Consider the following 144,179-nt stretch of genomic DNA (forward strand, 5'->3'; position numbering starts at 1 on the left):
GAAAGAAAAAAAAGCCATAGGAGGGAATGGTTGATTACCCATGAAAAACAACCTTTCTTTTTTGAAGTTTCTTCTGAAATTGCAGAGGACAGGAAATGGAGTGGGAAAAATGTTTAGGAAATAGTTTGTTTTTTTATTTATTTATGCATTTATTTATTTATTTTTGTGCTGGGGATTGAACCCAAATGCGCTTAACCACGGAGCCATATCCTCAGCCCTTTTTTATATTTTATTTAGAGACAGTGTCTCGCTGAGTTGCTTAGGACCTTGATAAGTTGCCGAGGCTGGCTTTGAACTCACGATCCTCCTGCCTCAGCCTCCTGAGCTAAAGAAATAGGTTTTTATATATATATATATATAAAATAGGGAACACTATTTCCTACTATAACATGGTCTTGTTCTTGTTGTTTTCTCCAAACAATATAAGCTTCAGAAGGTAGATGAAAAACTGTGGGAAAAGCTTGAATATTTAGATAGGACAAAGAAAGATGAGCCATTAGACAGGGACACAGAAAAAAAATACAAGAAGAGGTACTAAAGAGAAGACTTCATTTTATTTCAAAGAGCTGGTAGAAGGGCAGTCATCCCTGTGGAGGAGTTTGAGAATGGCAGAAGATGAGTTTGGAGAACAGATTTTTAAGGGGGTTTATTGCTCTTTAGGCATATATGCCTCAATTCTTAAATTACATGAGAAAATGAGTACACATCTGAATCACTTTTGTTTCAAAGTCCAGTTAGAAGAACAGAAACCACTGTATTTCAACAGAGGGAATTTCATACCAGGAAATTGTTGTATGCATGATGGAAAAATGGAGAATCCCAACAGGGCATGCAGGGGCAACATTAAGATAAACAACAGGAAATGGTTACCACCCTCAGGGTTAGAGGGGAACTGCGAGGAGGCGGGAGGCAATGAAACTCCAGCTCAATAGCCAGGACCTTTGGCAAGATCCAGAACTACTATGGTTACTGGCCAGCAGGAGCTCTTGGCACAGAGGGAGGGACTGACTGGTGGGAGCTGGAGGCTCAGTGGAAATGCAGCCACTTGAAATGGAAGCTATGAGAAGCAGCATTCTGGCTTCTCCCAGGCTCCCTCTCCTCCAGTTTAGCTAAACATACCAGAAGTCAGAGGGCCAACGAAGCTGCCAAATACAATTCTCTCTGAAACACAGCAGGGCAGGGAAAAGGTCAGGAATAGATGAGAGCAAAGAAGCAAATAACTGGCACAAGTTTCCACTGTATTTCTTTGAATTCGTCTCTTTGTGGAATGGAACCAGGACAGCTTCCCTTTATGTGGTTTATCCGTGCTCCAAGACCAATAGAGAAGGTCAGAGTTGAATATCTTTTACTGAACATTACAAAGTGAAAAACAATACTACTTTGCTACTTGTCAATTACAGAAGCTGGCCCAATTCCCTTCCACTCCTCCAATTTCTTTTTTTTTCCCCTGGGGAAGGAGGATATTGGGGATTAAACTCAGGGGCACTCAACCACTGAGCCACATCTTCAGCCCTATTTTGAATTTTATTTAGGGACAGGGTCTCACTGAGTTGCTGAGGCTAGCTTTGAACTCATGATCCTCCTGCCTCAGCCTCCTGAGCTGCTGGGATTACAGGTGTGCACCACAACACCTGGTCAATTTCTTTTTTAAATCTCCCTATTAGCTGTAGGTGCTGTACAACCATCTTTGTGCAATTAGTTAACTATGATCTTGTAGTGGAGTTTACCATACTACTTTTTTTCTTTTTTTTGTTGGTTCTAGGGTTTGAACCCAGGCACACTTTACCACCGAGCTACATCCCCCGACCCCCTGAAACCTCTGCCCAGTCCTTTCTATTTTTTATTTTGATAGAGGGTCTAGCTAAGCCACTGAGGTTGGCCTCGAACTTGTGATATTCCTGCCTCAGTCTCCCAAGTCACTGAGATTATAGGCGTGTGCCATCATACCCAGCACCATCCTACCCTCCTTCTCTTTCCTGTCTTAAGGACTGGGTAGCAGCTGAGAGTGGATTGCTACATCTTGCTTTGGCATCTACCATATCTGACATACCTTAGTTCTGACTATGTTTGTACATTTAGCATAGGGGATACCATATTTGCCATGGTAGATGATTGTCACTGAACATTTTGTTATATTTTCATTTCCTGTATTTGTAGGTGGAGTGATTTAGGGTGGGTTTAATACAGGATTTTTTTTTCTGGTATTATGGTTAAAAGTGATAGAAAACTGGCACATTCTACAAATATAAGTCACCAGCCTGGTCCTGTAGCACAAGTCTGTAATCCCACCAATTTGGGAGGCTGAGAGAATTTGAGGCCAGCCTTGGCAATTTGGAAAGGACTTTCTAAAAAAAAAAAAAAAAAAAAAAAAAAGCATGAGAAGAAGATCACCATTAAGCAGGGATGAGAAGTGGGAGGGAATGGGAGAGAGAAGGGGAATTGCACGGAAGATGGAAGGAGACCCTCATTGTTATACAAAATTACATATAAGAGGATGTGAGGGAAAAGGGGAAAAAATTTTAAAAAAGAGAGAAATGAGTTATAGTAGATGGGGTAGAGAGAGATGATGGGAGGGGAGGGGAGGGGAGGGGAGGGGAGGGGGGATAGGAAGGGGATAGGAAGGGCAGCAGAATACAACAGACACTAGTATGGCAGTATGTATAAACGTGGAAGTATAACCAATGTGATCCTGCAATCTGTACACGTGGTAAAAATAAGAATTCATACCCCATTTGAATCAAATGTATGATATCTGATATGTCAAGATCATTGTAATGTTTTGAGCAACCAATAAAAAAAAAGGCGGGGGTGGGTTGCTGGGGATGTGGCTCATTGTAGAACACCTCTGGACTCAATCCCCAGTACCTCCCTGCAAAAGTTATAAATATCAAGCATCATTATTGTTACTTTTTTCAAAGAGGCTGTAAATGCCCTCTTTTTTCAAAGAGCCTGTCAAGCCAGGTGCAGTGGTATATGCCTGTAATTCCAGTGACTCAGGAAGCTGAGGCAGGAGGATGACAAGTTTGAGGCCAGCCTCAGCAACTTAGTGAGACTGTCTCTCAAAAGTTTTTAAAAAGAAGGGCTGGAGATGTGGCTCAGTGGTAGAGTGTCCCTGGGTTCCATCACCAGTACAGGCCCAAAAAATTAAAAAAAAAAAAAAAAAAGAAAAAGAAAAGAAAAGAAATCACACTGTGTTGTGGCTACCAAGAAATGGTTAGTCAAGTGACTTGAAAATTTCAAGCAAATAACTGGTTAGTAAAATGTGAGTTCATGCTGTAAAACACATCCTATGAATTGCACTATTTGTCTTTCAATTATAGAAATTGGTTTCATTTTCTAACATGCTTAGTTGTTATTGGATCTTTATAGCCGTGTAGTCTGTACTTTTTGTGGTTTAAAGATTTAAATTTGTTATGGAAACAGGCTTTTCAGTTGACCAATGATTAGCTAATTTCTGATAGTACAAAAGGAAATATATTGCCCCAAGCCTGCTGTTTTCATTTCCTCATGGGGAGAAGCAGCACAGTATAGAAAAAAGGCAGACACAACATACTGAACCTCTGTCACCATGGGGAACTGGGCTGTCAACGAGGGGCTCTCCATCTTTGTCATTGTAAGTACCAACAAGAGATTAATTATGAATACTCTGACATGTTTGTGTTCTCTTGGAAGCTAAAATAGAACAACGTTGTTTTGTTTCTTTGATAAATTGATTGAGTGTAGGAACAAATGTCTATCTTTAGAAGTACTGAGTTCATTTTCCAAATTCTTTAGTAGAAAGAATGTATCTTGGGTGCTCATTTCTCCTGGGTTATTTCTGAGTTCTTAGGAGTACTGTTTGCCAGCATTTCAGAGAGTGTAAAAGAGAGTTCCTGCTAATGATCCTTCATTCTTAGTGTTTATTCATTACTCAGAGACAAATGTTCCTACTTTCTGCGTTTAAACTACTTAAAAATGGCCAATGGAAATTTTGTACCATTTTTGCAATAGAAGACTGGCACATGTATGAGAAATTGGCCTTACTTCAGTAATGGTACTAAAACCAAAGTTCTCAAATTTCTTTTTAAAAACAAGTACCTTCTTTTTCTCCTGTGGTCTAAACTTGAGTTATTTATAAAGTTAACTAAGATTCAAGAGAAAATAATTGAAATAAATTGTCTATACTCACACATATATAGTGTGTATATATAATAAACTCTCTCTCTCTCTCTCTCTCTCTCTCTCTATATATATATATATATATATATATATATATATACTCTTTGGAGACACAATTTTTGTAAGTAGAGATATGACTAATTTCCAAGTAGATGTTTATTTCTTTCTTTTCTTTTTCTTTTTTACAAAGACTACAACTATATCTTATATGGTGGTCTCAGCAAAGCAGTAATGGACAAATTGAGTAGAAAGAAATGTGATTTCTAAATTTCCTTTTTGAATAGCTGATAGAAGCATGATGTTAAAAAAGGAACACTTATGAATGGAACTTTTGTTAAGAATTTATCACAAAATCTATGGACTCTGAATTTGAGAGATACAAAAATATTACAGGCACAGATAAAATATAGCAACAAATATTTTTTATTAAGACTATGTTTTGTAGCACATGTGTGTATTTGTTTAACTTGTGGATAAAGACTTGTAGACAGGTGCAACAAATAAATCCTTGGCCCGGTTTAGCGGTGCACACCTGTAATCCCAGCAGCTTGAGAAGCTGAGACAGGAGGACTCCCAAGTTCAAAGCCAGCCTCAGCAACTTATCGAGGCCCTAAGCAACTTAGCAAGACTCTGTCTCAAAATAAAAAAATAAAGAGGACTGGAGATGTGGTTCAGTGGTGAAGCACCCCTGGGTTCCAATCCCTGGTAACAACAACAACAACAACAACAACAAAAAAACTCATCTTTTACAACCCAGAACTCATTGTTCAGGGTGAGTTTTGGTACATATAAGAAGAAATATTGTAAAACCCAAGACAGCTTAAAGTGACGAGGGTATTGCTAATCATTAAGGTTGGTTCCAAGACTAAGAGTTGACAATAAAAAAGCATAGGTCACGAGATAAATCTCAGGTATATCATTACTCCAATTTTCATGTTGTGACATATAAAGATAGCTTTAGAAATTATATTTTATGTCAAACCAACATTTTAATACAATATCGAACTCTGCATATTTGAAACTGTAAACCTGACTTCTTATCACCATTTTAAGAGCAGGTACTCTTAGAAGAAACAAGTTGAAATTGTACTTTTAGCTCTCTCTATAACTTTCCCCAGGAAGTGACCGCCTTTGAAATTATGTGCTCATGTACTTGAAAGTGAAGGCACTGTTTAGAAAGCCAGAGTTGGGAAGAATGACAAAGTCAGGAAATGGAAAAGTTGCTTTTGCACCTTCTTCTTTGTAAAGTAAGATTGTTCTCAAGCATCTATGGACACTTAGTAGTCAATATTAAGAATAGTCTTTTTCCTGTGATACTGGGGATTGCACCCAGGGGTGTTCTACCACTGAGCCATGTCCCCAGTCCTTTTTTAAAATTTTAAATTTAATTTAATTAATTTATTTTTTGGTGATTAAACCCAGGGGTACTCTACCACTGAGCCACTTCTCCAGCCCTTTGTATTTTTATTTATTTATTTTTTTAACTTTGAGACACAGTCTTACTAATGCCCAAGCGGCCTTAAACTTAAGATCCTCCTGTCTCAGCCTCCTGAGTCACTGGGATTACAAGTGTGCACCACCTGGCTAATAACTAGTAATTTAATAGTTAAGAAAAGATCATGATGGAGCTGAAGGTAGATAACTAGGTAGTGTCACCAACTAATAAACTCAATTTGGGGGATGAAAAAAGAGGTCACAAACTAGAAAGCTTTCTTTGCTTTTAAATCTCATGTCTCTTACCCCTTGCTCATGGTCTCTATCTCCTCCTTCAAAAGTTAAATAAAACTTACCAAGTAGAATAGAAGACTTGGCATTTTAGCTGATGAGACTCCCGCTAGTTGGGGTACAATGCAGTGTGGTGCAGAGAGGTGACTGGCACCTGTGAGAGCAGAACACAATGTCCTACTGATAGGGGGATGGCAACAGTAACGTATTTCCTTCCATTGTTATTTGCCAGTCAACCCTGGCTATCTACCTAAGTTTAAGAAGAAAAGAGGTGGGCCTGGTGTAGTGGTGCACACCTGTAATCCCAGTGGCTCGAAAGGCTGAGGCAGGAGGATCTCAAGTTCAAAGCCAGCCTCAGCAAAAGTGAGGCGCTAAGCAACTCAGTGAGATCCTGTCTCTAAATAAAATACAAAATAGGGCTGGGGATGGGGCTCAATGGTCGAGTGCCCCTGAGTTCAATCCCCAGTAACCCCCCCCCCATAAAAAAGAAGAAGAAGAAAAGAAGTGGAAAAAGGAAGGGAGGACAGATGGATAATTTGGCATAATGTCCAAGTAGTAAAACAATCATGGGGAGCAATGTAGGGTGCAAAGGTTAATTACAGAAAATGGTAACGACACTCTTGTGGGCTTTAAGCTGGTTTCCCCTAGCTTTGTAACCATCTTTGTCAAATGCTGGACTTGGGGAAGTCCTGACCTTCGTCTGACTCTGATCTTTTGTGGAATCTACCTATTGAGACAGGAGAAATTCACGTGACTTTTTCTGTTTGTGCAGCTGGTGTGGCTGGGAATGAACGTCTTCCTCTTTGTCTGGTACTACAGGGTTTATGACAATGGAGAAAAGTACTATTACACTCGAAAACTTCTTGGGGTGAGTATAATATCTGTCTTGTGCAATATTGATCAGTTCACATTTCTAGTCAGACATTATTATTTTTATTTCCTTTAATGTTTAAAAAATATATATTCTGACCAATCCAAACATCACCATCAGCCTCACTCCCTCCATTGGAACTTTTTGGGCAAGAGTCTCTTAATGCTTCTGTCAGTGTGACAAATGAGGATGTGGTAGAGGGTCCCAGCAGCAGCCTTTCCCTCCCAAGAACCATGGTACCATGGGAGGCCAGGTTGAAGCCATCCATCTAGGGATGATGCATGTAAGACAAGTGAGATTTTCCATATTTTCCAAGTCATCTGGTTCCTACCACTTTTGTGTATAGAGAATCCTGCTCCTGGTGACATGTGATGAGGTGGCCTTCAGAAAAATCAACCTCTGTCTACACCAGGAAATTTTGAGGAACTTGCTTTAGTGCCCCATCTCTTCAGTAGGCCAGCGAGTGAGGCCCTTGAGTTTCCTTGGGTCCTTTAGAAAGCTCAGTTTCCTTGAACTGTCCGGCCTCTTTATCAAGAATGAAAGTAATTATTATTGTGCCTGCTCCCAGAACACAACATTTGTTATTTAATGCTGAAACTATCAATGAATTAATTAGTATTCAGTATATTATAAATCACATGTATAAATACTTATAAAACACAATTTGCTACATTATTATAATTGCTTTAAACTTATTCACATTGATGCTTTCTTCCTCCAAAATATGAAACAACTTCTTTTTTTTTTTTTTTTTTGTGGGGGAAAGTATTGAGGATTGAACCTAGGGGCACTCTACCATTGAACAACATCTCCAGTCAATTACTTATTTATTTATTGGTACTCAGTTTTGAACCCAGTGATGCTTAAACACTGAGCCACTTTTTTGTTTTTTTATTTTGAGATAGGGTCTGACTGAGTTGCTTAGGGCCTAAGTTGCTGAGGCTGGCCTTGAACTTGTGATCCTCCTACCTCAGCCTCCCAGATCTGCTGGGATTACAGGTGTGTGCCACCGTGCCTGGCTATTTGTTTATTTTTGAGACAGAGTCTTACTAAATTGCCCAGGCTGGCCTAGAACTTGTGATCCTTCTGCTCAACCTCCCAAGTAGTTGGAATTACTAACCTGTGCCACTGTGCCTGGTTGTAACTTCTTTAAACATTATAAAGCTAATGATTATGCTGAAACATCATACCATAGCAACTTCAGTTATTGTTGAAATCTAAGTGCTATGAAAGTCCTGTTTAAAAATTTTAAAAGGTTCAGTTTTATACCTGGTGTGGTGATGCACACCTGTAATCCCAGCAACTTGGGAGGCTGAAACAGGAGGATGGCAAGTTCAAGGCCAGCCTCAACAATTTATCAAGGCCCTAAGCAAGTTAGCAAGAGGTTGTCTCAAAATAAAAATAAAAAGGGCTGGGGATGTGGCTTAATGACCAAGAGCCTCTGGGTTCAATCCCTGGTACCAAAAAAAAAAAAAAAAAAAAGCATTGTAAAATGTAAAAGGTGCAATCTGGGAGGTGAATAAACAAGTATTCAGAGTAAATTTTGACCACTTCTCTTTATTCTTTTTCATAATAAAACGTTGGGTTGGGTAAAGGGCCAGTTTGAGATTAAAACAAAGGGTCCTTGCAGGCCCTAAAAGAAAATCCTTTGGTCTGAAGGACCTTCCTTTCCAGATCTCTTGGAGCTCGGTGTGGCCTCATGCAGGGAATCCTGGGGAAGTGGGGGTGGGGCGTCCTGTGCTCCTAGGAGTCACTCTGCTCTCTTCTGCCTCTTCCAGTCGGCTTTGGCCTTGGCCAGGGCCCCTGCAGCCTGCCTGAATTTCAACTGCATGCTGATCCTGCTGCCTGTCTGCAGAAATCTGCTCTCCTTCCTCAGGGGTTCCAGTGCGGTAAGAGCAAACACTCTACTGAGCTCCTGGCATTTTCAAAGCCATCATGCAAAATGCCCTTTCTTAGGAACAGCAAACCACTGGTCTGTGAGGCTTCCAGGTTCTATAGAATATTCATGAGCCAATCCATGTCCATTTTTTGTTTTTTGATTTGTTTTGTTTTCCTATGCTATTGTGGATGGAACTCCCTAAGGAAACCATTTCACCCTGAAAAGAGATTTTAAAAAAGCAACCAACTAAACTGTATCTCAACAACAGCAATGAAGTAAGCACATGTGTGTATGTGCACACACACACACATACACACATACACACATAATATATATAAATACATATAATATGTATGTGTATATAAATAGGGCTTTATGATGCTGTGATATTTGGGAAATAATCTTTCAGTGACATTCCAAAAAATTTAAGTCAGAGAAAATATATTTTTGTATAACATCCTAAGCAGATGGAGTCCATGGGCAAAGATTCACATTACAATGAAATGTGACTAAGAATCATTGAATCCATGGAATGCTAGAATTAGGGAGTACAGAGCTTTCTAAATGTCCAGGACTCCTTTCACTTTCATGCCAACACTTTAGTGGCCTCTAAATGTACTCCATTAAAAGGCAAAAAAAAAAATAAATAAATAAAACATAAAATAAAAAAATTCAGTGGGAAGAATATTTGTTACTGACAAAAATTTCTTACTGGGTAAGAATCAATGAATTTATCATCTGTACATATACTCCAAAAGTATGTTACAAAGCACAATTTGATTGGTTATAAATAACAAATTATGAGGAGTCCAGTGCAGTGGTGCATGCCTGTAATCTTGGTGACTCAGGAGGCTGAGGCAGGAGGATCACAAATTCAAGGTCAGCCCCAGCAGTGTAGGCCCTCAGCAATTTAGGGAGACCCTGTTTCAAAATAAAAAGTTAAAAGGGCTGGGATGTGTGTCAGTGGTAGAGCACCCTGTGTTCAATCCCAAGTACCAAACCAAATCAAACAAAAGAATCTACAGGGACCAGGCACCATGGTGCATGCCTATAATCCCAGCAATTCTGGAGACTGAGTCAGGAGGATCACGAGTTCAGAGAGTCTCAGCTACTTAGTGAAGCCTGTCTCAAAATAAAAAAGAAAGGGCTGGGGATGTGGCTCAGTGGTTAAGCAGCCCTGCGTTCAATCCTTGGTACCTTCAACCCCCAAAAAAAGACCTATAGGGGATCAATGGACAGAGGAAAGTAAGGTGGCCAAGGAATGAAAAAAGGTCACATTAGAAATGGGCATATGAGGGTTAATAAACACTTCAGAGGTGTAAATGAAAGACAAAGACATTCTACATGGAGAAAATGGTAAGAGCAAAAGAGCAGAAAATGGTGAGGAAATCTTATTCTTGTAAATCCTGTCCAGCAAGACGTATGGTTTTGCTTTGGATTCTTTTGCTATTCCTGACCATAACAAGGAAGGTAGTTGGGAAAATTAGGAATCGGAGCCTAGGTAGGACTAGTAGTGACTAGCAGCCTTGGTTTTTCCTTTTTACAAAATGTATGTGTTTATATCAACAAGCCTTCAAAAAATACTTATTAAAATGAAATTTTAAAAAATAAAAAAAAATACTTATTGAGATCATTAATGGAGGAGAGCAGCAAGCAAAGTACTTTTATGGGAATGGAGGATCACACAGGGCAGGTGTGTGAAGTGGGGCTGGAGAGGAAAACTGGGATTTTGCTGAACCAGAATTTTAAATGTCCAGCTGAGGATTGATTACTTCATTTAGCAATCACAGAATATTTGGAGGGAGAAAGGCAAACTAAATTGTCAATAACAAGTTTAATTTGCCTTAAATTTTGCCTGGTTTTCCCTAGTTATATTAAATTCACATTGATCCAAAGAAAAAAAATTCTTTAAGAACCTATAACACCTAATTTATTAAGACAGATTAAGTAGTTAAAAATTATTTTACCTCTTTACAAAATGCCATATCATCTGAGGTACTGAGTATAGAAAGAGGAATAAAGTTCAATGGGAAATTTTATTAAAATGCCATACCATCTTAAACCTACTGCCCAAATTGAACTCTTCCAAGTCTAAATTAAAATAAGAGTTGGGCTGGGCCCAGTAACACAAGCCTGTAGTCCCAGAAGCTTGGGAGTCTGAGGCAGGAGGATCATGAGTTCAAAGCCAGCCTCAGCAACTTAGCAAGGCCATAAGCAACCTAGTGAGACCCTGTCTCGAAATAGAAAATAAAAAGGGCTGAGGATGAGGCTCAGTGGTTAGGTACCCCTGGGTTCAATCTATGGCACCAAAAATAAAATAAAATAAAATAAGAGTTGGGGAATGGAAATGAAGCTCAGTGGTACAGCACATGCTTAGCATGTGAGAGGCCCTGGGTTCCATCCCCAGCATTGCAAATAAATAAATAGATCAATAAGTGGCAAAAAAATAACTCTAATATTTTCATCTTTGCTTCAGTGGAACAAGAACAATAAAGACAAAAAGAAAGAATGTTGGCAGACATTTATTTATTTATTTGTTTGTTTGTTTATTTATTTATTTATTTTGTGGTGCTGGGGATTGAACCCAGGCAGCGTCTTGTGCATGTGAGGTAATCACTCTACGAACTGAGCTATGTCCCCAGACCTTTGGCAAACATTTCAAGATGCTCCAGAAAGAATCATGACTTTTTCCTCTGAAGAATACTGTGAAGAAGTTCCTTTATTTAAGTCACAAACTCTATGTGGCACCATGTTGTCTTGCAAACTGACTTCCAAACAAAATCCCCAATTAACAATAACATTAGTCATTGATTACAAGGATTTTCAAACCAGCTCTTGAAACCATAGTCTTTAAATTCCACTGGCTTGAAAGTCGACTGGTGAGCCACCTACCAACACCTACAGTGTTCCATATAGAGTAGGTACCCTATGAACATTCGCCGAATGAAGTCCATGGCCTGTAGATTTTTGTTTCTACAGAGACAAAATTCTTTTTCATTTTCCCTACCCCCATTTGAATACTTTCTATTTAGAGGAAGTAAAATCTGAGAAACAGGAAGTGTTTTCACCAGGATGACCAAGTTAAGAAATCTTGATTACCCCACAACCCCAAATTGCACTGCCGTTGAGCATGTCGCATGTCCCATGACAGCACATGTTGTAATGGCAACTTTTAGGCTTCTTGTAGCTTGGGAGTGAAGATCTTAGTGAAGATTTCCAAAGACAGGGGTGAAATGAGCTGCTCTTCAAATTGCAGGGAGGGTCATCTCTGTAACCAGATAGATACTTTATCTAAGTATATAAAAGAATATATATATTTTTAAGTAGCAACAAGCAGCATTTGGTTGAGCATGTCCTTCCTTCCACAATTTCCTATCTGCAATGCAAACTTTGCACCTGAAACTTTACAGATTGGGATTAAAATGAGTGAGTACTACCAGATGCATTGGCACATACCTATAATCCCAGGACTCAGGAGGCTGAGGCAGGAGGATTGCAAGTTCAAGGCCAGCCTCAGCAACTTAGCAAGACCCTAAGCAATTTAGTGAGACCTTGTCTCAAAATTTAAATATAAAGGTCTGAGGATGTGGCTCAGTGGTAAAGCGTCCTTGGGTTCAATAGCTATTGTGATTTCTAACATTAGTTACAACATACTTATTTCAATTTCTTCTTCTCTCTCTCTCTCTTTTTTTTTTTTTTGTACTGGGGATTGCTGCTTCATAGAACTCACCTCAGTAATTCTGCACATCAAATGAGTGAGATGGGAACAAAATTAAATGGGAGTTTTGGGATTCAAACCCAGATCACTGTGCCCCACAGCCTATTCACTTTTTTTTTTTGGTACTGGGGATTGAATTTAGGGGCATTAAAATACTGAGCCACATCCCTGGCCCTATTTTGTATTTTATTTAGAGATAGGATCTCACTGAGTTGCTTAGCGCCTCGCTGTTGCTGAGGCTGGCTTGGAACTCACGATCCTCCTGCCTCAGCCTCCTGAGCCACTGGGATTATAGGCATGTGACACCGCACCTGGCTATTCACTTTTTTTTTGCCCCCTAAATTTCTTGAAACTGTCCTGTTGCTGTATTTCGGTTTTAGAAATGCAAAATATATATGAGTGAACATTCAGAATAACCTAGACTAGAAATGTCAAGGATGTTGTAAATTTAAAATTGTTTGCTTGTTTGACACTGGGGATTAAACCCAGGGGCACTTTACCACTGAGCTATATTTCCAGCCCTTCTTCTGATTTTGTGGCAGAACCTTGTTAGGTGATTGAGGCTAGCCTCGAACTTGCCATCCTCTTGCCTCAGTCTCCTGAGTTGTTGTTCTACTGAAGCAGGTCTGGTTGACAGTTCTAATCTTAAAATCAGAAAGAAACAGGAAGGTGAGAGGGTTACCTTATATAATGTGGTGGTGGGGGTGTGTGTGTCAGAAGATCTCAGTGTGGCTGTATCTCTAGCCTTGTGGCCTCCACCAGCATGTCCCTTATGCTTTCTGTCTCACAAATGTCTTAGTTGAAAAACAGGTCAAATAATGCAAATGTAAGAATGAACATGGCATTCTAGCTGGGGACATAGCTCCGTGTTAGAGCACGTGTGTGAGTTCAATTCCCTGCACTGAAAAAATAAAGAAATAATGAACATATTTTAGTAAAAGTATACTAATTGACTAAGCCTGTCAATCAATGAATGGTCAGCCAGTAAATATTTGTTAAGTGCCATCTACATGCTAAGCACCAGGGGCACATGGTAATAAAGAGTAAGGATGGTGCTGGGTGCACTGGCACATGCCTGTCATCTCAGCAGCTCAGGAGGCTAAGACAGGAGGATGATGAGTTCAAAGCCAGCCTCATGCATTTAGCGAGGCCCTAGGCAACTTAGCAAGACCCTGTCTCAAAATAAAATATAAAAAAGGGCTGGGGATGTGGCTCAGTGGTTAAGTGCCCTTGGGTTTAATTCCTAGTACCAAAAAAAAAAAAAAAAAAAGTAAGGACAATGGGCCACAAGGTTAATGAGCTTACAGTCCTATGGAGCAAATAGTGAATAAACATGTGATTTCAAAAGTATAAATAATGCTATTCAAACAAAGTGGTGTTCTTTATATTTATTATATATTCTACTGCTACCAGGTGTAGACGTTCCTGTTGGCTACTTTGCCTGAGTTCTGCAGAAGAAAGGCTGCTGTTTGCCATTTCTCTCACATTGTATATAAATATCTAATTCAGATGCATTAATGGTGCATGTGGCAACACCAAATTACATAAAATAGAGCTACAGACTCTCATGTTACACCCCATTAAATATACACTTCTTTTCAGTTCCACTTCTCATTTTTTTTTTTTTGGAAGTCCAGTTTCAATAGAGCATAGAAATCTCCAAGGTGTCTCAATGATCTGCCTTGCATTAGCATGATCGTGTATTGAAATTGGGCAAGACACTCAGTGACAGTAACCGAGAAACTTCCCTTTAGAAGTCAATGATTGAAAGCAAAGAGGTTCAGTGGCACAGCTCTGGGACATGATGGCAGCTTGGTTGGTTGGTGGTATTGAGAAGTGACTCAAATCTCTTTGGGCTTGCTTTGCCATTGCTGACCATACCAGAGTGCGTAGCTGGAGGAATTAAGAATTAGTGCCCTGCTGCATGTGGTGGCGCATGCCTGCAATCCCAGTGGCTCTGGAGGCTGAAGCAGGAGGATTGTGAGTTCAAAGCCAGCCTCAGCAAAAGCAAGGCATTAAGCAACTCAGTGAGGCCCTGTCTCTAAATAAAATACAAAAAAAGAGCTGGGGATGTGGCTCAGTGGTTGAGTGCCTCTGACTTCAATCCCTGATACCCCCCCGCCCCCCAAAAAATTAATGCCCTCATGGGACCCATTCCACTGGCCCACTGGTAACTATTAGATCTGTTTTTCCTTTGAATAAAATGTGTTTTATTTTAACTAGTTTCACAGTGAATCTCACCACCACGTACATCCACAAGAAATCAACTTTAAAAAATAACTGTGGGTAAATGGCAGAAAGATCAATAGAGAGCAGGGAGATGGGGTGGGGAGAGGGAAGGGGAAGGAGAGGTCCTGGGGTCTGAATTAGAACAAGATATATTCCATGCTTTTATAATTATGTCAAAATGGATTCTACTGTCATGTATAACTAAAAAACCAATAAAAAAGACAGCATGAAAAAATACATACTATCTCACTGATAATATTTTATATTGATTATATGTTGAAATGATAATATGCTGGATATATTGGTTATATACAAATACATTAGGGCTGGGGTTGTGGCTCAGTGTCAGAGTACTTGCCTCGCACATGTGAGGCACTGGGTTCGATCCTTAGTACCACATAAAAATAACAACAACAAAAAAAGGTATCATGTCCATCTACAATTAAAAAAATACATTAATTTAAAAAAGATAACAGTATTGCACAATGAATGTTGTATTTCTGTCACTCTTCTCTATTGTTCTATTTTCCAGTTGATTTTTCTCTAAGCTTTTGTTGGGAAGGCTGTCAAGAGCCATCAACATGTATTGTTTCACGTTTTTGATCATCTGTGTTGTTGATGATGATAAATATAGAAATATGGAGGTAGTGTATAGGGACCATAACAAAACCATATTTCTTCTCCTTCAAATTTATCATGCAGGAGCCAGTGAGCTCACTCCTTCAAACAAAGTTTCAAAAAACTTTGTTGGGGGGTAGAAAATAAAATAGTGTGTCAAATGAAGATACAGGAGTAAATGCTGTCTGTAAACTTAGAATAAATAATCTTATGTTCTAGGGTGGTGAATATGTAATTCATTTGTGCAACCAAATAATTACTAAAGGGTTTTTCAAAGTATCTGACATACTGCTGTTATGTTAGAAGCTTGCCCTCTAACTGGGGAGCCAGGCCATACTAGCTGAAAAGTTAAATAATGATACAAAATAACATCAATTGCTTTGTGTGGGGGGGGGAGGGGTAACCAGGGATTTAACTCAGGACACTCAACCACTGAGCCCCATCCCCAGCCCTATTTTGTATTTTATTTAGAGACAGGGTCTCACTGAGTTGCTTAGGGCCTCACTTTTTGGTGAAGCTGGCTTTGAATTCACGATTGTCCTGCCTCAGCCCCCCGAGCCACTGGGATTACAGGCATGTGCCACCGTGCCCGGCATCAAATGCCTATTAAATACCTCTCAATGCATCTATGCAACAGATCTATAAGGAAGAATTACAATAATTACACAGGTAAGGAAACTGGAGACTGAGTACATTGTTTAGTGTCCTGTGGCTAAGTGGTAGGGCTGGGACCTAACATAGTTATATCTGAAGGCAAAACTTTTGCTCTCAAATGTAATTCAGTACTGCTTTCCAACCCAACTAATTCCCATTCTCTGATCCTCAGGATTGGCCTGGTTTCACTCCTCTAGTAGGGACTGTATTAGTCATCTATTGCTGTATAACAAACCACAAGTTCAGTAGGTTAAAACAACCCTCATTTATGAGTTTATAGTTCTATAGTTCAGAAGTTCAATATCCTGTGGCTGGCTTCTCTGCTCAGGGAATCACAGGACTGAAATCAAAGTGGCTCCTGGACTGAATTTTCATCTGAAGATTCTGTGTAAAAATCCCCTTCCAAGCTCATTCTTGTTGGCAGAATTCAATTCATTGTGGTGGCACATCTGAGATCCCTGTTTCTTTGCTGGCAGTCATCCAGGGACCACTCTTGGATCTTAGAGCCCCCTGTATTCCCTGTCATGTGCCCCTTTTCTTCTTCAAGCCAGAAATACCACAGCAAATCCTTCTTGGGCTTCAAATTTCTGACTTCCTACATCTCAAACTTTAGACCCAGATGTAAAGAGTTTGCGTGATTGAGTCAGGCCCACCCAGATAATCTCTCTTTTAAAGTCAACTTGGAACTTTAGTTACTTCTGCAAAAATCCCTTTTGCCCTATAACAAAATCAGGAGAGTGATATTTCCTCATAGTCCCAGGTTCCATCCAAACTCATGGGGGAAAGATGATATAAAGTCATAACATCACAAGGACTCTTAGAAACTAGGGAGGAATGTGGCAGTTGGAAAATTGGAAAGGGTATTTCCTTAAAACTGTAAAGGACACAAAGTATTAAAACAACTTGAAAAAAGCACAAAAGACAATGAAACCATACAAGTAAACAAAGATGGGCAGGTTTTTTTTTTTTTTAACCAACAGAAATGTAAAATAAGTTATTTCAGATAGGAAAATCTTCTTTTGAGGGCTCGAGTCACTGCTCGGTTTACTGGTGAACACTGAGTCACTGCTGATGAGGTTGGTGCTCTGCCATCTTCCCTAGGCACTGGCAGTTGCAATAAATAGGCAGCTGCCTCCTGCTAACACCTGTCATTCTCTGCCTGGGGGTTTTCCGTTAGCCCTCTCCTGGGGCAAGTCTGAAATACTAGGGAGTTGATCCCTGAGAGCATCCCTTAGCCAATGATGGGGGAAATTTGTTGGATGATCACCCAAGTTTCCTAATCCCTTGGGTAAAAACCAAAAACCAACAAACAAACCCCAAACCAGAAAACCTTTGGGACAAAACCTATTGTCTCCCAGAGTTCCCTGATGTATTTGAGCCCACTGATATGTGCTAGTGGTAACTGACACAATAAAACAACCTTTATTGGTTTCTCCTGAGGCTTTAATTCTACCGTCTTTACTGTGACTACCTTCCACATAAAGTACTTACATTTAAATTCTTGTCTTAGGTTTTTAGGCACTTAACACAATAGTGACTGTATCCTTGCATTTGATTTGATGGAAAAGGGCATTAACCTTTTTTAGACAAATAGACTTATATCCCAGACAATGTGAGATTTTAATTTTGTTTTCTATAAAAAGAGGACAATAAGGGGCTGAGGCTGTAGCTCAGTGGTAGAGTACTTGCCTAGCATGTGTGAGGCCCCAGATTTGATCCCCAGTACCATGAAAAAACACAATAATGTTATGTCATCACATCAAATGAGGTAATGATTATGATAAACTATCTGGCTCATAGAAGGCACTTAATAAGACCTATTTTTTTCTTCTTTTTCTGGAATCATCGGTCTCTTCCTTCCTAGTACTTCTTCAATTTTTCCAAGAGTCAGCTCTCATGGTTTAAGCAGCCTGCCCTGTCTGGGTGTGGCTCACTGAGACATAGTGGAGGAAGCACGATTTTCCATGCAGTTATATTTTTCTGTAAAATCAGAACATTTTATTAACAATAAGTAAGCCAAATATCCAACACCACTAATTTAAATCAAATAGATCCAGATATTTAAAATATCTAAGATATTTTGGTGCTTTACTCTCCCATTATCTGTCTGTCTGTCTCTCTCTCTCTCTCTCTCTCTCTCTCTCTCTTTTTGGTACCAGGGATTGAACTCAGGGGCACTCAACCACTGAGCCACATCCCCAGCCCTGTTTTGTATTTTATTTAGAGACAAGGTCTCACTGAGTTGCTAAGTGCCTCGCTTTTGCTGAGGCTGGCCTTGAACTTTCGATCCTCCTACCTCAACCTCCCGAGTCATTGGGATTACAGGTGTGCGCCACCACTCCTGGCCCCAAATGTTACCTTTAATGTCAATGTAATCATGTGAGATACGAAATATTGATATATTGGTATAAATTCTATTGTCAGATGGCCCAAGTTTAAGTCTCATCTCTGCCACTTACTGGCTGTGTGACCTAAGGCAAGGAAATCTCTTTATGCCTTTATTTCCTCATCTGTTGTGTAGGATAATAATGATATCTCCTTAATGGGATTTTTTTTCTTATTGTACTGGGAATTGAACCCAGGAGCACTTAATCACTGAGCACATCTCTAGGCTTTTATTTATTTATTTAGTTTGAGACAGGGTCTTGCTAAGTTGCTGAGGCTGGCCTCAAACTTGCAATCCTTCTGCTTCAGCATCTCAGCCACTGGAATTATAGGTGTGTGCCACCATGCCAGACTATTCTTGTTATTTCTATGTATTATTATTTGTTCAGTGACCTCCCTTGTGATGTCTCTGACCAACATAAGCAAGTGGACCCGTTTTACTCTTCCTGCGCTGTGGATGTTCTAGAAACAGTGCTGTTTTTGTTTTTGTTTTTTTTTTTTTTTAACTATTCACTTGCTGTAGAAACTTTCACTTGTCTATGTCCCTTCTAGACTGTATACTCACAGGTCAGGCCTACTCTTTATTAACTTCTACATTCTCTGCTTATTGCATAAACTAATTGGAACTGGAAACTACATGGTTAGATATGTTTTCTATCCAAATTCACATTTTTATACAATTAAGCAATGGATTCTAAGTGAGACTGTGTCACTGGTATGAGAACAGGAAACATATTAGTTAAGCCAGTCACATTTCTTACTGGCTGTTTGATAGGGAAGATGATTATATCTCTCTGAGCTTTAGTTTCCTCATCTATCAAATGAATAGAAGGATAAAATTTATAGGGTGGTACTGAAAACTAAATGAGATGATACAGGTCAAAAGTCTGGCACAAAGACTTCATGTTTGTTTGCTTTTTTTGTTTATTTGTTTTTTGGATTTTTTTTTTTTTTTTTTTTTTTTTTTTTGCATCAGGGATTGAATCCAAGGGCACTTAACCACTGAGCTACATCCCCAGCCTTTTATATTTAATTTAATTTATTTTTTTTATTTAGAGACAGGTTCTCACTACATTGCTTAGGGCCTCGATAAGTTGCTGAGGCTGGCTTGAATTTATGATCCTCCTGCCTCAGCCTCTCAAGCCACTGGGATTACAGACATGCATCACCACATCTGGCCTACAAAGACTTCTTGATAATAATTTCTTTCCCACTCTTTTCTCCTTAATCCAAAGTGCTGCTCAACAAGAATTCGAAGACAACTGGACAGAAACCTCACCTTTCATAAAATGGTGGCGTGGATGATAGCACTTCACACTGGTAAGGAATTGGGCAGAAAAATTGGAATCAGAGAGTTCTTTCTATTCTTTTTTTTTTTTTTTTTTTGGTACCAGGGATTGAACTCAGGGGCACTTGATCACGGAACCACATCCCCAGTCCTATTTTGTATTTTATTTAGAGACAGGGTCTCACTGAGTTGCTTAGGGCCTCACTAAGTTGCTGAGGTTGGCTTTGAACTCACGATCCTCCTGCCTCAGTCTCCCGAGCTGCTGGAATTACAGGCATGTGCCGCTGTGCCCTGCAGAGAGTTCCCCTCTGTTCTTGAAAACCTACGTGTTAAGAGATCAGCCTTTACAGGTTGATTATGCTGTAGTCAGATATGCTGTATTTTTTAATGAGTTCTATTCAAAAGTATTCATGACTGTTTCTGGTAATTAGGACTTATTCCTTTAGGTTTAAAGTTTTTCATTTTAGGATCTTCCTATAAATTAAAATGTGCCATAGGAAAAGTCAATCCTGATGTCCTAACACTTTCTCATTTTTTTTTTTAGTATCAAAATGTTTGTTACTGGGAGTGCTATGCCTGTAATCATAGAGGATCAGGAGGCTGAGGCAGGGGGATCACAGGTGCAAAGCCTCAGCAACTTAGCAAGGCTGTAGGCAACTTAGTGAGACCCTGTTTCAAAAAAGGCAGGGGAGCGGAGAAGCTGGGGATATGGCTCAGTGTTTGAGCACTCTTGGGTTCAATCCTTGGTACCAAAAAAAAACACAAAAGTCTGTTAATCCACATATGACAGCTTTTATTTATCCTACAGAATTGCCTGGTTATACATGTTGATTTTTTTAATAGTAAACCTATGGGAATATTAGCTCATAAATTGAGAATCCCTTAAGAAAGCACTTATCAGCTAAGCATTTCATTATTGTTATTTTATTATCATATGTGTGTATATATATGTGTGTATATATATATATATTAGATATATGTGTGTACATACATTACATGTTGTTATTATAATTATTAAGGTGGTAGTGGTACAGGAAAGGATGTGCCTAGGACCCTTATCCAATCTCCATTAATTCATTTATTAAATAATTCATGTGTCAGGCAGTAGACATGTACTGAACAAACCAGGCTTTTACTTTGCCCTTAAGTTTATCCCTGAGTAAAAGAGGCTTAGTTTATAGGCATTGGACTGGGTTCCTCTTTTCCTACCAGATCACACAGGCTTTTTGAGTTGTAGCAAATGAAATCTTTCAAAAGAAATTTCTGAGCCAGGTGCAGTGGCACACGCACATCTGTAATTCCAGCGGCTCAGGAGGCTGAGGTGGGAGGATCTCAAGTTCAAAGCCAGCCTCAGCAAAAGTGAGGTGCTAAGCAACTCAGTGAGACCCTGTCTCTAAATAAAATACAAAATAGGGCTGGGGATGTGGCTCAGTGGTCGAGTGCCTCTGAGTTCAATCCCCCGTATGCCCCTGCCCCCCCCCCCCAAAAAAAAGGAATGTCTGCCAAAATCCTGTTACAAAGATTGGAAGTCAAATTGGTAAGAAAATAGGTTTCATTCAAAGCCAGCTTTGAGGGATTGGTGACCCTGGGCAAGGTTTTATAGCAGTCTATACTCCAGTCTCCTCATCTGTGAGAGGAGCAGTTATTAAGTGCATCTACATCAACAGGTCAGGGTAAGGATTAAGTCATCATAATGCACCTATAACAGTGTTTGGCATCTGGTAGATGCTGTGAAAGTGAAATAAAGAAATGCAATTTGTTTTTTCCTTAAGAGGTTCATACTGGTGGCCATTGGTTTGTACCAAAGCACTCACATTTGTCATCTCTCTCTGGAGGTAATTATGGAGTCAGGTGAATGGGCCAGCTATTAGGCATATATAAAGAATTCTCTTGTTTGAGCACAAATATATTAAGGAGGGAGAGAGAATGAGGGCATATCTAACCCTCTCAGAGACTGAGGCTATTTTGTAGTGTCACAGGAGAAGACGTGCCTGGGAAGAAGGGTATGAGCAGTGTCCAGAGAGAAGGGAGAACCCGATCCCCGCCAGTGGGGTTCTTGGCATACATAATGGAAAAGAATTTTAGCACGTGCCAGTCAGAGGCATAGACAGGTTTATTTAAGAAAATAGGTTCACATTCGAGGGATAATGGGGGCCATCTCAAGGAGGAGATGCATTTTGGGGGTTCCCAGCTCTGCTTTAAAGGAAACTTGGAGAGGGGCGGGTATGGAAAGGTATGTAGGAATGATATCAGTCCAGTGATCTCAGGATGGGTTCTTGTGGTCTGGTCAATCTCTGTATCCTTAGGCTAATGTGATCTTTGTTATCTGATCAATAGATAACTCTGGAAAGTACCCTAAGTTATAAGTTCCTCATTATATCATATATCTCTCTTTGCTGAATCTAATTATTGGAAGGGTTGATTATCAGTGTACAGATAGATTTACAGATTTCTCAGGAAGGTGGAAGTAGCAGGCCTGGAAAAGTATGTGGAACTCTGAATTAAAATTCTATATTCTTGTCCTTCCTTTATATCTCCTTTCTATCTCTCATTTCCTCTATCCTACCACAGTAGATTCTCAGAAATTGATTGAATCTTTAGGAGTATGTAGCTCAACACCTTTATTTTACAAATGAGGAAACCAAGATCAGAGAGGTTAAGTGATTTCTCCATAACCACAAAGCAGAAAGGAGCTTACCCGCTATTAATGGTATTAACCATTAGCACCCTGGGGAAAGAGGCTAGGCTATACTGCTTGCTTATTGCTCCACAAAAATTCAGAATCAAATTGGCAGGAAAATAGCCAGTTTTGAAGGAAGGAATTTCATACTTCATAAGGAGTCTGTTTCATCTCTAGAATAGCTTTGCCTCTCTGGGTTATGAAGAGTCAGTTCTTGTTTATTAGCATCCTAGGCCACCTCTGTGTCTATGTGACTTATCATAGAGTCAGAGGCTGTGGCCAGAAACCCAGATTATACTACATTTGTGCAAATGCCTCACCCTCTTTGTTTCTCTTCTCTGCCCTCTTTAGCAATCCATACCATTGCACATCTGTTCAACGTGGAGTGGTGTGTGAATGCCCGAGTCAAGAACTCCGACCCTTATTCAATAGCACTCTCTGAAATTGGAGACAAAGAGGGTGAAAATTATCTCAATTTTGCTCGAGAAAAAATTAAGGTAAGCCTCTCTTTTCCTGATTTAGATGTCCCCTAAGCTGTTAAAACAGGATTTCACTGAGTGAAGAACTCATCTTGGCTGGAACAATAACATCTCAAAATATAAATAAAGAAGTCAATAGAAAGGGCTGGGGATGTGGCTCAGTGGTTAAACCTCCCTGGGTTCAATTCCTTGTAACAAAAGCAAAAATAAAACAATAAAAAAAAAGAACAGATGGAGGGCAAATCTGGCCTGCTTGGATTAATTTGCAGACCCCCACCCCAGATTACTATTCCTCCAGATTACTATTCCCCATCCCAGATGTTGGTGTTCTACAAAGTACTTTTGTGAATTAGGGAGCACCCTGGCCTAAGCATCAGGCCAGCCACTGGCTGACAGTTGACAGTGATCTTTTGTTCTTTTTTAACCTACAGCATCTGAGGGGTGGCCTGTGTCTGCTACTTTGCAATCCTTGGTACACTAAGAATTAGTTCAGTGTTTTCTTTTTTTTTTTTAATATCTTTATTTTACATTTATGTGGTGCTGAGGATCGAACCCAGTGCCTTGTGCATGCCAGGCAAGTGCTGTACCACTGAGCCACAACCCCAGCCCAAGTTCAGTGTTTTCTTGGGCAGCCATGAGGGTATCCAGAGGCAAGGACTTCTCCTGTCCCAGGAGATGTCAAAGCTTATTAGAGAAGCTCCAAGCCAATGCCCAATGGCTTGGGAAGATGGCTAAATCTCATAACTATGCATTAAATTTCAAACATGTTTTTTTCTGTTCAGAAAAGATCACAAGAGAAGACATTTAATTTTGCTCAAATTCATATCCTCAAAGTGACATGAGAGAAAAATTGCCTGATCTTCTTAGGGACAGAATTAAACAGCATCAAACAAAACAAATTCTTTTCCTATGATATCTTGAATAATTCTTCTTTTCATTGTTCATTGTTTGCCCAGTAATAATAAGGGTCACAAAATGAACACAATGGTGAGCTGACACTGCCACACTCTGACCAGATCTCCTTGAGTCACCTGTACTGTACCTGTGCTTCCTCGGAGTGTGTTCAATGACCTATACCTGGGTTTCCTTCTGCAAAAACTGCCCCGGGACTACCAGCATCCCTTTGCCCAAAAGTTCAGACATCTGAAAGGGCCTGGTTGGTTACCTCTCCCTGGGTAGCCCTTGGCCAATAACTGATGAGAGCAGACCACAGTAGTCCAGCTTCTTCAGGATAAACTCCGAGGTGTAACTTCCTCCAGAGTTCCCCTGCGGGATCGGGCTGAAGCTTTCTCCCGTGAAACTTGTTCTGAGACCATCCCCTTGCTTAGCTTTTTGTTTTATCTTGTTCTATTCTTTATTCCCTTTACAGTTTCCCTTAAGGTCCATTCTTCATAATGAATTCTTTTATTTATTTATTTTTTGATACCAGGAATTGAACCCAGGGACACTTAACCACTGAGCCACATCCCCAGCCCTTTTTATACTTTATTTAGAGATAGGGTCTGGCTAAGTTGCTTAGGGCCTCACTAAATTGCTGAGACTGGCTTTGAACTTGCGATCCTCCTGCCTCAGCCTCCCAGAGCCGCAGGGATTACAGGTGTGCACCATTGCATCTGGCTATAATGAATTCTTGCTCATGGATCCTCATCTCAGGGTCTACTTCTGGGGAATCCAGCCTAAGATGTATTTATAAATCTATAAGCACTGTAGCCTTTTCCAAATAAAAGGGAGAAAGACCTTTAGAAAGTTCTAGGTCATCTTTTAGTCAATGATTTATTTTATATTCCCTTAAAACTGTCTTTAAGCTGGGCACAGTGGTGCGTCTGTAATCCCAGTGGCTCAGAAGGCTGAGACAGGAGGATTGTGAGTTCAAAACCAGTCTCAGCAATTGAGCAAGGCCCTAAGCAACTTAGTGAGACCCTGTCTCTAAATAAAATACAAAATTGGGCTGGGGATGTGGCTCAATGATTAAGCGTCCCTGGGTTTAATCCCTGGTATCAATTCATATTTTCTATGATTCCCCAACCATGTAAGTTTCCTTTAAAATTTAGAGATATCTACTCTGTGTCTATATGTTTCTGTGAGGGGTGATTAGTATTATCCAAAAGGGGGGGAGATGAAAACACCTATTGTCCTGTATACTGGACACTTTGTGAATGGGCAGTCTTGCATCTGAGAGCCTACAATAATGTGTGTGTGTGTGTGTGTGTGTGTGTGTGCATATTTTACAGAACCCTGAAGGAGGCCTGTATGTGGCTGTGACTCGCTTGGCAGGCATCACTGGAATTGTCATAACACTGTGTCTTATCTTAATTATCACCTCCTCTACCAAAACCATCCGGAGATCTTACTTTGAAGTGTTTTGGTACACACACCATCTCTTTGTGATCTTCTTCATTGGTCTTGCCATCCACGGAGCTGAGTAAGTTTTAATTCCAAAGCCAAGGACTTTATGTCATTCAATTTCCAGGTGTGGTGCCCTACTGGACATGGTGACTTCCTTACTTATGTGTGGTCAGCCTGTCTGCAGAGGTCAGTTCAATAGAAATCAGTTAGCAACATTTGTAGTTTCTTACACACAATTAGTTGCTATTTACAGTGCAGGTATTTATAGCAAGCTTGAAAAATACAACCAAGTCTGAGTATCTTTGCTAGTGTATAAAACATATTGAACCAGATGGGGTGGTGCTTGCCTATAATCCTAGTGACTCCAGAAGCTGAGGTAGGAGGATTGCAAGTTCAAGGTCAGCCTCAGCAATTTAGGAAGGCTCTAAGCACCTTAGCTAGACCCTGTCTCAAATAAAAAATAAAAAGGGCTGGGGGTGTGACTCAGTGGTTAAGCACCCCTAGGTCCAATCCTCAGTACCAAAACAAAAACACAACAACAAAAATACACAAATAAACAAACAAAAAACATATTGAGAGCACTGGTAAGGTCTATAGTATTGTCTCCTGTGGCTCAATCACTAGTGAATTAGGAAAACTCCCAAGGCAGAGTGGTTAATGATGTGCTAGTTGAACAGGTTTGCTGTAGTTCAGTGGGTTTTGATTTAAGCCAACCATTATTTCTTGGCTGCCTATTGCATATGAGGACCTATCTCAGGTACTGTGGGGAGTATTAGTCAGAAAAATCTGTGGATCTTACCTTCTAACATTCTAATATAATAAAGGTAGCAGTGAACTTCTATTGAACATTTGTTCTCTATCAGGCTCTATGCTAAGAATTTGGCATGAAATGTTTCTTTTAATCCCCCCCAAATGAATAATTGTTCTCACTATCCCCATTTCTGGGGAACGGTAATTGTAGACAAGGAATCTGAAGATCAAAAAGATAAATTTTTGCTAGCTACTCTTCTGTTAGGAGATATATATATATATATATATATATATATATATATATATATATATATATATATATCTCAAAACACTTAACACTAAAAAAACCCCAAAAACCAGTTAATAAACAGACACTTTTCAAAAGAAAAAAATACAAATTAGGGAAATGCAAATCAAAACTACACTGAGATTTTAATCTCATATCAGTCAGAATGGCTGTCATCAAGAGTACAAATAGTGTCAGCTGAGAACTAAAAAATAAATATTAAAAAAATTCTCTCTCTCTCTCTCTCTCTCTCTCTCCCCCACTCTTTCTTTAAAAAAAAAAAGAGTACAAATAGTAATAAATATTGAAGAGGATGTAGAGAAAAGGGAACTCTTTTACACTGTTGGTGAGATTGTAAATTGGTACAACCATTATAGAAGTCAGTATGGAGGTTGCTCAAAAGACTAGGCATGGAACCACCATAGGACCTAGCTATATGCTCTTTGGTATTTGTCTAAAAGAACTAAAGTCATCATACTCTCATGATGCATGCATACCCATGTTTATTGCAACACAATTCACAATAGCCAAAATATGGAAACAGCCTAGGTGTCCATCAATGGATGAATGGACACAGAAAACGTGGTATAGGTACACAATGGAGTTTTATTCATCCATTAAGAAAAAATGAAATTGTTATTTGCAGGAAAATGGATAGAACTGGAAGCCTTTATTTTAAACAAAATAAGCCAAATTCCAAAGATCCAGGGTCACATGTTTGCTCTCCTATGTGGAAGCTAGAGAGGAAAAAGGAAAACAAAGGTAAAGGGCAGGGATCTCATGAAAATCAAAGGGAGAAAAAAAAAAAGAAAATCAAAGGGAGAGCAGTAGAGGAAAGGTATCAAAAGCAGGGGAGGAGGGAGGGAGGGGGAAGTGCTGGGGAGGGGTGTGAGCCAAGTTATATGGCTACACTCTGTGCTTGTGTGAATCCCATCATTTTATACAACAAAAAATGCACCAATAAAAAATGTGGAAGCAGAAAAAAAAATATGTAGGCCAGGCCACCTTGGCTGGTAATGGCCTAGAATAATAGCAGCTTAAAGGGAACTGTGATGAACACCCTCATGGAGATACAGAGCTTGCTCGGGAGGAACCCTCTTTAATACCAGGCTTCCTTTTCTACTGTTTCACGCCACCTGCTCGCCAAGGCAGGCCCAGGGAAGTTCCCTGGTGGCTACAGAGTTCCAGGAAAGTAGGAGTGGGGGAGGTAGATACTCAAACAGTCTGCCCAGAGCCAAGTCAGTCTAGCTGTGGCCAAGACTTAAGTGTGAAAAGGGGAAGGGTGGGGAGAAGCACCCTTGAGCAACCTCTGCATGCATTCTTAACCCACTTCCTCACTCTGATCCTTGATAAACTCTTTCTAAGCACTGAGAAATCCATAGAACAAAAAATAAAGCAGAACAAAACAAAACAAAAAACCTCTCAACTCTCCAAAAACAATTGCATATTAATTTATTTATTTTGGTACTGGGGATGGAACCCAGGGGCTTAACCACTGAGCCACATATTTTTGATTTTGAGACAGAGCCTTGCTAAATTGCTTAGGGCCTCACTAAATTGCTTAAGACCTCTCTAAGATGCAGGAGCTGGTCATGAACTTGCAATCCTACTACCTTAGCCTCCCAAGCTGCTGGGATTACAGGCAGTTACATGATTTTTGTACCCACAAATAAAGTACTTCTGCTAAGTCTCAGGGCCACTATGTATGACTGTATAGGTTGTCTACTACATAAGGGTGCCCAACCAAAGAGAGGCAAGGTAGCTGGCTAATCCCTTTGCCTGCAGGACTGCCCTCACAGAAGGGGAGCCTTTTTTCTAATATACACAAAGGCACTGTTTAGGCTAGTAGCCACTCTGTAGATTTGAAGTTTTTTGGTTTCTATTCTTTGTAAATGAAAATAATCTCAAGGCAGAAGCACACATTCTCCCCTTAAGAAAACTCATATTGATGATCCAAGATCTGCTCTCTACGGTAAATGCAGATATTCTTTGTGTCATTGCATACTTTTTTTCCCCCCATTGCTTAGGATCACATATTTTGCTGTTATGTGGTGGTGTATGACTTAATCCCAGAGACTTGGGAGGCTGAGGAAGAAGGATCACAAGTTCAAGGACAGTCTCAGCAACTTAGCAAGACCCTATCTCAAAATAAAAAAATTAAAAGGGCTCGGGATGTGACTCAGTAGTAGAGCATGCCTGGGTTCAATCCATAATGTAAAAAAAAAAAAAGGAAAAATTGCGTATTTTCTTTCTTCTAATCTATTGGGGGGGTGATGAGAAGGTACAGCTTTTAAGTAAAAACTACAGGACCCATGTTAGGGGTACTTAAAATATGCAGAATATCTGGCTGGGGACATAGTTCATTGCCTAGTGCAAGTGGGGCCCTGGGTTCAATCCCCAGCACTGAAAGAAATAAAAAAGAAGAAAAAAAAAAAAAACTCAAAACCCAGAATTTAAAAACACAGATAGCTTAATTTCTTGCTACTAAATGAATTAGTTGCATGTTTTTCTTCTAGACGGATTGTACGTGGAGAGACTGACAGGAGTTTGAATTACACTAGGCAAAATTCATGTAAAGACAATATCACACAGTGGGGAAAACCAGGCTGTCCAGTTCCGGACTTCGCTGGGAATCCTCCTATGGTATGTATGACTCATTGTTGCTATTAAAGTTTTATTACTGTCAGTCTTTAAACTATGTCTAAGATGTGCACAAATGTCATAGAGTTGTCTGTTACAAATGTCACAGAACTTCTAGGATGTCAAATCTACTTTTCTCTACTATATTTATTGGCTAGAATTCTTTCTTGAAAGAATTATATTTTTTTTTGCATTGATCTGTTATCAATGTCCTGAAAGAAAACTTGGCAAAGCAGCGTTTTAAAATTGTTGTTTGGTGCCATGCACCTGGTGGGGCACACCTATAATCCCAGAGATTTAGAAGGCTGAGGTAGGAGGATCACCAGGTTCAAGACCAGTCTCAATATCTTAGTAAGGCCCTAAACAACATAGCAAGACCCTGTCTCAAAATAAAAAAATAAAAAGGCCTGGGGATGTGGCTCGGTGGTTAAGGGCCCTGGGTTTAATCCCCAGTACCCAAAACAAAGAAACAAAAAAAGATTATGGGTTCAAGAAGTTCCATCTCTTTTCTTTTGGATGTGAATACCACAAAAACAGCAGTTAGTGCTTTTCACAAGGACTGTTAAGGATTCCATCCTGAGCTGATAAATCCCTTATAAGCAGCTAGAGGCCTCTTCAGATACCAGGAAATAAGACTTTCTATAAGGCTTTCAGAACTGGGAAGAAAATTGATGATGTGACACCCTGCAATGCCTTTAGGGATTAGGAGGTCCAGTCTTTCAGGCCTGAAGGAGGCTGGAAAGCTAGGTTCACACAAACACCCGATGGCACCATGTGACGGAGCAAGAGTGTGGTACTGGTGACTGAGGGTAAAAAATATTTCCTTTCCCTATAGGGAGTTCTGAAGGGCTCCTTTTCGTGTTTCCTCAAAATCTCTGCTCCATAAAGTGAGAAGAGGGACTTGTAATTTTTATATCTTTCCCCTCATTGACAGACAGTATACTTTATTGTTTCTTGCGCTAGCCATTTATTATGGTTTGGATATGAGGTGTCATCCTAGTGCTCCTGTGTTAATGCAGAATCATGAGATGGAATGATTAGATTATCAGAGCTGCAACCTAATCCCTCTGTTCTACTTTGAATGGACTGACTGGGTGGTAACTGTAGGTGGGGGGGGGGCGGGGGTGTGTGACAGGAGGAGGTGGGTCATGGGGCGTGTCTGGAATGGTTCCTTTTCCCTGTGGCCCCTACTCTCTCCTCTTTCTGCTTCCTGACCACCACGAGGTGAACAGCTTCCCTCTGCCATACCCTTCTGCCATGATGTTCTGTAGCAATGGACTTCGTTGACCACGTACTAAACCTCTGGAACCTTGAGCCCAAATAAACTTTCCCTCTTACAAGTTGTTCTTGTCAGATATTATGGTCACAGTGACAAAAAGTTGATTAAAACACCATTGCTATAAAACTGGACAAGAATCATCATTTGTACAAGGGATTCTGGATAGGATTATTATTCTTTTCTTATACACAGTATGACATAAAAGCATATTTGCATCCCATTTTCTCCCTTTTTCCTACTCTCTTAGCATAGGAATACCCTTCCCCCAGATGCAGCATGCTATGAAGTCTTATTCTTGAGCATCTTTGTTCATTAACAAAACAACCATACGGGGTAAAAATGGGAGTTCATAACCCACTTGAATCAAAGTGTGAAATATGTTATATCAAGAACTATGTAATGTTTTGAACAACCAACAATAAAAATTAAAAAAAAAAAAAACCAACCAGACACATTAGTGCACTGCCCACACCACATGCAAACATCAATAGAAAGGATAAAAAGGGAACCATATTGCCAGGCTTCTTAGGGGCTGGGGAAGGCACATTTCCTCGATGACAGCTAGAGTCATAGTACTACAATCTTAGCAGACATCTGCTTCAAAGGAGCTTCTGGTTTTCTGGGGCTATTAGAAGCAATGCCCAAACCTGGTTCCACTCAATGGCACCCCGTGTTGGCACCCAAGAAATAGATGGATGACTCAAGACTGTTTTAAATACCTGTCTCATGAAAATGAAGACTAGCAGCAGAACATTCCTGACCTCTGGTGCAAATATTGTCCAACTTTGTCTGAAGATGGGAACATGTTCTCACCTGGAAAAATTTTCATAAGCAAATAATTTAATGGAAGATCATATATGAAGCTATGGGGGGTGCATTCCCTGATTTTTTTTTTTCCTCTTTGAAATCCATTCTGGAAAGTCATATTTCAGATGATATTGCATTCTACAATTTTTTGCTACTTTATTAAATTGGGAATCCAAGTAGCTGAGTCTCAGGGTAGATCTGCTTGGCCTAAATGTTTTTATATAGCCAACAATACTATAGAATAATTCCAGTATACTGAAACACTGCATAATCTGACCAGAAAGGTATTTAGAGAATTCTAGAAGCCTTTGGATTTGTTTCTATTCAGCAAGTGCATTGCACAGCTCCTAGTTTATCAGGATATTGAAGAAACAGCTAATCTCTTGCACAACATTTGTCATCTTGCAAAAGATTATTCCCTAACTACATGGCTGAGAGAAAGCAATTGCACTGTTGCATAAAAATACTGGGTTGTTGAAATGTTACCCTTTAGAGAAATGTTAATTCTGAAACCAGCCTTGCTTTACTGTAGGGTTATAGCAACTGCAATTGTGACACTGAGAAGGAAGGAGGAAATCTCATTCTTGTGGGTAGTTCCTCCTTAGAAAGTTTCATTCTATAGATACATTTCTCCAATGTGGCTAAGGAGATTTTTTTTTTTGGTACCGGGGATTGAACCCACAGGCGCTTTACCACTGAGCCACATCCCCAGCCATTTTTAGTTTTTTTTTTTTTTTTTTTTTTTTTTGAGACAGCATCTTGCTAAGTTGCTGATGGGGCCTTGAACTTTCCATCCTCCTGACTCAGTTCCTGAGTAGCTGGGATTGCAGGCATGCACCACCAAGTCTGGTGAGAAAATTCATTTTTACAGGTTCAACAGTTTATCAAAACTTCAGATATTTTTCATACATTCTGCTGTAGAGATTTATTTATCCTACGTTTAGCCAATCCTAGGAAGATTAATCTGACTTGTAAATTTTTTTCTCTCTCTGAATATTTTATTAGCTTTACTCTTTAACATATCTCATTTTCATTTTTGCTCTGATTACAGACTTGGAAATGGATAGTGGGTCCCATGTTCCTGTATCTCTGTGAGCGGTTGGTCCGGTTTTGGCGATCTCAGCAGAAGGTTGTCATCACCAAGGTATTGGTTGGGTTAAGAATTACTAGTACTCAGTGTCTGATTATATTGGACAATTCTACCCAAGTTCCTTATGTCTCTCTCTATGAGTTATCTTTTGCCCAGTTCGTTTTGCCCCAGTTTCTTCTGATGAATTTAAAGCAGAGAGGAAACCTATAGTTTATTTCAATGTACTTAGCCCATTCATCAAATGGTTGGGCCTTTAACTGGAGACACTAGAAGATGCATTATTTGGGTAGTTAAAAATGAAGAATGAAATGAAGTGAGTCTTAAAATTTTCAGATGCCAAAAGAACTAAGGAACCAAGGGTAGGTCTGACTGAGGCTAAAATAATTTCTTAGGTCATTTTTGCCTCTTATGTGCTTTATATGTAATTACAGAATATCAAAGTGCCCAAAGTCTCAAGCAAGTTAGTAATTAATTAAGCTGCACTTTAAATCTGGTCTCCTAACCCCAAGCCTAGAGGGGCTTTCCCCCACAAACTCTTCTATGGGTTTTTTTCCCATAGATAAACATTCAGCTAACTAAATATAAATGGAAACTCCTTGTTACAATTTCCAGAAACATTACACAAGACCATTCTTATCAAATGAAATTTAGTTCAACTCAACAAGTATTTACCAAAGGCCTGCTATGGGGTCATCTTTGCAAAACATACAAATTCCTTCTGTCCTTTGTCCAAACTTTTTTCATTTGATGTCTATGAAGGGTCATAGTAAAGCTAGTCCTGTTGGCATTGGAAGTCTTGCAATATAGGAAACCAAACAGTTCTCCTTTTTTGCTATTTATATTGTATTATAAGAAAAACCCCATAGATCAGCAAAAGAAGCTGCCACAAAATTCCCCTTACTGGACAAAACATGAGTGAACCTGACAAATATGTCTCTTAACCATCCTTGTAAGGAAAACTTGTTTTCTTGTAAAGAAAATTGATATTCATTTTCTTCTCAGACCAACAAATACAAGAAACAAGGTGTTATCTCAAAATACTCCAATGAGAATGCTGTCCACTAGTGTATCTTACTTAGTTAAATCCAATTTGTGCCTGTGATGGCAAAATTGCAATATGGCAAAAAAAAAATTAATCACACAAAATGATGACATGGCAAACAATTTTCAACATAATTTTCTGGATTTGAAATTATTCTTTCCAACTCTGTATTTCGAAGCAGAAGGGAAGTTGGATACAACCATATCATATAAGATGTATTTAAATCACAAGCTTTGGAAATGTTTGACAATTCTTTGTGTGGTATTGGGGACAAAATCTAGGGCCACACATGCTAAACACACGCTTTACCACTGAGCTATACCTCCAGCCAACTTTTTTGGAGGAATGGCATGGGTACTGGGGATTGAACCCAGGGGCACTCTACCACAGAACCACATTCCCAGCCCTTTAAAAAAAGTTTTATTTAAATTTTCATTTTGGGACAGGGTCTTGCTAAGTTGCCCAGGCTGGCCTTGACTCTATGATTCTCCTGCCTCAGCCTCCTGAGTTACTGGGATTATAGGCATGTGCCACCACACCTGGGCCAATCAACAATTTTTATTAAAAGAATTTCCTACTCTCCCACAACTCTCTACCCATGAAAAGAAAAGCCCAGAAATATCAGACAACATTAAAAACTTACTATTTTGTTTCCATTGATTTTACTTTCCTTTGATGACCCTTGATTTATCTTTAGTTGTATAGTATGAAGTTCTTTTAGGTATTTTAGGAATCATGAAAGAAACAGTATATTTCTCTTTCTTTTTTTAATTCTTATTTTATTTTTAAATGACACATAATTGTACATATTTAGAAGGTAAAATGTAGTGTTTTGATACATTATACTTCGTGTAATGATCAAATCAGTGTAATTAGAATACACTTCACTTCAAACATATATCATTTTATTGTGGTGAGAAAATTCAAAATCCTGTCTTCTAGTTGGGCATGGTGACACATGACTGTAATATCAGCCACTCAGAAGGCTGAGGCAAGAAGATCTCAAGTTGAGGCCAGACTGGGCAAATTAGTGAGGCCCTAAGCAAATTAGTGAGACTCTGTCTCAAAATAAAAAAAAATAAAAAGGGTTGGGAGTATGTAGTTCAGTGATAGAGTACCCTGGGTTCAATCCCTATTTACACACACACACACACACACACACACACACAAACACACAAACACACACACACAGAGAAAAAAGAAAAATTCTCTCTTTTAGCAATTTGAAATGTATATTATTGTTACTCATGGTCACCATCAGAACTTATTTGTGCTTTTTTGTTTGTTTACAGTACTAGAGATGGATCCCAGGGGAACTCTACCATTGAGCTACATCTCTAGCACTTTCATTTTATTTTGAGACAGGGTGGGTTTTGCTAAACTACTGAAACTGGGCTCAAACTTGCAGTTATCCTGCCTCAGCTTCCCAAGTCACTGGGATTACAGGCTTGCACCACTGTGTCTGGCCTTATTTCTCCTCTCTGTGATTTAGTATCTGTTAACCAACCTTTGCCCATCTCTCCCTCCCCACTACTTACTCCATCCTCTGGTACCCACCGTTCTACTCTCAACTTGTACGAGATCAACTTTTTTAGATTCTACATATGCATGAAATCATGTGGTATTCGTCTTTCTCTGTTTAGCTTATTTCACTTAACATAATATCCTCTAGATTCATCCATGTTGTTATAAATAACAGGATTTTCTCCTTTATAGGGCTGAATAGGTTTCCATTGTATGTATGTACCATGTTTTCTTTATCCATTCATCTGTTGATGGACACTTAAGTTGATTCCGTATCTTGGCTATTGGGAATAGTGCTGCAACAAACATGGGAGTGTAGATAGGTCTTTGACAAAAAACAGCATGTTACTTTCTGCATGGCTCTTTATTGTGTTCTATTTTTTTTAAAATAGTTATCTACTTACTAGTTGATGGACATCTGGATTGTTTCCATTTTTTGCTATTATGAGTTAAGCTGTTAGGAACATTTGGGTATATGCAGAATGAAGATGGCGGTGGATGGGAAGGAACTGGCTTGGGGAGAGATAACTCATGGATTCCCCAAGTAGGGAAAAATGTATTGCATGGAATAGGACAGGTTCCAGGTGTGATTCAGGGTAAGTTCAGATAGTAGAGTTGACTTGGTTTTGGGGGGTGTTGGTATATAATAGCCTGTGGAATCTGCTTCTGTCCAGTTCTCAAGGCCCTCTCTCATCCCCTGGGGAGATAGGAAGGCTGAGCAGGAAACTATCACCTTTTCTCCCCTATTTTTTTTGTGCCTTCCTTGACTTCTGAGAGAGAGAGAAAATCAGAATAGGCTGATGACTTAGGCTGGATTCCTTGGTAAAGACTCTGAGACAGAGAATTGTGTGCAGAAAGTTTACAGGGATATGTTCTCAGGAACTGCATCTGTAAAGAAAGTACAAAAAATGGAATTGGGGAGAGGGAAATGGTGACCCTGACTTACAACATACTGGCAACTGTGGCCTCAGTTGATCCTACAAGGGGTGCTGGAGTTGAGATGGTCCCTTGGAGTTGTCCCAAATTTGGGAGAAACAACCGGATCTTTGTATCCCTTTGGCAGTCTATCATTGGCTATGGGCTACAGCTGAGGACAATTCCGAGTGACCAATTAGAGAACCTTCCATGTTGGCCCTGAAGTAGAGACCTAGATGGAACATCTTAGCTCAGCCTTTTATCCATATGGATACGGAAAGGGCAAATCTTTGGGATAAGTGTCACTTCCAGAGACATGTTTTGTTCCATAGGTGGTCACTCACCCTTTCAAAACCATCGAGCTACAGATGAAGAAGAAGGGATTCAAGATGGAGGTGGGTCAGTACATTTTTGTCAAGTGCCCCAAGGTGTCCAAGCTGGAGTGGCACCCTTTCACACTGACCTCCGCCCCTGAGGAAGACTTCTTTAGCATCCACATCCGCATCGTTGGGGACTGGACAGAGGGACTATTCAATGCTTGTGGCTGTGATAAGCAGGAGTTTCAAGATGCCTGGAAACTACCTAAGTGAGTACAAGGCACATGTTACAAAGGTATAGGTGTTCAAGGAAAATGGCACTCAACAGCTCCTCTTTCCCCACATCTCACTATGCTATCTCCTGAGTCTCTGACAAAACACAGAGGCCCTAAGAATATACAGAGCCCTGTGTTCCCCATTGCATGTGTGTTGTATGCTTATGCATATTTTTAATGTCTTTATGTAAAATTAAAAATATTTGGACCAAATATTAATAATAAATTAGTAAAAAATATTTTCAAATTCCTGTAAGTTCGTTAATACCAAGTTACATTGACTTTTCTAACAAACTGAACTGTAATGAATCAAAATTATCATTAGAATAATAATAATAATAATAATTATTATTATTATTATTGTATAGGGATTGAACCCAGGGCCACTTTACTACTGAGCTATATTCCCAGCCCTTTTTATTTTATTTTAAAAAGTATTTATTTTTTAGTTGCATTTGGACACAATACCTTTTATTTTATTTATTTTTATGTGGTGCTGAGGATTGAACCCGAGCACTCTAGCACTGAGCCACAACCTCAGCCCCTCTTTTTATTTTTTATTTTGATACAGGGCCTCACCAAGTTGCTGAGGCTGGCCTTGAACTTGCAATCCTCCTGTTTCAGCCTCCTGAGTCACTGAGCCACTGTGCCTGGCCAAAAATATTCTTAAATTTTAATCAGCACCATTTATTTGAGAGAAAATGCCAGGCATTATTGATTTTACGTCACTCCCTCCACATGCCTAACGTAGTATCAGGCGCTTAACAGATGCTGAAGAAAAGTTTGTTGAATAGCTCAATCAATAGACAAAAGAGAAGTGGGAATAGCAAATCTATAGGATGTTATAATATTAGAAAATTCTCACATCAGTGTGCAATATAAGTAGGAATTTCAAGTGTAGGATGTCCTGGCAAGAGACAGAGATATGTGTGTGCATGTGTTTTTTGTTTGTTTGTTTGTTTTTGTGTGTGTGTGTATGTGTGTGTGTGTCTGTGTGTGTGTGTAAAAGAAAGAAAGGAGGATGGGAAGGTGAAAATATAGCCGTGGTGAGTTATCATGTTTTCAGTTAGCTAAAATTCCTCTTCTTATTTTCAACCCCAATGTTTGCACTAAGTTGTTTACTTGTTAATCATTTCATGGAAGAAAGTGCGTCATAGATACATGGCCCCAGTTGGAATTGCCATATTGTACATCTGCAGTAGAATGAGAGCTCCATCTTATTGTGAAAAGCAGGACATCCCTTAACTACCTCCTCTCCACTCCTTTTCAGGATAGCTGTTGATGGACCCTTCGGTACAGCCAGTGAAGACGTGTTCAGCTATGAGGTGGTGATGTTGGTGGGAGCAGGGATTGGGGTCACGCCCTTCGCATCCATTCTCAAGTCAGTCTGGTACAAATACTGCAATAATGCCACCAATCTGAGGCTCAAAAAGGTAAGTTCCTTCATGTTTTAGAGGGCCTAGGGTGGCCATTCATTGCCAAATGAAGTGTGAAATCCCCTTCAGGGCAAGGTCGGCAGGGAACATGGAAAGTAAAGAAAGGCTTTTGTGGTTCCAGAGAGCCAGGCTTACACTATTTGATAAGTTAAATGTGCTTCTCTAGAAGCAGGCCTATTGGTCAAAGTAATTTAATACAGTATTTATATAGCATTACTGGATGTTCCCAAGAAAGAAACTTGGGAAAGAAATATTTACAGCCCTAACCCTCCTCCTTCCCTTTCTCTTTTTTCTCCTCCTCCTTCTCCGCCTCCTCTTCCTAGTCCTCCTCCTTCTGCTGGGGATTGAACCCAGGGCCTGTGCAGGCTAGGCAAGTGTTCCACCACTGACCTATACCTCCATCCTCTTGTATATGTTCTTTTTTTCTGTGTGTGTCTTAGAAGAGTTTATTAAAAATCATTCCAGCTGGTTGCAGTGGTGGGCACCTGTAATCCCAGCGGCTCATGAGGCGGAGGCAGGAGGATGGCAAGTTCAAAGCCAGACTCAGCAAAAGCAAGGTGCTAAGCAACTCAGTGAGACCCTGTCTCGAAATAAAATACAAAATAGGGCTGGGGATGTGGTTTAGTGATTGAGTGCCCCTGAGTTCAATGCCTCGTACCCCCCAAAAAATCATTCCATTTATTCCTCACTTTTGAGGATGAAAGTGCGATTAATTTTAATTGATTTACATCAATGCAAACCTTTTTTTTTTTTTTTTGGTATCAAGGATTGAACCCAGGGACACTTCATCACTGAGGCATATCCCCAGCCTCCACCCCCAGCCCTTTAATTTTGAGACAGGGTCTCAATAAGTTGCTTAAGGCCTCCCTAAGTTGCTGAGGCTGACCTTGAATTTGTGATCTTCTTTCCTCAGCCTCCTGGCTGCTGGAATTACAAGTGTGAGCCACCATATCTTCCCCCTTTTTCTTAGAGCTTTATAGTTATACATGAGGCAAACCTTTTAAATAAGGTTTTAATAAAAATAATAGTAAATGTGGATGTCTATCTTCTTTTCTAATATTCTTTTTACAGGCTTACATATTTTTGGAAATTGGTAAATTTCAACTATGTACAATTTCATATCCTGATTTTTAAAACACAGAAAACATTTTTCAGAGACATCATAATGTTTTCTAAGACTTCATAATGTTGATTTTTAACGATTCCCTCCTATTCCATTGGGAAGATGCAGACTAATTTTTCTTCCGTCTGGGATTATATATTGAGATAGAATCAATTTTTTAGGCCTTTAACACTTTTTTTTTTGCAGGCTGAGGGCAGGAGACCTGAAACTTTTTGTTTCTAATGGATGTCTCCTCAGGATAAATTCCCAGGGGAGTGTTACATATAAATTACCTGATGAAGGACATCCTCAATAAATGCCGAGTCACTCTAGTAACTATAAAGATAAATTCTGATGGGTACATTGAGCCTACCTTGACTTTTTTTTATGTTATATAGTTATTTTTTTGTTTTGTGTTTAGAATTCTTCCCCTTCACCTCTTTTCTATATGGAGGAGGAATGGGTAAAACTATTTATTTTTTCCTGCTAGTCTATTTCCTCATGTCTTTCTGAGAGGAGGTACAAGGGATGTCAGGGTTTCTGGGGGAAAGAAGTAACCAGCCCGAGATGGAAAATAGGTGGACTAGAGACTTGTTTTTTCTTTGAACTATGTATTTCTTTCCTTTTTTTTTTCCTTTCTTTTTGTTGGGGGCGGGTACTGGGAATTGAACTCTGGGACATTTGACTACTGAGCCCCATCCCCAGTCCTATTTTATATTTTATTTAGAGACAGGGTCTTACTAAGTTTCTTAGCACCTCACTTTTGCTGAGGCTGGCTTTGAACTCGAGATCCTCCTGCCTCAGCCTCCTGAGCCGCTGGGATTATGGGCAGGCGCCACCGCACCCAGCTGAACTACATATTTCTGAGGCCAAGTTAGTTATTTACTGCCCTGCCAGAGCCTATGAAATGTCCAGAACTTGCTGAAAACCTATGTTACTAGGCATTCTGAGCATCAGGAAAAAAAGTTAGGGGGACAGTAGCAATGCATGTGTTCATGCTGCGGGAACCCATGCCAATACAATCTGCTCTGGGATCTGTCCTTTTCCAGATCTACTTCTACTGGCTGTGCCGGGATACTCATGCTTTTGAGTGGTTTGCAGACCTGCTGCAGCTGCTGGAGTCCCAGATGCAGGAGAGGAACAATGCCGATTTCCTCAGCTACAACATCTACCTCACTGGCTGGGATGAGTCTCAGGTGAGGATAAAGATCCAGGTCTCAAGTCCTTCCTTTAGTGTCCAGGGCTTGCCCACTTTCCCTTGGTTACTGGTGTGTCCTGTGTACTATTTTTTTCCCCAAGAATGGTCAATGGATTCTAATGATCTAGCCCATTCACTCTAACTCAGCATCACCACCTGGTAGACTGTTGAGACTAGATTCAAAGCTAAGAATTCTAAGAGGGAATAAAGGCCAAGCCCTTGACATTATTAATGCAATGCTCCCATCCGGGAATCCAAAACCAGACAGACAAAATTTGCCAGGGGACAATGGGGAAAAATGTGTTTGTGTTCCTTTAATTCATATGTTTATGCATATGACTTAATATGCATACTTGATATGTTTATAGTTGTTAACTATATGCAGTCATCCCTCCTTATGAATCGGTTCTGCATCTGTGGATTGAACCAACCACTGATACTAAATATTTGGAAAAAAACTTGGATCTGTTTTGAACATGTACAGGCTTTTTTTCTTGTCATTGTTCCCTAAATAATACAGTGTGCAACACGTACATAGCATTTACACTATTTTAGGTAATATTAGTAATCTAGAGATCATTTAAAGTATATTGGGAGGATGTGCATAGACTGATTTTTATTTTTCCAGTACTGGGAGTTGAACCCAGGAACCCTCTACCACTGAGCTACATCCCCAACCCTTTTTATTTACTTTTGAGATAGGGTCTCACTAATTTGCCCAGACTGGCCTTAAACTTGGATCCTCCTGCCTCAGCCTCCTAATGTGCTAACTTCTATGCAAATACTACACCATTTTATATAAAAGATTTGAGTACCACAGATTTGGGTATCTAAGCAGGAGGGGTTTAGAACCAATCCCCTATAGACACAGAAAGAGACTGAACTGCACACCAGGTACTGTGGTTAAAGTTTAGACAGATTGTCTAATTTTATGCTGTGAACAACCCTATGAGATCGCTACTATTATTATCCACATTTTACTGATGAAGAACCAAGGCCCAGAATAGATTAAGTCATTTGCCTAAAGGCAACTGGCAAGTAAGTGGCACAGTCAGAATGTTCCAGAGCCTGCACTCTTAGTGACTACCAGTTGTTTATCATTATTAATAGTAAATAAACCACTATATAGCTAAAGAAGGTGAGACATATGTGGTGTGTGTGTGTGTGTGTGTGTGTATTTCAAATGAAAGTATGCTTTCAATACTGTTCAGAGGCCACTATAATAAAATCAGCCAGTACTTCTCAGCTGGGGGTGATTTTGCCCACCTCCCCAGGCCTCCCAAGGAGATTTGGCACTGTAAACATTTTACAATTGACAAGCTCCTGCAACAGTACATGAAGCCTCTTATAAGGTTCTTAATCTCATTCATGAGGGAGGAGCCCTCTCGACCCAATCACCTCTTAGAGGTCCTACCTCTTAATGCTATAACATTAGAGACACCTGGAATTTTGGAGGAGACATATTTTGAGCACAGCAGCTGGCTCTAGCTAGGCATTGGCTCCTCAACCCTGGGCATCTTTCACTTACATCCTGTTACTGTAAAGAGTGCCATTTCATTTGGCTTTTGTTTTGTTTTGGTACTGGGGATTGAACCCAGGGATGCTTGGCCAGAGCCACATCCCCAGCCCTTTTTATTTTAAATTTTGAGACAGAGTCTCACTAAGTTGTTCAGGGCCTCAATAAGTTGCAGAGGCTGGCTTTTGAACTTGTGATCCTCCTGCCTCAGCCTCTTGAGCCACTGGGATTATAGGTGAGCACCACCATATCCAGCTAATTTGAGTTTTTAAATTCTTGCCTATCATAGATTCTCCAAGTCTTAGAAGAATCTTGTAGTAAATGTAGATCCAGGGACACATGACCATGAGAACTGATGCTTCAGAAAAAGCAGTTTTAAGATACCACTTCTGGGGGCTGAAGTTGTGGCTCACTGGTAGAGTACTCGCCTAGCATGTGTGAGGCCCTGGGTTGGATCCTCAGCAATACATAGAAATGAATGGAGTAGGGGTATTGTGTCCAACTACAACTAAAAAATAATTGTTTTTAAAAAAGATACCACTTCTGCAATTTAAAAACAAAACAGTAAAACCCCTTTGACAAAAATGAAACCCAGGGGAAAAATCTATGATTTATAAATTGTTTTACAGTTTTGCTATTTTATTTATTTAGGTACCAGGAATTGAACCCAGGGATGCTTTATCACTGAGTCACATCACTAGCTATTTTAAATTTTTTTCATTTTTGAGACAGAGTCTCACTGAGTTGCTTAGGGCCTTGCTAAGTTGCTGAGGCTGGCCTTTGAACTTGTGATCCTCCTGCCTCAGCCTCCCGAGTAGCTGGGATTATAGGCGTGCCCCACCATGCCCAGCAATAACAGTTTTACAATTTTAAAAAGCCAGACACCGTTTTTTTTTTTAATAGAAAACTTATGTGCATTGAAAAAAAATAATTATTTTGCTTTGGAAAACTGGTCCCATAGCATTATGAAAAAAAAGTGACCACCTTTTAATTTTCCTTTCTTTTTAAAATTGTTTGTACCATTTTACTATTCACTTATTTTTGCAGTACTGGGGAGCCAGGGGTGTACAAATGAGTGCTGTACCAATGAGCTACATCATCAGCCCTTTTTCATTTTTTAAATTTTGAGATGGGCTCTCACTGAGTTCCCCAGACCAGTCTCAAGCTTGTGATCTTCCTGCCTCAGCTTCCTGGAGCAGGTTGGATTACAGGTGTGCGCCACTGCACCTGGCTGCGACTCTCTTTCTAAACCCCCCTCCATCCTCATCATCCATCCCCTGCCTGGTGAATTTAAAATCTGATTTATTTTAAAAATACATTTAATTTTATCCACTTTTATGAAAAATACCTTGTGTTCAAGCTGAGGCCCCCTAGAACAGTAGCAGGAAAAGAGCAAGTACACACAGCACAGCTTCAAGTTTGATTTAATGTCCTGTTAAGTTACGAACATAGGACTATATTTTAGTATGTGAATATGTCAGTTCTTAGTGATTCTCCCAAATGAGTGGAGTACATTGGGGTGAGGAGAGAAGCTCAAAGAAAGGAAAGAGTAAAACAGTGTGTTGGGGGAGTGCACGCCTGTAATCCCAGCGACTCAGGAGGCTGAGGCAGAAGGATTGCAAGTTTGAGGCCAGCCTCAGCACCCCTGAGTTCAATTCCTGGTACACACACACACACACACCAAAAGAGAGAGAGAGAGAGAGAGAGAGAGAGAGACAGAGAGAGAGACAGAGAGAGGCAGAGACAGAGACAGAGACAGTGAGACAGTACCCACACTTCAATGCCTGACTCAAATGCTATTGGCCTTCAACCTTCCCTTAGCCTTCCATTCTAGACCTTCCTTCTTTGTTCTCATTAGGATGCTGTGTCTCTTCCTGGTACTCATCACAGCCGATTCTACAAATTATATCATTTATATTTATACTTCAAGGTCTCCCCTTCTGGAGAGGAAATTGCTAGAGAGAGATCCAGTTTGTTTATTTTTGTTTTTCATCTAGCCTCCAGTTTGGTGCCTTGGGTTATGCAACTGTAGCTGTGTGTGTGTCACAGCATGCTTCTTTTTCCTGAATTCATGTCCTTTGCTGCAGGCCAATCACTTTGCTGTGCACCATGATGAGGAGAAAGATGTGATTACAGGCTTGAAGCAAAAGACTTTGTATGGACGGCCCAACTGGGATAATGAGTTCAAAACAATTGCGAGTCAACATCCTAAGTAAGGAATCCCCTACCAAGCTGTTCATTTCATTTTCCCCCTCCCCTCCCCTCCCCTCCCCTCCCCTCCCTTCCCCTCCCCTTCCTTTCCCTTTGATACTGGGGGGTGTTTTACAACTGAGATACACCCCATTTCTTTTTTTATTTTGAGACATTGGTGAGGCTGGCCTCAAACTTGTGTTCCTCCTGCCTCAGTCTCCCCAGTAGCTGGGATTACAGGCATGTGCCACCATGCCCGGCTCATCAGGGTGTTCTTAAGGCTTTTCATCTACTTTAGCAGTGGCTCCCAAGCATGCCTACATTTCTATATTCTAGAAACTAAGATACCCATGTTACTATACTGGGGTTGAATTCATGTCCAACTGAAAATTCCTGATATTTGTGACTTTAGGAGGGGAACTTTAAATCACAGCAAACTTACCTGGGGGGGTTATAGAAAATAAGAATCTCAGGTCCCTCCCTCAGACTTTCTTAACTGCCTATCCCAAACAGGGTCATGGTTTTGTTTTGTTTCTGTTACCTAAATCTCACTAGTGTATCCACTTCTTTTAAATATTCATATAATTTACACTTATAATTAAGGAGACACTACACTCCTCACTTTCAGTTATAGCTGCTGCTTCTCCTCCCTCCTCCTCCCCCTCCCCCTCCTCCCCCTCCCCCTCCCCCTCCTCCTCTCCCTCCTCCAAATTGCTGGGATTACAGACACGTGCTACTACCATGCCCTCTTCAATTGTAGTTTCTGGATCTAAAATTGTAAGTTGATTGCTGTCCCAAGGTTCTTTCTGCCCTCACTAAAGCTTTACCCATCACGAGACCTTGAGATCTCCCATCTTGCTTGAACACATGAAAAACTCAAGAGCTCGCCATAAATATATACATTCCACCATTGTTTCTTACACTATAATGAACATACAATTCAACTGATTATATTTTTTAAATGTAGGTTCTGGGGGGCTGAAGTTGTGACTCAGTGGTAGAGCACTTGCCTAGCACGTGTGAGGCCCTGGTTTTGATCCTCAGCATCACATAAAAATAAATAAATAAAATAGAGATATTGTGTCCAACTACAGCTAAAAAATAAATGTTTTTTAAAAAAATGCAGATTCTGATTTACTTGTTCCAGGGTGGGACTCAAGAATCTGCATTCTTGGGGCTGGGTTGTGATTCAGTAGTAAAGCGCTTGCCTAGCATGGGTGAGGCACTGAGTTTGATCCTCAGCACCACATACAAATAAATAAATAAAATAAAGGTATTGTGTCCACGTACAACTAAAAAAACAATATTAAAAAAAATCTGCATTCTTAAAAAGCCAATGCCAGAGCTGGGCACAGTGGCACATGCCTTAATCCCAGCAGCTTGGGAAGCTGAGGCAGGAGGATCAAGAGTTCAAAGCCAGCCTCAGCAACTCAGTGAGGCCCTAAGCAACTCAGTGAGACCCTGTCTCTAAATAAAATACAAAATAGGGCTGGGGATGTGGCTCAGTAGTTAAGCATCCCTGGGTTCAATCCCTGGTACCGCCCCCCCCCCAAAAAAAAAAAAAGCTATTGATCTGGAACTACGTTGAAGAGCAAAGCCTTAAATTCTTTGAGGGAGGGAGACACACTAACCTGTCAAAGTTGGGGTACCTAAAGAGGGTTTGCTCTTGATTTCAAGGTGCCAGAAAGGGTTTGGGGGCTCAGAACCCTGAAAGGAAGTAGCTCACAGACTCACAAATTAACTACCATTTTCTCTATGGTAGAAGTTTCCAAAAACGCTTCTTAGAATTCATTCTCTAGGGAAGTCAATTGCCTTTTGAAATATCCAGCTGTCCCCACAAGCAGGGCTGAGTCTCCAACCTGCAGAGTAATCTGAACTCTTGGCATTTGTTATATATGAATATATATTTTAGTTGTCAATGGATCTTTTATTTTTTATTTATTTATATGTGGTGCTGAGGATTAAACCCAGGGCCTCACACAGGCCAGCAAGCACTCTACTACTGAGCCACAACCCCAGCCCAATTCTTGTCATTTGTAGAAAAGACAAAGGAACAGAGAGGATTTAGCCCTGAGGCCTCAGATTGATAGGAAATCCCCCACCTGCTTTATAGTCCATCTTATTCCAAAGTCTGAAACTGTTTTTTTTTTTTTTTTCCTTCTTTCCCCGAAAGTACCAGAATAGGAGTGTTCCTCTGTGGTCCTGAAGCCTTGGCTGAAACCCTCAACAAACAGTGCATCTCCAACTCTGACTCTGGCCCTCGGGGAGTGCATTTCATTTTCAACAAGGAAAACTTCTAACTCTCCATGAGGAAACAAATATAGGTTATTCTGGATCAGATGCCCAAATAATGTTGGTTGGATGTAAGCTCCCTCCTCTTAAAAAAAAAAAAAAGGAGGAAAAGAAACTATAATGTAATGGATTCCATGAAAGGAATATCAATGCTTGTTTGCGAGTGAGAAGTTACATTTTTACGGCGCTTTAGGGTTTGAAAAGTACTTTTACAAACATTATTTCATCTCTTTCTTCCCATATTGTCAGAGGGAGGTGGGACAATGATACCTGACTCATTTTTAGGCTAAAACAATGGGGCCTTGAAAGGGTCCAATATGTTCCTTAGGATTATGGACCAGGGGAGCCAGCGAAGAGTATGGTCAGTGCCTTTTCTCCTCATCCATCTGCAGAAACTGGATCTAGGCCATATGACTCCAAATTTGGGAACCTTCCCACAACACCAGGCTGCCTCAAAAGTCAATTTTTATACTCCTCCAAAGAAACAGCAAACCAATCCTTTCCCTTTTGTGTCATCTTTTTAAAAAAATCATTATTGCCATATTGAAAATTTTCCAGTTAGCTGGGGAATGATATATGCTGAGAGTGATTTAACACTTCCTAGTGACAGTTTTGACATCTCAGCATATTCCAGCTTTCCAACACAGCAGCCTAATTGAATCAGAGATTCATCCTACAAATGAATATTGCAGAGATTGAAGTTAATCAAGTATTTAGCATTTACCATGGTGCTTGGCAGAGAGTGGATACTCAAGAACAGTTTGTTGAATGAATGAATGAATTAAAAGACATTAAGAACTGGGCAATGTCAGAGTAGAACTAATAGAAGGACTTACACAAAATTCCCTAAGGAAATAACTTCTGTTACTCTTAGGGAGCAAAGGATGCTGGTTCTCCTGAGGGTAGAGAACAGACTAAGGATACTAACCAGTAAATGGCCTGGAGAGTTCCTTAGGCTACTACTTGAAGCAAGGAATGAGAAATGGAGGCAGAGAACTGATCTCTTGCCTTAACTCAACCTGGCTTCTCTAGGTTCCTATCCTATGAAAGAAGATTTACTGATAGAAATATTCTCCTCCAGTCAACCTTCGTGAATTTCAAACTTGAAATTTGTGACAAATATGTATTTGATAATATGCATCTTAAATACAGCCCACCCCTTGTTCTATTTTTACACACACACACACACACACACACACATGCACACACCAATGGATCTTATGTGTGTGACTAATGGTTTATTTTTATTGTATCATCATCATCTCCTCCTCCCCCTCCTTCTCCCCGTCCTCCTCCTCCTCTTCTTCTTTCTTTTCCTCTTCCTAAAATGTACATCCTACAAACTAAAATCCCCAGTTAACTGTGTAGATATTGAATTCGCACCCAATAGAATGTTCTGGATATCCATGAGTTCAAGAAAGAGGATCTAAATCACTGTTAGTAAGACCAGAGCCTTTTTAAAGAACTGCTCCCATTTCTGGGAACTAAAAACTGCTTTATTTACCCCACTTCCTGGGGCTGCAGATATTTAGAACTATATAGCTTTGGTAATGAGGAAGAAAGAGAAGAAAGCAGGGGGAGGGGAAAAAAAAGAATTCCTTAAGGGTGAGGAAGAGAACAGGTGAATGAGAAAAATAAAACAACAACAACAACAACAACAACAAAACAAAAAACAGAAGGGGCAGCTGATTTCACATTGGTCACTTCTTACACCAGATTTCTTTTCTTTCTTTTGGTACTGGGGATTGAACCCAGGGGTGCTCTATCACCGAGCTACATTCCCAGTTCTTCTTATTTTTTATTTTGAGACACAGTTTTGCTAAGTTGCTGAGGCTGGCCTCAAACTTGAGATCCTCCTTCCTCAGCCTCCCAAGTCCCTGGAATTACAGGCCTGCACCACCATAGCCAACTACCCCAGATTTCTTAATTTTGCATATAATGAATATAATGAAGGAGGCATACATAGATTTATCTTATGTTGATTACATATGATATTGAATCTTTTAAACTCTGGTCACAAATTTTGATGCCAAGTGGGCATATTCAGGAGACTGGAATGAACTAAGTAAGAAAGTTGTTTGTTGTAGTGCTACTGTTCCTTTGCTCCCCCAGGATTTCAGGGCACTGAGGGCCAGTTGTGATAAATAAGGCCTTCCTGGATGTGTGAATGTTGCCTCTAAGAAGTGTACAGAAGGTTTCCACTGGAAGAAAGTTCGATCCAGCAGCCTAGGTATAAGTTCATTCATTCAACACATTTATTGTACTATTACTATGGCTCTGGTACTGCGTGCATAGTTGCAGTGCTTTCAAACCAAAGTGTGAGCAGGAAGAGAAACCTCAGTTTTAAGGACACTGCTCATACTGGTTCTTTCTAACCTAGATGTCAGAAGTAAAACCAGCTCCAGTCATTGCTCTGAGAATATTTCTCTGGAGTTTTCTACCTTTGACAACAACACAGTTAGCAAAATAGATCTTCCCTGTGTTATTCTGGTTAAGAGATGAAAAATGAATGTAAAAGTGCTTATCATTATAAGAACTTCCTTCTCTATTCTTCTCCCAAGTTCCCAGCCATCAGCGATCAGCTCACCAGTACAGCTTTTTTTAGTGTTTAGTATTTAGCATTAAGTAACACATGCTGAGAGAATAATGAAGCATTGTTTTTAATCTCAAGGTTATAAAGGCTTTTCTTAATTCTGCTTTTGCAATATTGTGTTTATGAAATTTGAATTCTTGCAGGCATTGCATGTGAATAGATTTTTTTGGAGAGAGGAGCTGGGAGATAGTTCCCAGGATGAACTATTAAAACTGTTGTTAACCATTAAAAATAATGAGCTCTCCCTGTGTCTGTGTTATTGAAATTGGTACTAAAGGGTGAATACAGCTAGCAGGGATTTTCTCCGCCCTGGTAGGGTGAAGAGTCTCTTATGTTTCAGTAGATAACATACCAGATGTTGCATAGTGTATAGACTGGGGAGGGGAAACTGAGGTCTAAGTTTCGTGTCAATGTCCCAACGATCCCCATAGTATTGGTATGAGGGAGTGCCACTTCCCATTGTGGACAGAATTTGGAAGACATAGGAGCCCCAGTGTGACCTCTTTTTTTCAATTTCCACTGGTCTTTCATGTTCTAACTTCACAATTAAATGTCATCAAGTTCGACTGTGGACGTGTGAACTCATGGTTCTGTTCTAAATGAGCCCCCTGTATGATCCTCACTATCTAGGAAACGTAGAGGCCTGGGATGTGGCTTCCCGAGGGAGTCCGTGGGTGCTGCCATGGAGGGAAAGGACATTACCTCAAACAATGAGCAATCATAGGAATAGCAAATGTTGAGTGAACACCTCCCACTATTCCAGACATTTTATACACACTTCATTTAATCCCTAAGCAACACCTCTAGGTAGCATTTTGTCATAATTTTATTGATAAGAAAACTGAGTTCGGACAGCAACATCCCTGTTCTTTATACTCCACTAGCAGATTAAATAAGGTATAAGTAACCAAGAATATTCTCAAAGTTATTATACTAGGTACAAACTATGCACTGGATAACAGTGGTCACATAGACTAAATGTCTTGGTATCTTAGTTTAGAAACACTGAATAACCTGATTCATGCTAATTTTGACTCTCCAGGTAAGGGAGAATCTATCAAGAAGTATAATTATGTTGCTTAGAGAAAAGAAGGTTCTAGTGATTCACTTTAAATTTACTTACTATATTTATTTTATTTGTAAACTATTTCTGTCTTTCAGGAAATGGCCAATTATTGTTCAGTGGTGTGTGTGTGTGTGTGTGTGTGTGTGAGAGAGAGAGAGAGAGAGAGAGAGAGAGAGAATTTGCATCTGTAAGAAGCCAAATCATAAGAGGACAGAATTTCTCAGCTATAAATGATGTTGGGCAAAACACAAATTGCTGACAAAGGATAGGAAATCTGACCACTAGAGATTTCTAATAAGAGGGATAATAATCCACCAGATGGCCTGAGAGTCTTTTAAAACTATTGTCTTTGCTATCTTGTGATGGTGGTTGGGGAATGAAATACTCTAAGCAATTGGGTATTCCAGTTAATTATTGCTACTTGTGCTAGCAATTTTCAAGGAATTATGAATTTCAAACCATAAGAAAAAACGAAATCCCCAATATACCACTTTGTAGATAAAAGGAAGTACTAGGAAAGGGAGCACATGAGCAGAGGCCACTCTGGGTTTATTTTCTGGATCTTATTCTGAAAACTAACAACAGATAAAACTGCGTTTATCTGTCTTTTGGAAAAAGTCCAAAGTATTATATTGAGAAACTTCATCCTTCCAAGGATACCACTCCAAAGATAGCAAACTTGAATTATGCAAAAAAAAAAAGCAAGCTCAAAAGGTCTTTATAAATCTTAAAATTACTTTAGAATATTTTTTTCATCTTTTTTTTATTGGTTGTTCAAAACATTACAAAGCTCGTGACATATCATCTTTCGTACATTTGATTCAAGTGAGTTATGATTGTGAGGGGAAAGGGGGGGAAACAAGGGAGAGAATTAAACTTTAGAATATTAAGTTATCACTAAGTTTATCATTGTGTTAGATCACTTGATTGCTAAATGTCGCTTCCTCTTTTAAGTTATGTAATTTCCAGTTATGTAAGAATAAAATTCACTAACCCACCCACGTTTGTGGGAAAAGCTAAACATTGCTCTTCAGGGTCACATGGAGACAAGTCAGGTCATGAGGAATTAATCACATTTGTCCTTCCTAAGAGATATTAGAGCAAATCTCAGATACCCTTGTGTTGGCTGAGAAGAAAAATTCAAGCTGTCTAAAGATCACCCAGTGGTATTGCATGTGTTTGTTTTGGCTGAAAACCACTAGGACACTTTATTGATATGGCAGTTAATCCAGATCTAGATGTTGAGGGTCTGCAGAGCTATAACTGATCATCCTGTTTTCCAGTTGGGAGTTCTGCATCATCCACGGCTAAACCATCACACTTAGACATCTGTGTTATCAACTACTTGCTTCATTCAGTTCTGCTGGGGCCAATGTCCCTGTTGCTTTACTGAGTTCATATCCAACTCACAAAGAAATGAACAGGAAGATAGCCTTTTAGAAAATGAGTTTTTGAATTTTTTTTCCTTTGGAGAAAATAATCAACGAATTTTACTTGCCACTTGTACATTTAAAAATACATTTTGAGAAAAAGAAACTCAGTTGCCTACTTCCCCCGTGGCCCTGTGAGACGAAGAAACTGAAGATGCCTACTTAAATTTTGGTTCAGGTTTGTTAAATGGTCTACTTGGAATGAGTTGCTCTGTCTTTAAATTCCTTGATTACATAGTGGCTAAGTATATTGCATTGAAAATTCCAGTATATACAATGGCCAGAGCTGGGGATTGAAGCCAGGGCCTCATACATGCTACGAAAGCACCGTATCATTGAGTTACACTCCCAGCCCATAACCATGGAGTTTTAAATTTGAAATATTCCAGTTTTTTAAAAAAAATATTTTGAGCAGGGTCTCACTAAATTGCTTAGGGCCTTGCTAAATTGAGGCTGACCTTGAACTTGTGATAAGCCTGCCTCAGCCTCCTGAGTTGCTGGGATTATAGGCATGCCCAAACTTTAAAACTTGGACAGAATTAAAATAATAAGAACTTGAAGATCTCTTCTACATTAACAGGAGAATGGATAAAGAAATTATGCTGTATTCTGCAAGTGAATGGTATGCCCTGGTTAAAAAGCAAATGAGCTCTTGCCAGGCATGGTGGTGCACACCAGTAATCCCAGCAGCTTGAGTAGCTGAGGAAGGAGGATTACAAATTCAAAGCCAACCTCTGCAATTTAGGGAAGCCCTAAGCAATTTATCGAGGCCCTAAGTAATTTAGCTAAATAAAAAATGAAAAAGGCTGGGGATGTGGTTCAGTGGTTAAGTCTCCCTGGGTTCAATCCTCAGTACCCCCCCCCAAAAAAAAAAAGTAAATGAGCTCTAACACATATATTAATATCAACATGGATAAATAAAAACATAAGTTAATAAAGGAAGTTGTAGAAGTATTAAAAATACATTTTGAGAAATCTGCTTTAAGATATTGTTTATTAGGGCTGGGGATGTGGCTCAAGCGGTGGCACGCTCACTTGGCATGCATGCAGCCCGGGTTCCATCCTCAGCACCACATACCAACAAAGATGTTGTGTCTGCCAAGAACTAAAAAATAAATATTTTTTTAAAAAGATACTGTTTATTAGAGCTCTGTGGAGAGCTGAGAGAGATGCTCAGTTTTAAGCAGCATTCCAGGTGGAGAAAACCACTCTAAATAGAGAGAGCTGGGTTCCCCTTATCAACGTCCTCCTGGAACTGCACAGGGTGTGGTGGAGAGGAGCCTTTTGAATGTAACACTTGAGTGATTTATTCCTCTATCTCCTGGTGCAGGCGGTAGTTCTATTGTTTGTCCTCTAGGTGGAGCTCTAAGAAACTGGGAACTGGGGTACAACATAAGAGGACTGTTTCATTTTGAGGCCACCTCTAACATTTGGGGTAGTGGGGACCCTTTCCCAATGCAGCAAGTGTCAGAAAAGCTTACTGATGACAGGGAGACTGTGAGGCAGGTGGCATCTGTAGCCACAGCTACAGCCAGAAGGGATATCATCTGCCTCATTAGTGTATGTTCTAGTTGATCACTCCCTCTTTCTTCCTTCACTTTGCTTTCAGACTCCTCATGGACTCTTCTAGTTTTCTTCTTATTTCACTGCCTGTGTTACATACAGCCTTTTCTATCTCAATAAGTGGAAATTCCATTTTTGGTCCAAACTTGTTAACATTTCCCTGACATGCATATACCACATGAAAATCATCGAATCCTGTCAACCCTACTTTCAAAACACTGCCAGAATCTAACCACTTCTCTCAGTAGCCAGGTTACTATGTCACTTCTCTGCTCAAAACCATCAGTGCTGCATCATCTCACAGAGATTGTCATCTATGACCAGGTCTTGTATTACCTAGCTGATCCTATTTCCCATCACTCTCTCCCTTTCTGAGTTTCACTAATCCTGACCACCATGCTGTCCTTCAAATGTACTGATATTGGTCCCATCTCAAGATCTTTACATTTGTGGTCACTCTGGCTGGGATGCTCTTTTCCCATATACCTGTGCGGCTTGCTCCCTCACCTCCTTCAGATTGCAACTGAAACAGTATCTATATTGGAGAGATCTGCTCTGACATTCCCATCTAACATAGCAGCCCTGCCACCATCCTCTGCTTGAGTCCCCCCTGTCCTCCTCTTCAGTGTAATTTCTTATTTCTGTAGAGCACCCATTATCATCTGGACATATTTCTTTATTCTCTCTCTCTCCACCAGAATGTAAACTTGATGAGGGAACATTTTGTTCATTTGTTTCCTCAGAGTGTGGAATAGTGTTTGGCACACAGTGAACATGAAGTAAATATTACTGCATGAATTACTGACCTAACTCTATGTTGCACGTGGAAAGAGACCAGGGAAAGAGAATGTGTCTTGGAAGTTTGGGCAGAGGAGGCCTTGGAAGGGCCACTGAGGAACGAACACACGTGAGACCCAGCTGAGCAGCCTCAAAAGAAAGCAAACAAACTATGAAGCATTAGAATTCTGGTGATTTCTCTGCAGAAGAGTCTCTACAAATCAGAAATTGCAGCTGGTTCTTAGAAACCTGGGAAATGTGGTCTCAGTGTGATGAGTTTCGGTTTTGACATATTTCGACCATATTAACGCAGGGATGAATTTTATAGGAAAAACTAGAGATCTATGAGCATTCGTCTTGGGTGAGGGGCCAAAGTGGGCAAAGAGCCAGCATTTTGAATCTCACAGAGAGCACAAACTGCAGGTTCTTCAGTGCATTATCGATGGCATCATTCTGACCCCTGGTGGTGGCACAGCTACACTGCAAGAGGAGACAAATACCTTGAAGATGAGAAAGCAAAACCAAAAGTTCAAAGTAATATCTTTCAAAGTGTGTTCCAACCATTATCGTTGGGGTGTCCAGCTGGGATCCAGGTCCTTGGTGTCCCGAACAAATAACTGAGCAAGACACAAACAAGTAACAGGCAAAGTACAGAGTTGTTGAAAATGGAGGTGAAGGTAGCACTCCCTAAGAGGGGAGTGGAGTGGGCCCAACGAGAGAGCTGCTAAAGGCCCCGATGTTTGGAAATTAGTGTTTTATAAACTGAGCTGTGGTGTACTCTTCTCTCTACAGACCTGATTGAAGACCTTACCCCATGTGCTCCCATTGGTTATCTTATGATCCCTGATTTGAATAGTGTCTAATTTTGCCCCCCATTGGTTACTTTAGAAAACCTCATTAGAATACTGTCCACTTTACCTCTATTGATCATTTTAAAATACCGAACCTGTGGGGGGAGTTGTCATGGTGATAGGACCTTAGTGACGGTGACTTATTGTTAAACAGGACCTGACTTGTCTCCCTGTCTGTCCCCAGTGGCATCTTTCTTATACCCTGCCTTTGCCATCTTGGCATCTCTTAAGTCCTACCTAACACAACCATCAGAGTGTGCTCGCTTTCTTGGGATAAAGATCTCCCAAGGTTTCTCCTCCATGATATCTGAGCAGGCTGCCTTAATCTTCTGAGATGAGCCTCAAATGGGACCAGCTGAGTGGAAGTCACCCTGGCAGGTATGTGTGGCTGTAAAATGGCTTTTTGTCCAGGTTCCAGGCAACCTCTTCTCCTAGCCCTCTACCAAGTGTGTTTGTAGAAAGGCCTTCTGTTGTGTCTGGGAAGTTGGTGTAGGCAACCAGGAAGTTCCTTCCAATTCGAGGATTCTACCAGTTTCTGATGAGCCTTTCTCACTCCCCTCCCTTCCACTCTTGTGAACCTTGGCATCCTGACCTTTCCCCCTCTAGACTTTCACTTGCTGGAGACACCCACATCCTCCTTGGATTCTTCTCTGAGCACTCTTGCTTCTGCCTAACAACACATATTTTTACTGCTGAATTTGTGCCTAGAAACCTTACCCTTTAGCTGTGTCCTGTTCACAGTTTGTTAGGTAGTAGTTAGTAATGAGCAGTGAAATGTAAACCAATAATAGAAAGGTCACAGGGTTTCTTTGAATTACCTTTAATGAATAATCAAGGAACTTGTAGAACAACAGGTATACTAACCCTGAGAATAAACAGGTAGAAACAAAGGGAGCCAAGTAAGCAATACTTCAAGAAGGATCAATGGGGCTCACTCCTGGCAGGGTGTACTGTCATTGTAGGATTTACAATGACATAGGTAAATAGGTTTCTCATAGGTCATAGGTTTCTCAGTGTACTTTGGAAGAAAAATGTCTTTAGTAGCTCAGGCATACTAAGGTGAAGTTTGTCTAGTCATTGACCCCAAAATCCGCCTTAACATAGGATTGACTTGTAGGTGTGATCCTTCTGGATAGGTTGGTTGCCAGGACAGTTCCAGAGAAGACCAAGTAGGGTCAAGGATGAAGCCTGAGCATTTTTGCTTTAGCTGGCACTACAGGTCTCCCCACTGTAGGTGGTCCCTGGACCTCATCTGGGAAGCACTGGTCAAAGTGGCTGCATAATAGAAGAGGATTTTCACCTGGCATGGTTGCGCATGCCTATAATCCCAGCAGCTTGGGAGGCTGAGGCAGGAGGATCGCAATTTCAAAGCCAGCCTCAGCAATTTAGCAAGGTGCTAAGCAACTCAGTGAGACCCTGTCTCTAAGTAAAATACAAAATAAGACTGGAAATGTGGCTCAGTGGCTGAGTGCCCCTGAGTTCAATCCCCAGTACACCCACCCCCCAAAAAAAAAATCCAGAAGAGGATTCTCAAGTCCTGCTCTTGACCCTGCCCTGAACCTAAAAAGCAGAATGTCAGGAAAATTGCTAATCCATATGCAGAGTTTGGCTTGCTTATAAGGTATGTCATGTATACTAGTGTGGAGAAGAATATATCTCAATGTTGCAAAGGATTCTGGCCTAAGCTGCTGATTACTTTTGTTCTGAACCTGGATTTCAGGACCAGGGCCAGTTTGGGCCAAACTTATTGCTTGAACCTGCTTCGCTGTTTGATCCCAGTCTTAAACACTGGGTTTTTCAATTTGCCTTATAACATATAACATCAGGAAACACCAGAGAAGCTCCTGGACAGATGCAAAGGGTTAATTTAGCATCAAATATCTGTTGAATGAAAGACATACAGATTTAGATATGTTGTAACAGACATCTAAATATCTGTTAGGTTCTTGGTTTGGATTTTTTACTCCATAGCATTAAAGTTTCAAAGGGTTAGTAATTAAGTACAGCTTAGAAAGGTGAAATGGTTACTTCAAAAAGATGTAACTTGCCAGTCACTGACCCCAAAATCCACCTTAACATAGGAAAAATCCCAGTGACTTGGGAAGCTGAGGCAGGAGGATGTAAGTTCAAAGCCAGTCTCAGCAACTTAGCAAGGCCATCTCAAAAAAAAAAAAAGGACTGGGGATGTGGTTCAATGGTTAACCCCTGGGTTCAATTCCCAGTACCATAATCCAACCAAACCAACCAACCAAAGAAACAAACAAATCCTACCACCACCAACAATGAAAACAAAAACCAAACAGCTGGGTATGGTGGCACAGGCCTATAACCCCAGCGGCTCAGGAGGCTAAGGCAGGAGGATTGTGAGTTCAAAGACAACCTCAGCAACTTAGCAAGGTGCTAAGCAACTCAGTGAGACCCTGTCTCTAAATAAAATACAAAATAGGGCTGGGGATGTGGCTCAGTGGTTGAGTGCCCCTGAGTTCAATCCCCAGTACCAAAAATAAACAAACAAACAAAAAATCACACATAATCAATTGGAGGAAGAGCCAGGTCTAAAATGCAGGCCTTCTTATACTTTATCAAATGGTACTGCAGGCAGCAGAGAGGCAAAGCCAAGGCCATCAATGAAGCTGATCCAGAGAATAGTGCTTTTTTTGTGACTTTACAAACATCAACAGACTTTATTTGACTCAAAAAATGAGAAACCAAACCCTATGATATCCTTAGTTTTGCTCTTTCTTGGAAGTTCTAAGCTGCACACACATAGTAACACATATCCATGTATACACAGACACACATGGGTATACATAATTAGAAAGAGAATGGAAAATGAGATATTGCAGAAATAGCAAAAAAAAAAAGGAAGACTGGTGTGTATGATTTTTGTGCTGGGGGGTATGCTATGATTTACACCGAATTCCATTTTAGAATGATAATTTAAAAAGCTGGTGCACGATTTCTGCAGCTTTATGTGTATGTGTATTTATTCTGTTTGTACATGGGAGAGCAACTTGCTATTTGAAGCATCTTGTTTTCTCTTATCAAAACCAATTATTATTATTTTTTAAATGTTTATTTTTTAGTTGAGTTGGACACAGTACCTTTATTTTATTTATTTTTATGTGGTGCTGAGGATTGAACCCAGGGCCTTGCACATGCTAGGCAGGCGCTCTACCTCTGAGCCACAACCCCAGCCCTCAAAACCAATTATTATTTTAAGTGACAGAAGAAAAATGGTTGACATGTAAAAGGTATATATCCTATCACCCAATAATTCCACTTCTAAAGTGTTTTAGAGAAACATTGGGTATATGGACACCAGAAGGTTTGTACTAAGATTTTGATTGCAGCATTATGAGAGTAGAATGTGGAAAACTACCTGAATGTTCTTCCCCAGGAAAATGAATAAACTATGGCCTATCATATGTAGGATACAATATAGCAGTAAATGCAACAAGAGAACTCTGTCTGTAGTGACATGGAAAAAAATTCCCAAGGAAGATTGGTGCATAAAAGGAGCAATCTGTAGACAATCATGTTTTATATAGCAATAAAAATACATTTATATATTTATTTATAATGCAAAACGAGAGCTTAGAATCATTTATATCAAAAAGGCACTTTTTACCTCTTGGGAGTGGATAGAGAGATAGAAGATAAGGAGAAGAAAAGATGAAGGATGAGGGATGGATTTTACTTTTATTTTTAATTTTGGGGGTACTGGGAATTGAACTCAGGGGCACCCGACCACTGAGCCACATCCCCAGCCCTATTTTGTATTTTATTTAGAGACAGGGTCTCACTGAGTTGCTTAGGGCCTCACTTTTGCTGAGGCTGACTTTGAACCCGTGATCCTCCTGTCTCAGCCTCCTGAGCCACGGGGATTAGAGGTGCCTGGCTACTTGACTTTTATTATATTGTAATGCTTTACATGAAAAAACGTATTCATGTGTTGTGTGATTGAAATTGTTAAAAAATTAATATGTAATTCCTTAACTATTTCAAACCATTTAAGACATAAAAAATAAAAAGTGATACTTCCATTTTCTCCTCCATAATTCATCCCTTCTTTTGGTGGATATTTTAGTTGCTTTCACTTTTTAATTTGTTATTACAAACAACATTGCAAAGAAAATTCTTGTTTGCTTTTATCCTTTTTCCACTCATGTTTCTTTAGTATACAATGGTTACGTGATATAAGCAATTAAAAAATTTGATAGATGCTGTCAAATTGCCTTCCAAAAGAGTGTACAGTGATTTATAGAACATTATTCCTGTGCTAACTCTCTGGTCTACGTTATTATGGCTGCAACAATAGCAGCCACACCCAGACATATTGAGTTGGCCTGAAGCCCAGACCATAGCTGACTTCATCTCCTACCCTTTGCCTATTGGCCATTGGTGGAACAAGTACATCTGACCGGATTAGCCAATCAGTGGAGGAGTTGGGAGGGGAGGATCGTGATGGAAGAAGCCTAGATTTGCAGAAACGGAGACAAACTGATGGCCCATGGTCTGTATGGAACTCACAGCCATGGTTTTTGTTTTGTTTTGTTTTTGCCTGCATAATGCTGGGTACTCAGTGTTTTAAAAAATCAGAATCATTGCCAAGTGTTAAGGGAGCAGGGCTGAATCTCCACTTATATTTTCTTTCATATAGTTCTCCATGTACAGAATAGTGACATGGAAAAAAATTCATATAACATTCTTGATATTTCTTTTTTGGGGGGTGGGAGGTAACCAGGGATTGAACTCAGGGCACTCAACCACTGAGCCACATCCCTAGCCCTATTTTGTATTTTGTTTAGAGACAGGGGCTCACTGAGTTGCTTAGGTCCTCGCTTTTGCTGAGGCTGGCTTTGAACTCTCAATCCTCCTGCCTCAGCCTCCTGAGCTGCTGGGATTACAGGCATGCACCACAGCACCTGGCTACATTCTTGTTATTTCTTTACTCCCTGACTCACACCTTCCCTGGGAGGTAGAGTGGCTTCCTCTTCTCTCTCTCTTTGTAGCTGGCTCCCCAGAAAGAACAAGTTGCTACCTTCAACTTAGATTCTAATCTAATTCTGGACTTTACAATGAGAAAGACCAGTTTGAAAGAAAAGTGGCGCAGGACTGATCACACACACACCTGGGATAACAAGCGGGTTTATTGTCAAGAGCCCGACAAGGCTGCTCTGCACAAAGAGAGGGACAGCAGCAGCAAGGAGGGAGAGCAGCAACTCCCCCTTGAATGTTACCTTTTATAAGCTAGAATCATGGCTGAGCGCTAGGGGCAGGTTTAGTCTTGACTGACATAGTGAGCATCCCCTGATCTTGTGGAAGGCAAATTTGTTTCTTGGGGAACAGAGACAGGCAGTTTTCCTGTCTCTCAGAGGGGGAACAGGGAAACTGGCATGTCCCTTTATCTTCTCAAGGAGAGAACAGGGAGAGACCAGCAGGTCTCTAGGCCAGTAGGTTTTATCTCAGGCATATGAACAGTATTCATAAAGTGGGGGTTGGGGAAAGGAAGATGGCTGCAATTATGCTAACACAGTTACCTTTAGAGAAGTCTCATTCTGGAGCAGAGAGGTAATATTTTGATATTAATCTATTTTTCTCCTTATGTTTTTTTAATTGATACAGAACTAAAGTAGGAAACAAGTATTTATTGGGCCTCCTTAAGCCTAAATATCAGTGTTTAAAAATACTGAGATTCCAAAATAGATTTTTTTCACACCATAATCAATAGTTGTGATTTTTTTTTCTTTTTGGTAACTGGAAGATTGGGCAACCCTGAGTCTTTATTGCTAACTGGTGACCATGGCTGGAGCTGAGATATAGCTTCCCTTTTGGATGGGACACATGTTATCCAACTCATCACTGCCCTAGCTATTCCCTATTATTATTTTTTTAAAAAGAGAGAGAGAGAGAGAGAGAGAGAGGGGGAGAGGGAGGGAGAATTTTTTAATATTTATTTTTTAGCTTTCAGTGGACACAACATCTTTTATTTTATTTGTAAGTGGTGCTGAGGATCGAACCCAGCGCCCCGCACATGCCAGGCAAGTGCATTACCACTTGAGCCACATCCCCAGCCCTCTCTATTATTTTTCTAATACTTCTACTGAAAGTCCACTGACATTTAGCACCAATATGGTGATAGAGTTGTGGCATACTGAGTAGCATCCCCTTCCCCAAAGAAATCCACATTCTAATTCTCGAAACCTGTGAATATGATCATTTCAAAAGGAATTTTGCATAAGTGATTAAAAACTCTGGGGTGGAATAAAACCCTGGGTGTGGCCAATGTAATCACAAGGTTTCTAATAAGGAAAAGATGAAAGCAGGAGGCTCCAAGTCACATAAGGAATCAGAGGTCAGAGAAGACGAATCTGAAGATGCTACACTGCTGGCTTTGAAGATGCAGGAACAAATCACCCACCAAGGAATGCAAATAGCTTCTAGAAATGAGAAAAGACAGGAAAAAGAATTCTTAGAGCCTCCAGAAGGAATGTGGCCCTGTCTACATGTTGATTTTAGTCTGCTAAACCATTTTGGACTTCAGAGCTCCAGAACTGTAAACAAATAAACTTGTATGCTTTTTTTTAAGTATTTATTTTTTAGTTGTAGTTGGACACAATACCGTTATTTTATTTATTTATTTTTATGTGGTGCTGAGGATTGAACCCAGGGCCTCACATGTGCTAGGCAAGTGCTTTACTGCTGAGCCACAACCCCAGCCCTAAACTTATATGCTTTTGGTCACCACATTTAAACAGCAAAGGAGGCTAATCCAAGTGCAAAGGAAAAAGTCAAATTCTTATACCCATATCTCTATTACAAGAAGGAAAACTAGATCAAGATGGCTACATATTTCAGTAATGTGACAGAGCATTTATTTGTGGAAGGGTAGTGAACATTGTTGTTTACCCAGCACCCAATACTCATCTCACTTTTCATTAAAAGTACCCTGATTTTTGTTGAAATATTTGACCCCCTCACATGTCTGAAGCACTTTCAGGAAAACTAGCCCTTCTCTGATCTAATTGTAATTCTATCCTTGCTAGGATGAATCATTCGAGAGCTCAGATTTAAGGTCAATGTGTAGAATTTTCCAGATTATGAAATTGACATTTCTGGGCATATGACCTAATTTTGACCAAGGCATAAAATTCTCTAACATAGATAGGGGGAACTTTGAAGGAATTTTTCCATATGGTCTCATCTTTTAAGGATTGCAGAAGTGGAGGTGGTTGCCCATGTTTTGCCTCCTACATGGAACACACATCCAATACCAGTGGTGCTGCACATGTCTATAGAAAGTTCCAGCTTTATCTGAGATCCTTAGAAACCATTTTGGGAAGAGACTTTTTTCTTTTTGTAGTGCTGGGGATTTGTACATGTGAGGCAGGTACTCTACCAACTGAGCTATATCCCCAGCCTGAGACATTCTCCATGAAGTAATTAGGGGCCATTTCTAGGTAGGCCTAGATTGTCGATATATTATACATATCCAAGGATGACATAGAGAGACATGAAATGGGACCATAGAGAGAACTAAGGTGTTTGCCACTGGTCAAGATGGCCTAGAATCTCCTGGACCAGTGAAGTTAATGGCCATCTAAATCTTCTAAGGAATGAATATTTAGGATCCTTGCATAGAAATTTTCATAAGTGTGCAAACCTAACTTTACAAAATTACTTGACACTGGACCTATAATCCTCTTCAGTTAAAAATATAGCTCCACCTTCTTAAATGAATTAACCTTGGGTAGTTTTACATGGGGTAAAAATTTCAATTAATCTCTCAAACTTTGGCGTTGGTACATGCCATAAGAATGACCTAATTCCACTGGGCGCTGTGGTGCACATACCTGTAATCCCAGAGACTCAGGAGGCTGAGGCAGGAGGATCATGAGTTCAAAGCCAGCCTCAGCAATTTAGCAAGACCTTCAGCAACTTAGCGAGAACCTCTCTCAAAATAAAATATTTTTTATTTTGGGGAAGTGGCTCAGTGGGTAAGCACCAATGGGGTTCAGTTCCCAGTAAAATACTTAATTCCTTTACCATAAGCCATAGATTTTTCTTTTTTTTTTTAATTTTATTATAAGAAATTTAGTATTATTTAAACTTTTTTTTAAAGAGAGAGAGATAGATAATTTTTTTTAATATTTATTTTTTAGTTTTCGGCAGAGACAACATCTTTGTTTGTATGTGGTGCTGAGGATCGAACCCGGGCCGCACACATGCCAGGCGAGCGCGCTACCACTTGAGCCACATCCCCAGCCCCATAGATTTTTCTTGCACTTTTAAATAATTGTTATCAGTGGGGCGCAGCGGTGCACGCCTTTAATCCCAGCAGTTCAGAAGGCTGAGGCAGGAGGATGGAGAGTTCAAGCCAGCCTCAGCAAAAGCGAGGTGCTAAGTAATTCAGTGAGATCCTGTCTCTAAATAAAATACAAAATGGGGCTGGGGATGGGGCTTAGTGGTTGAGTGCCCCTGAGTTCAATCCCCAGAACCCCCCATCAAAAAAAAAAAAAAAAAACTGTTATCAAGAATAGAAAACTGGGCTGGGGATGTGGCTCAAGCGGTAGCGCGCTCGCCTGGCATGCGTGTGGCCCGGGTTCGATCCTCAGCACCACATACAAACAAAGATGTTGTGTCCGCCGAAAACTAAAAAATAAATATTAAAAATTCTCTCTCTCTCTCTCCCCCTCCCTCCCTCCCCCCCTCCCTCCCTCTCTCACTCTATCTTTAAAAAAAAAAAAAAGAATAGAAAACTATTTTTACTCAAACTTTGAAATTACAACCCTAAACATCCTAAGATTATTTTAGAAATATGATGATTAGTGCAGGTGGTAAAAGTATGTTCAGTGATGCATAATTAGATTACACCCAACTAGAAAAGAACCGAAAAGTACTTTTTACTACAGAAATGTAATGAGATGTTGCCACCATTTAGGCAGTATACTGCTACTTTACAAATGTAAAATTATAGCTTTACAAAAATTCCAGTTAGTACTTACATTTGAATACCCTAATTTTGCATGCTTAAAGTCCTTAATTTAAAAAAAAAAAATAGCAACAACTCAAATGCAAGTTGACAAACAGCACAAAATTCTTGGCCAAAAATAATCATTAAAAGCTAATAAATAGTTAGAGAACAAATTTTACAATAACTTCTTAAAATAGAAAAGGCATAAAATAGAAGCTATTAGTGATGTCATAATGGTGAATACTGAATTTGGGTTGCCATTTTAATGGCATAATATATTTATGTGGCCCCTTATTCATTTTTTGTCCCTGTTTCTCCTGTTTAGAATTTCTTAGAGTTAGCATAATGCTATTTCTTTAACTACTGAATAATCAATCAGAAGCAAAAGTATAGCACAGGAAGATAATCTTTATTATACTTTAACTAGAAATAGAGCAGATAGCAAGATCACGAGGTATAATTGATTTTTTTTTGAAACCAGGCTTCAACGACAATAATCAAAAACAATCCTTAAGTGCACAGATATTTTGGTCACTATTATAATCTTCAGGGGCACAAAAGCCAGCAGCATAATAGAACATAAAGGTAATGACTCAGAATTTCTGATTGTCAAAAACACAGGTCACTGCATTAAAAACTATCCTTGTACTTTTTTGTGGTGCTGGGGATGGAACCCAGGTTCTCATACATTGTAGGTAAGTGCTCTACCAGTGAGCTATACCCCCAGCCCCTTGTATTTTCTTAAACTTCTTCTTAAACATTGCACAGTTCTTCAGCAAAATAGCAACCATATACATAGCATTCCTAGAAGAATACTGCCTTAATGCTAAACTTTTCTTTTCCCTAAAAATTCACTAAATCATGATTCCAGTCTCTGCATGTATTAGTGTTAGTGGCAGTATGCAAAATTGATTTTGTTTTCAAGGTTATATAGCAGATTGACTTTACATTTGGTGGCCAGCTGTGTACCCTAATTCTTCTTTAATTTTAACTACACTTCATAAACCCTGAGATATTAGATAACCTGCTAATGATTGTATACTTTTAATTTGTACTTTACTCCGCTCAATTTATATCCCACATAATAAGTATTTAAAACTATTTACAGATGTTTGTAAGTAAAGCAATGATAAAATTTACTACTTGTATAGTTAAGACTACTAATAAGGCCTTTAATTAAGAGTTGCATATTATATGCATTTTTAAATTGCTAGGAGCAACTCTTAAAATGACATCTATAGTTCTGTCACCAATAAGTGCTTTGCATTTTGCTTACTTCTACCTGGGTAACCAGACTTGGTTTCCTCCCCTCTTGTAAAACAACTCTTTTTTTTTTTTCATCCCCAAACAAATGCTACTTTTCCCACTGAACAGCTGCCAAAAGGAACTTAGTGTGTGAACAGCACATTGGTAAGTATAATGCCTAGCAGAGAAATATGCTCCTACCAGGCATGCAGTAAATGCTTGTTCCACATGGAATGAGTAGATTGTAAGGCAGTTGTCTGACTCATATGCTGTACCTAATTTTGCTTAACTAGGAAAGTCAGGTTATCAGATCGAACTCAACCTTTAGTGTAAATCCAAAAAAAAAATTGAAATTAAAAAAAATGGATTCACCAATTCTCAGAAAAAGTAGACAGGTAAATCATAACTGCTACTATAACATTAGTTGATTTAAAAAAAGGAGCAAAAATACCTTCCATTAAGTATTACGTACAACTAAGCGAGGGGAAGAAATAAAAAACTCAGAGGTGTTAGCTAATTCATTTCTTCTCTACATTCATCCTTGTAGCTTTTTTGCTCAAATATTTATCCCTGTTAAGTAAGTACTGTAGCTGAAAGATACATGATAATGTTGGTGAAAAGCTGGTGTAGGTACAAGATCATATTTGGATGTCATGCCGTATTTCTGCATTTACTTTTTGCTAACATTCAGTTTTTCTTATTTCAATGATGCTGTATAGAGTATGAGATAATCTGCCAATTTACAATGAGACTGCTTGCTTATAATACTCAGTTTCTGTTGATAGCTTGCACACTTGTCGTCTAGCATATTAATAAGTTAACTATGACTCCTGTTTAGAAAGGATACACTGACAAAGTCTTAAGTGAATGGCTTTAGTCTAGCATATTTAGTTGGTTACAGGACAATTGCAATGGCAAAAACATTAACAATGCAGTTCATGGTTCGGTTCTCCCATCTTACAGTACAGGTTCCTGAAAACACACAAGAAAAGGTCTTTGATATATCAGCAGCAAAATATCTAAATAACCAGGGGGTGGGGGGAAAACACACACACACACACACACTTACACGCATATGCACATTTTTCATAGATGTTAATATCATTTATTCCCTTCAACCTGTTATATCTTCACATTTCATACTGGTCTGAAGTCATACTTGTGACTAGGTACAAAGCCATTCTGTTGATAAGATCTTTTCAGGATTTAATTAGAGCCAAATAAGCATTTGACTTTGCTGACACTTTGATTTTGTATGAATCAGCTTAAGATCTCTTACCATCAGATGTGGTATCCCAAAAACATGAGCTGGCAGTGTGGAAGCCATATGCACTCCTCTGGACCACTGCACAGGTCACTGCAAAAACAGTCACAAAATGAGGACACTTACAGACAGAGGAAAGACCCAAGATTGAAGTGACTTCAAAGTTATAAAAACTGAAAAAAAATAACAGAAAATGATGCAGCCAGTGGACTGGAAAAAAAAGGTCTCTCATCCTTTATCTACTCTCATGATTTAAACCCCACTGAATCTAGTCAGTTTGTGGGCCATTGCTATAATAATTTGCAACAGTATTATAGAGAAATTCTGGGTCAAGTTGTGTGGTTTGTATCATAGGCAAAATTTGGACACAGAAATGCAGGAAGTAGGGCACAGTGGCACACACTTGTGATTCCAGGAGTTTAGGAGGCTGAGGCAGGAGGATCACAAGTTCAAAGCCAGCCTCAGCAATTTAGTGAGGCCCTAGGCAACTCAGCAAACCCTGTCTCTAAATAAAAATATTTTAAAAAGGGCTGTGAATGTGGCCCAGTGGTTAATTACCCCTGGGTACAATCCCTAGTACCAAAAAAAAATTGCAAAAAATATTTCACTTTACAGTGAATATGTGGAACTTCACAGTCCTACATAGAGGCATGGGATTACTAGAAGGAAGGCAGAGGGATTATGGGGGCCTCAGTGGAAAGAGAACTGATGCAAATGTGAAGGGTAGCTCCCCAAGCCAAGGATACTTTTTTGTGCAGTGAAAGAGCTCCACCTTTTATATACACACACATATACACATATGTGTATGTATACATATATAATTACATATGTAGTATATACACATATGTGGTATGTAAAAAATGTGTAAAACATATATTATTTTTTTGGAGCAGGGAGGATACTGGAGATTGAACTCAGGGACACTTTGCCACTGAGCTATATCACCAGCTCTTTTTAGTTTTTACTTTGAGACAGGGATTCGCTAAGTTGCTTGGGGCCTCATTGAGTTGCTAAGGCTGACCTCAAACTTTCGATCCTCCTGAGTCACTAGGATTATAGACGTGCATCACCATGCCTACCTAGGTGTGATTATATATTATCATTAAATGAATAAGTCAGGATTCCTTCATATTTTATTAGTATCTACCTTCAGTGCCTACTATTCATATTCATTCTCAAAATTCATAGAAATTCCCAAGGACAAAGGTGCGTGAACTAGTGAGGAAGGACACTGATACTTACCAATATATTTATAAGCTTTTCCCAGCTTAACCAAATGTGTTAGGGACTGCTCCACTATGCTTGCAGTCCACTGGTTGATGTTGTTCTGATTATAATCCTCACCTCCTAAGACCCCATCCACACACTAGAAGGGCAGAGAACAGCTAAAATTAGCCAAAACCAACACATTTGACACAAATTGCAACAATTTATTCAAAGCATAAAATACACGTATGACCCAAGAAGGTATCTCAGAAAATATGCATCTGTAAATATTTATTAGGCGCTGTCACTAATTGCTTAAGCATTTTGAAAGCATTTACACAAGCATTATCTCACTCCATGATATACTCTGGGTCATATTAAAGATAAATATGCCAAGGCTCTGTGGTAAAGAATTTACTCTAGCAAAAACGCTAATAAAAGAAATCCAATATCTATAACACAAGAAAGACTAATCATAGATGATAAGTTGTGTCATAAAAGGATTACAGGGTAGGGAGGGGATTAAAAGAAGGTGATATTAATTGGTTGAAGAGTGGCTTTGAAACAGCTGGGACTTAACTAGGACCCAGATGCTAGAAACAAAGGCTGGAACTAATTTAAAAACATAATTCTCATGTATAATAATTAAATTCTCATTCATACTATGTAATTGCTTAGCTATAATGCAACCAGCACACCTGCCAATGACAATAAATAAAGATGCTCTAGAAAGCGAAAGTCTAATAATTTCCCATAATGCTTACTTGCATCCACTTCTGATACCTGACTAAGAGCACTGGCTGTAGTATCACAATCCTAGGTTTTAAAGGCCAGCTCTGTACCTACCCATTTTGTGATTTTAGCAAGTGACTTATCACCTTCAAATCCCTAAATTTCCTAATCCTTACAGGAGAAATAACAACATCATCTTATCAGGTTGTTGAGAGGATGAAATGAGATAATGAACTCAAATGAGATAATGAACTATGCTCAAACACAGTGCCTGGCACATAAATAACTATTATTATGATTATTATCATTATTGCTGCCAGCTATTGTTTTGGTTTTTTTTTTTTTTCCTTTTGGTACCGGAGATTGAACCCAGGGGAACTTAACCACTGAACAAAATCCCCAACAACCCCCTTTTTTAATTTAGAGACAAGATGTCACTAAGTTGCCTAGGGCCTTGCTAAACTGCTCAGACTGGTTTTGAACTTGATATCCTCCTGCCTCAGCCTCTAGAGTCCCTGGGATTACAGGCATGTGCCACCTTGCCCAGCTCCACTGCCATTGCTTATATTCAAATAATAGAGTCTGGAACACGAAGCACTCATTCACTTTTAGAATCTAACTTAACACCCGCACAAGTGCACATGCTTTCATTTACGACTTCTAAGTAATACAGCATGCTACTCAATATAGAATCTTAAGCTGGATAATATAAAATCTTTGGAGGATTGTGAGTTCAAAGCCAGCCTCAGCAATTTAGTGAGGCCATAACCAACTTAGCAAGACCCTTCTCAAAATAAAAAAAATTAAAAAATAAAAAGGGCTGGGGATGTGACTCAGTGGTTAAGTGGCCCTGGGTTCAGTCCTCGGTATTAAAAAAAAAAAACAAAACTCATTACTAATAATACGATGCAAAAAGAGAAATTAAATAATTTAGAGGTGCTGACAAAAGTAATGTGGCCCAAATTATTCTCCATGACAAAGTAAAAGGAACAGTAGCACAGGGTTTTAAGGGTCAGCAGAACATGGTTTTAATTCTGGCTTTACCATTACCAAAGCTGATGATCTTTTTTTTTTTTTTCTGTTATGAAAAATTAGGGGAATATTTTATTTTATTTTTTATTTTTTTGGACTGTGCAAAACTTTTCCTCCTGTAGATGCCTTTCCTTAATGGGGAAAGTAAGGACACTCATTTTCTTTTGGATTATCTGAAAGAATCACTCCAATTTCAGCTCTAAACAATAGAAAACACTGTGTGGATGTGGGTCCTACTGTCAATAGCCCTCCTAATTACAATTAACTAATATTTAGCCTAACTAATTACCAGGAGGCCTACCAGGCAATGAGGTTCTTAAACAGATCTGCATTCTCATGGTCAATCTCAGGACAGGGGCACATAGCAGGTAGTCAATAAATGTTTGTTGTTGAAACAATATTGGCTTTGATATACTCTTTGGACATTCCAAATCAAATACACTTTAGACTAAGTTCCAACTTAGTTTCATTTGTAACTCATTCTTTCTTTAAGGATGTTTTTGGGGAATTCTAGTTTAACAATGAATAAAATGCATGTGTATAACCAATAAATGAGTGGCTCTTAGAGTTCAGTAGAAAAAAAATATATTGGTGTGAGGGCTCAGAGCAAGGAATTGAAAAAAATAAGATGAGCAAGAGATAAGGAAAACAGAAATAACTGCTGAAATTATGTAATTGTCTAGGAAGTACTAAAATGTTTTAATACAGAGCTTATTCTCGAGCTTTTCCAGTGCCTCAATGGAAATGTTTCAATGGCAGGAAAAAGTTGGCTTATGGGAAGAAAGGAGGAGGTTCTTTTGATTCAAAAATAGACTATTAAAGTAATAGACAAAGAGTGGCCTCCCCACCCTTGCCTTTCCAGTCCCTTTTCCCATTCTCCAGAGGAAAATACCTTCAGTGTATAATTATGTTTATTTCTTCTAAAGGTTACTTACATTATTTCCAAATAACATTTATATCATTCTGCAAGGGAAATACTGGGAATTTAACTGCTTTACAACCCAGTTACATCCAGTCTTTATTTTGATATAGTCTCACTAAATTGCTGAGGCTGGCCTCAAACTTGTGATCCTTCTGACTTAGCCTTCCAAGTCACTGGATCCCAGGCATGTACCATGGCACATAGCTATATCACCATTTCTTCACTTATGAATTACTGATAATATCCATGAGAAATCCTGCCATGATAGGTGAAAATTTAGTTCCCCCAGGCCACCTGGTGTCTTCCTCCCATGCCCTTCTCTTAAGACAGTGAATTTAATATTGTTATTCAATATATTTACACTGTTAGGACTAAGTTTCATTTCTATTCCTGACAGTTCCTTGTACACAGAGGATTTTTTCTTAACATTCCTAGCCTTTTATCCCACCAGTTTTTCTTTCCCCTGGAGATGGAGGTGAGTTACCTGCTTGGCAGGGGACGACCATTGTTCTACCATTCTCAATTGGGAAAGCCAATCTTCCAGACATGTTGGACTCCGGGTTTTGCTTCTTCTCCACCCAGACCAATGAAAGGCATCAGCCTATAAGTGTTTTTATCTCCCAACTCAAACTTTGCCTTGGATGGCTCTACCAAGGTCTGAACCGAGTGACAGCAAGTAAACAAGCTACATCATCAACCTAGTTTTTATCCATAATAAAAGAGTTTTGTTCTCTTCTAATAACTCTTTTCTCTTTTTATCTGGTTCAGAACTTAGGAAAGGAAGAAAGCACTAATTAAAGGGACCACGCCAAAGACCCCCACATCCTTTCTTTCATGTTCCATTGACTAAGTATGGTCTCTCTTGATATTCCATTTTGAAAAATGAGATTATTATCAATCCTGTCCACCTCCAAAACCTTCCTCATTTCCTTTTCTATCATCAAGGTACTGAAAGCATTTGCATTTAATTTTCATTGATTAAACATTCCTAGGTGATATTGTTCTAATACATGATTCTGAACTATTCAAATATGGCAGGATTTTCAGGTGCCTGTCTAGCCCTTTCAGACATCGAGTTGATCCTTGTTGTACAAGGACAGACCTGTGGGAGCTTGAAGTGAGCTGGATCATCCAGAGCACTCAGGCAGGTGAGGCACTGTCTGGAGGATGTACTGAGGGCACTCCCAGAGGGAGGAGCCAACCAGTCAGGGCCTGCTAGGACACAGGCCTCAACAGTCATACACACAATTCAAGCCTGCCTTTGGAGCCATCTCTCTCTCTCTCTCTCTCTCTCTCTCTCTGGTAGGCCTTGGCAGAGTTAAAGATGACTCAGGACTATTAAAGTGTTCATAAGTACCTTACCTACAGTGTACTCTGTATTGATACCACTAGAATAATTAAATTTCCTCTGCCAGAATTGATTCCCAAAGAGAACTTCCTTTTTGTTTGCCTAACAAAGGACCAGATTTCACGTTTCAAATAGTTTTCTGAAGATTTTGGTTTACCATCACATCAGTGTCTACAAGGTGCTAAAGTGATTATTTTTCCTAGTATATTGTTAAAACAAGCACACAAAGTCAAAGGCAGACATTTCTAGTTTTTTTTTTTTTGCCTATTTGATATAAATCTTTTATTCAAAAGACAGGATTATCAATTTTAGTAAAGTACAAACCATTTTTCTAGACTAAAACAGTTTTTTGTTTGTTTGTTTTGGTACTAGGGATTGAACCCAGGGGTTTTTAACTACCTACCCCCATCCCCAGCCCTTTTTAATATTTTATTTAGAAAGAGGGTCTCTCTGAGTTGTTTAGGGCCTCGATAAGTTGCTGAGGCTGACTTTGAACTCTTGATCCTCCTGCCTCAGCCTCTTGAGCCGGTGGGATTACAGATGTGCACTACCACACCTGGCACTATGACAGTTCTTAAGCATCTCTTTGAGGAAGCTCCAAGATGCCGGACAGCATGTGATAGAATAGAGCAGCACTCCTCTAAAGACTTGGGTGAAAAATTCAAAATCTTGTGTTTAACACTAAGGGTTCTAACTTTGTACTGAACCTCAAAACATACATCAGTGCAGCAAGCCTTGAGATGTACATGTATAACTTACCTCTTTGACGATATTGTGGGCTTCATCAGCATTGAAACCAACCTAAAGGGAAAACCCAAGATAATACTGCTTTCAATACAGGCTTCCTTTTATTTGTAGAGATGATAATACACAGAATCCCTTGACTGGCCTGGACAGGGGAGTGACAGAGACTGTAGTGACAAGGGGCACTTAAAAGTATAGAATTCTCTCCCTACCTTTCCTTCCGAGAGATTCTGAGTCCTTAGGTCAGGGCAGAGCCTAGGCAACTATATCTTTTTGAAAAGTGCTTTGTACTAGCAATTCTGATGAACATTTTAGATGGAGAATCATTGTATTGTAAAGTTGAGGAAATAAGCAGATAAAGATACATGTGTTATAATGGCATTTTATTCAGTCATAAAGAAAAATGAAATTATGTCATTTGCAGGAAAATTGATAGAACTAGAGATCATTATGATATGTGAAATAAGCCAAACTCAGAAGGTCAAGGAAAAGAAAGGTGATTTCATGAGACCAGTAGCATACAGGGAAGAGACCAGGGGGTAGAAAGAGGGGAGGCAGGGGGAAAGTGCCAGGGAGGGATATTGTCCAAATTATGTTGTTATACTGCGTATGTACCAATCTGTAACAACAAATCCCACTATCATATACAACTACAATGCACCAATAAAAATGTGGATGAAAAGAGATATATGTATTATCAGTAATATAAGAAATGGTTTCAGCAGGATGAGAGAATAAAGTGGTCCATGAGAAGAAAATGCTTAATTCGTTATTTTCAGTTTTGTTTTTAACTGACACTAGGTCAAAACATGACTTTCCTGAATTAAAAATTACAACAAAACTTGATCATTCAAAATTATTATCACTTTCATATTGTAAGTTAGTCTGACAACTTAGTCTTTTTGGGGGGAGCAGCTTGCAAGAATCCTGAATTAACAACAATGATCAATGACATTCAAGTGTCCTCAAGAACAGAACTAGGTTATGTGATAAGACTGAAATCTAAACCAAGACACTTCAGGTAATACAAGAATTGTTTCTATGGAGACATTTTTAGGTGCTTTATCATATCAGCATTTTTGTAAAAACCATTATACAAATTAAAGTTACTTCAAACAAGTAAATTCCAAAATTGATTTGAGTATAGATTTAAAATTTTTTTCAACTCAGAATTCCCCAATGACAAAGGAGTAAAATACCCTAAACATTTAGGAGTATTATTTAAAAAAAAGAGTTTGGCCCCACTAAAAATGATCATTTTACTTTAAAAGCACATCCTTATCTACTGTCAGAATTGGCCTATGTATCAAAGGATGCCAGTTTTGCTTCAGTCTGGAAAGCTACCTAACAATAATCTGGATGTACTGAGTGGCCATGGCAACACATGTAATTTTATTTCTTTTTAAATATATGTATTTAGGAAGCAGTACAGGAAAGAACCCTTTCCCTTTGTTGGGGGATATGCCAGCCATATAATTTTCTTGTGCCTCAGATCCTCCCAGCCCTCTCCTCCCACCAAGGGGGATGCTGAGCAAGCCCTCTATCACTGAGCTACATCCCCAGCCCTCAAGTCCTTATTCCTAAAGTTACAGCATTTTACCATTGACCTGTAATTATGCGTGCTACCTGGAACAGAAGTAATTCATTTAAATGTGGTTTTAACTTCTGCAGAAGCCCATATCCTAAAATATCCTAACCTATTCCCATTGGAGCAGAAACCCCTTCCAAGACATCTACAAGGTTTCCTGCTCCATTCCCTACCACTGGACAGAAAATATCTTCATCTATTCCGCCCTTGCCAGCTGTCACAAGTTAGGCTGCAATCCAACAGGCCTCATCTTCCCAGCGGTAACAGTGAAGCGAGAGCTGTAGCTATATAGTCAGAGGCTTTACAAATCGACCATGCCATTCCTGGCAGTTTTAATTTGGAGCATGTCACTGAGTGGCCATGAAAAGTCAGAATCCCCATCAGTAAAAGGAAGCTAACAACTGACATCATGGGATTTCTGGTGAGGCTTAAGAAGCCTGAGTCAGTAAGCAAGGGCTCGTAATCTATAAAGCAACGTCTTTCCAGCCCACCCAGGCCAGAATCTCCAGGATCCCAAGCTGCGGTGCCCGAGGGGCTGCGACACCTGCTCCTAAGGACGCCCAGGGGTGGAGGAAGCTGCTGGAAGACCAGTTTCCCAAGCCCGCCGGCAGACGGGCGACGCCCTCCACCCACGACCCCTCCACAAGCCTCTTCCCCACATCCCCGCCGGGACCCCACCGCCCGACCCTCGCGCTTCCGGCCGCCTCTGCCACCCCGACAATCGGTCCACCCTCAGGATCTCGGGGGCGGGGGGAAGGGGACAGAGAAGGGCGAGGCGTGTCCCCGGCCCCGCGGAGAGGACTCGGGCTCGGAGGACACCGCATCCCAACTCTGCCGATCGCCGGGCAATGGAAGACCACCCGACAGGGACCCCGCATCCAGGCGGGCGGGGCTGAGGGCGGTACCTCCTCGCAGTGGCGATGGTACTCCTCCATGGTGGCGCCGACTCTCCCCGGGGGCGGAGCGACGCGTGGGTCTAACTCCGCGGCCGCGCACTGGCCTCCCGGGAGGCCCCGCCCCCGTTTATGGCCTGGGGCCTTTACCCGCGCAGGCCCCGCCTTTGTGCCGCACAGGAGCTTGGAACACGAAGCAGGCTCCGGGTGACGCGAGTCGTCTGACCCAGGGAGGGGGCCTCCTGGACACCGAGTGTACGTCAGGCCATACGCCTATTCCTTCCTGCTTCCATCTGACCTTTCTGAAAATAAGGAATGCATGTTAAAAAGCTAGGGTTGTGGCCACTGTGGATGACCTAGTGACCCACACAATTGGTTTAGTGCTAAGTGCTGTGGTTATTTTCACATAATTTGTTCATTCACCGTTATCCAACAAATAAGTGTAATTAATGTAGTCACCTACAAGCAACTTTGATTGGTCACTTACTAGCTCTGTTAATTAGAAAACTTACCCCCCCTTCAGATTTCCTACATGAAAACATAATCATAACTATTTCACCACTGTTTGCAAGGATCAAATGAGATGCTACTTGCGAAACTCCTAAAGCAGATGCTCCCTTCTTGCTCCAAGACTGTGCATAAAGAAATATATTACTTACAAGAAAGAAGGAACAAATATCCGAAATTGCAAACCTTAGCAGATGCACAATACCTACATTTATTTAAAATTTTCTAAGTTCTAGATGACCCTAAATATTTCTTCAAAACCTCAGTAATCCAGAAGGTTTGATTTTTCTCTTATTACTTTTTTCAAGATGAAACTGAGGTACAGAGAATTTAAATAACTTGTCCAAGGTCATGCATTCAGCAAGTGGTAGAAAAGAGGCATAAACTCAAGTACTTTAGTCTGATAGCAGACCAAGATCTTTACCACTGAATGAGTTTCCTATTGCTGCACTAACAAATGACCACAAATTTAGTGGCTTCAAGCAGCACAAACTTATTATCTCATAGTTCTGGAGGTCAGAAGTCTAAAATGGGTCTATAGGGCTGGGTCTTTCTAGAGGTTCTAAGGGACACCCTGTTTCCTTGGTGTTCATAGTTTCTACAGGCTTCCTGTATTCCTTGGCTCATGATTCCTTCCTCCAACTTCAAAGCCAGAAGTATCAGTCTTCTTCTCTGTATGATTCTTATTCACATCTGTAAATTGTTTTCTGCCATGTCAGGTGATATGTTCACAGGTTCTGGGGATTCAGATGTGCACATCTTTGTGTGTGTGTGTGTGTGTGTGTGTGTGTGTGTGTATGGGGATAGCAACATTCAGCCTACCATAACCATTTTTCTATTTTGATCTCCAAAATTAAAGTTGGAAGGTTCATTACTCTTCTAGTCCAACTCTTGTATTTTACAAGCAGAACAGGAGCTAAGAGACAAGTAATTTGTAAAGTGCACATAGATGTTAACTACACCCCTGGGCTTCTGAATCTCAGGCCCTTCCATTTCCCTGCTCTCATTTTATGAGCTTAGACAGAACCAAATAGAGCTGTTTACTTGACAATGTAGTTTGTTACTGGTTCTTCTAAATTGTGGGTTGAGAAAAGTTACTGCACAAAAGTTATGATTGCAGTTCACAGAGGAAACATCCTCTTTCAAGACATTTTACAAGCCAAAGTTATTTTTCTTTGAGCAATGTCAACATCCGAATTAAGAGAGGGCTTAGTGATGGCTTTATGAACACCAAATTTACTTCCCTAAAGACATGTTTCTATATCTAGGTGGGTCAAACCCTGAAGTTAGGTAGTCTGAAAGCTACAAGGGCCACATTATCACATCTCAGGTTGTGTCATGTGGTAATTCATGATACATATAAAAAGGGGTGATGAAGTGTTGTTCTACTTGTAGTATCTTTAATAAATTACCCAAGAATTGGGCAATAAAATCTATTTATTTTATTGTAATGTGCTCATGGATTCTGTTGGTTAGAAATTGGAATAAGGCCCAGCAGAGATAACTTATCTCTGCTCCGTAATATCTGGAGACTCTGCTAAGAAGACTCAGGGACTGTGGAGAAATTGACGGTGCAGGTAGGGGCTGAAATTCTCTGAAGATTCATTGATTCACCTACCTGGCATCTGGGCTGGGATGAATCAAGTATTAGTACTGTCATCTGGAACACCAACATATGATCTCATCAAGTGACTTGGCTTCCTACCATAATGGAAGCTTTAAGGTAGTCAGACATTTTACGTGATGACTCATGACTCTAAGCATGAGTTTCCGTTAAGTGTGGCAGAAGCTACATTGCCTGCTCCCTACCTTTTTTTTTTTTTTAAAGAGACAGGGTCTCTCAAGTTGATCAGGCTGGCTTCAAACTCCTGGGCTCAAGTGATCATCCTGCATTAGCCTCTTGAGTAGCTGGGACTACAGGTGTGCACCATCCTGCCCAGCTCTATCACCTTCTATGAACTAGTTTCACAAGCCACATAGCAGTCACTTCCACCATATTCTGTTCTTTTTAACTTCACAATTAATTTTTTAGGGGGTTACTAGGGATTGAACTCAGGGGCACTCGACCACTGAGCCACATCCCCAGTCCTGTTTTGTGTTTTATTTAGAGACAGGGTCTCGATGAGTTGCTGGGTGCCTTGATTTCACTGAGGCTGGCTTTGAACTCATAAGCCTCCTGCCTCAGCCTCCTGAGCCACTGAAATTACAGGCATGTGCCACTGCGCCCAGCTCACGATTAAGTTTTAAAAATATTTTTGTAAAAGATCTTGAGCAAAATATGACTGAATTTCCCATTTTATTAGTAAATGCTGATTTAAAAGGGGGTCTTTCACTCTCTGATGCATATATCTTGGTGTATCTACCATATTTTAACCATTGAAGCAGTCACAACCATCTCAGACTCAAAGGGAGTGGACAGAGAATCCTCTTTTCAACTGGAGAGGTGTCAAATAATTTGGGGATTGTGCTTTAAAACCACCACAGGTTTATTAGTAACATTATTTGAATGCAAATAACAAAAGACCCAGTAGGAAGAGCTGACATAATCACATTTATTTTCTTGAAATAATGCAGAATTACATCAGTAGAGATGTTCCAGATTAATTTAGTTGCTTAAAAAATTTGGGGAACCTCTGTGTTTTCCACCCTTCCATATTTGTTTTAGTCAGCTTTTTTGCTACTGTGACTAATGGAGCTGATGAGAAAAGTTTGAGAGGAGAAGTTTATTTGGGGGCTCACAGTATCAGAGGTCTCAGTCCATAGACAGCAGGCTCCATTCCTCAGAGCTTCAGGTGGGGCTGAACATCACAGCAAAAGAATGTGGTGGAGGGAAGCGGCTCACATGATGATCAGAAAGCAGATACAAAGTATATACCCCAAAAGCACACTACCAATGCCCACCTCCTCCAGCCACACACTACTCACGTTCAGTGACCACTCATTTAATCCCTTTTGAGAGATTAATTCACTGATTGGGTTAAGGCTTTCATAACCCAATCATTTCTCTTCTAAACCTTCTTGCATTTTCTCATGAGTTTTGGGGTTCAACTCACATCCAATCCATAAAAATGCTACTGTCCTTAGAACATCAGCAACATTTGGCCTCAGGATTGTACATGGCGGCATCAGTTCTGGTACCACAGAAATAAAGATGCCACAACCAATGAAAAAAAAAAATGAATGCTGCATTGGGTTGATCAGTTTTTTCTTTTTTTTTTTTTAATACTTATTTTTTAGTTTTCGGCGGACACAACATCTTTGTTTGTATGTGGTGCTGAGGATCGAACCCAGGCCACACGCATGCCAGGCGAGCGCGCTACCGCTTGAGCCACATCCCCAGCCCCTGATCAGTTTTTCTCAGGAGGACAAATGTTTCTTTTAAGTCTCCAGGAGTCTTTTTCTCAGGTCCCATTGGCCGAGATTCAGCCATGATTCCCCATCTGGGAAAACATATTATTTTGTGTTTTCATCTTCTTAAGTGAAAAGTGAGTTCTGCTAGGAAGAAAGTTTGAATATGAAAAAAAAAAAAAAGGTTAGCAGTCCAGGCCTTTCCAAACTTTTTCATATCATGGCCCATAGAAAAGTTCTTGTTTACATGGTAACTTCAGGTAGACTAGAAGGCCTTTGTGGGCATCTTTATGGGATTTGGTTATGTCAAATAGAAAAGGTGTTAAAAATTAAATTTGTAAAACCTTCCAAATAAAGTATTTTCAAATATCTTAATGAGACTCTCAATTTTGCTTTTATGAATTTAGAATTTTATATCTGACTTTATGTTTTAAATGGCTATAAGCTATTCCTGTTCAGGGGTTTTAATAAGTATTTCCCACAAATCTTAGTAGATCTTGTTGAGGAATCTTAGATGATAAACATTTAGACACATTTTATAAGCCATTCAAATTATATTTAAAGGTTTTTTTCTAATAGTGGACTAAGTAATTAAAAACATCCTTTTTACTGACAATTAGAAATATTGAACAAAATATAATAATTACTCAAAGGAATTGGAGTTTTAAGAGGGAAGGAAGAAGTATGGATGTAAGACCTAGAAGAAGAATAAAAGCTATAAATTTGAGCAAGGAATTTGGGATAATTTTTACTTGGGGGTGAGAAGATGCTAAGTCTTTTGCTTATGGGCCAAAGGGTAAGATAATCAAATTCTATGGACTGCCAAGGATGGGAATTCTGGTAAGTAATCATACTTAGGGTTGAAACCTCAAGGATTAAGCCCTAGGCGTAAAACACCAAAACTTGATCTTGGAGAGACTAAAGCTCATTTTAAAAATCACTTCAATGCCTGAAATTGAATTAAAGTGATCTAGAATTGCTAGTGCCTCTGGCCAACATCCAGAAGCAAATGTAAATTCTTTCTGGAAAAAAGAAAACATTATGCTAGGACTCAAATTATATATACATAATTTTGGTTTTGGTTCTGGGGATTAAACAAGGGAGGCTTTGCCACTGAGCCACATTCCCCAGCCCTTTTTATTTTTTATTTTGAAACAAGGTCTCCCTGAGTTGCTGAGTGTCTGGCTAAGTTGCTGAGATTGACCTTGAACTTGCAATCCTCTAATCTCAGCCTCCTGAGTTGCTAGGATTATAGGTGTGGGCCCTCATGTCTAGTGATAAGTAATTTTTCATATACATTGAATGTATAATAAAACAACTAGGCACATAACGAGACAAAACAACATTGATATAAACTAACAGACAAAGGGAAAAACCCAGCTGGGGATCCAGGTTGTGGAGCTAACAGAAATGGAGTTGAAAATAATTATACCTACTCTATTCAAGGAGGTCAATGACAAGATTGAGAATTTCATTCAAAAACTGGATACTATAAAAATATCCAAGTGGAATTTCTAGATGGTAAAAGTAGAAGAGCAAAAACAAAATAAAACAAACAAAAAGTACAAAATCTTAAAGGAAGCTTTCTATAATAGTTGAGACAAAGCTAAAGATTTAATTAGTGAAGTTTAAAAAATTGGGTAGGCGCTGGGGATGTGGCTCAGTGGTAAAGTGCTTGCTTGCCTGGCATGCTTGAGGCCCTGGGTTCAAATCCCCAAGCACCAAAAAAAAAAAAAAAAAAAAAAATTGGTGGAATAAATTTTTTATAAATTTTTTATAAATTGCCCAGCTCCAGAGGTAGGGACTATAGCAGCTATACCATGGTACTTGACACCCTCCTCCTTTTAACTTTACCATCTTATATGAAGGACACTGGTCATGGCTAATGTTTATTTTTTTAAGGTATGATCAACTTATTCCCATATATGAATAATACAATAACAGATGGGCCTCCTCTCTATAGTACATTTTAGGCTCTATTTCTACTACATTTCTTTCTATCTTTTTAAAAGTATTTTATATCTTTATTTTTATGCGGTCCTGAGGCTTGAACCCAGGGCCTCGCACATGCTAGGCAAGTGCTCTACCTCTGAGACCCAGCCCCAGCCCCTGTCTACTACATTTCTAGGGACCTTGTAATCACAGGTTAAATTAATGTCATCAGTGTAATGGATCAATATAAGATAAGAGGGAGTCTTTCAAACTTCTGTAGAGGCCATCTTTGGTTCATGGTCTTCATTGTTTATTCATGAGTCTTAATTTATATTTTCCTTGTATGTGCTTTATAATGTTATAATAAGGGACCAGGTGATTCCACAATCTTTATTATAAACCTTGTTGCCATAGAGACTAAGTGCTTCAGCCACTCAACCTCCAGTGCCTTGCCCTCTGCCTCCTCTGGTGGTGAGATGAGTAATCATGTCATGAATCACTTATGCCCCATTTTTCAGCAAGAATATTATCCGTGTGCTCCTTGAGTCCGTGAACAACCCATTCCCAGAATTTCATTGTAAGGGATCTACCCCTATATTAATCAGAGTCCTCCAGAGAAACAGAACTAATAAGATGAATAGTATGTGTGTGTGCATGTTTGTGTGTGTGAGTGTTTAAAGAGATTTATTTTAAGGAATTGGATCACACAATTGTGAAGGCTTGGCAAGTTCCAAATCTGATGGGGTAGGCAAAACTGGGTGACTCAGGAAAGAATTGCAATTAGAATCCAAAGGCAATCTGCTTTAGAACCAGGAAGAACCAGTTTTGCAGATGAAATCCAAAGGCACTCTGATGAAGAATTCGCATTTGTTCTATTCAGGACTTCATCTGATTAGATGAGGCCCACTCACATTATGGTAGATAATCTGCTTTGCTCAAAGTCCATCAGTTTAAATGTAAATCTCAAACCAAAAACATCATCCAGAAACATCCAAAATATTTGACTGAGTATCTGTGCACTGTGGCCCAGTCACATTGACACATAAAATTAACCAACACAGGCTACTTCTGGTACCAGTTACTGTATAAGTCAGGTTGCCAAGAAGAAGCAGACGACATACTCAAGTTGGCATAAATTGAAGAGTCCTCTTTTACAAAGGAACTAATTACAGAAGTATGGCAAGTTATACTCTTGAAATTGTGGGGTTGTCATAACTGTTAAGCCCAGAAGTTTGAAGGGAAAGAGTGATTTAAACAGTTGTGTAGACAAGAGTACTTTTAAAAAGAACAGTGACCGTTTGTCAAGGAATATACCAAGCCCAAGGTGACATCCCAAAAAGGAAATCAGGGGAATATTTATCCTAACCTCTTCTCCCTCCCTCTGATCATTTTTTTTTTTTTTTTTTTTTTTTTTTTGCGGGGGCGTACCAGGGATTGAACTCAGGGGCACTCAACCACTAAGCAACATCCCCAGCCCTATTTTGTATTTTATTTAGAGACAGGGTCTCACTGAATTGCTTAGTGCCTCGCTGTTGCTGAGGCTGGCTTTGAACTTGCAATCCTCCTGTGCCAGCCTCCTGAATTGCTGGGATTACAGGCATGCACCACCGTACCCAGTTTTTCCTCTGATCTTTTAGCCACTTTCCTCATTGGTTGAACTCAACTGGAAACTAGAGGGCATGTGAGCAATGGGGATCCATATGGGTCAGGACTGGGGGCGTAGCTCAGTGGTAGAGCACGTGCTTAGCAAGTGTGCAGCTCTGTGTTCCATCCCTGCCAGGGTCCAACCCCGACAGGGATCTAGGGGTCCTGAAGGAGGAGTGGCATTGGTGAAAGAAGAAATGGGACGACAGGTTGCAAGTTACAAGCAGCCTCCAGAAAAAATCTGCTGCCCCTAGAGGGGCCTTTATTTTTATGCCTTTTTTTACAGGTGTTTTTTCAGGTAGTTAATGAATAGCTTCAAAGCCCAAAACTTCTTTGATTTACATAACTTTCAAGAGTTACAATCTTTTCTGACATACATTGATTACCTAAGATATTGAGTACATTGTTCAAAATATTTTCCTGTACCCTTAGCCAACCATGATTAAGCTTTTACGTTTTTACCTCAATCACTAAATGCTAGGCTACACAACTAGACTACATGACTCCTTACCTATTATTTACTTTTAACTTTAAAGCATACCTATAATTATTTCATTAACCTTTAACTTTAAAGCATACTTATGATTATTGGTAAGCTTTCTTACTTCTAAAGTCCCAGTAAAACACACTTAAAGTAGTGAAAGTCTATTACTTAAAAGCCTACTACTCTGAAGTGCCTCTAAAATATATCTATGTTAATTTTACATTATTTTATTTTTAATTTCCAAGATAATTTTCTTTCTTTCTTTTTTTAATATATGACCTATTTAACTGCTTTCTTACAGAATTTCTTTGATCCTTAGTCAAAGTACACCAAGTCTTACGTCTTTGTATTCCTTAACTAAAGGGCAGACTCTGCACCTCAACCCATTAGCCATTAATACTAACTATGTGTTTCCCACTTTCATCATGAATTCCTGTGTGAGGCAAAGGAGGTTCTGTTCGCGGGGAGAATGTATGTTGCACAGGTCGTGGCTTTAGAACAGGGGTGGGGGGGCTTAGTGTAAATTGTTAAGCTTTCCTCAGGAACCTCAATTTACAATCTTTTTTCCATGAATTTCTTGAGGAATAACACTATTGTTGGTATCCTGAGAGATACTGAAACACACCTTGTGGCATGTCTCAGTTGTATCCTTAGTCTCATTCTGGGAATTTTCCTGCAATCTCAGGCAATATGTACTTTTATTATTGATTGACGTATGCCCTGTTATCCATATCATGAGGATCATAAACAAAACACTTAACATTCCCCATGATTCCAGTTTCCAGATGGTGTGGTCCTGCCGCAGCATCCCCCATGCTGTGACCCTGTCAGACAACGCATGCAGGAACACCTTCACCACATCCCTATCCCCACAAAAAACAAAATCAAACAACAACAACAACAAAACATATAGGTCAACTTCCCAAGGCAGAGAACAGGGTGAAATGTGGATATGGAGAGGCAAACAAAGCATATCTAAAACCAACCTTAAGTCACAGATCCAAGAATCACTATGAACCACAAGTGGAATGAATAAAATTAAAAAACATATTTTGGCACATTGCAGTAAAATGGCCAAAAATCAAAGAAAAAAAATTGTATAGTAGTGCCCCCCCCCCAAAAAAGGACAAATTACCTTCAAAAATGAAACAGGACTGACATCTGACTTTCTACAGAAACAGTGAAAACTCAAAGACAATGTATTTTGACACCTTAAAAAAAAAAGACTGTGAACTTAGAATGTGTACTTACCAAAAGTTTTCTTCAAAAATTAAAACTTGGGGCACATAGAAATGCAGAAAATCAGTCAACAGCAGAAGTCTTCAAGAAATATCTTTCTTTTGGCAAAACCCCCAAATGATCCTAGATAGAAATTTGGAAAAATATAAGAAGAAATAAGGAGTAACTAAAGGGATAGATCTGTGGGTAAATGTAATGATTATCATCTCTGTGAAACAATGGCAATAATATCTTATGGAGTTTATAATATAAGTCAAATTAAAATAAAGGTTAACTAAAGCACATAAGTTGAGAGGAGGATAAATTGAGTTAAAGTGTTTAAAGTTTCTTTCACTGTTCAGGAAGTGGATAAAAGCACAAAGTAATATACTTTGGTAAGTCAAAGATGCATTTTGTATAAGATAAGCACCAAAGGAAAATATTTTTAAGTGTATAACTACTTAGCTAGCAGAATAAAAAAACAGAATTCAAAATAAATGCTCAAACAAAAATAAAGGAGAAGAAAAAAAAAGAACATACCATAGTGGGGCTAACAGGTAAAAATAAGATAATAGATTTAAACCAAAATTTACCATAACTACAATAAATGTAAACAGATCATATGTTCCATTTAAAAGACTATAGTCAGAACAAAATATTCCCTACCTGTTATAGTTTAGATATAAAATGTACCCCCCAAAGCACATGTGTGAAACAATGCAAGAAAGTTTAAAGGTGAAATGATTGAGTTATGAAAGCCTTAACCTAATCAGTGCATTAATCCACTTGAGTGGATTAACTGGGTGGTAGCTATAGGCAGGTAGGGTATGGCTGGAGGAGGTGAATTATTGGGGGCATGCCTTTGGGGTATATATTTTGTCTGTGTTGAGGCGGGGGCTCTCTCTCTCTCTCTCTCTCTCTCTCTCTCTCCCTCCCTCCCTCCCTTTCTCTTTCTCTCCCTTTCTCTCTCTCTCCCTCCCTCCCTCCCCACTCCTGGTGCTGTGTCCTGAGCTGCTTTCTTCTGTCACACTCTTCTGCCATGTTCTGCTTCACCTTGTGCGCCCAAAGAATGGAGTTGGCCATCTATGCACAAAGACCTCTGAAACTGTGAGTCTCAAAATAAACTTTTCCTCCTCTAAAATTGTTCCTGTCAGGCTTTTTGGTCAGAATAGCAGAAAAGCAGACTAAAATACCACCTATATGCTGTTTATAAAAGACACAAAAATGTCAAGGATGCAGAAAATTTTAAAGTAACTGGATGGAAAAAGATACGCCATGCAACTTATCCAAAGCACTAAGGCAAAAGATATTACTAGAGGTCAGGAGATACATTTCATAATGATGAAAGAGTCAATTCACCAGACATAATAATTTCAAATTATTTCTAAAAAATTATTAAATAGTTGTTCTTTTTAAAAAATATTTATTTTTTAGTTGTAGTTGGACACAATATCTTTATTTTATTTTTATGTGGTGCTGAGGATTGAACCTGGGGCCTCGCACGTGCTAGGCGAGCCCTCTACCGATGAGCCACAACTCCAGCCCCAATAATTTCAAATTTTATGCACTGAATTCACTTCAAAACATGAGAAATTATAATTAATAAAATTAAAGGACTATATAAATTTATAGTTGTATGAGAGATTTTAATGACACTCTCAATAGATGGCATAGTAAGCAAGCAAAAAAAAAAAAACTACCAGAAAAGATATAGATTTGAAGAACATGATTAACACATTTTATCTCAATGATATATGTAGAACTCTGAATGCAGCAACCGAAGAGCTGGGCATAATGGCACATGCCTGTAACTCCAGTGGCTCAGGAGGCTGAGGCAGGAGGATGGTAAGTTCAAAGCCAGCCTCAGCAATTTAGGCAGACCCTGTGTCAAAATTAAAAGGGCTGAGGGCTGGGGATATAGCTCAGTTGGTAGAGTGCTTGCCTTGCGTGCACAAGGCCCTGTGTTCAATCCCCAGTAACACACACACACACACACACACACACACACACACACAATTAAAAGGGCTGAGGATGCAATTTAGTAATGAGCCCACCCAACCTGGGGTTTAGCACATCCACCAAAGAAAAACAACAACTGAAGAATATGTATCTTTTTGAAGTACCAATGAAACTTTATGTGAAGTAGATCTTCTGGCTAAGGTACTTAATCAGCTAATTTATTTGAGAAATGCATACTCCCAGAAGAAACCTTTTCTAGAATTTTAAAGCATTTATTTTGCTTTAGAACTAGAGTTCATTTATCATGTTATAAGGTGGGAATGAAAAACTTTGTACAGTTGAACAAGATACTTAAAATCACATTTATTAATGTTGTTACTAGAAGATCATCATATATCAAGTAAATATTGATGGACTTCCTCAGTTATAATGCTAACCTTGTTTCCTTACAAGGTTTTGTTCTGGGCCTTGGCTTTTGTAATTCTCCTGGTTTTAGGATGTCAGCCACTGTAGTCAAAACTCACACAGTACTATTTCAAGGCCTTTGTAATATCTGGTCCCAGTATGACAGAATGAATGTGGTTTTTTCCATAGCACAAACCATTATTACAAAGAAAATTGCAAAGTAATACATTTTTTTCTAATTACCAGAACTAATTATCAAGACTAGAACACTAATTTTTAAATTACCTTACTTAGTGTGAACATGGATCAACAATGGGGCAGGGAATAGAAGATATAAATGGAGCCGGAAGTTACTATACTGAGATACACTGTCTTTCATTTAAAAAAAAAACACTAATCTCTAATGTAGATGTGGGAGGAGAAATGTCCTGATGATGAAGATTGCTATGCCATGGAATTAGTCTTTGGAGTGTTGAAAAGAACAGGGTTTTAACCCTGCCTGCAAATCAGAATCATAAGAGGAGGTTTTTAAAAATATCTATGCTAGATCCTACTCTCTGAGATTCTGCATTACTTTTTCAAAAGCTTCCCCAGATGAGTGATTATAACATGCAGGCTTTATAACTATTGGTGCAATTTCCCTCACTCTGGATGCCATTAAAACTATATAAATTAATTATAGAACATATATATATATATATATATATATAATCTATACATATATGTGTATTATATATACATCTGAATGTGTATATAGATGTGTGTGCTATGACACAAAGTAGTTATAAGTCTTCGAAAGATGACTTATACAAAGTAAGGCTATGAAGAGTCCTGGGGTGAGGCTATTTTGTAATGAGGGAAGTCTTCCCTAAGAAAATGTTTAGGCCATTATATTAGTCAACTTTCCATTGCCATGACAAAATACCTGAGAGAAACAACTGAAAGGAAGAAAGGGTTTTTTTTGTTCACAGTTCCAGACCTTTAGGGCCACCATTGTTTGGCCCCATTACTGTGACCTTGTGGTGAGGCAGAACATCATGGTGGGTGTGGTGGAGCAAAGATCCAGGAAAGGGTGAGGAAGGGACCAGGGACAAAAGATACCCTTCCAGAGCATACTCCCAGTGACGTATTTCCACTTAGATCCCATGTCCTAAAGTCTCCATCATCTCCCAACATCACCAGCAGCTGAGGCCCGAGTCTTCAACACATGAGCCTTTGGCGGACATTCCAGATCCCAACCACAATAGCAATCATTTGAATGATGTAAAGAAGTGAGATGAGAATTGCAAGTTAGAACAGAGAGTGGAAATTAGATGATGGGAGGATAATATTTTTTTCTGAGTGTGGGGAAGGGAATAAATTAAGAAAACAACAAGATTTCAGGCAACCCAATTGGGCTTTATGGTCATAATTTTAAATTGAGCCCATTCATTAAGATTGCAGACTCTACGTTTGGCTCTGGGAAGCATGTGCAGAAGATTAGGATTAACCAAGGTTGGAATTTCTCCACACAATTTTGACTAAAGAAATTTTTTCTTCATTGTTTAATGAGACTTTGAAAGCATTCGTAGGGGAGGGATTGGGCAGACAGATAGTGAATTCTAGGCTATGTGAGTAGTGATAGTGTAAAAATGAAAAGATCCATTGGATTCAAGATCCACATGGAATCAGAGAATTACTGATGTGAAGGTTCTAGAAGAAGGGAGATGGAAGTAAAGAGAGTAAGGGTCAGAAAGATAGATGATTGAATATGAAATACTTTTGAGGCCAATAATCTAAGCAGCAAGAAGAATTCTCTCTTCCCGTTTCTTTTTAACATCTTACTGTGAGCATTGTAGCCAGGAGAGGAGGACAAGAATCTTTGTATCAGTGTCACAGCTGGGGAACAATGTTTTTATCAGGTTCTATGATTTTGACTTGATGTCCTCCTGTGGCTTTTTGGTATATAGATTGGTATGAGTGAGTAGAGACAGCTGAGGAAAAGTCTAGAATATAGTACCATGATTGGCATATTGGGTAGGGGAAAATAAACCACACCAGGGAAGAAAAGGGAAGATGGCTTTTTCATATAGATTGATCCTCTTCCTCTAGAATCTCAGAGATTCTTTATGAGACCTCTTTTACCCTGTCCTCTTTTTTTCTGCCCTTGTCTCTGCCATAATTTTTCATTATAATTTAACATTTGTTCATGTAGAAAAAGGTGAAATTATACTTATGTCTTTGGCATGATCTGCTTGTTCACACAATCTGATGGTATGATAATATAAAAATATTCTGGGTCCTGCTTTGGTTGATCCATCCTATTTCTGCCATTTCTAGCAAAGGTTGTAATTTTTGAGCCATGTGTTCAACTAAAAAATTCTACTTGTGATATGGGTAGGCCATGCCCTACTTCAACCACACATTATAAACTTTAAACAAATATCAGGTCTCAGAATATTTCCTTCCCTTGCAGAGAAAAAAAAAAGAGAGAGAGAGATTTCTTATTTAGTATCTTTTAGTGGAAAGAAATGCTGACATTTTGATTCGGGGCATATACTCTGACCCCGTTTGTCTATGATAGATTTTTATTATCCTGGAGGGAACTATAAACTAGTTGAAAAATAAATGTACTGCACGAATCCATTCTGTACTGTTTCAGGGAAAGAACAGGTGCAAAGAGGCCCATTTAGTCTCACCCAGCTCTTAATTTCCATGATTCTTCTAACCATGGTTCATGAAGGACATTTCTTGGTGCTTTTGAAGAGCCAGAGTAATGTATTTACAAGCATAAAATGACTTCATTAAGTTCAGTCATTTGGCTCATCAAAAATCTGCAGCCTTATAAGAGGAAATCATTTATTGTCAAAATCTATATGCTAATGACCCTCTTCATAGTCAAAGCACATTTTAAGTATTTATTCATAGGCCAGATGAGGACTTATAAAGTGGTTAATTTTAAAACAAAGTGACTTTTTTTTACAGGGAGACAAAACACTGAATAGAAACAAAATGAGCATTTGTGTCATGGTTTCCACACAATAGAGCATTTGCTAAGCACCAGCACCAATCACATATGTTTATTCAACACATGGTGCAGTCCTGGTTTTCAAATGCATAATCAAATATAAACCTATGCTGATATTAAGGGAGTGTGCCTAGATTTTCCATTGTAACAAGCATGGTTATACTCCATCTTCCTTAGGTAAAGACATGGATGATACAGATGTTGAGCATTGCTCTGGAGCAAAATGATTAACACATGTCTCATTCCTTAAGGGACCGTTCCAAGGTACAAAAATTTGGAATCAGCACTTAAATGTCCAAGTCTCACTGATCTCCTTCCAGACATAGATGAGGACTTAGAGAACAATACAAGCTATTTGGGAAGGGTTTTCTGTCCACCTAGTGTCATCTCTATTTTACCCCTGGTTAATGTTTGTTGTGATGGAGGATTTGGAGTCCAGAGATTGCCAGTCACTGTAGTGATGACATCAGGTCAATGTGGTGGGATGGGAAGGAGGCCCTCACTGGGGGCTTTTCACTAAAAGCATCTCTCCTGGAGTCATTTTGGCATTTGGTTTTTGGAATCATCACAAAGTGAAGAAAGCTTTCATTTTTTTTCTTCTTCTTATAGAAAAAGTCCTTCAATAAATCATTGGGACTTCTGTAATTGGTCTCTAGTCACAATGGGATTCTCAAATCAGCAGAAAAAACTGATGATGATTCTCTGGTCTGCTCAGCTCTGGTTTACCATCCCATTTCAAACATTCTTCCACTCTCCAACCCTCTGATTCCAGAACATTCTTCTGTAACTGGTCTCCAGTCACAATGAGATTCTCAAATCAGCAGGAAAAACTGATGATGATTCTCTGGTCTGCTCAGCTCTGGTTTACCATGGCCATTTCAAATGTTCTTCCACTCTCCAACCCTCTGATTCCAGAATATTAACTTCCACTTTACAGAGAAACTGAATCCATCACATGAGGGCTCCCTGAACTTCTTTCCATTGAGTGTAACAACACATATGCATAGCTATTCTTTGCTTCTCTTATAACAGAAGTGGGAATTCCTCTATAGGTTCTTTGGCATTTATTCCTTCCTTCTTATTCAGACCATGGAAAGACATTGTTATTCTTCTTTCTCCTTTGTTTTTAATCAGTTTCCCAGGGCTTATTGTAACTGCCATAGTGCTTGTCTTGTATCTCTCAAGTGTAATCCCTTGAGAGGCAGAAAACTGGTCTATCCTGTTCACCATTATATTTCTAGTGCAAAGATCAATGCCTGATGCAGTTCATGTTTTTTTAAAAAACAATGAGAGCCCAAAGGGGTATTATGGAACCCAGCATGGTGAGGCAGCAAGGTGTTATAGAATCCACAATATTTTACAGTTCAATTTCAATAATTTGTCTTGTTTAGGTCCTGCATGATAGTCTATATTGGCAAGTAGTCAGGTTTTTTGTGGTGCTAAGGATTGAATCCAGGGTCTTATGCATGCTAGGCAAGCACTCTACCACTGAGCCTCAGCCCCAGCCCTGGTAAGCAATACTTGATCAACAAAGCAATGATGCTATTAGATAATTTATCTGCATTTGCTTCTTTATTTCTAACTCAACACCAAGTCTATGTCCTCAACTGGTTGTAAAGTGTATGAAATTCATACAATGCCCTGCTACCAAGGGACTAATAACTTGTAAATTTCCCAGTGAATTATTTATCAGAAAGTTAAATAATAACATTCAATCTGGGAAGGGGAAGCTGCATATAAAAATGTTTTGATAGAATTATGCTTACTTATTCTATGACATTTATCAGAGTATTGCATAATAGATGTTAGATACCAATGACATGGTTGAACATAGAATGTTTTTCCTAAAAAAAAGCATTCAGCAATTTACATTTTTTTTAAAGTGAAAGTACAAAAGGTTAACTCCAGAGAGCAATATGTCATCCACTAAAGATTTAAAAAAAGTTATTTAAGGACTATCATTTAGAGGTTATATTTCAGGTCTAAATAAAATGAATCATTCACTCCAAGTTAGCACCTAACATGTTGTGGATCTTTCCTGAAGATTAAGAGGAAAAAGCAGCATACAGTCTGGTTGTGTACCACCTTTCACCTATGTAATCTAAAAATAATCTTTATTTATTATTTTTATTTATTCTTTTTAGTTATACATGACAGTAGCTCAAATAAATTTTAGCATTATGTCTTTGTCTATGACTTTTTTTTAACATTTTGGGACAAAATTAAATATATATGATTTTTATTTTAAATAACTATTTCAATAAATGTTTGTTGGTGGGCTGCCATGTTCTAACACTGGCCTGAACTTTGAGACAAGGGGAAAGAAGCAAAAGTGGGGCTTGAGCAACTGATTTGACTGATTCAAGGAGGAAGGGTAGTGGCTAAGTAAAGTGGAAGTGCTAGGAAGTAGGAACAGAATGTGCCAAGCATGTGGGCATGAAAAGGCACAGTATGTGTGGAAAACTACAAATGCTTCAGTTTGACTAAATGAAGTGAACATATGGAAATATAAATGTGGGCATCCTCAATATATAGGGGTACGTAGTATGTAGAGTGGGAAAAAAAAGACCACAGATGTTGAAATACTAGGAAAACACTCAGATCCAAAAGAGGGGCAGTAGCAGAGTCCACAAGAGAGAGAAGAGTTATAGAAGTGATAATACAGGCACACACAAACACAAGGTAATAGAGCAGGTAAATTGCATTTATGACTAATTTTCACCCCTTCCTATATCCATTCCCATCATTATGTACATTTTTAGTGCCTTCCCACTCTGATTTTTTTTTTTTTTTTGATACCAGGGATTGAAACCAGGGCACTTAACTCCTGAGCCACACCCCCAGCCCTTTTTTATATTTTATTTAGAGACAGTCTTGCTGAGTTGCTTAGGGCCTTACTAAGTTGCTAAGACTGGCTTTGAACTCACAATCCTCCTGCCTCAGCCTCCTGAGCCACTGGGATTACAGGCGTGGGCCACCTTATGTACCTGGAAGGAGTCTTTTAATGAGGCTCTACTTTGGGAAGGGAAGCCTTCCACTGGGACTCCCCGACTTACCCAGCCCCATTCTGTTGCAAAGGAGAACAAATTCAGGGCTTTAATTTTTTTTTTTAATTTACTGCAGTGTAGGAAGGCCCAGGAAGAAGAATTTGATATTGGAGTTGAGTGAGCCAATGCACAGTGTTTGTCAGACTGAGACCAAGAGGAAGGTGACACATGGCAAAAAATAAAACATAAAACCGAGGAACCAAGGATAGAAACTTTCCATCAATCTGAAAATCAGATGTGGTAAAAAAGGAAAGGAAGCTAAGGGATATTAAAGGTTACTAATTCTGATATGAAACCATTTAAGCAATAAGGAATAGTTGAAGAGGAGTCACAGGGGTGAATTTTTTTTGGAGTTGAGAAGCTCCAGAAAACATCAGACTAGAAAGGATTTTCCAGATGGATATTAACATTTTTTACTATGATGAAGAGACTTGGGGTTTTAGTAAAGTCAAAGTTAACATCGGTAAAGAAAACAATATCCTTTTCCATGGATATATCAGTAATGAAAACAAGTCCTATTGCATATAATTAAAACTTAAAAAGAAATCAGGATGACTCCAAAGAAACTCAGACAGCAGGTCCAAGAGAAAGTAACTCTTCACTGACATATTGATCATCTGTTGCTTCATAATAAATCTGAGATGTAATAAATTAAAATACAACAATCTATCATTTTTCAGAAAGCTGTTGGTTGACTGAGGAATGTGGGTTTTGCTGATTTGTGCTGAGCTCTGCTGCTTCAGTTCAGTTATTCATCTATCTGTGGGCAGCTGGCTAGTTAGTAGGTGGCTGTCTTGTCTTGCCTCAGCTGTGATAACGAGACTCTGCTCCTCATGGTGGCTCAGCTTCCAGCAGGCTAGCCTGGACTTTCCTACAGAATAAAGAATACAAGAGAGAAAGGAGAAACACGCAAGGTTTCTTGCTCCTTAGACTCAGAATTGGAATAATATTATTTCTTCTGCATTGTACTGTGCAAAATAAGTTATAAGGCTAGCCCAGATCCAAAAAGTAGGATGAAATCTCAGAGGAGCTGAACTATCACAGTGTAAATAGACAAAAGAGGGGAAGGAAGCATAGTGTGTAGATGTAGAAGGGGAAGAATTGGAGCTATTTTTGTTATCAGTTTATCACACTGTTTATTTTCTTACGTCATTATTGAAATTCATGACCATGGGAAGTCTGACTCTATCTACTTCATGAACACAAGCTTAAATGCTGAGAGCTTGACTGAATGACTTCTCTTGGATTAGTCTGATTGGATGATTTGAAATGTCAGGGGATGGTAGTCATAAATATGGATGGACTTACACCACTTAGAATTTCATATAGTTCTTTTCATTCAGATTGAATTGCTAATCCTAGTAGCTACTATGCATATTGTGCCCCTGCCACTTATTTTTTTTAAAGAGAGAGAGAGAGAGAATTTTAATATTTATTTTTTAGTTTTCGGGGAACACAACATCTTTGTATGTGGTGCTGAGGATCGAACCCGGGCCGCATGCATGCCAGGCAAGCGTGCTACCGCTTGAGCCACATCTCCAGCCCCCTTGCCACTTATTTAATTATAATTTCCCCCTCATTTCCCAACCATGCCGTAAGTACAAACTCACCATTGAATTGCTTGCTTATACTGTGCCTGATATATCAAGTAACTTGTTAGAACACTATTAAAGCTCGGGCACACAGTAATAGCTTTCTACTATTTCCATGAGAGTGATGGAAGAGAATATTTTGCAAATCCAATGATCCTCTGCACGTCTGAAACAAAGAACAGCAAGCCTGGTGTTCTCAAAGCTGTGACTACCAAATGTTCTGACTGTGATTATTCCCATCCAGAACACACACATATCTATCTGTGTCACTGGGGCTAGTCCTCTCCCCTCTTCTCTTCTTTCCTCTCTTCCCCTCCTCCAAGTTAGTGCTATGTGAATACAGGGCTGGAAGAGAGAGAAATCAAAACACTCAGCCTGTTTTCTCTGGATGAGTGACTTTCTCAACAATGATGCTCCCGAATGCCACAAAGAAGCTGTTATCAACTTGTGGCACCTGAGAGGGAACACACCTCCCTTACCAGTTGTTCTTTGATGTATCACTTCGGGAGTCATGGAACAGAGGAGATTTAAGATCAATCAAAGCTTTTTACACAGTTTAATAAAACAATTTTTCCCTTGAAAGTCACTTTCTTTCCAGTGCTACTTCCCCATGCCAATATATTAAAAATGTCACTGAATCAAGGTTTTTTTTTATTAGTTTGTCAGTGTAGCCAAAGTCTTCCACGGAACCTCCATGGGGGATTTTCTTGTCTTTTAAACCTATACATCTCCACCTAGGCTTTCCTCCCTAATTAACACTAACAGGTTCTCTTTAGTGGAAATATCCCACTCTCAGAGTACAAGAGGGACAGGTGGGTGAAAATAGATTTGGATCATTTGCTAGACACTGAAAGGGAAACCAACAGGGATAACAACATATGGCTGTAGAGGGAATATTGTATGAATGGGTCCCAGGCAATGAAGTCACACAAGTCAGCAGTGTATTGAAGCAATACACAGGCTGCCTGCTTTAAGGGAACTGGAATATCTTGGAATTAGATTTCCCCACCTAAAGGTCACATTGCTAAAGCTGCAACCTCAGTCTGATTTGCTGGGGTCTGAGACTGTTCTGGAAACCATGACATTACCCTATGGCTACCATAACCCGTTCTGTGGAAGTCTTGGCTAGTCAGAGTTTCTTGGTGTCCGGGTGGTCTTCACAGTACGCCTTCTTCCTTGATTCTACTGGTTTTTATGACCTCAAAGTCTGGACACCCATTCAGTTTCTTGTTCCTTTTCTTCTCCTAACAGACTCAAATTTCTAAGAGACTTGGAGTCTTCCCTGAAATAGACCAGAAACCTGCAGAGTGGTTGCATTAGAGTCAACCTAATTCTCTGGCCCAGGTTTCCACGTACATAGCATGATATGAGATAGTAGACTCTGCCCACCACCCAGATGTCTATATGAACAGCTTGCCAGAGAATCCAAACATCCTGTTATTGGAGTAACAATTCCTCTTGGTCAGCTCCAAGTTTCAACTAAAAAAACTAAAACCAAAACCAAAATAAAACAACAACAACAAAAAAACTCCTTTGTGATTTCCATTCAATTTCAAAACAACATGCAAACATAATATCAAAAGTTAAGACAGCATGCTTTTGGACTTCTAGTTTTACCTCCAACATGTAAAGAACTTTGAACTTGTGATTCCCATCCTTATGACAACAAAACCAGTCTTGAAAATCAAGATCAGGTCCCGGGCCCCTGATGTTGAAGATTTAACACCCAAGAAATGCCAAAGCAACAGAAAAATGTTTTATTCAATGGATAGAATGAGGGGGTGGGGGGCTCTGGAGAGAAGGGGGTCCAGAGCTGGTGGCCCAGGGAGTGGGGTATTCTGATCCTTTTCTAGAACTTAGGTTTCCTTTCTTCTCATGCCCCCTCCTCCTGTTATCTTGCCTAGGTGACCCAAAGGTGGGGTGACCAAGGGCCGGAAAGAAGAAAAAGTGAACACTGGGAACATTTAGCAGTGCATGTCACAGTTTACCCTTTGGACATCCAACTTTGCTTGAGTACCATTTTCCCCAAGAAAACAACCTGAAGGGCCCAGCAAATTTCTTATCTAACTCAAAATTCAGCATCTCTGGGTGACACATTGTTCTGGCAGACCAACAATGTTGGATACAGCTTCTCGTAGTCTTACAACCTGTAAACTTAAAGACAAATTATTGGCCTCCCTGTCATCTAATGCCCCAAATAAGGAGGGGTAGGATATCCACACTTAAGGATCCCATTCTAGGAAACACATGACTCTTGATTATTGCAGTTATTCAATTCTGCGGCATAGCAACTGTGAAAAGCTCCCGGTGGAGTGCCAGCCGGGTTCTGCTGGGAAATAATACCCTGGTCTCTTATTCTGCATGATCACATTTGAAATGGGTGCTGGAAATGTGAGAAATAGAAAGTTTGGCGGTCTATTTTCAGAATATAGTATTTAGCCTTAATTGGCAAGATCCAATTTTAGCCATTTTAACTATAGCCTTTCCCTTTGTCCCAATTTAAAAATCAGTGAAGTGCGTAGATTATAATCCTAAACTCCTCCCATCAGGGCAAGGAGCTCTGTGTTAGGGGATAAAAGCAGGTAGACTATCTGCTCAGGCATGCTGGCTAGCCAGGTTCTGTAGCATGCCTTTCCCACCCACTTCCAAGCAAGTGTTTTATTTCTTGAGGCACCTGGCTATTTCTAACAGAAAGCACAGAGTTGCGGGACTAAGGGTCATTTTAGGGTTTGAATAGATTATGACATCATCGTAATTCTAGCAAAATATTTAAGAAACTTCCAGTTCATTTGCTTTCAATTAATTCCATGTAAAAGTAACTAAGGACAAGCAGTTCTTTGGTTTACCAATGCTTTATTTACTAACTTCTGTATTCAAACCTTATTTTTTTCCCCTGTGCTTCCTCTGTGTAGTGGTGCTTTGAAAGGCACTTGGAGCAGTGAGTTTCAGAGGAAAAGCAAAAAAACCTTAATCTTTCCTGCTGGTCTGGCTTCTATTGCCTGGTCAAGAACAATTATGTCAGATGCTCTTGAGAAAGGCTTGGAAAACACTATCTTAATTCTGCAGTGTCGGGAGTATAGAAGCAGTTGGCTTTTTCAGACTCTTTTTCAGAAACTGTTACATCATCAGAATCTTAATCAACTTAGTTGCAGACTAAGGGCTGAGAACATCCCTTATAGAACTGTATTCCCTAACATATTTTGTTTGTTTGTTTGTTTTGTGGTTCATGGAATTTAGCCCAGAGGCTCTCTACTTTTGAGCTACATCCCCAGTCCTGTTTTTATTTTATTTTGAGATAGGGTTTCACTAAGTTATCAAGGCTAGCCTCGAACTTGTGATCCTCCTGCCTCAGCCTCCCGAGTAGATATTAGAGGCATGTGCCATTATACCCAGATCCCTATCATCTTTGCAAACTGGTCAATTCTTACCTCTGTTTAATATTTGTCTGTAGTACTTTGCTAAAAGAAGCCAAGGTACACCAACAAAGTGGCTTTTCTAACCACTGGCTCGTGAGCTACCTGCAGACTTATTAGGCAAATGACTTTCCTTCACATACACTGACAACAGGCTTACCAAATGTTGCTATGACATAATAAGGGTCACCATCTATCCTGTATGCACTGCCTGCTCCCTGAGTGTCAGGGTTCTGTTAAATCAGCCTCACTTCTGAGAGTAAATTCAGTGTTAGTCTGTTCAGCTTCATTCACAGGGCATAGAAAACAATTCAATTTTTTTCCCACTCTCCCTTCCCATAAAGTGCCCCCACACACACTGGAGATTGAACTCAGGGGTACTTTTGCTAAGTTGCCCAGGATAGCCTTTAACTGGTCATCTTCCTGCTTTAGCCTCCCAAGTCGCTGGGATCACAGGCACATACCACCATGCCCAGCTTATAACAGTACTTTTAACAAATATAATTTATGTCTTCCTCACAGAAAAGTCTGACCTTGGGAAGTGGACTGAGGAGTTGGGAAGCTCAAAGAAGTCATCCAGTTTTCTCCTGTTTTGTTGCTTTACAATCCCTTAGAATGTTGTCCTCATGTGTTCTGTTAAAGGTGGCTCTGAAATATTTTATTTGTGTTCTAGATTACAGAAACAGGGCAAAGGAAGTGGAAGGAAAGAAGCTTCTTTTTGAGTATGTGACACAGATTTTACACAACACTTCCATTCAAGGATGTACCAGAGTCGGCTCTTACCAGCCCACAAGAGACATCTGCGAAAGTTTCAAGAATTCTGTGAGCTTGTTGTTAAATGCAGCCATTGTTAAAAATCAAACTCTATAAACTTATCATTGCACAAATTATATTAAAAATAAGGTGAAAATTCATAACATATTTTCTCAGTTATTTTACTATCATCTATACCATCAAGGTCATTTACGTCTATGTTATCCGCATGGTGGGAATACTATTTAAGAGTGTGCTACTGCAAATCTCTTCCCAAATCTGCATCTAGTAATAGCATAGCCTGAAATCAAACATGGTGGGAGTATTTAAATTAGAGAAAGGGGAAATGTTGTAAGCCATGCCTCCACCACTGAGAGCCAGTTGTTAAACATTTACCAGCACACCAAAACATTACCAGCACACTATCGCTTTCATTATCTTTTTGGCTAGAATTTACTCTGTGTCCACACCTAGCTGCAAGGGAGGCTAGGGTATGAAATCTCTAGCTGGGTGGCCATGTGCTCATCTAAGACTTAGGAATTCTACTAACAAGTGAAAGAATTCCCCACGCAAAGACACTTCGCCGGGAGAATTCCAATTTTATTGCAAAAAGCAGTGTGCTTATATAGAACTAAGGGGGAGATGGTAGGGTTTAGATAAATGGCAGGCAACCCGTTTATTGGCAAGTTCTTTCAGATATCAGCTCCGGAGCCCAGGAATTAGTTTTCATTGGGGCTAAGGTTCCCCGCCAGCGAGATTTGAAATTGGCGCTGGCGGGAGAGTTCACACGGGCGGGAACTTTTCGCGCCACTGCAGAAAAGAAGAAGGTAGGAAGAAGAGGTGCTTAGGCGCCATGTTGGGGTTTTTTCTCTGGGGTATGGCTGCCGTTTATACTTTTCCCAACAACAAGAAGAAAGGGAAAGTAGATATAAGGGACTATTAGCACTTTCAACATTTTGATGAAGAAAAGCGAGCTCTGGACAAGTTTTTGTATCTGAGATCCACTCTGTCACTAGTGCATTAGTAGGGATTATAATGAGTTTAAAATATTTTGGTACTTGTTTGATACACCATCACAGGGTTAGTAAAAATTTAAGAGTTCAGTCCCACCCCCCCACCCCCACCCCCACCCCCACCGCAGTCTGGCTAGGCACAAAAATCACGAGCCACTCACAGCCTTGTAGATTCAAACAGCAATTCTTTATTCCCGAACTCACACTGGCACCCTACAAGCACGTTCTGGGCAAAATCCACACTTCCACTGGGCTCTGCATCCCAAAATACTCCCTGAATCCCTCGGGAACTCAAGGAGCGGGCGGGCGGGCGCTTGAGGCAGCAGGATACGTCCTATTCCCAGCAGGGTCCACCTTAAACCTGGAACAGCCCTAAACCCAAGGAGCGGGATACTCCCTATTCCCAGCAGGATACACCCTAAACCTGGACCCACCCTAATCCAGCAGGATCCTCTCTAAACCCGGATCCACCCTGGTCCTTGAGCAGGGTCACCTTACTCAAACATACATGCAATGTCACTTCAAATGACCTGGGTCCAAAGGCAAGCCTATTTCCACAACAGAGTCCTTCCTCTAAGCAACATGGGGTAGGCTGACAAAGAAATTGCCATGCGTCATTCCTACTTGGCAATGGCTCTCAGCATCCCCCCCCCCCCCGACCCCCCCCCCGACCCCCCCCCGACCCCCCCCACCCCCCCTGAGGATTAAACCCAGAGCCTTGTGCAAGCGAGGCAAGCACTCAACCAACTGAGCTATAGCCCCAGACCAAGAGTTCAGTTTTTGATAGTAGACTGAGCACATAAAAGTATTAGTATCTAGTTCCTAAAAAAGGCAGAAACAAAACAAAAAACAACCCACTCTCCAAAACAAAAACTCCATAAATAAATCTATAAAACTACTGGAAAACAAGAAAATGAGTTTTTATACCCTGCCCAAACTATGTGGAATCATTGAGAAGAAGAATGATGAGATAAAGGTAAGATAAAGGTAAGGCGGGCAGCGACCAAAGAAGGCAGATTTTTAAAGGCCACCAAATGAGGCTTTATTGAGATATCACTCCTGGACGGAACTCAATCAGACCAACAGGGCGGACAGGAGAAGAGTCTGAGGAGAAAACGCGTGGGAACTCTACCGGACTGGGATTTTATGGGGCTTAGGCAGGAAGGGAAGGGCTTGGGACAGGAAAAGGTGTTTTTAGGGTCCCTTGTCCTGCTGGAGTTGGTCGGGGGAGCTGGCTGAACTCCAGGATTGGCCAGGGGTCCTGCTGATTGACAGGCGTTAGTCAGGAGATCCCACTGATTGACAGGCGTTTCCATAGGCGCCTGATCGATGTTTCTTTCCCGCACAGGCTGCTTTGTTCTAAGTCACCACCACCAACCTGACAGTACCTAAAATCCAAAATGTGCCCAGGTAAATAGGGACTTTGAAAAGTGGTAGCCAAGGCCAGGCATGGTGGCACATACCTGTAATCCCAGATATTCAGGAGGCTGAGGAGAATCTCAAGTTTGAAGCCAGTCTGAGTACCGGTTATCGGTGATGAGTCCTGCTCCCCCACATGTTGAAGTTTGAACATTGGAGAAGCACGCGGAGGCAAGCATACAAAGCAGGGTTTATTTAAAAAGGGGTAACATAGACTTCTCCTGGGAGAAGAAGTGGGCCATAGCTGGCATCCTGGTATCCCAAGAAGCCAGGTGTTCTGCCCTTTTAATAAGTCCTAGGGGACTGGGGTTGTGGCTTAGTGGTAGAGTGCTCACCTAGCATTCACGAGGTACTGGGTTCAAGCCTCAGCACCACATAAATGTAAAATAAAGATATTGTGTCCACCTAAAACTTAAGAATATATATTTATTAAAAAAAAGTCCTAGGCTTCCTCTGTTCTGCCCTCTTCCCCTTATCTCTCTCCTTCCAGTGTACTTGACTAGGCCCTGGAAAGGCTCAGTGGGATGGTCAAAAGGTGGGGAACTGATGGGCTGAAGAGGGAAGGGCAGGATGGTGCAGCCCAGAATACCTTAATTAACAACTTCATAGCTTCCTATAGGGAGAGGCAATTCCTGGGACAGGTTACCTTGGCAACAGCAAAGGTAACATGCTGTTGCATGTTACCTTGGAGCTGGGGCTAGTTCTTGTTAAGGGTGGAGGAAGGGCTCTGAAGGAATTAGCATTTCAATCCCTCAGGGGAATTCTCCAACTTGCTGGACTCACTCAAAATTGGCCTCCTTGATCCTACCTGACTGGATTTACCTATCTATGCTGACTGCCTGTCTAATTTTGGCTTCACTGTCTCTGTAAGGGTAAAAGAAATTGAAGTTAAAGTGTAAAAGACCGGGCATTGTAAAGTTTCTAAGCTGAAAAGCCTGAGTTAAAATGTAAAGGACCAGGTATTGTTAAGTTCCTATGCTACACCCCAAAACCTGAAATTCCTGTAGCTGTTAGGACAATACCCGGAACTGCCCAGTAAATATTCCCCCTGACCATCTGGTTGTTTAATAACCTAGGACCCTGTGCGGCTTGGCACGTAGGCATCACAGGGCCTGAACCAATCAGTTTGAATGTATCCCCCCCCTTAGGAGTGACCTATCACTCCCACCCAACCTGTTCCCGCCAATGAATGTGCTAATCGTATTTAAGAATTGTTGTTTGATTTTCCCGCGGTGTATGATGATTTGTTAAAGGAGACTGTGATGTATGCAAAGCCCCCGCCCTCCCCAAAAAGTGTACTTAAGCACTGCTCAACCCCTGCTCGGGGCTCTGGGCTGCTCTCCCTTCTTGAGTGAGCACGGAGCCCCAGCACGCTAGATTGGATCCTCAATAAACCCCTTTTGCTGTTGCATGAGCCGGTCTCTTGGTGGTCTCTTCCTCCGACGTTCGCTGGACCCTTACATCTCAAAACAAAAAAAAATTTAAAAAGAGTTTGGGATACATCTCATTGGTAAAGCACCCCTGGGTTCAATCCCTAGTACTGAAAAAAAAAATTGTTCTGCTTTAAGGGCCATTCAAATGAAGACACTGTATATACTTAGATATAAAAGAAAGTCTACACTTTCAATTTGCTAAGGAAATAAAATGTGGAGGTACCTAGCCCCTGGCTTCTTCTATCTTCCTCAATGCAGGTCTTATAAAGGGCAGTCTTGTTTTGAAGTTTTCCATCTATGGGTAATTTTTTCAACTGATATAACAAGCTGTACCAGTGCCCAGTAGAGACAAGTAAGGCAATAAATATTCCAGTGACTGGATGCAATGCTTATCATATTTGCAGAGTAAACATCCAGGCAAGCCACTTACTTTTTCTACACTAAAGTATAAAGGAGGGCTGGGGTTGTGGCTCAGTGGTAAAGTGCTTGCCTTGCATGTGTGAGGCACTGGGTTCGATCCTCAGCACCACATAAAAAAATAAATAAATGAACAAAGATATTGTGTACATCTACAACTAGAAAAGAAAGTATAATGACCATGTTTGTATCTGTAATATAGTCAGAGGCTTATCTTATGCATATATGACTTATATTAAATGAGCACTGTATCCAAATAGTTTATCTAGAAACCAGAAATGAAAAAGTCAGAACACTCCTAGGATAAGGGATGTTGAATTGCTTACTTCTTCCTTATAAAAAATAAAGATGGTGGGTATCTAATTTTAGCAGCATTTTCCCTCAGGAGATCAGAAAAGCCATTTCAGGGTTATGGATGAATTCTTGGTGTTTGATAAGAATGACTAATGCTTATATAGATATTTAACTGAGCTAGAAAATGCTGTCCAGATAAACAATATTTTAAGATGTTGGATATTAGGATTGTAGAAGGAAGGAAAATAAAATTCTTAAATGATTCATCTCTCATTATTGATCACTGGAAAGACTTCTTAAAATAATAAGAATTGAGCACCTACTATGTGTAAATACAAGGAAGAGCTAAAAGGAACACAGTAATGCCCTTAAAGAGTTTGTAACCTAGAGGGGAATGAAAGAGAGAAGTCTTAGCTCAATGGTCAAAATGTTGAGATCAAGTATGTACTGTTGCATCTTTAAAGCAGATACTATCTTTCTCAATAAATTGGGAATGCCTAAGGTGGGAGATTGGTAACAGTAAGGTAGGATAGAAGAAGTGAAGATAGTTATTCAAGAGACAAAAGGGAAGGAAAAGAGACTCTAGCTGTTTATCTAGAAGCCCCCCCCCCATCAGACTTACTCCCCAGACCTGTTTTTCCTCTATGCCTGTTAATTCCCACATTTCTGAGAAATCTACAAATCTTAGAGTTGAACAAAGATATTTATGAAAATGGCTTTATTTTGATTAAAACTCATATGCAGTGTTTGCCTACACAGTGTATTTTTAGATTAGGTAAAACAAAGGAGATGTGTTTTAAGAAATGTATAATATAGGTCCATTCCAAACATTATCTAGAGGAGACAATATTCACTTGAAGATCCGGAAAGTCGACCAGACCACCATAAATGTCCTGAGATCCATGAGCAAAATAAAAATTGAGTACGGGCTGGGGATGTGGCTCAAGCGGTTCGATCCTCAGCACCACATACAAACGAAGATGTTGTGTCTGCCGAAAATTAAAACATAAATATTAAAATTCTCTCTCTCTCTCTCTCAAAAAAAAATAAAAAAATAAAAACTGAGTTCACCATGCTGAGGTCATTCCCACATGTCTTTCCATGCCCATCTCTGGCAAAGTTTCCTTTAAAAAAAGAGCCAGAGACCCTGAAGGTGCTTCTTTCTTTTGAGATAGTGTATCTTTATCTTTCACTTTTTTGGAGGGGGTGGGTGGTAACAGGGATTGAATCACCCAGGAGCACTTTACCACTGAGCTACATTCCCAGCCCTTTAAAAAAATTCTTCTGTTATTTTGAGATAAGGTCTTGCTAAATTGCTGAGGCTGGCCTCAAACTTGGGATCCTGTCTCAACCTCCCAAGTCACTGGGATTACAGGCATGCACCTTTGTGCCAAGCTCTCAGGCCTTTTTGGAATTTTATTTTGAGACAGATCTTGCTTGCTATATTGCCCAGGCTAGCTTGGAACTTGTGATTCTCTTGGCCTCAGCCTCTGGGGTAGCTGGGATTACAGGCTGGTGTTATGCTCAAATTCAGGACCCTCAAAAGACCACCGGAGACCAAGATTGATGTAAGCAGCAAAGAGGTGTTTATTGAGAGCTAGGTTGGTCCTCCCTGCGCACACAGCTACTGGTGACTCTGAGATGCCCCCAGCCCAGGGTTTGCAGCAGTTTTACACACTCTTTGGGGAAGGTAGGGACTTCACATACATCATAGCATCTCTTAGCAAATCATCACACACTGCGGGGAAATCAAACAACAACTCTAAAACATGATTAGCACATTCACTGGCGGGAACAAGTTGGGTAAGGGTGATTGGTTAGTACAAGAGGTGTTGAGAGCCACAGCCGAAGGGGCCACAGCAAACTTCTAGCTGCCATCTAATTGGCTCCTCTGCGGTGATGCTCATTGGGCTGTTTCCCCGCCCTTTCAGACCACGGAGCTGCTCATTGGGGGACTTTTTTTGGCTCTGCCCATGTGACCCAGCCAATCGGCCTCAAGAGCGGGAGGAGTGGGGTGGGGGGGTTGAGAGGCTTGTGGGAAGCCGGTGGTGGCAGTTGGGCTCTGAGGGAATTCCTGAAGAGCTGTGTGGTGTGGCGTGTGTGTTCTAAAAATAAAGTTCATTTCTGCTTGATAAGTTGATAAGTGAATTGTGCCCAGCCAGACTGCAGCATTGAGGGGGATTCATTTGAACTGATTTGTTTAAGCCACGAGGGGAGTACGTGCTGAACTTCATGGTTTCCCAACATGTTATCAACCACCGTAAACTATGGGTTTGGTCATCTGGCATCCCAGGTATTTCCCTGTCTCATGCTGATTGGTGGCTGCTAAGGGGTTGCTATGGGTCCTCACCTAGCCTGACTGAGTCGGGGACACCTAGTCAGCAGATCTCTCCTGTTATTTGTAGATAAACAACTCAGCAGGGTGGGTATGTACCTAGGAGTGCTCTGTGGATCTTTCCAAGGACAAAGGTCACACCCCCTTTCTTGGTCAGGCTTTGCTCTGAGGTAGAGGCTGGTTTTTCATTGGCACCATGCCCCTTGCAGTTTGCACTTTCTTTCTTTCTTTCTTTTTTGGTACCAGGGGTTGAATGAACCCAGAAGTGCTCAACCACTGAGCCACATCCCCAGCCCTTTTTATATTTTATTTTGAGACAGGGTCTCACTGAGTTCCTTAGAGCCTCTCTAAATTGCTCTTCCTCTCTTTCCTAAACCCTGATGTGTCCTTAAATTATTTTCTGTGACATTTCAAGATCCTGGAAGATGGTGACAATGCTAGACAAGAGATCTATAATTCTTTAATTTTTCCAGTATTCAAAGAGCATAATCTAAATGCCATGAATTAGAGAGGAAGAGAAATCCTTTATCATAAGCCTACTTTCCCACTAAAGGCAATGAATTATGAGGAGAGCAAGAGAGGATAGGACTGAGCTGATAATTTTCCACAAATTTACCTTGAAATCCAGCTTTTAGCTATGACAGGGACTACTTTCAGAAATGGATATAAACTCCCAACATTTTTTTCCTTTTTTATCTTTTGAGAATCTGGAGTTGTTGAAATGCTGATGCTAGGTTGTTAAGTAGAAAGAATTGCAGAGCACAAGATGCTTACGTGATTAACATATGAATGGGTAGAGAGCTACTTCCTGAAGAGAAGGTTCTGGAAAGACTGGGGATTTGGGTGAGAGAGGTGCCCGGAGATTTTTGAGTGAGAAGAGAGATTGGGGTAAGCTACTGGAAATGTACTGGCAGAATGATGGTTGGAAGAAGACTCTGGGGAAGTCTTGTTTAGTTGAGATACAGTTTGTCTTTAGTGCTATAGGAAGAGACTTCAGGAAATACTTACATGATACTTACATACTCCACTGTGGCCCTTAAGCCAAAGGTAAGAATAGTCATGTTCATTGAGGACAAAGGAGAAAAAATTCTGTCAATTTTCAAGGGAATCCCTTTTCACCCTATGCAAAAGAGTGAGCCCTTGATATCTCTTCTTTTCCTTTTCTTTTTTCCCCTCTTGTCCTTTTACTCTCTTGATTCTACAGGCAGGTGACAATGTTACAGACTAGGAATCAAGTGGTTTAGAGTTAAGGTCCTTGGTTCCACGTAATAGGCCACAGGACAAGTCATGTCCCCTTTCTGAGTGTCAGTTTCCTCTATGAAAAAGGGATTCTGATTTCTTCACAGAATTATGAGTAGAGAGTGTGAAGCCTTCATGCACAGGGTGACCACTGAAGCCATTTCCTGAAGGCCTGGCTTTAACAATATTCTCTATCTTATTGGTGGGTACAACCCAGTTCTTTCTTCTAAGAGATAGTTATAGTTGTATCTTTATGCAGGTGACTTGTAAATATTAAATATGCTCTGAACCCATAGGAATGGTAGAATTTCACCATAGAAACAGATCAAAAGTATGGAGTAGAAGTGAATTTTTTTTCTGAAATATATCACATAGGGTGGTGACATTCTTAACTGAGACAAAGCTAGTAGAAAATATCACTCCAGCCAGGCTGGGTGGTGCACACCTGTAATCCTAGAGTTAGGTAGCAGCTAGCAATGAACAGGGAAATTCACAGCAAGGTCACAAATTTTCTTTAAATTACTTTAGGGTCTTCTTTAAAAGTAGATTAATCTACTTCTTCCAAAGTAGATTAAAAAAAAAAAAAAAGCAAAGGGTGGTAGTTAATTTGTAGAAAATAAACAGAAGCAGGGGAGCTAGTTGGAAATCACAAGAGAAAAGGATTAGTGGGACTAACTCTTGACAGGGTCCACTGATTTTGACATAAAGCCAGGAATTATGGCTATAGGTGTCTCCAATGGTCTGGGAAGGAAAATTCCTTTAGTAGCACAGGCGCACTAAAATAACTTCCAACCAGCAATTGACCCCAGCACCCACATTAACATGGGATTGATTGTAGATGAAGCCCCCCTACATAGTATGTCCACCATGACAGTTCCAGAGAGGACCAACTAAGGTAAAAAATTAAGGTCAAAAAACCTAAGTGAAAGAGAAGTTGAACACCTGATTGGCAAAGAATATACAGAAGGTGGTCCCAGTTCTCCTGGTAGACATCCAACAGTAATAAACTTGGAGACAGCCTTGTCTCCTTTGTGGATCTCTGCTGGAGAAGCCCACTCTCTCTCTTGAGAGTGCTCTCTGCTTCACTTTGCATTTCCTTTACTTTCCCCTCACTTTCACTTGTACTAAAGTTCTCGTGCATGACTTCTGGTGTCTGACCAAATTTTCTTTCATTCAGAACACAAGAACTAAGGTTTAGAGTTTCAGGTCCCTGCTCTTCTGTGACTCTAGTGGCTCAGGAGGCTGAGGCAGGAGGATCATGAGTTCAAAGCCAGCCTCAGCAACTTAGCAAGGCCCTAAGCAACTCAGTGACACCCTGTCTCTAAATAAAATATAAAACTGGCGGGGGATGGGGCTCAATGATTGAGCACTCCTGGGTTCAATCCTTGGTATAAAAAAAAATCACTCCAATGTTTAATTTTTCCATTTTAGATTTTTTTTTGGGGGGGGGTAATACTAGGACTCAAATCTAGGGCCTCATACATGTGATTTAATCTTGTTTTAAAGAATGGTACCAATTCCTCATCATGCCCTCTCACTTGCCAGGCCCACGTTCGTTCAGCCTTATGTGGCAAATTGACAGACTTACACAGAATTTGACTTTTCGGAGTTTTGCTCCATTACTCTAAATACATTTAAGTACATAGAAAATTAAAATATAGTTATTTAAATTATTCCTTGGCAGCACATTACCATAATAATTAAAATAGAACTTTCAAATTTAGATGAGAACTAGTAACATAAATTATTTAACCCCCGCCCCCCCAGATTTAATGGTTAACACTGGACATTACAAAACCCAGGATTTTTAAAAAAGTTTTTTTTTTCTTAGTTATAGGTAAACACAGTACCTTTATTGATTTGTTTATGTGGTGCTGAGGATCGAACCCAGTGCCTCACACATGCTAGGTGGAACTCTACCACTGAGCCACAACTCCAGCCCCCAAATCCAGATTTTTTTTTTTTTCTGCAAGAAATGCTATTGTAAAAATAATAGTATTACTTTACTTGGGCCTTCTAAGATGAATGGATGTTATAATGGATGGAAGGGGAAAGATAAAATACAAGATAATAAGAATTATAAGTAGTTTTTGTTATTTATAGTTTTCTACCTTAAAATATATAGTTTTTAAAAAACCATGAGCAAATGAATTCCATTAATAACTAAATGTAAGATATATACTTTTATAATATTCAAAGAGTTCACTGATCTTCATAGGATTACTGAACTCAAGAACTGGCTTTAATAACTGTTTGAGCCAATTACTTCATCTTTTGAATGAGGCTACTGAGATCAGAGAGGTCCAGTGCCTGGCCCATGCTCACACAGCAAATGAGTTGACAGATTTGAATATGGATTCTGGGTTTTCTTTTGTCTCATCCTATTTCTCTTCCACTATGCTGCAATCACTTCCACATGTCCATCTCTACTGGCTGTTAAATACTGGAGTTGTGGCAGGCTTTAAAATCATAGGCTCCCTGTTAGTGTCAGTTCATGCTGTTAGTTCTAGCTGTATCTTGTAATTCAAACTATATAACACATTGATAAATAATTATTTACTGTAAATGTCAGGATAGAAATAAAAAGGCAGGGCGTGGGGCATCTGTCTTGCTGGCTTAGGTGGCAGAAGAGTATAGCTATGCTATGTACCTGGAGGGGACTGAGTATTGGGACTAGTTTTCCAGCCCTTCTTTATTTTGGGGGATGGGGGGAGGTACCAGGGATTGTACTTAAGGGCACTCGACCACTGAGCCACATCCCCAGCCCTATTTTGTATTTTATTTAGAGACAGGGTCTCACTCAGTTGCTTAGTTAGTGCCTCGGTGTTGCTGAGGCTGGCTTTGAACTCTCGATCCTCTTGCCTCAGCCTCCCGAGACGCTGGGATTACAGGCATGCGCCCAGTTCTCCAGCCCTTCTGAACATTCAGTGAGCTTCTTTACATTCCTTTACAATTCTCTTCCTGCTTAAAGTCAAGTGGATTCAGCAGACTTAGTAATAAGAGCTTTAAGTGACCCAAAGAACACTTACTGTACAGTGCTGGAGAGCCACCAGTCTCTGTGGGACTTCAGATTGCAACATTTTCCTTGTTGCAGATCATTTAATGGGATTATAGTTTTTTCTTATAGCATGTGTTGGTATGGGCAGGACACTTCCAAGTTTGAGAGTTGGTACCAGTCTACTACTCAGTGGTGACAACTCTAGGTTTTTTTATTGGAAGCCCAGACTGAAGGAGAAAAAAAAACACAAAACACCCAAAAAACAAAATAGTAAAGTTGACTCTTCTACTACAGATATCACTCCTACTTGAGATATTTTTTAAGGTCCGTAGGTTTTAATGTTTTTATAATTAGGTCATACGAAGCCAAATACCTTCTAGATGTGGGATGGACTTCTTTTGGGGGGAAATCATACAAAGATCTTTATTAGAAACATTGAAAAGCAAAATGCAATTTCCCTAATAATAGCCCACCCAGTGAAAAAGAATTACTTCAACTTCTCTTGGGTACTTTAATCTCAGTGCTGACAAAATGAAGGCCTGTTGGCAATTTAACAGTTCCTTGGCTTTTATCTGAAAGAAAATAAAGCAAATGGAGTGCTACTAATGCTTGAGGTATATGTGCAGTCTTGCAGGACCAGAGTCGATTTGTTTTCCATACAGATCAAAATATATCCCAATTGCACTTTACTCAAGTTACATCCTCTTCATTATTTTATCTTCACTAGTTTACATGAATGCCTGATATCTTCAGATCTCTTTGTATGTTGGCCTTGACACTGAATAAATACCACATGGGAATCACGTGTTCTCTTAAGTTTTGCACTTGTAATTTGCTCTGTGTGAGAATCATGCAAACACACTCCAAGTAAAACTGGGCACAGGATCTAAACAGACATTTCTCTAAAGAAAACATATAAATGGCTAATAAGCACATAAAAAGATGCTCAAGATTACTACTCATTGGGGAAATGAAAATCAAAGTTGCAATAAGATACTGCTCCAGCTGGGCGCAGTGGTGGCACATGCCTGTAATCCCAGCAGCTGGGAGACTGAGGCAGGAGGATTGTGAGTTCAAAGCCAGCCTCAGCAACTTAATGAGGCCCTCAGGAACCCAGTGAGATCCTGTCTCTAAATAAAATAGAAAAAGTGCTGGGTATGTCGCTTAGTGGTTAAGCATCTCTGGGTTCAATTCTCGCTACAAAACAAACAAAAAACAACAACAACAACAACAACAACAAAAAAAAAAGTCCATACTATGCTGTGTATAATCATAAGCAGATAATAATAAGTGTTGGTGAGTTTGCAGAGAAATTGGAATCCTCATAGTTTTAAACATAGAGTACCAATGACCCAGGGATTCTACTCCTAGATATACATCCAAGAAAAACAAAAACATATGTCCATCCATATAAGAACTGTTACATGAATGGTCATAGGAATATTGTTGAGAATAGCCAAAAAAGGAACAACCAAAATATCCATCAACCAGTCAATGGATAAATAAAATGTGCTATGTCGCTGGGCAGGGTGGTGCACATCTGTAATCCCAGTGGCTCCAGAGGCTGAGGCAGGAAAATTGTGAGTTCAAAGCCAAACTCAGCAAAAGTGAGGCCCTAAGCAACTCAGTGAGACCCTGTCTCTAAATAAAATACAAAATAGGGCTGGGGATGGGGCTCAGTGGTCGAGTGCCCCTGAGTTCAATCCCTGGTACCTGCCCCCCAAAAGTATTATATGCATACAATGGAATATTATTCAGCAAAATAAATGAATGAAATATGGATAAATGTTACAACATATATGAACCTTGTCAACATGCTAAGTGAAAGAAGCCAGTCACAACAGATCACATGCTTTGTAATTCTATTTATAGGAAATGTCCCAACTAGGCAATTCTGTATAGGCAGAAAGCAAATTAGTGCTCACCTAAGATGGAAGATTTGGAGATTAAATAAAGGGTGATTGTTAGTGGTTATAGGGTTTCCATTTAGCATACTGAAAATGTTCTAACCTGGATTTCAGTGATGAATGCATAATTCTGTAAATATACTAAATACCATTGAAATGTACACTTTATTTATTTATTTAGTTTTGGGTACCAGGGATTGAACTCAGGGCACTTAACCACTGAGCTACATCCCCAGCCCTATTTTGTATTTTATTTAGAGGCAGGGTTTCACTGAGTTGCTTAGGGCCTCACTTTTTTTTTTTATTTTTATTTTTTTTTTAGTTATTGGTGGACCTTTATTTTATTCATTAATTTATATGCGGTGCTGGGAATCAAACCCAGTGCCTCACACATGCTAGGAAAGTGCTCTATCACTAAGCCACAACCCCAGCCCCAGCACCTCACTTTTGCTGAGGCTGGCTATGAACTCCAGATCCTCCTGCCTCAGCCTCCCGAGCCACTGGGATTACAGGCATGTGCCACCGCACCCAGTGAAGTGTATACTTTAAATAGGTGAACTGCATGATATGTAAATTATACCTCAATAAAGCTTTTATGCATACATATACACATATATGCATATAACATACACAGATGCATATTTATTTTTTCCTCAAAGAACTTTCTATGAATGCATGTCTTTTAATGGAAATATTATAGGTATATCTTCTGTGGGCCTCTTAGAAATGCTCTGCAACTGTCTTTTAGCATCGCCTTACATTTTTCAGGCATCTGGTAGATGTAGGGAAAAGCACATCTGGGAGCAGGGAATGCTTAGGGAGAAAAGTATGCATACTAAACCTGGCCCAAAATGTTCATCTCTTTGAGAAATAAGATGTGTATGAAATATGTAACTTACACTGTGCTTATTTCCACAATTATATTTGAGTCCCTTAATTAGCATTGCATTGAGGCATAGATTGGGAAAACGAAGATACAAGATATGTGAGACAGAGATTACTGTTTAATTAACAGTGCATAAATGAATGAATGGAATGAAATAAACGAATGGAAGTTCAACTACTAGTCTGTAATATAAACCATAGCTAAGCCTGGAGTGAAGCCGATATTTAAGTAGAGCAGTAGGGAACAAGTTGCCTTCTGGGTAGCTAGATCATAGCAAAGGGGCATCATTTTTATTCAGTGAATGTAAAGCACATGACATTGGAGCCAGACATATGTTAAAGCAATTTCTCGGGCAAATTGATTTCTAGTATGTGTTGAAGGTTTTATTCAAACTTTCAGCAAGTGAAGGTGAAGAATCTTAAATAGGATTATTTTACATTTTTTGAAGTCGAATACACATATAAATATACATTAATCTTAAATTTATAGCTGAATAAATTTTTACACCTGTGTAACCACAAGTCAGATGGTGGTCCGAACATTCCCAACACTCAAAAAGCTCCCTCATGCCCCTTCCCAACCAATACTATTTATTCTTACCCAGGTAACCATTGATGAGTTTTACCTATTCTTGAGTTTCATATAGATGAAATCATACCACATGTTCTCTTTGTGCCTGGCTTTCTTTGACTCTATAAAAAAAAAATATCTATCTATCTAAGAACATAATCCATGTTTTTGTATGTAGTCATTCATTTCTTCTCATTGTTGTGTAGGATTCCTTTGTATAAGTATACCACAATTTGTCCAGCTTGCACACAGCAGATTATAGGACTTCTTAGGCTCCATAAGTATGTGAGCCAATTCCTATTAGTCAGTCTCTCTTTAGCTTTATCTACATATATCTCCTATTGGTTCTGTTTCTCTGAAGAACCCTGTCTAAAACAGGGCTGTAAACCTCATCAATGGCCATCACAAAAAATGCTCAAATAAGCTGGGCACAGTGGCACATGCCTGTAATCCCAATGACTTGGGAGGCAGAGGCAGGAGGATTGCAAGTTCAAGGCCAGCCTCAGCAACTTAGCTAAGGCCCTAAGCAACTCAGTGAGATACTGTCTCAAAATAAAACATAGAAAGGGTTGGAGGTGTGGCTCAGAGTATCCTTGGATTCAATGCCTGATACAAAAAAAAAAATCCTCAAATATTTTTATCAGAAATGCTAAATGCTTTCTAGGAGACGTTATAAGTAACATCCTCAAAAATATCTGCTTCAGTCCACCTTTACTAAGGCTATAGAAAATTTCTATTTCCACAGACCTAGGGTCAATGCCAGATATGCCATTTATCAATTGTATGATCTTTGGTAAACTACTTTTTCCTTTGCTGTAAGATGGAGATAATAATAATCTACTTCACAGGACTAGCCTTAAGGTGTTAATATTTGGCCATGCAGCAAATGTTCAATTCATTCTAGTTTGCTTTCCTTCTTTCCTTCCTTTTCTTTCCTTCCTCCTTTCTTCTTTCCTCCCTCCCTCCCTCCCTCCCTCCCTTCCTTCCTTCCTTCCTTCCTTCCTTCCTTCCTTCTTCTTTGAGAGCTCAAGCCAGAATTGATAAAAGGAAGCCTAATGACAGTATTGAGCTCTTATCTTAACAAATGAAAAAAAATTCTACTGTGACATTGGAGAAAGTGGGAGGGTGGTGCATGATGGGAGAGAAAAAAGAATAAAGAGAAAAGAATTTAAAACGTAGGAGGGCAAGACATCATGTCCCCATCCTTAAAATAAAGTTCTCCATGGGGGTGGAGAGGTGGTGAGCGAAATAAAACACCTGATATCATGAAAATTAGTGTCATTGTCTACATCAATATTAAGCACATTAGAAAATAGACGGATTCAGCCTTAATGATGTATTCTAAGTAGATTTGCACTGAATTGAAAGTATGTCCATGTGAAAGTATATCAAAATTAAAATCTCATTTGCATATATAATATGGGTTAGAGCAAATGTTCATTGCATGACAATGCTCCCTCTAGGAGAGGCCATTAGGTTGATTTGCATTCATTTAAATGTGCATGTGGGACGTTGATTTTGTCTGTGCAATTACTAGGGTAGTTAATACATTGTGCTATTAAAACAGATAAACGACTGCACAGAAGCTCTAACACACCAATGTGACAACTGATGGGCTGAGTGGAAGGAAAGGGTCTCATATAAACAGCTGCCTTTTGTGCAACGGGGCAAAGGAACTGAAACTGATTGTTCCACACAGATCTCTCCTCACCCAGTGTTATTCTTGTGGCCTGGATTCAGGAATAAATGAAGAGTCATTTTTACAATAAGCAAACTAAATAATTCAATTACACGGGATGTTGAAAGGTATGGTAGATTGCAAATACGGACAGAAATTCTTCCAATCCCTGTATGCACAGTCTTTGCCACGTTATTTTGCAGAGTGACTTTGCTTTCTTAGCACCAAATATTGGAGTCTGCATAGGCTTCTCCACCTCTTCTCTCTGGGCTGGCCATGTGACTTGCTTTGGCCAATAGTGTTCCAGCTGACAGCCTGTCAAACACTGACCTACCAGGAGGTCACAGGTGCATGACCAAATCCAGAAGAAACCCACCTCATCAGTCCAGGTTAGAACCACAGCTCAGCCAAAGCACAATATCATGAGCTCAATAAAATGGTTGCCATTTTAAGCCCCTAGCTTGGGGGTGTTTTGTTAAACAGCAATCGCTAACTGATTCTGGAATGTTATGATTGCAGAGTTAAATCAGAGAAGGGCAGAGTAGAAGTATAAACATGCAGGGGTGTTGAAATTTTAAATAACTTTGTCAAAGGGGGACGTTAAATGCTTGAAGAAGATAAGGAAGTGACTCATGCTATTTAAGAAATGAACATGCTTGGCAAGGAAAATAGCAAGTGGAGTGTTCCTGAGGCATAGCAGGTCGGGCTCTTATTGAAGTGAAGCAAGGAGGTCAGAGTGCTCAGGTCACTGTAGGAGATGAAGGAAGAGAGGTAGCAAGGAAGGGGCCAGATATTCCAGGAGTTCACCATTCCATTTGTGATGAGATCTCCATGGAAGGTGGGACTAAGGTGAAAGATGAGAAATCCCAGAATTGGGAGGTGTTGGAGCTGAAAGTCACCTTACTGGCTGTCTTTGTTCAGGTTGCTGTTTATAGTAAACACTCTAAACTAGGTAGCTAAATCTGGGCATGGTGGCGCATACTTGTAATTCCAGTGGATCAGGAGGCTGAGGCAGGAGGATTGCAAGTTCAAGGCCAGCCAGCCTCAGCAACTTATTGAGGCCCTAAGCAACTTAATGAGACCCTGTCTCAAAATAAAAACTAAAAAAGGGCTGGAGAGCATCTCAGTGGTTAAGTGACCCTGGGTTCAATTCCCAATACCCATAAAACAATACAAAACAGAACAAAACAAAAAACTAGGCAGCTTAAAAACAATAGAAATTCATCACTCACCATTCTGGAGTCTGGGATGTCTAAGACCAAGGTGCTGGCAGATCTGGTGTCTGGTAAGGATCACTCTTTGGTTCATTGATAGGCACCTTCTCGCTGAATCCTTGCATGGCAGAAGAGGCAAAGAGCTCTCTGAGCATTAATCCCATTCATGACCCAATTATCTGCCCAAGGTCCTGCCTCTTAATACGATCACACTGGGCATTAGGTTTTAACATGATGAATTTTGAGAGGAACAAACATTCTGGCCTCAGCACTGCCTGAACTCAAAGGACCCCGAATTCATACCCAGCTCTAGTTACTGAATTTCAGGAGCTGGCCTGCTTCCTTGTCCTTGTCAAAGTTTGACAGTTGAACCTGTTTTTTTCAGTCCGTGGAATGCATCTGAATCATGATGAATTTGCTCTAACACTCAACCTTTTTTCTTAAATAAGCAAAGTTAATTTCTGTTGCTTGCAAATAAAAGAGCCTCAACTAATATAATTATCTTGTGATTTCTCTCTAGTTCTTCAATATATTCCTTCTCTTCTGAAATAGATTGTTAGTTTCTTAGAGACAGGAATAATTCCCTCAATTTATTTGGTACTCTTCTTCTACCCAGCTGTGCTTATAGAACAAGATAATAACAGCTAAGCATTCATTCAATGACTACAGTGCATCCAGCCCAGAGCTGATGCTAAGAGCTGATGAAGATTAGCTTATTTAAACTTTGCAATAATTCTGTGAATAATTACTCTGGTTATCTCCAATTTTTACAGATGAGGAAACAGAGGCCAGAGGGTTGACATGGCTGTTGAATGCAGTAGGGACACCAACTCAGGTAATCTCATCCAGAAACCCAGGATTTCTCTCTCTCTCTCTCTCTCTCTCTCTCTCTCTCTCTCTCTCTCTCTCGGGGAGGCACTGGGAATTGAGCCAGAGTGCTTAACCACTGAGACACATCCCCAGACCCTTTTATTTTTTATTTAGAGACAGGGTCTCACTGAGTTGCTTAGGGCCTTGGCTAAGTTGCTGAGGCTGGCCTTGAACTTACAATCCTCCTGCCTGAGCATCCAGAGCCCCTGAGATTACAAACTTATGCCACTACCACACTTGGGTAAGATTCCAGATTCTTTCAGGACTCAGCACCTAATAGGTACTTAAAAATATGTGTATACTGATTTATGGAGAAGTACTAAGTATCCACAGAATCACCTGGGATGACCAGCTGGCCTTCATCACATAGGCAGGATTGCTCCTTCATCCCTCCACTGTGGATACAATGGTGTCATTTTAGGAAGTCACTATCAGTGACAAGTTAGGTGGTAGATGTCCTGATTGTAGAAAACCACTACAGCTCAGAAAGTGTTTCTTTCTCTCAGCTGCTACAAGCACCTCGGAGCCCTCAGAAACCCACTGTTCCTATATCAAACTTTTTATATGAGCTGGGTGCAATGGCGCATGCCTGAATCCCAGAGGCTCAAGAGGCTGAGGCACGAGGATTGTGAGTTCAAAGTCAGCCTCAGCAACTTAGGGAGGCTCTAAGCAACTTAGCAAGACCCCATCTCTAAATACAATATAACAAAGGGCTGGGGATGTGGCTCAATGGTTAAATATCCCTTGATTCAATCCCCAGTACTAAAATAAATAAATAAATTCAATTTTTGGCATGAGTAGAAAACTTGAGACAATATGGCATTTTAAATGAGAACTCTATAACCCACTAGGGAAAAAAATAGAAGTATTGTATAGAGAATCAATAATCTATAATAATAAAAACATTCATCTATTATTCATTTGTGAAAATCTTTACATATATATGACATTCTTTCAAACAATCCATTTCATGCCCACTTTACTGATAGTGAAACTGAGGCTCACAAATTTATATGCTTTGTTCTAGTATAACTCCCAGCCTTAGGGTGCTACATTTGGTCATCTGGGAATACACAATATCAATCCTTAGAGCCAGATATTGCAAATACCAGTTATGGCTCTCCTTGTGAGCTTGCTACACATCCTCTCTCCCTCTTTCATTTGCCATTTAATTATGTGCTGCCCCATGACACTAGTGTGCTGCTCCGTAATTACGATTGTGTTATTTCTGTGCTATGCAGATTCATTGCAATTTTACTTTTCAAACCTTTTCTTTTATGTGCGGTACTGATAAGAACAGAATATTTCCATGACAAAACAGATTAACTGTCCAGCTTATGATAGTTTAATGTCAAGATGAGATAGAACTATGTACTAATGAAGAAAGGGTTGAATGGAATTAGACTTAATGATTAAATGGACTTTGCACATTTTTTTCTTTAAAAATCAAGCAATATGGGCTGGGGATGTGGCTCAAGCGGTAGCGCACTCGCCTGGCATGCATGCGGCCCTGGTTCGATCCTCAGCACCACATACAAACAAAGATGTGTCTGCTGAAAACTAAAAAATAAATATTAAAAAATTCTCTCTCTCTCTCTTTTTAAAAAAATCAAGCAATACATGAACTAGATTTTATATGATTTACAAATATTAGTGGTATGCAGAGGAATCTTTATTATATAATATTCATTATTTGTTCTCTTAAGCATAACAGCTTTGTTTGTTCACATAGGCTGAATGAAACAGAAACAGGTGTTGTTTTCCATAAGCTGAAGTTTAAGGAGTTGATATCTCTCTCTCTCTCTCTCTCTCTCTCACACACACACACACACACACACACACACACACACACAATGGGAGGAATTTGACCTCTTTTATCTACACCCATCCTAAAACCTAGAACAGTGTTTGGTATACCATAGTCAAATCAACACTCAAATATTTCCTGAGCACCTACTACATGCCAGAGAATGTTCTAGGTACTGGGGAGACAGGATTGAATAAAATAGAAATCCATGCTTTCATGGAGTTTATAGAGAACAGAGAAAATGAAGAAAGAACTGAAGTATGAGGAAAAATAAAACAAGAGTGGAGGAGAGGACCTCTGGGAGTCAGGTGGGAGAATCACTATTTCAAATAGGAAATGAAGGAAGACCTCATGGATAAATTACTCTTTTTTTAAAAAAATATTTTATTTGTTCTTTTTAGATATACATGACAGTAGAGTGTATTTTGACATATTAAGCATACATTAAGTATAACTTATTCTAATTAGGATCCCATTCTTGTGGTTGTACATGATGTGGAGTTTCACTGGTGGTGTATTCATATATGAACATAGGAAAGTTATATCCAATTCATTCTGTCTTTCCTATTCCCACCTGCCTTCCCTTCATTCCCCTTTGTCTAATCCAATGAACTTCTATTTTTCCTTCTCCCTCCATTGTGTGTTAGTATCCACAAATTATATAGAACATTTGGCCTTTTTTTTTGGGGGGTTGGCTTATTTCAGTTAGCATGATAGTCTCCATTTCCATCCCGATAAATGACTCTTAAAGAGAAACCAAAGGAGGCAAGAGAGTAAGGCAGGTTGAGGTTGTAGGAGGAGAGTTCTTCTAGGCAGATGGAATTGCAAGTGCACCAGCCTTGTGTGCGAGAACAACTGCAAGAAAGTCAGTATGAACAGGGTAGGGTGAACTAGGGAGACGGTGGAAGAGAACAGATTTAGCAAGATGGAAGGGGCTAGATGATGCAGGACCTATTGACCACTGCAAGAGTGATTTTTTTCTAAGAGTGAGAAAGAGAGACAATATTCTTGAACAGATGAATGACATATTTGAAATTACACTTTTAAAGGATCACTCCAGCAATTACTGAAGAACAGATGATATGGGATAAAGGGCAGGAGCAAGGAGACCAGTTGGACTATTTGTTATAATACAGAAATGATTGGTGGCTGGACCAGGGTGACAAGTGTCACAGTGGCTGGATCATTGTGACAAGTGGTCAGGTTGTAGATGTGTTCTGAAGGTACAATGGACAGGACCTGCTAATTGATTTATTGTGGACTGTGATAGAACTAAAAAATGACTTAAGTATTTTTTTTTCTTTTAAGCTTAAGTTTCAATGCGGATGTAGTTGCCATTAAACAAGATGGGGACCACCTCTAAAGGTGCAAATCTGGGGGGGATATCAAAAGTTGGGTTTTGTAGAAGGTAAATTTGAGATTTCTATAACTTATCCAGGTGAGGACATTGAGCAGGTTGCTGGAGTTCAGGGGAACTATACAGACCAGAGAGATGAATTTGGAAATCATTAGCAAATTATTAGAATTTTTTTTTTTTTTGGTACCGGAGATTGAACTCAGGGGCACTTGACCACTGAGTCACATCCCCAGCCCTATTTTGAATTTTATTTAGAGACAGGGTCTCACTGAGTTGCTTAGCACCTTGCTTTTGCTGAGGCTGGCTTTGAACTTGTGGTCCTCGTGCTTCAGCCTCCCAAGCCACTAGGTGTGTGCCACCACGCCCAGCTAAATCATTGAGATCTTAAAGCATGAGACAGGATAGATCATGAATTATTGGAAATATGTAATGAATAGATAGACCCAATTTCTTTTGCTATGACAAATAGTTTATATGCAGTTGCATGTAGGCGAACAATGTCAAAACAATGCAGCTGTGTCAGAGGAAGGAAAAAGCCTTCAACTTGGTTGCTGCAGTTAGGGGCCCCTTTAGCTTTAAGAAAATGCAAAGTGAAGTTCTGCACTCAGGGCTTCATCTCAAAGAGGTAACCCTCAGCTTTGCATAGTTCTTGCCTCAGGCAGATTGTCCTTGTTTCTGGGCCCACTTTAATGGCAACTGCACTGTTTTAGAGTTCCACTTCCATCTGCATTGTCTCAGCTCTCTCAAGCCACAATTTCCTCTCTGTTACTTTCTTGCATTTTTAATATCCCTTGAGGCATTCTCTAGACATACCAAGCAGCGTGTCTGAGCTGTTCAAGTCATCACCTGCTAAATTAATTTTTTAATTTTGTTAATGCTCTGCTTATAAAGTTGCATAAATTTTGAGTGTTCTGTCCCGACTCTGTTATTTTTCTATAAGCCTTAGTTTTAGTGTGTGATTTTGCAAAATGAGAGATTTTCCAGGGTTGGGTATATTATTTTATATCAGAATGCTTGTATACATGGAGTTAGCATGCTACTTCTGGCCACATCTTTCCTGGCATTTTCACCTTTAGGAACTATACCTTTTCTATCAGGTACACATGCCCTTCCCTCCTCCCTCAAAAGAAAAAAAAAAAAAAAAGAAGAAAAAGAAAAACCCAGAGGTGTGCACATGACCCAAGCTAGCCAGTCAGAATACACTACTTGCCTGCCATGCTAATTCTTTCACGGATGGACCCATGATCCAATGATCCAGCAGAGCCAATCAAATTATTCCTAGAGCAATCAGGAGGGAGAACTCTGATTCTGGAGTTTTTCTAGACACTATTTTCCTTTAAAATGATGCCATTACAGAATATTACTCAGCCTTAAAAGAGAATAAAATTATGGCATTTGCAGGTAAATGGATGGAGTTGGAGAACATCATGCTAAGCAAAATAAGCCAATCCCAAAAAAACAAAGGCCAAATGTTTTCTCTGAAATGTGTATGCTGATCCATAATGGTGGGGGTGAGGGCAGGAAGGGTGCAAGGGAAGAATGGAGGAACTTTGGATTGAGCAGAGGGGAATATGATGAGGGAAGGGGACACGGGGTGGGGGGAGATGGTAGAATGAGATGGACATCATTATCCTAGTTACATGTATATTTGCACGAGTGGTGTGACTCTAATCATGTACAACCAGAGAAACTGGTTGTGCTCCATTTCTGTACAATGAATTGAAATGCATTCTGCTGTCATGTATAATTAGAACATATTTTTAAAATGATGCCATTACAAAAGAGGCACAAATTAACAATTCAGTAAATTATTCATCTTTCATGCATTTCTTCCATTCTTATTTTCCTGGAAGATTCCCAGTGATTTTTTCCAAGACTTAGTTCAGTTATCATCTTCTGGTGAAATGTGTCATGACCTATCCCTTCAAACACACCTACCACACAAAGAGATGTGAGCTTCTTACTCATTCCCAAAGCACATCTCTTTTATAGCATTTTACACATCTCTTTTATAGCATTCTTGTGTAACTCTGGTTTTTGGCATTCTTGAAAACAGAATTGCCTTATTCATGTCTATAAACCCAGTACATAGTAGATACATAGTAAATGTGAGTTGAATGAATAAAGATATGATTTTGATAGAATATCTGGCTGATTGCCTTGTGGACACATTGTGTCACACACACACACACACACACAAATTCTGAAGGAATATAGAATTTTCAATAGGTAAGAATTTTGATCCAAGCTTAAAACAAACAAACAAAAAGGCACTTTGTGTTAGCTTTCTGTTACTATAACAAATACCTGAGATAAATCAGCTTAAAAAAAGGAAAAAAAGGCTTATTTTGACTCATGGTTTTAGAGGTTTCAGTCCAAAATTGATTGGCCCTATTTCTGCGGGCCTGTGGTGAGGCAGGCACATCATGGCAGAAACACGTGGCAGAGCACAATGCTTAGTTCACGGCCAAGAACTGCAGGAGAAGAAAGAAGAGGCCATGGTTTCACTATCCTATTTGAGATCATGTCCCCAAAGACCTGAAGACCTCCCACTAGCCCCACCTTTTAAACACTCCATCACCTCCCAATAGTGCCACAGGCTGGGGACTAAGCCTTTGAGACATGGGCCTCTGGCAGACACCCAAGATCCAAGCCAGAGCACATTTCATTGAGATTAAACTTGAAACTAGGGCAGCAAGAGTGAATGCAGAGTAGGGAAGACTTTGGAAAAAGTGAACAAACTAAATTGGAAAAGTAACTTCACCTTATAGAATTATAGAGGTACAGAAACCAAAGAATGGTATTATTCAGTAACAGGTATAGATAAGGAAGAAAAATAAAGGAAAAGAGAAGGGAAAAGATGGAAAGTATAGAGGTGGAAAGGGGAGGCGGAAGTATGGATAGTAGACCTTTCAGTTTTGAATAAAACTTAATTTTCCACCATGTCAGTCCATATGCTGGGCTATTGGGAAGTGGAAATGAAAAACTCACAGTCCCTATGAGTCCCATTCTGGGGGAGATCTAGGTTTATAATGGTGGTGAGAAAGCAAATGGGATGCCGAGAAGGGGGTGCATGTTGCCAGGGGATAGATTACTTTTCTGAACAGACAAAACCTTCCCATCTTTTTCCCAGAGTTACAGGAAGTATGGCAGCTGAAATGTTGTTCCTAAGTGGACAAAATGCTTCATCTTTTCCCCCATTCTTGTTTCTTTCTCTCCAAACTATAATCTCTCACCCTATCAAAGGGAAAGGAACATGCTTTTGGTTCCAGTTTTGATATGATGCAGGCAGGGCTGCAGAACAAAATGACCTCTGCCAGAAAATGCCAGGTCCCAAGGCAGAATTGCCCAGCCTTGATTGCTACAGGTATTACATCTTCTATAACCCTGACACCATAGGGCCCCTTGGCTGTCTCCATGAAGCATCACCACCCAACCCAGCTTGGGTAGAGCTTTGGCTGTTCTTCCCACTTCAATCAGATTAGAGGGATTCCCTTGGTGCCAAGCTCCCATTATTTGCCCATAGCACTTTTCCAGGACCCAGGGATATCCCAGGTCTCCTTGCCACAAGAAAGAGGATCCTAGGAGGTGCAAGTCGCTTGTGTTTTGGCTCTGGCGGGTAATATGGGTATTCTGGGTATAGACACCAACCATGGAAAGGTCTGGACATCACCATATCCAGCTGGCAGGTGGAAAGCATGTCAGATAACCAAAGGGGCATGAAGGGGAGCAGGTCCCTACAAGGTAGGGCCCTGGAAGAGGGACGATCTGGGGAGAGGAAACATCTACAGAAGAAGATACACCTGGGATCTTGAGGAGCTGGCTGCCCCTGTCTCTGGGCTGGGTGGGTTCTGACACAAGCACCAGGGGGACACCGAGGATGGGGTAGGGGGCGAGTGGAAGGTTGTACGGGGCTAGCGGGGCATCCTGGAGCCAGCTTGGCACGACCCAAGGGAGGGGCTTGGCAATGTCGTGTGTAGATGGCATGTGGAAGGTGTGTTGCTTTCAGATGAAGAGCCTGAGGATGGAGGGACCTGGGGTGGCTGGGAGCTGGAGAGACCCAGGACGGAGGCTCTGGTCCTGTGGAAGCGGGAGGTTGTCTTGGAGGGGCTGGCTGTGCCTGGCGCGGCTCTGGCGCCGCCGCCTGGGGGCGTCGGGCAGTGAGCCCTGTGGATCGGGGCGACGGGAGACCGCCTCCCTGCGCTCGTCCCGGTACCTGCTGGGGGCGGGAAGGAGAGCGGCACAGGGCGCCGAGAGGCGGGCGCCGGGCGTGTGAGTCACTTCGCTCTCCTGGGTTAGGAGCGGGACTTCGCCTTCCTCCCGGGGTCTGCATTTCTGCTCCAGCTTTCGCGGCTCCCCGCTGCACCCCGATTCCCCTCCTGAGGCCGGACCAGCCGCTTTTCGGTCTAGGTGAGGGCCAGGTAAGTTTCTCCTCTTTTGATGCCTCCTGTTTGGGTGACTCCGAGGAGGGGGACAGCGCGGAGGAGGGTCTTCCAGCCTGTGTTCTGTGCCTTTGCTTCCTCGGTCTGATTCTCTCCATCGGAGACAGAAAGTTAGATTTTAAAAACGCAACAGAGAATATCAAATTCATGCTCAGACCCCAGACAAACCAAACTCCGGAGCCATATTCTTAATTTCCCGGGTACCTTCAAATGTTCAGATGCGACGTTTATGGGGCTAGGAATGTTTGATTTGTTTTGTGTTTCCCTCCTCCCCCACTTTCTTGCTGGGTGATTCTTAAAGGTGGGGACTGGAGAGCTCCAGGGCTGAGCTGGGATCCTTTGCCAGGGCGGTTTCTTCATTCTCGGCGAGGAGGCAGATGTTTTACTGTGGCCCGAGTTGGGATCTTGGAAGAGCCCTCCCCAGCTCAGCACATGCCAGGGCTGGAAGGTAACTGCAGTTGTTGCATACCTATCTCGTCACCATTGATAGAATCTAAATGTTATCAGGGACACTATCCACGCGAATGCCAGGATAATGTTGAAACAATTCATTCAAGGACTCGATTGAATATTTTATTTGTAACGTATTACATTTCAGGAAAATGTTAGGAGACTACTGCTGGTCTTATTTATTTATTTTTCTATTTCAGAAATGCTTCAAAACCTATTATTTCCCTTACAAGAAATATCAATGATAACCTATTCTGTGTCTTCTAAGGACTAAACAATGCAAAACTACATGTTAGTTTTTCTTCTACCAGTATATGTGTGTGTGTGTGTGTGTGTGTGTGTGTGTGTTGCTAACACTAACTGATTTGAGGAAAATCAATGTGGGGAGGAGGTATTTTCCCCTATCCCTGTCCTTAAACGGTAGTGTTTCTTTGACCATTAAATAGTCATTAATTGTTTTTTTTTTTTTTTTTTTTTTGTGTGTGTGTGTGTGTTGCTTAAAAGTAACAGCAGAGAGAACCTCCTAGAATATGTGAATTTTGGGCTCATGTTGACAACTGATTGCTTTATAATCAATATTGTTTGGTCTGCTGCAATGTTAACAGGTGGTTTTAATTCACAACACAGAATTATTCTGTTCTAGAAAATATCCCTGCTGATATGAGAGGGAAATAGCCCCCAGCCCCCCCCCCGCCCCCCCCCCCGCTCCACTACCACTAAATAAAACATGTCTTTATCCTGCTTTGTGGGAGAAAGATGGGCAAGGGAATCTTTTCTGGCAGTTGATTAGTCCCTGATCATAAATTGCTCTTTCTGAACTGTCATCTGGTCTGTGATCATAGAAAATACCCTTCCCCGTCCTGGGAAGAAAATTAATGAAACTTTAGACTTTTAGTCAGGTCACAGGGAGAGTTCTTTAGAGTTAACTGGAATCTTTGCTTATCCTCTTGCAATGCCTTCCCCAGGAGACTCTCCTAAATGAGTTACGTTTCCCACTTCACTAATGTCACAGCTTCTCTTCTCTGCATACCTATGTCATAGCTCTTACCATCTTGCTCCTCTTTGTTTACACATTAATTTTGCTCAGAATAGCAAAATTTCTTTGGGGGGGGGTTAGGTCTTATTCATATTTATATTATTGGAACCTAATGAAGTAGGAGGTCTGTTGAAAAATGAATGAATGAATAAATAAATTTGGCAGTCCAGACCAGGTTTACTATTCCTTGAATACCATCTGGGCAAGATTTCTTTTTCACTTCTAAAAGATAATCCTTTTAATTCAATGGTACTCAAAGTGTGGATCCTCAGACTACAGTGTTCTAAATAAATGAGAGTTTTTCAACATCTGTATATTAATTGTGAAAGTATTGTGACTTTGCTGAAAGTAATAAAACATGAACCAAAAGGGTTTTTAGTAAACAGAGAAGTTGGACAGCAGGTGATCATTATGGTCCCATAGTGTTAGGGTTCTGGGTCAGTGCCTTATCCTCATGGTTTCAAAATGGCTCCAACAGCTCCAGACATTATGTCTTCACCCACATCAAAGACAGGAAACATAAGTAAAAAAACAAAAACAAAAACAAACAAAATCTGTTATTAAGTTAAAAAGAAAAAGATAAGAAAGAGAGCGTAGAAAAGCCAGAGTATTTCCCCTCATGCAACTTTTATCAGAGAAGAAATGTTTCCCCAAAGTTCCTTAACAGAGTTTCCCTTTTATCTTATTGACCAGATCTGGGTCACATAGCTGCTCTTAGTGGCAAGGGAGGCTGGGAAAGTAGCAAGCTTTTCAACTTCTACAGTGGAAAAGGTGGTCAGAGAGAGGGAAGTTGGAGATGGCTAGAAAGCTAACCAAAAAGACTGTCTTGAAAATAGGTTCTATTTGAATCTGTGATTGTATCAATGATTAGACCACAAAAAAATATTGAATATTAATCAAGGTAGCAAAAGCACATCCAGATTTTCCACTAAAGTGTATAGTATTTTAAGGTCAGATCATCACTTTTGTGGAGTGTGTGCTATGGTTTGGACAGGGTTTAAATATGTCCCCTAAGGCTTCATATGTTGAAATTTAATTATCACTGTGTGATGTTAAGAGGGTAAAAACTTAATCTGACTATGGTGTTTAGGGGTGGGCCCTTTGGAAAGTGGTTAGGATTAGATAGTCATTGGGATAGAGCCCCCATGATTAACCCCAGGTGGCTTTATAAGATGACAGATACCACAGCACACATATGTGCGTGCACTCCTTGCCTGTCTCTTGCCACCTTAGGATGCTGCCAATAAAAAGGTCATTACCAAATGATTGCCCTTGAACCTCCAGAACTGTAAGCTAAATTTCCTTATAAGATTACAAATTTCCTTATAAAATTATTTTCCTTGTAAAATTACCCAGCCTCAGGTATTTCATTATGGTAATGCAAAACAAATTAATATTGTGTGTTAACTTTTAGAAACTACACACACACATACACACACACACATTGTCATACAGTTTCCATTTTGTTAAGTATTAGTCAGAACTTGGAACAGATTAAGCATTTAGTAAATTGTTGTTTTGTGAGTGGACTATTGAGTTTGGGAGCTCAAAACTTCACAGGGGCATGGAAAAGGTGGCAAGGGATTAACAATAAATAAATGGTTCGGCACCTATGTCCTGGCATGCTGGTTTATAGAATTTAAGAGTCATTAATTTGGATCCTAAGAACCTTGAGAGCAACTTAACGGGTGTGTGTGTGTGTGTGTGGGGGGGGTGGCAAGAAGAACCTAAAGGGAAATAATGGGTACTGACAATGTAGGTCAATAGATGTTCTTTGGGGGCATTCTCTATACCTGTACTATGGAAGATGTATCACCAAAGAAATAAAGGTTCAAGGTGATCCCTAGCACAACACAACAAAACAAAAACCCCAAACAAATGAGAAAGTTGATATATGAAAAAAGTATATGTAATTGCCAGCTTTGATTCTTAACTTTCTCTTTGCAAGTAGAAGTCCTCAAATATTTATAGGAAGAGCCAGGTTTGGGAACATAATGGTGGGAGATCAGATAAGCAAATGTCAAGAGATTGAAATTTAACAGTTGCAGGGTCCTATGTCTTAGATTTCTTACCAGTCAAGAGATTGGTAGAGATTATCAGTGGTTTTCAAACTTTGTTACACATTAAAGATCACTTGGAAGGCTTTTAAAAATCCAGATTTATGGGTCGATTCTCATACCACTTAAATTGGAATCTCTGGGAATAAGACTCAGGTATCAATATTTTAAAAACCCCCTAGATGATTCCAATATGCCCTTGAGTTTGGAAACTATTAATTGGCCAAGATTGCCATACAAAGTGCCATAGATTAGATGACTTAAAGAACAGAAATTTATTTCCTTAGAGTTGAGAAGATTGGAAGCCCAAGGTCAAGGTGTCATCAGGGTTGGTTTCTTCTGAGGTCCTTCTCCTTGGCTTGTATGTGGCCACCTTCTGTTTGTGTCCTCACAAGATCCTTCCTCTGTACATGTCTGTGTTCTGACCTCCTTTTCTTATAAGGACACTTGTTATATTGGATTAGGGCCCACCCTAATGATTTTATTTTCACTTAGTCACCTCTTTAAATGTCCTGTCTTCAAATACAGTCACATTCTGAGGTCCTGGGGGTTTGGGATTCAACATATAAATCCGGGGGACACAAATCAGCACATAACAGGAACTATTGGTTAAGTATGGCACTCCTCTATCTTTATTGTGCATACAGGTCACCTGGAATTCTTGTTCAAATTCAGATTCTCATTTAGTAAGTCAAGGTGAGAATCTGCAGTTTTAACAAGTTTCCAGTGCTGCTAATGCATTCACAGATTGCACTTTAGGTAACCTAGTCTATCTAGATCAGTGGTTCTCAAACTTTGACAGGCATTGAAATCACCATGGAGAAATTGCTAGAAGCAGTTTGCTGGCGTCTGGTCTCAGAATTTCTGATCCTATAGGTTTGGGGTAGAGTCCAAGAATTTCTTTCTTCTTTCCTTCCTTTTTTTTTTTTTTTTTTTTGGTGTGTGTGTGTGTGTGTACCGCAGACTGAACTCAGGCACTTGACCCCTAAGCCATATCCCCAGCCCTATTTTGTATTTTATCTACAGAGTCTCACTGAGTTGCTTTTGCTGAGGCTGGCTTTGAACTCGCAATCTTCCTGCCTCAGCCTCCGGAGCCACTGGGATTATAAGCATGCATCCTGGTGCCCGGCAAGAATTTTCATTTCTAACAAGTTTCCAGGTGATATTGTTGTTGATGGAGTAGGGATGATAGTTTGCAAGTCACATATCTCTGACATTTTGACACTTTGTGGTATTGGACAAGTCAAGGTCATTACACATATCATTGTATGTTTGCTATCCTAATTGCTGATGGTATCACATTTTTCTTTTGCCAAGCTCAATTACTTTTTCTGCCCATAGGACAGAGGATGAGGAAATGGGAGAAAAACGCAGTATTGGGATTTCTTTTAATCTCTTACACAAATATAGATGGATGAATACAGAGGCTACATACCACCCCATATGTCTCTATTCATGTTTATTCTTCAATCACAGAGCTAATCTGCAGCTTGCTCTTCTCCTAGCTCAAAGATGATTTTATGAAACTGGTTGAAAGCTTCCCATATCTGATTTTTAAAAAAGGATTAACTACTCTAGATATTGTATATCACAAGGGGCACTGGAAATTTCTCAGAGCATGCTGATTTTAAATTATTTCTCATTTAATCGCATTGTTATTTCCACAGGAGACCCATAATGAACTACATCAGATGGTATCCCCTCTCCCAAACAACTGGAGATGAGGAAAACATGTTGCTTGCTCTTTGAGTGTTAAACTAGTAAAATTCACATCTGTGGATGTTATTAGCCACCATATATATACATATATATGTATATATATACACATACATATATATGTATATTTATGCATATATACACACATATATAGCATTTATGTATATATTCACACATGCATATATGTAGATATGTTACATTTTTCTACTTACTCAACTTAAAGCATTTTAAGTTTTTTTTTTTTTTTGGGGGGGGGGTGGTGGTGAGTACCAGGGATTGAATTCAGGGACACTCAACTGAGCCACATCCCCAGCCCTATTTTGTATTTTATTTAGAGACAGGGTCTCACTGAGTTGTTTAGTGCCTCGCTTTTGCTAAGGCTGGTTTTGAACTTGTGATCCTCCTGCCTCTATCTCTGCTGGGATTATAGGTATGCACCACCGCACCCAGCTTTTTATGTTGTTTTTAATCATTATTAATATTCTGTTATATCTATGAGATATTTTATCTTTATATTTTATATATTATATATTTTATGACATATCTCTAGAATATTTCCATTTTAAACATAAAAATATATTGAATTCATAATCCAATAAATATTTCAAGCAAAGATATAATCAGGTCTCTTGATACCCCATTTACTCTGGTACTGGATTAAAGAATGAATCTTGCTAAAGTACTTCCCTTACTTACAACTTTTCGTGAAGTTATGCCACAGGGCCTCTGTGCAGAATAGATTTAGTGATGCCATGGAGTTTTGAGTTGATCCTAGAGGCTTTCCCACAATCTGGGTGGGTTTTGCCAGCAATTGATAGTGCACCTTATAGCCCTGGCCAGGGGAAGAGGTAACCTGTCATGTTTTTCTCCTGAGCATCTGACCCACCAGACAAGCGCAGTTGTAAAGGCTATCACAGGTTATCACAGCCCGATGCCATTGAACATTTGAATTGTGTAACAAAATCTGTTTCTTCTGATTTCATGCTCAGTAATCAACCTTATGGTGCCACATGTTCATTGCCTTCAGGGAGAGGATAACCTGGTCAGGGTGTCTGGTCTGCCCGACAGTTATATTTTTCATTGTGAATTACTAAACCACCATTCTGGCTTGAAACACTTAGGCGTGTTGTGGGTGTGAGTCAGCACCCAGCACCCTGAAGCCTGATAAATTCAGGGATGCTGATAAGATCAGTTAATCTGAGCTTTGGCTTGATGCCAGATCCTGATGCTGATGACTCACTAAAGTGGATTCAAACCAGCTAGCATTTATTAAGCATTTTCTGCATACCAGGAACCGTGCAATTTTATTTGTATCATCTCATTTAGTTATATTAGCTTTGTGAATTAATGTTATTTTCATTTTACAAGTCAGAAAACTGATAAGTAGGTTAAAAACTTGCTCCAACTCAGATGGCTACTATGATAGAGACTTTCAGTTGCCATCCAGTATCCATTCTCACTTTCTGCCTTAGGGACAGTTTATTCCTGGTAGTGGTGCATTTGTCAAATAGTCTATGTTATGCACCATCTCTTGCACCCAGGTGTGAACCTTGGACAGAGTCTTGCCAGAGTGAGATAAATGTGTTGGATTGGTGCTTCTAGGAAGGTTGATTAAAGGGAGTTGACTTGGTTGGGAGGAAGTCCTTTTGATCCTCTCTGCTTCTTTGTTTTGCTAGTCTGCAATGCATGCATGATACCTGCAGCCATCTTGGACCATGGGATGACCTACTGGATGTAAGGTAGCATTGAAAATGTTGGAACAGTAAGGTAGAAGAAGAAATCTGGGCCTTGGGGGCACTTCCGAGCTACTGTGTCAGCTCTAATCTAGAACTCTTTGTCCACTACAGGATTAATTGTGATTCTGTTAGCAGAGAGGGAATGTAGGGATAGTTATTGGGTAGGCAATGGACAGTGTTTCCACACTATGTTCCCAAACCCAAATATTTCAACTGTGATAGATATACATGTTTAAGTTCCATCTCTGACATTTATTATGTCTACTGGACACCATGTGTGCCTTACTGCACATTCTTATAATTTACCGTTTAGTCAAGCCATTGGTCCAGTAACCAGTTTCATGTTTGTGTAACCCAAGAGCACCTTGCCTGAGCCTCACAGTGAATATCTCACTTTTCCACCCAAGGACTTCTTTGACGTTTCAACATGGAGACCTATTGGAAGACTACAATGCTCACGCATGTGCATTATGAAATTTGAGGAAGTTAAAGGCCCAGGAGCCAGTGCTTTGCTAATAAGGGATGGGAGCTGGAAATAGATTTTTCCTTTCTTCCATATTCGGCCAGATAATTCTTAACTGCATTTTGTAAATTACTAGGCCACCACTCTGGCTTGAAACACTTAGGTGTGTTGTGGGTGTGAGTCAGCACCCAGCACCCTGAAGCCTGATAAATTCAGGGATGCTGATAAGATCAGTTAATCTGAGCTTTGGCTTGTTTCTATGAGATTCTCAGAGGGTGTAGGCAAGATTAAGTCCTAGTTTTCTACAGTTGGAGCAAACTAAAAAATATACTCCTATATTGATTTTTCTCTTCCTCTTCCCTTTTCCCAGTTTCCTACTCCTATTCCCTGGAATCACTTCCTGACTTGCAAACTTTTGTCTCAGGCTCTGTATTCCAGGAGAATCCTGGTTAAGACTGTGTAACCTTGGGAGCCGGGGATATAGCTCAACTGATAGAGTGCTTGCCTTGCATGCACAAGGCCCTGGGTTCAATTCCCAGCACACACACACACACACAAAAGACTGTGTACCCTTGAATTAAACTCTACTGGTAAAACTTTGGCACTTGCTTATACTTTTGTGTCCCTTATATGATGACACAGCATATTACCTTTGGTGTACAAAGATAACAATACAGCTAGGTGCAGTGGTGCATGCTTGTAATCCCAGCAACTCAGGAGGCTGAGACAGGAGGATCACGAGTTCAAAGCTAGCCTCAGCAACTTAGCAAGACCCTGTCTCAAAATAAAAGTAAAAAAAAAAAAAAAAATAAAAAAGGGCTTGGGATGTGGCTGAGTGGTAAAGGGCCCTTGGGTTCAGTTCCTGGTCAAAAAAAAATATGACTATCCATTATGAAATAGGATAATATCAAGTATCAATATGGATGTGGATCAACAGAAACTCCTATACTGTGTCAATGGGAGCGCAAATTGGTATCATTTTTATATAGCTCAAAACCAAACAATACTAAACAATACAGCATTGGGAATCATGTATATTTGATAAGGCAAACCAAAAATTTAAGTTAGTGCTGGGGAGATGGGTGGGATAAGGTACAGAAGATGCACTGGTGTTAGCAATGTTTCTAGGTCTTTGAATTGGGTAACGGGTTCATAAAGTCTCTATTATTATCCTTTATGACTTATTAAATATGATAGAATTCTTTTGTGCCTCTCAGATATTATATAATTTTAAAAAAATGAAACTCCCACCGACAAAGATGCTGGACTAACAAAGGGAGGCCTCTGTGAAAGCCTCCTCTGGCCCTCACTCTGACTCTAATGGTTTTCAGAGTCCGTATCCTCCATCATGTAATGCATTTGGCTGCTTTGTGTTACCAAGTCCATTGTAATCAACCAGAAAAGCAGGATAAACGATTCAGTTTTCCTTATTGCCCTTAAGGGTCACGTCCTCTAGTACAAGTTGAAAAGAGCAGTTTTGTGTCCTCTCTACTGCTGTGTCTACCTGCCTGTGGTTCCCATGTGTCCTGAAACTGCCCAGTGCTCTCTGCTTGCTCTGCATAATCCACCGCTGTTTCACAGCCGGTCTCAGCCCAGCACTCATGGTTGCATACCACCTCATTTTTATGGCACACATGCGCAGATGTGTGTTGGGAGGTGGTATAAGGGTAATGAGTATGAGGTCATGACATGACCTTTTTCTTTATTGTTTCCAAACCCCACTCCTTGCTTTCCTTACCAATGCTACCACACAAGTCAATAAAGTTGTGTCAGATTTTAAACTTCAGGCCAGAGTTTATAAATTTTAAAACACTTTTGTGCCCTGGAAATATCAATGAAACCTATGGCTTCCTTATCAGAATGGTGGTTTAAATGCATAAAAATCAAACGCTAAATTACAAAGGAAACAAATTGTATTGAAATTCAGTTATAAGTACTGTGGCTCATGCCTATAATCCCGGAGACTCAGGAGACTGAGACTGGAGGATTATAATTCAAGGCCAACTTCAGCAATTTAGCGAGATCCTGCCTTAAAATATAAAAATAAATAGGGAATATAACTCAGTGGTAAAGCACTCCTGGGTTTACCCCAGTCCCCCCACCAATACAGTTATCAGAATCTTAAAAAAATCAAATCAAATCTTAGTTATAGTAATATATATACTTCTTTATTGACTTATTAAACAACAGGATCTAATGACCACCCCAAATTTAAATTTGAAATGAACATAAAGGATATTTTGTGACATCTACATTAACTATATTGTGATATAAAAATATCTTGTGATTTCTATTGGTGATAATCATAGGTGCTACTAATACTATTGTTATTTGTCATCTACATTTTATGATTGAAGGAAAGAGATTAGTGAAATAAGGATGTAATTTTTTTTTCATTCAAGTTCATGGACCTTCTTTTTTTAAAAAAATTTGTGGGGGTTTTTTAAAATATTTTTTTAACTTATAGATGAACACACAGTGTCTTTATTTATTTATATGTGGTGCTGAGGATCGAACGCAGTGCCTCACACATGTAAGGCAAATACTTTACTACTGAGCTACAGCTCCAGCCCCAAGTTCATGGACTTTCTAAATTCTATCCATATATCCTTGGGGTCCACAGATTCCTGGTTGAGAACTTTGCTCTAAGGAAGGCAAAGGAAATTACAACAGATGAGAGAAATAATTTTACAATGAATACCAAATATAATCTAATCCACATGCCATAAAAAAGGTACTTCACTCCATTGCTTCGTGCAAGGTGGAGGAGGCGTGGGTTTTTTCTAGTTCCTGTTCTTACCTCATGGGTCCTCTCTTTGAGAGAATCTTACCCTTCATCTATCCACAAGTACGTTTCTGTGCTTCCATTAGAAAATCCTGCAATCCTTCTCACAAGAGTTAGTCTTACCCTTGGATTCATTAGACTCCCTACTCCATCATATTTTCCCATCAAGATCTGTTGTAGAATAGTTCTTTAGCAGCTTCCATGGAAGAGCATAGGCTGGGCTTTGGCTCCCTGAATCTTTTCTCCTTCTGAGGCCTTTACATTTGGGTGAGTTGTAGTGAGCGGAACCCAGGCACCCCTGTAAGTCTCCACTAAAAACACTGATTCTCAGAGATAGCACAATTTTAAAATGTAAGGAAAAAGAAGTATTTTCGTGACTGCCCCATAAATTAAAACACTGGTCAAGCACACAATAAAGCTAGTACTGTACGGTTGCCATGAAGTTCAGGTATACTTTATTTATTCCACACCCCTTTTCAAAAGGGCTCATTACTGAGCTCCAGATCTTATAATGGCCATTCGCTGAGCTACACAAACACTTGGCTCCTATTTGAAATTTTTACTTGTACAAGCCTGATTTGGTGTTTAGATAGTGTCATTCATATCTTCCACAATATCTACTGATTGATTATTTGATTGATAGATTATTTTAGTTATTTTTCCAGAATTAGCAGTGGACAGCTAATATACTTTATTTTTGGAACAGTTTTGGTTTACAGAAGAAACTCTGAATATAGTACAAAGTTACATGCACTTATATCCATTTTACTCTGTTATTAACATCTTACATAAGTACAGCACATTTTTTAATGTTAACGATGCAATATTGATACATCATCATTAACTAATGTCCATGCCATTCAGATTTCCTTATTTTTTAACCTAATGGCCTTTTACCATTCCAGGATCCCATGCAAAATACCATGAGACATTTAGTTTTTGTGTCTCTTTAGGTTCCTCTTGGCTGTGATAGTTTCTTGGATTTTTCTTGTTTATTGATGATCTTGACAATTTTGAGGAGTACTGGTCAGATATTTTGTAGATTGTCCCTCAATTGGGACTTCCCTAATGTTTTTCATATTAGACTGGGGCTATGTGTTTTGTGGAGGAAGATCACAGAGGTAAAGTACCATGTCACCACATCATATCCAGGGTGCCTACTGTCAACATTATCAACCACCGTTAATATTTATCTGGATCACCTGGCTTAGGTAGTGTTTGTCAGGTTTCTCTACTGTAAAGATTCTCTCCCTTTCCCTCCTGCTTACCAAGTCACCGGGCATAGCTCATACTTAATTAATGAGGACTTATGTTATACTTCCTGAGGGTGAAGTGTTTACATAAAGTATTTGGAAGGTTTCCACACTGGTGGTTTGTTTATTCTCTCTTATTTATTTATTTACTCATCTGTTCAATCACTTATTTACATCAGTATGGCTTGATGGTAATGAATTTTTAATTAAATAATCCAGTCCTATTTGTGTCCAGTGGTATAAATTTCTATGACTAACTGTGACTAGCCCTATGGTTCCTAAGCACTGAAAAGAGCAAAATGAATAGGTACACATGGAAATTCGTTCATTATTGATCTATTTGTTTATTTGACTTTCCAATTTTTTGTCTAATAGTTCAAATAAACAAAAGAATAATTCAGTAACATGGTACAAAATTCAACCATTAAAGAGCACACAATGAAAATTAGGACTACTGTCCATTTTGTGTCTTTGTGTCTCTCTTCAAAAGCAACTATTATGAATATTTTTCCAGAAATTTTTAATGCACATATTAGCATATATCTATCAATCTACTTCTTTAAACTCTAAAGATAAGGTTCAGGAAGGGATCACAGGGCAATGAAGGGAAAATAGGAAAGAGGAGGACTAGAACTAACCAAAGAATCATAGACTTCTTCATCAGTATATTTGCTTGGGAAACAGTTCAATTTTCCCAGAATTTTTTGATTAAATTTTTCCACATCTGTGGGTTTTAGCCTTTGCTTATCAAACAATGTGAGGACATTAGTTGAGTTTCTAAGTTGAAAATAACCAAATCTCTGCCTCGTTTAAGGAGAGGGTTTATTAAAAGGTATTAGATAGTTATGATGCTTAATTTTCCCCACTCCAGCCATGCCTTTTGGACATATGACTTTGTAGTTTTGAGGTTGACTATGTGATTTGCAATGAGCTGTTAGCCAACAGATACGATGCATGTAGAAGTATGAAAAAGTATTTATATTTGTAAATTTCTGTTTCTGTTCTTGCTTCTCCATCATCTCTAAGAGAACATGCCAAGGCTAGCCTGCTGGAAGATGAGAGATGTGTGCAGAGCAAAGTCATGATAATTGTCACAGCTGAAGCTATCCTAGATTGGCTGACAGCCACTTGACCCCTAGATATGGAGGTGAGCTGAGATACAAGAGCAAGCCTGGCCCAGGCTATCCGAGCCCTACAGATACAGAAACTAATTTTTGTATGTCACTGAAATGTGAGGATTGTTATGCTTTGTTATTGTGGCAATGAATAACTCATACTGATAATTTATAGGATCCCTGAGAGGATCAAGAACCTCATTTGGAGGCAAATCAGCCAGTAGTACTGCCAATTATGCCATAAGATATTTCTAGCAGAAACTTAACTTTTGCTGCCTTGTAGTGCTTAGCACCTCTGATGCTAGAATCTAGGTACCAGAATCAACATACTGCTTGCAAGAATCAATGATTTTCCTCATGAAGTTAACTTTCTCTTTCCATTTATTCTGTGGATGATTCTGACTCATGTAATCTAAATCACACCTGGAACTCTAGCTGCAAGGGAGTCTGGAAAATGTGTTTGTGTTTTTTTTTTTTGTGTGTGTGTGTGGTTTTTTTTTTTTTTTTTGTGGTGTCAGTGGTTGGTTTTTTAGCTTTCTGGTCTCTGCAGGACAAGAAACCCTGATAGAAGGGGTCTGGAGAAAGTGTGAGTGAGTTGCTCTCCACTATCTGCCACAGAGGCCTAGAGAAAAGACCTTAACTTTCTGATCCCCTGTGGGCCTGCCATCTTTGCATGGAGACAAGACAAGGTGTTGACACTCTCACAACTTGGAATCCCAGGGGAGAAACCCTGGACTTTAAGCCCTGATTCCATACTTGCCTTGATAGTCTTAGTTTCAGAAAAACAGTTTGGTTCTGATCTTGTTGACTAAGGGTACTCCCTGACTTTTCCTTTGTTGGCATCTGGCAAAATGAGTAGCATGTGAATAATTCCAAGTGAAACAACACTTGAATTGTATTGGCCACTGTTATAAAGTAGCTTGACCTCATTTCATTTTCTATGTATATGAGAGAAAAGTTCCCAGAAAAGGCACTAAGAGAAGTATTCACATGCTATTCTGAAGCGAGGATATGAGGACGAAAGAAATTCTTATTTCTGTCCATGTCTTATATTCATATACCAACTCCTTTGACCTAAAGTAACTAAATACCTAACAGGTGATATTATTGGGCTGATCAGTTGTAAGCTTACCCTGGCTTTCCAATCTCAGTCCTACCACAAGCTAGAATGGTCTTCTTCACTGTCTGGAACACATAACAGTAACTGATTGATAGGAGACATTTCCACCAAATGAGAAGGTTTGGGGTGTAGGTGTATTTATTTGTAAAGTGCCAGTTGTGAGATTGGCCACATGGAACTTTTATTTGTTGTCCATTCTTTCTCTGTAGATCTTATTCCATCTAAATATTTGCTGACACATTCTAGTGATCTTTTTGTGTTTCAATTTAATAAGCAAAAACATCCTACTGCTAACACTAAAAAAATAAAAGAAAAAGATTGTATTTCTGCAGTATTTTAAAAAGTGATTTTTAGTACATTTTTGGTGAAAAATTCTGTATTCGGCAGTGTAGCCAATATCTGGACCCTTGACTGCTTACCAGTAAAAGTAGAAGTAAACCCATTGGAGTATGCATATATTTCAGAAGAGCATACAGTCTATGAACATTCTCAACAGTGACAATGTGACCAGAACATTACTTGGAGGATCAAAATATATTCTGATGTTGCCAACATGCTACTTGGCCCTTATGGCTTTGTGCATTCAATCATTGGGTTTAATATCCCCTGTGTATTGATGAAAAATGCAAATAGGAATAATAGTCTTTTCAGCTAACTAGGAGTTTGTGGTAGCCATTCATTCTTATTGTTATTTTCTGAAAGAGCTTTCCTTGTATGTTACCAGAAATATTTGTGACAAGTTCTGAAACATCTGCTCAATAAAGATGTCAAACTGGAACCAAGACTTTGGCCATGGGAGAGCTATCTCTACCTATACCTCTCACTGTATTTCTTGCCACTGCCCTCCAGAGACTCTTCTCCTGCAGACAACTGGTAGACTTATTGGCCTCTGATGATACCATGTGCATTTACACCTTTGCTTCCTACTTTTCCCTGCCTAGAGGATCTCCTTGGCTCTCTCTGGGCATTTATGATCTACCATACAAGGTCTAGACCAAGGGAAAGCCTAGCTCTAAAATCCAGAATTTGCCTAGTTTGCTCAGCCTTTTCCTATTGCTTCCTTCTCTGCACTTGTAATGTGTGTTTACTCTTGGCATCTAGGTAGCCCATCTATGGCCCCAAGATGTCTACTCACAGCTAGTAAACTATTAGTTTCTGGGTGATACAAATATACTGACTTGTGAGTCTCTATATCCCCAGCCCCTATAGCAGTGCCATATGGATCCAATCTGTCTCCAGTTAATGGGATAGGATGCCTGAAACTTATACCATAAAGAGACAGAGTTGAGGCAGCAATAATCCTTGCATTTCCATGGAACTTCCTGCCCAAGTGGTCCTAACTTCTGACTTTACTCTTACTTTTAAAAGGACAACATAATCCCTTTGTTACAAAGGGTCACACGATTTCTTTACTGTTTCTCTCCACTTATAGAAAGGAAAGTTTTCTGCATTGGTCTTTTTTCTCAAATTCCTCCTTGAATTTTATGTGCATGGGGTGCTAAGGCATTGCGGCGTTTGACTTGTGAACTTGACTGATTCTCTCATTTAATCTTGACAACAATGTTAAGAGTTAGGTGCCATTTTTATTCCTTTTTAGAGATAAGGCTGCTGAGGCATGGGAAAATCAAGTAACTTAATGTCACAAACTATTAAGTGGGGAAACCAGGATCCACATCAACACATCTGGCTCCCAGATCTATGATGTGAATCTCTACTACACTATACCACCTTTCCAGAGACCCAGGTGTTATCTATTAGATAATCCTGAAAACATGAGAGTTTCCTGGATCAGAAAGTAAGCAAATGAAGAAATACCAATCCTGGAAACTCTTCCATTATTCTCATTGTGCTACCTACCCAAAATTCTAGAACATCCTCTTGGCAGAAAAATCAAATTGGTGGGGATCAGGTATGATACTTCCCCAAGGCCAAAAAATACAGGATTTCAGAACCATCAATGTCATTGAGATTAGATTTGGTCTACAAGCAAATGGAGAGCCAGAATGTGAATCCATACCAAGTATAGTGTAGGGGTTGGAATTCTGCTTTCACCACTAATTGGTTATAACATGGGTATTACTTGACCTATCTTACCAGACACAGTAAATAATAAGTGTTAGCCCTTACTTCTCTACTACAGTGTTTTCCTAGCATCTATCCTTCCTTATGACAAAGCATGGTGTAATTAGCTTTTACATCTACTAGGAAGTTGCCTGCCTCTACTTCATTGGATTAAATAAACATGTCAGTAAACATGAAAGAGGATAGTGAGAGTGAAATAATGGGTACCCAAAACATCTAGGTGGACAGGGTGACTTTGTTTTCTTTGTTAATGGAAGAGTGAGTTGGAAGAAGAGGAGTGAGTCACTCTGGCAATGAAACGCTACCAATTTAGGATTTAATTTATAATTTTATGACTGTTGCTTATTTCCTGTTATTCATTCCTTATTCATTGGAGGAACAACAGTCCCATTTTGGCTTTTTTAGTTTCAGAGCTGAGACATCCACTTGGAAACACATTAGCCAATCCCCTACCCACCATCACAACCTCATCCTCATCTCAGAAACCAAGAATCAAATTTCCAAAGTTGTTCAGAAGTTTTGGATGTATAAAAACACATGTTGGAGGCTGGGGTTGTGGCTCAGTGGTAGAGCACTTGCCTAGCATGTGTGAGGCACTGGGTTTGATCCTTAGCACCAGATAAAAATAAATAAATAAATAAAATAAAATAAAATAAAGGTTTTGTGTTCATCTACAACTAAAAAATTTTTTTAAATTTTAAAAACCCGCATGTTGGCGTGTGTTTTCTCTTTTGGAAGCACTTCCTATGAGAGTTCAGCATGGGGTTATTATAGAGGTGATGAGCATCAAGGTATCTGTGGCTATATCACTCCCTCTCTCTTAAAATGATGTCAGATAGATAACCTCTAGGATGAAGATTCTCAAATTTTCTAGAGTTATGACATTAAAGTATTGAAGAAAAAAATTTCATATGGAAATAAAATGGATATTTTAGGACTTATAATTAATGATCCATTTTATTATTTTAATTTTTGTTTGTTTTTTGGTACTGGGGATTGAAACCAGGGGTGCTTTACTGCTGAGCTACATCCCAAGTCCTATTATTATTATTATTATTTTAAATTTTGAGACATGATCTTGCTAAATTGCTCAGGCTGGCCTTGAACTTGAGATCCTGTCTTCTCAACCTCCTGAGTTGCTAGGATTATAGGTGTATACCACCACTCCCAGCCCTGATGATCCATTTTAGAAGGGAGAGTTTAAAATAATAAAACAAGCAAATGTTAATCTACAGGAAATGTGGATTTACTTTATGGATTATTATCTTTTCATTTTGTGTTGTGACCTGGGACTACTGAAGGAAATTTTTCTTTTTTGGTGCTAGGAGTTGAACCCAGGGCTTTGTGCATGCTAGGCAGGCACTCTACCAACTGAACTGTATCCCCAGCCCACGGAATTTTTCATACATACACATTTGTTCTTACATGTGCCTCCTGGCAGTGCCCTTTATTACCCCTGGAAACAAAGGCACTTCTATAGTGTAATTTACGCTTCTGTAGTGTAAATACGTCAAGTTCTTTAGCTCTCAGAGATGGATGGAAAGGCTGTATTCCCTCTGCCTTTAATAAGTCAGGAACATGTTTATTTGGGAGTGCTGGGAATCCATTTCTTCCTCTCTTGTGCCTGAGGAGCCCTGGCTGCTTTTCCATGTGTCATATATTTATCATGACTGTCTCATGTCTCCTCACTTAGCTGATCACACACATAACAGATTTTCTTTGTCACCTCTGCTTCCTAGTAACTAACCTACTACTGCCTCTCTCTAATCCATTTCATCCTCAAACTGTGGACAAGGACTTCTTTCTCAAAACCCACCTAACAGCCAGGTGCAGTGCCACACATCTGTAATCCCAGTGGCTCAGGAGGCCAAGCAGGAAGATCACAGGTTCAAGCAATTTAGTGAGGCCCTCAGCAACTCAGTGAGACCATGTCTCTAATTAAAATATAAAAAAGGCTGGGGAGGGCCTGGGGCTATAGCTCAGTGGTAAAGGGCTTGCCTTACTTGTGTGAGGCACTGGGTTCGATCCTCAGCACCACATAAAAATAAATAAAGGTACTATGTGTTCATCTACAATGAAATAAATACTAAAAAAAGGAGGGGGCTGCTGGGGATGTGGCTTAGTGGTTAAGCACCCCTAGGTTCAATCCTCTGTCTGGGGAAAAAAAAAAACCCAGCTAACAGAAATCTGTTTTATTTCAGTGTTCAGATAACACTGGGGAATTACAATGTAGAAAGGAAATTTTAAACTTGGAATCACATATATTGTGCTTTTAGTTCATCGTCCCTTCCCCTTTGTAGGGAGGCCTACTGTCCTCATTCTCCTTGCCTCTTGTCCTGCAGCCAGGTGTCAGAGGCCTACCTGTCCCCCTTCCATAAGAGCTATTGTTTTCATATCTTCAATTCTTTCCTTTCCTCCATACTAGAGGAAGCAAAAGCCCTTTATACTCATTATAAGTTTTGCCTAATGGATCCTGGGCATAACAAAGACATTGTTCTACATTCTTCTACAGAATCCATTACTCCTCATTTGGCAATGTTCATTCATGGTTTCTCTACTAGTTCAGTCTTGATCATGTAGTAATCTTACCTGCTTGGCTACCGAGGCTCTCCAAAGTGGCTCTGAAGATTTCAAACCCAGCATTTTTGTCCCCTGGTCCAATGGTTCACAAAAAGTGACTATGATAAACTTAATATTAGTGACTGAATTCAAAGCTTCTGGGTTTATTATAGTCAATCAAGTATTCAGTAATGTGTTCAATGAGTTTGTGTTAAGGATCAGATACTCAACCGGACACCAAATATGATTTGAACACAGGTCTCACTTTCAAAAAGCTTCTATAGGGCCTGGGGATCTAGCTCAGTTGGTAGAGCACTTGCCTTGCATGCACAACGCCCTGGGTTCAATCCCTAGCACCACACACACGCACACAAAAGCTTATATAGCCTCTAGGGAAGAATTGACATAAACATGAATAAAAATAAATACAAGGTAGAAAGTTCTTTGTACCTTAAGATGGTCTGGAGAAAAAGTGCATTTATATCACTTGATAAGCAAGACTGTATAATTTGGCTGACTGCTACTTTTTAGTAGCTGTATAGGGCATTGAAGTTCAGCTGTACATCTTTGGATCCTGACAGACTTGGATTCAAATCCTGCCTCAAAACTGACATATAACTACATGATCTTGGGATGTTCACTTATGTTCACTGAACTTCAGTGTCCCCATTGATACAATGATGGTAATAATGCCTCAGAAGGTGGTGGGGATTCAATAACACATATAGCATATAAAGTGCTTGGCACATAGAAGGTACCTAGAAGATGCCTCTCCTTCTCCCGTTGCTCCATAAACTGACCAAATAGATGTAAATTCCCTAATGTGTGGATACTTTTCAGATAGCACATAGAAGAAAGAAATCACACCTTCCAATGTGAAGATATAAAATTGTAACATTTTTGAAACATAAAATAGCAGCATAGTATCTCTCGACCTCTATCCTACCTTATTTTCTCCCTAGCACATATCATTTGAAATATTGTGTATTTGCTTCTCTGCTTACTGACTATCCCTTCCCTCCCAACAGAATTTATGTTGCTCAAGAGTAGGAAATTTGTCATTTAGTTTGTGCTATATAACTGGGATCTAGATCAGTGCTTAGCATATAATTGATACTCAATAAAATATGTTAAATGATTATTATAGGGGTTAAGACACATTTTAATAAAAATTTAGTTTTTTTCCTTTTCTGTTTTTTTTTTTTTTTTTAAATACTTGAGATTGAACCCAGAGGCACTAAACCAATGAGCCACATCCCCAGCCCTTTTTTGTATTTTAGAGACAGGATCTCACTGAGTTGCTTAAGACTTCACTCACTAAGTTGCTGAGGCTGGCTTTGAACTCATGATCCTCCTGCCTCAGTCTTTCAAGCTGCTAGGATTACAGGTGTGCACCACCATGCCCAACTTCTGTAGGATTTTGTATTAACTTAAAAACTTTTCACAAGTGGTCCATCAGATACTGAGGTTTTACAACTGCATTGAGTCAGTTTTAGTCATCTCTTTGTTGTTTTTTCATTTATTATTTTCCTTGTGTGTTATTTGCCTGGCTCCAGAATACCTCTTTATTCCTGAACCTGATCAATCTCTTTCAACTCTGGTAATTTCTTTTTGAGTGGGGTATCTATGATTTCACATTTTTATTTATTTATTTTTTTGGTACCAGGGATTGAACCCAGGGATGCTCAACCACTGAGCCACATCCTAAGCCCTTGTTATATATTAAAAATTTTTTAAAAAAATATTTACTTTTTAGTTGTAGTTGGACACAATATCTTTTATTTATCTATCTATCTATCTATTTATTTATTTTTATGTGGTGCTGAGGGTCAAACCCAGGGCTTTGCCCATGCTAGGCAAGTGCTCTATCGCTGAGCCACAACCCCAGCCCTATATTTTTAAAAATTTTAAGACAGGGTCTTGCTAAGTTGCTTAGGGCCTCGCTCAACTGCTGAGTCTGGCTTTGTTTGAACTTGCAATCCTCCTGCCTCAGCCTCTGAGCCACTGGGATTATAGGCATGCACCACTGTGCTCAGCTTGTCTACCATTCTTAAAGATTGTATCTTCCTATACATCCTCACGGTCGAGTTGAATCAGTCCAGGCTGATTTCACATTTTTATTTTCCAATCTGAGTTGTTTTGTTTCTCTCTCTCTGACTCAGTGATTTCTGTGTGACAGCTGCTTTGTCATATTTTCACCAGTAGGTGCCAGTATCTCATGAAATTTATGGAGACATATTTACCACTTTTGGAGGATTATCTGATGGAAAAACATTCTTCCTATTGTGAAGAACCAGACAATGATAAAGGATCAATGATCAATGGGACCTGTTTGAACTGTTGTATTTAATCTAAATACTGTTGTGTTCTCAAATGCCACTTCTGAATTCAATTATTAATTATCATGGGCTGGGGATATGGCCTAGTTGGTAGAGTGCTTGCCTCACATTCACAAGACCCCAGGGTTCAAACCCTAGTACCACAAATAAAAAAAATGAAAAAAAATTCTTAATTATCATAAATTACCAAGAAACCATAAATTATAAGAAACCAATTTTCGATCTCTTGGTGAAATCCTGGATGAATTCCTTTACTAGTATGTGTTCTCTGACTGGCATGGACTTTTTAAAAAACCTTGGTGCTCTTTGTTTTATTATATGACATTCATATCAGAAGAGTTAAACCCTTAGATTTTAAGT

The 144,179-nt window shown here is 39.8% G+C and overlaps 2 protein-coding genes and 1 pseudogene across 3 annotated transcripts; 2 read left to right on the forward strand and 1 right to left on the reverse strand.

Annotated features, from left to right (window-relative positions):
• Nucleotides 1–3,494: 3,494 nt before the first annotated feature.
• On the forward strand, nt 3,495–48,526 carry Cybb (cytochrome b-245 beta chain). Its single transcript, XM_027927465.3, has 13 exons — nt 3,495–3,613; nt 6,656–6,751; nt 8,533–8,643; nt 19,473–19,557; nt 22,557–22,702; nt 24,916–25,106; nt 28,583–28,709; nt 31,844–31,936; nt 35,696–35,949; nt 37,226–37,388; nt 39,543–39,689; nt 43,295–43,419; nt 45,571–48,526. Exons 1-13 carry the CDS (start codon nt 3,569–3,571, stop codon nt 45,695–45,697), a joined length of 1,710 nt encoding a protein of 569 aa, XP_027783266.1. The 5' UTR covers nt 3,495–3,568; the 3' UTR covers nt 45,698–48,526.
• LOC114086214 (small nucleolar RNA SNORA40) lies at nt 4,862–4,961 on the forward strand (annotated as a pseudogene).
• Dynlt3 (dynein light chain Tctex-type 3) lies at nt 11,193–74,011 on the reverse strand. 2 transcript variants are annotated; one of them, XM_027927467.2, is made up of 5 exons: nt 73,933–74,011; nt 71,455–71,496; nt 66,698–66,821; nt 65,471–65,548; nt 11,193–11,901 (listed from the first exon to the last, which is right to left on the reverse strand). In XM_027927467.2, the coding sequence occupies exons 1-5, from the start codon at nt 73,960–73,962 to the stop codon at nt 11,879–11,881; spliced, it is 297 nt and encodes a 98-aa protein (XP_027783268.1). In that variant the 5' UTR covers nt 73,963–74,011; the 3' UTR covers nt 11,193–11,878. The 2 variants fall into 2 exon arrangements, with proteins under 2 accessions (XP_027783268.1, XP_027783267.1); XM_027927466.2 differs by lacking the exon at nt 11,193–11,901 and adding an exon at nt 63,335–65,163.
• Nucleotides 74,012–144,179: the final 70,168 nt, after the last annotated feature.

The sequence above is a fragment of the Marmota flaviventris genome, chromosome X (genome assembly GCF_047511675.1).
Source record: "Marmota flaviventris isolate mMarFla1 chromosome X, mMarFla1.hap1, whole genome shotgun sequence".
In the NCBI taxonomy this organism is placed as follows: Eukaryota; Metazoa; Chordata; class Mammalia; order Rodentia; family Sciuridae; genus Marmota; species Marmota flaviventris.

Coding starts and splice junctions, on each gene's coding strand:
- Cybb (XM_027927465.3), top strand. CDS start 3,569: ATGGGGAACTGGGCTGTCAACGAGGGGCTCTCCATCTTTGTCATT. Junction 8,644..19,472: donor TCCTCAGGGGTTCCAGTGCG/GTAAGAGCAAAC, acceptor CTTAATCCAAAG/TGCTGCTCAACAAGAATTCG. Junction 37,389..39,542: donor CCAATCTGAGGCTCAAAAAG/GTAAGTTCCTTC, acceptor GTCCTTTTCCAG/ATCTACTTCTACTGGCTGTG.
- Dynlt3 (XM_027927466.2), bottom strand. CDS start 73,962: ATGGAGGAGTACCATCGCCACTGCGAGGAG. Junction 71,497..73,932: donor ACCATCGCCACTGCGAGGAG/GTACCGCCCTCA, acceptor TTTTCCCTTTAG/GTTGGTTTCAATGCTGATGA. Junction 66,822..71,454: donor CCCACAATATCGTCAAAGAG/GTAAGTTATACA, acceptor CTGCCCTTCTAG/TGTGTGGATGGGGTCTTAGG.